The sequence below is a fragment of the Marmota monax genome, unplaced genomic scaffold (genome assembly GCF_021218885.2).
Source record: "Marmota monax isolate L192 unplaced genomic scaffold, Marmota_monax_Labrador192_F-V1.1 WCK01_AAM20220418_F8-fsc00018, whole genome shotgun sequence".
In the NCBI taxonomy this organism is placed as follows: Eukaryota; Metazoa; Chordata; class Mammalia; order Rodentia; family Sciuridae; genus Marmota; species Marmota monax.
In genome coordinates this window covers 24,674,514-24,818,692 of record NW_026692201.1, presented here as the reverse complement: position 1 = coordinate 24,818,692, position 144,179 = coordinate 24,674,514, and the positions used below count along the sequence as shown (strand labels likewise).

The 144,179-nt window shown below is 34.8% G+C and overlaps 2 protein-coding genes and 1 pseudogene across 3 annotated transcripts; 1 reads left to right on the top strand and 2 right to left on the bottom strand.

Annotated features, from left to right (window-relative positions):
• Nucleotides 1-31,375: 31,375 nt before the first annotated feature.
• LOC124082799 (glycerol-3-phosphate dehydrogenase 1-like protein) lies at nucleotides 31,376-32,936 on the bottom strand. The gene has a single exon (XM_046429251.1). It carries the CDS (start codon nucleotides 32,869-32,871, stop codon nucleotides 31,816-31,818), a length of 1,056 nt encoding a protein of 351 aa, XP_046285207.1. The 5' UTR covers nucleotides 32,872-32,936; the 3' UTR covers nucleotides 31,376-31,815.
• Nucleotides 32,937-41,846: 8,910 nt separating this feature from the next.
• On the bottom strand, nucleotides 41,847-51,926 carry LOC131423590 (cyclin-H-like; annotated as a pseudogene).
• A 10,870-nt stretch (nucleotides 51,927-62,796) lies between these two features.
• On the top strand, nucleotides 62,797-132,999 carry Chd1 (chromodomain helicase DNA binding protein 1). 2 transcript variants are annotated; one of them, XM_046428979.2, is made up of 37 exons: nucleotides 62,797-62,922; nucleotides 64,917-65,113; nucleotides 83,957-84,158; nucleotides 85,119-85,238; nucleotides 86,713-86,777; nucleotides 88,901-89,047; nucleotides 89,197-89,468; nucleotides 90,433-90,658; nucleotides 91,125-91,225; nucleotides 91,454-91,632; nucleotides 92,768-92,895; nucleotides 93,421-93,637; nucleotides 94,491-94,580; nucleotides 95,738-95,928; nucleotides 96,763-96,951; nucleotides 99,579-99,741; nucleotides 100,526-100,678; nucleotides 104,658-104,729; nucleotides 105,283-105,432; nucleotides 106,260-106,408; nucleotides 106,749-106,845; nucleotides 106,941-107,036; nucleotides 108,744-108,920; nucleotides 111,496-111,656; nucleotides 113,005-113,046; nucleotides 114,056-114,186; nucleotides 114,616-114,754; nucleotides 114,933-115,083; nucleotides 116,125-116,247; nucleotides 117,215-117,343; nucleotides 117,791-118,054; nucleotides 118,393-118,533; nucleotides 123,226-123,404; nucleotides 127,413-127,509; nucleotides 128,641-128,692; nucleotides 129,237-129,447; nucleotides 131,244-132,999. In XM_046428979.2, the coding sequence occupies exons 2-37, from the start codon at nucleotides 65,061-65,063 to the stop codon at nucleotides 131,587-131,589; spliced, it is 5,403 nt and encodes a 1,800-aa protein (XP_046284935.1). In that variant the 5' UTR covers nucleotides 62,797-62,922; nucleotides 64,917-65,060; the 3' UTR covers nucleotides 131,590-132,999. The 2 variants fall into 2 exon arrangements, with proteins under 2 accessions (XP_046284935.1, XP_046284944.1); XM_046428988.2 differs by lacking the exon at nucleotides 117,791-118,054.
• Nucleotides 133,000-144,179: the final 11,180 nt, after the last annotated feature.

Sequence of the window (144,179 nt, the reverse complement as noted above, 5' to 3'; positions counted from 1 at the left end):
CCACTTATCTGCCTCCTCCAGGTGAAAAATGGAAAGAGTCAAATTCAGAATTATCAGTTTTGGCTACTCTAGTTCCATTCAATTTTTGTAGCATTTTACTTACCCCTTCACCCATTTGCGGGTCACTCTCATTAGCCAGAGACAGTTTTTTTGTGGTACTAGGAAGGGAGAAATGAGGCTGTAAATTTAAATTTTCAGGACTCATTTAATATCAAAATGACCAAAAGATTTGGGGATTTGCCCAGGAAAGTGTTCAAGGATAAAAAAGAAATTTCAACACAGCACATTTTCAAGTAATTATTTTTTAAAAAATAAAACTATTTTGTCTTCATACTCCAAGAGAAACAGTAAATAATCTGTTAAACTTATTAGTATGAAGTGTTTTTACTTCTGACAAAGTGTTAACATGTGTTGAAATTGTTTTCTCAATTTGTCTTTCGCCTTTTATTTCAATTTGTTATTTAGTGTACTCTGTTATATTAAAACAATTGACCGATCTGTACTCTTAATGAACCTTTTATCATGCACAATTTTGTAACATCATGCTTTGAACATTTGGAAAATATTGCCTCACTGAGTTATACAGACCTCCCACATTTCATTTTATAATATCAAAAATAAAATCACATTCACTACTATTACAACAACATCAGTTTAAAAGTCTTTATTGGGAAACTTTCAAGCTTACAGGGTTGAATGGTTTTTCAAAATAGTAACTTTTAGTTGAAAGCTTAAATCTTTCACTGGGAACAAAATATTGTCAGTTGCATCCCTTAAAATTATAGGTCAATTTGAACCATTTGTTGGAAACATATGTCAAATATCCAAGTCTGAATAATCCTAATTTGTCAAATGTTTTTTCAAGTAAAAATGGTGCTCTTGGATAAAAAGCAGTTAGCTTGTTTCACAATTTCAATACACAAGTGCTTTTCCACAAGGTAAGCACTGTATTTTGGTATACAGCAAAAGTGTCATATAATGACTTCTTACCGCATCGAATATTAAGAAACCATGTACTGAAGAATGGAGATTTAATCCATTTAATCATCATTACGACCTCATCAGTATGATCTTTTCCCCTCTTTTAAAAAATCTAAATTAAATTTGTTATTTTGGATGGGGATATAACTCAGTATTACAATGGTTGCTTCACATGAATGAAGCCCAGATTCAATTCCCAATAATAAGAAGGAGAAGGAGAAGGAAAGAAAAAAGAAAGAAAGAGATGAAGGCAAAGTAAAACTATTTCATCTTTATACCCCAATAGAAACAATAAATAATCTATTAAACTTATTAGTAATATCAAGTGTTTTTACTTCTGACAAAGTGTTAACATGTGTTGAAATTGTTAAGGGAGGAAGGAAGGGAAGAGGACTGGGGATGTAGCTCAGTGGTGGAGCACTTGCCTAGCATGAGTGAGGTTCTGGGTTCAATCCCTGGTGCTGAAGATTTGAAAAAGAAGTTAAAGGGGAAAGAAAGAAAAAGAAATCATTAACTAATACATATTATACCTATTAATGTTATGCTATGTGATGTTTCAACAAATGTATACATTTTTTAATGCTTAAGCCAAATTAAACATTATCTGTTCTCCTCATTCATCATATCTATGTGGTTAAAGATTCAAAGTCCTTCCTTATAGCTTTTTGAAATATACCATTCATGATTGTAATATATAATCATTCTACTGTGCAAGTAACACACCAGAACTTCTTGCTTTTATTTAACTGTAGCTTATTACCCATTGGTCAACCTTTCCCCTTCGTGTCCTCTCTCCTACTCTCAACTTCCACCTCGTCAGTATTTTCTTAATGAAAAGCTACACTGTGTATGTGTGTGTGTGTGCGCGTGCACACACACGTGCTTGCACACGCATGCATGTGCACCAAGTAGTGAAGACTCTTATAAGTACAGTTTGGTGCTCCTGGCTTGGTTCATGGTATGGAGACAAAGGACTTACCCATCACTACTTTTGCACTATCAATGTAAGTGTTAACATAAAGAAAGGGCAAATAATATCTTAGTACTATTTAAAAATTGTTTTGACCTCATAGACCATTTGAAAGGGTCTTAAGCAGTCCTTGGAGAAATATTGCTTTATGTGATATGATGATAGTGAACAAAATAGTAAGTTCATTGATGGCAGTTCTGATCAAAACATTTCAGAGGAGAATGTAAATCTTAAACCAAATTTATCCAAGTTAAGACTATCTCCAAAGAAATCAACCTGCCAACAGATTGCCAGCTGGTGTCTCAAGGGAATTCTGCTATTTCAGAGGCTCAGTATTAGTCTTTGCTATTGGCCAGCTATGGACTCAGCAGAGGAAGTAACCAGATCAGACTTGATGAGAGTAAATTCATGTTATTGAGTGTGCATCATTTCCACCCCTACTGTCATAGCCACTTATAGAAGCTGACTGTTATCCATAAAAATGGGTCATCTTTTCTAGCAGGTAACTGCAAGACTCTCCACTTAGTGACTTTGGTAGGAATACCAGTACACATGGCAGTATCTGCCAACTCAATGTAATTATTCCTCTTTCTCTATCATTAGTACCTTAAGGGAAATACTTTGAGATTATACAAATGTTCTGTTTTTCCTCCAAACTTTTGCCCACTAACTCTAGAATCCTTTTGTACTGTATTTTGTCAGTGACAATTATCACTATGGTGATAATTGCCTAATATACATTTTAAATTTTCCTTATTTTTTACATATTTTAATTGGAATCTTTCCATAAAAAAGAAAGATCCTTTCTTCCTCAATTATTCACTTGTGCCCAGTTGTGTTCCTTCTGTTTGTCTTCCTTGCCAAGCCTGTAGAAATTTAGTAAAGCAATGGAATAAGAGCAAATAGCACTCAAAAAGACAAATAATAAAGAATTTTCAAAAATTTAGACTTTTCTTTCAAGTCAGATGGACTGGTAAACAACAAAAAAAGTTAGATTAAAAATCAGACACAAAAACAATAGTGGTCAAAGCAACATGAATCCATAAGAAGCAAACAAAAAGACAAAAGTGTGTGATATCTTAAGAGCAAAAGTCAATGCAGTTCCTGTATATCAGCGACAAATCCTCTGAAATGGAAATGAGGACAACCACTCCATTCAAAATATCTTCAAAAAAAATAAAATACTTGGGAATCAACCTAACAAAAGAGGTGAAACACTTATACAATGAAAACTACAGAACCCTAAAGAGAGAAATAGAAGAAGATCTTAGAAGATGGAAAAATATACCCTGTTCATGGATAGGCAGAACTAACATCATCAAAATGGCGATATTACCAAAAGTTCTCTATAGGTTTAATGCAATGCCAATCAAAATCCCAATGGCATTTCTTGTAGAAATAGAGAAAGCAATCATGAAATTCATATGGAAAAATAAAAGACCCAGAATAGCAAAAACAATGCTAAGCAAGAAGTGTGAATCAGGCGGTATAGCGATACCAGACTTCAAACTATACTACAGAGCAATAGTAACAAAAACAGCATGGTACTGGTACCAAAACAGGCGGGTGGACCAATGGTACAGAATAGAGGACACAGAAACCAATCCACAAAACTACAACTATCTTATATTTGATAAAGGGGCTAAAAGCATGCAATGGAGGAAGGATAGCATCTTCAACAAATGGTGCTGGGAAAACTGGAAATCCATATGCAACAAAATGAAACTGAATCCCTTTCTCTCGCCATGCACAAAAGTGAATTCAAAATGGATCAAGGAGCTTGATATCAAATCAGAGACGCGCCGTCTGATAGAAGAAAAAGTTGGCTACGATCTACATTCGGTGGGGTCGGGCTCCAAATTCCTCAATAGGACACCCATAGCACAAAAGTTAATAACTAGAATCAACAAATGGGACTTACTCAAACTAAAAAGTTTTTTCTCAGCAAAAGAAACAATAAGAGAGGTAAATAGGGAGCCTACATCCTGGGAACAAATCTTTACTCCTCACACTTCAGATAGAGCCCTAATATCCAGAGTATACAAAGAACTCCAAAAATTAGACAATAAGAGAACAAACAACCCAATCAACAAATGGGCCAAGGACCTGAACAGACACTTCTCAGAGGAGGACATACAGTCAATCAACAAGTACATGAAAAAATGCTCAACATCTCTAGCTGTCAGAGAAATGCAAATCAAAACCACCCTAAGATACCATCTCACTCCAGTAAGATTGGCAGCCATTAGGAAGTCAAACAACAACAAGTGCTGGCGAGGATGTGGGGAAAAGGGTACACTTGTACATTGCTGGTGGGACTGCAGATTGGTGCAGCCAATTTGGAAAGCAGTATGGAGATTTCTTGGAAAGCTGGGAATGGAGCCACCATTTGACCCAGCTATTCCCCTTCTTGGTCTATTCCCTAAACACCTAAAAAGAGCATGCCACAGGGACACTGCTACATCGATGTTCAGCACAGTTCACAATAGCAAGACTGTGGAACCAACCTAGATGCCCTTCAATAGACGAATGGATAAAAAAAAATGTGGCATTTATACACAATGGAGTATTACTCTGCATTAAAAAATGACAAAATCATAGAATTTACAGGGAAATGGATGGCATTAGAGCAGATTATGCTAAGTGAAGCTAGCCAATCCCTAAAAAACAAATGCCAAATGTCTTCTTTGATATAAGGAAAGTAACTAAGAACAGAGTAGGGACGAAGAACAGGAGAAGAAGATTAACATTTAACAGGGATGAGAGGTGGGAGGGAAAGGGAGAGAGAAGGGAAATTGCACGGTAATGGAAGGAGACCCTCAGGGTTATACAGTGGAGGGGGTAGAGAGAGAGGAGGGGAGGGGAGGGGAGAGGTGGGGAGGGGGGAGGGTGGATGATGGGAAAGGCAGCGGAGCACAACAGACACTAGTATGGCAATTTGTAAATCAATGGATGTGTAACTGATGTGAATCTGCAATCTGTGTATGGGGTGAAGGTGGGAGTTCATAACCCACTTGAATCAAAGTGTGGAATATGATATGTCAAGAAATTTGTAATGTTTTGAACAACCCACAATAAAAAATTTAAAAAAAAAAAAATTCCACGGAGAAGAATTATTAAATAAGAATAAAAAAAAAAAAAAAGTCAATGCAGTTTGATGACTAATGTTGATTTCATTACTCACTTACAGGATAAAGTTTCTAAATAAAGAAAGAAACAGGCTGATTTATTTAAAAATGGACAGCAGCTTATATTTATTTTTACTTATTTTTAATTTTTATTTTAAAATAGATAGTGGATTTTGAATGGTTTATTTTGAGTTGAGGTTTTTACTTCCAACTAAGATGTCTAATATGTTTCACAAAACAACATAACAAATAATTTGTTGAGTTGGAGTTCTATGAATATTGATGCAATCAAATGTTTCAACCTTAAGAAAAATTATCTCCTTACCTACACCATCAAAATATTTTGCAAAATAGGCTGTTTTGCAACAGATTGGTGTACAGTGAATCAGAAATTTTTGTTTACATGTGAAGAATATAAACATTGATTCTGGAAATGAGCCACAATTTCTTGGGTGGCCTAAGAATGAGTCACCAAACTTGACTAGACCTGATTTTTCCAACTCTGAAATGATAACAGTTTTTACCTACCTCATTAAGAGATGTCAGACATTAATTAATGTACATAATGGGCTTGAGATCTGTGATTAAAAGCTGTTATCCTTAATGGAAAACAGAGCTATTCAACCAATAAAGAGCAGTAAATAAATCAGGGAAGATGAGTAGTCCATGAGAAGAAATAATGAAGAGAGAAAAGTTAGTTAGAAAAGGAGAGTAGAGACAGGAATAAGATTCTCATCCAATGTATAAGTATCCATGCATTTTTTTTCTTTATATGATTATTTCCAGCTACTCAAGGGCTGAGACAGGAAGATTGGAAGTTCAAGGCCAGCCTGGGCAACTCAGTGAGACCTTGTCTTAAAATAAAATAAGAAGTGCTGGGCATGTAGCTCAGTGGTAGAGTACTTGTCTAGCATGTGTGAGGCCCTGGGTTCAATAAATACTAAGGGGTCTGGGGATGTGGCTCAAGCGGTAACACGCTTGCCTGGCATGCACGGGGTGCTGGGTTCAAAACTCAGTACCACGTAAAAATAAAATAAATATGTTGTGTCCACCGAAAACTATAAAATAAATATTAAAAAAAGAAAAATAAATACTAAGAAAAAAATGTTTCCAAATTAGCAACTCTAATTTGGAAATTAAGAAGAAACTTTTTAAGTCTAAAGAAGCTGTACTCATTTTACAAGAGTCATCAAGTCCTATTTCAATTTAAAGAAACAGAAAAATTCAGAAATGATATAAGTTGCATGTTCATCCATGCCAATTTTAGTATTTTTTTTATGCCAGGTGTCAGCAAACATTCTTAAGGAAAATTTATGATGGGGCTGGGGTTGTGACTCAGCAGTAGAGCGCTCGCCTAGCATGTTTGAGGTCTTGGGTTCGATCCTCAGCACCACATGAAAATAAATAAAGGTATTGTGTCCAACTACAACTAAAAAATAAATATTAAAAAATTTATGAGTGAATGAACATGTATGTATATGATTTAAGTCAAGATAAAATCCTTAAGATATCTTCACCATTTTAAAAGATAATTTCCAAATCTTAAATGACTATTTGATGTGAACTAGAATGACTAAAGCTTTAAACCAAATTTTATAACTCTTCTTATGAAAGTTTTATGAGACAAATTATTCCTCAAAAATAAAATAAAATTTTTCTCTATTTGGGGATCCCAAAAGGACATAAAACATATAATGCCTTTGACAACAATAATTAATTACAACACTTAGTCTACACTCTTAATATCACATGCTTTTAAGTTGCTGTTTTTGTTCTTAAACAATGACATACACTTTTTAAATAATTACATATTCCTCTTCAAATGAATATGGAAATGATTACTTTATCATAATTGTATAAAAATCTTTATTTCTTTATTGAAAAAATATTTATTGAACACTAATTAAACCTAGCACTATTTCAGATACTGGAGATAGAGCAGAAAACAAAATAACAGATATGGAGCTTAAGTTATAGCAGAGAAAGGCAGACAATAATAAAATTATTAATGATAAGTAATTGTCATCTATAAACAAATGAATAACCTTTTCAACTAGTGACAAAAGCTATGAAGAAAATAAAGTAGGAAAGGGAGATGGGGAGGACACAGAAAAACACATAACATAGAGCTCAATTTGTTTTTAATATTTATTTTTTAGTTATAGGTGGACACAGTGTCTCTATTTTACTTTATGTGGTGCTGAGGATTGAACTCAGTGCCTCACACATGTTAGGTGAGCGCTCTACCTCTGAGCCACAACCCTAGCTCTAGAGCTCAATTTTTAATAGGATGGTCAATAAAGACCCACTAAAAAGTATTGCTGGGGCTGGAAGGCAAATATAAAGATCTTAGTTTTTATTCCAAGTGAAAGGGAAGCCTTTGAGAGTTTGGAAAAGAAGAGCTACATGCCCTGACTTACCCTTTGAAATGATCCCTGATTACTGTGTTCAACATAAACTAGAGACTGAGAGTTCAGGGGATAAGTTAAGAGACTGTGGTAGTAACCAAGCTAAGAGGCTAATACGCTTTGAGAATAGAGCCAGACAGTGGCTCATACCTGTATGTAATCCAGCTACTCTGGAGGATGAGGCAAGAAGGATCCCAAGTTCAAGACCAGTCTCAAAATAAAAAGAGTCCTGGGTTCCATCTTTAATACTTCAAAATGAAAAATAAAGAAGAAAGAAGAAAAAACAAAACAAGATGCTTAAAAATAGTTTTTAGATTTGCGATATATTTTGAGATAGATTCTAAGAGAGGTATATGTTTTGAGATTTACATATTGACAATATCTTCAATTTTTTCCCCTTATATCTAATGAATAGTTTGGCTGGGCACAGAATTCTAGACAAACATTTTTTCCTCAAAATTTTGAGAGCAATGCTGTATTGTCTTTCCCTACTTTATTTTTCCTATAGCCTTTGTCACTAGTTGAAAAACTTACTTATTCATTGAAAAATAATTATTATTTATTATTAATAATTGTGTTATTATTTGTCTTTCTGTGCTATGACTTAAGCTCCACAAGTGTTGTTGTTTTTTGCTATATCTCCAATATCTGATGAATTAATAGATTTAATGTGGGTATAAAAAAAAGCAAAATCAATTACTCCAAATTATAAGTTACTTAGACTATATGCTAATCAAAGATGCTCTAGCTGTTCTTCCTTCTTCCTTTATCCCTGTCTGCCTTCTTCCTTTCTTTTCCTCTCTTCACCCAAAGTCAAGATTGCTTTGCATTCTAATAGCTCTCCCTATTACAGAAAATTATGGCACTGGAATGAGACAAGCCACACTTGGAGATGCAGAAGAACAAGGTTTATTCAGCATCAGTTCAGGCTCAGCAGACTCTGTTCCAAAGGCTGAGCCCCGCCCTTTGTTCTCAATATCTTTTATACAGTACAGACTTCCGGATTTTAAGACTTTCTCATGCAAGTAGCCTTGATGTCTTTCCCGTTTTTCAGGCAGCTCTGGTTCCTGCCATAGCTGCTGAGCAAGCATGATTATCAAAGCAGAAACTAGCAGGTTGCAACTATTAACAGAGATAAAGAGAAACATCTTAGGAAGAAGTTGCCACTTCATCCCAGCCTCTCAAGATTCTACCCCCATTTTTCCTCTCATACGTGTTTACCCCAATAAAGTCCTTGCTTCACAAATAGCATTCAAAATGAAAGGAAAGTGACCACAACACTCAGAGCAACCAAGAGATCTTTATTACAGCAGTGCAACAGAGGAGAAAAGAGAGAAAGAGAAGAGAGAGGGAAAGAGAGAGAGAGAGAGAACAAGAGAGAGACAGAGAAAGCAAGAGAGATAGCAAGAGAGAGAGAGGGGCCTGGCAGGAGGGAGTTTTTATAGCTCAAATCTAATGAGGTCTCTGGGTCTGCAAGCTGCCTTGTTGGCACAAGGGGGGTTACGTGTTCGGCCTTGAGCAGGAGGTTGAGTGTTCAGCCTTGAGTGGGGGCTTGGGCGTTTGGGCTTGAAGCAAATAATTGATAAAGAACCAGACAGAGGGTTTGAGAGGCCAGGTCATCCTGCAGCTAACTTTGTTTGGCATGCCCTGCAGACAGCTTACTCAGCCTGTCCTGCACCTAACATTCCTCCCTTTTTGTTTTTCTAAGTGACATGGGGGACAGCATAAAGTCCTCTGGCTATTTCCTGCTTAATGGTGGCCAGTGTAGGACCTAGGAGGGAAAGTGGAGGAATGTTTGGGGGGACAGGTCTGAGAACACCAGGGCAGCCAAAAATAACACTCAGTGGCTATAGATAACTACTTTGGTAGGGGTAAAGTCCATAAAAGTTTCTTGAAGCCCCAAGTCCTCGATGGCATCAAACTAGTCCTGGGTGGAGGAGATTCTTGGTATCAGCCATTGGTCCTGTTGTAGGGACTCTAGGAAGTATCAGAGGTGGCTTGGTTGAATCCAGTAATGTTAAGGGTGACAGCCCAATTGCAGCCAGTGGAAGGGCAATTGCCTTGACCCATAAACTAAGAGTGGGTGGTGTCATCCTGGTGCCATGTTGCTTAGATGTTAAAGCGCCATCTGTGGTTGGGATAAAAACTTGAGAGAGAATAATGATTAGTAAATGAAGAAGAGGGTTGGCGAGAAATTTTGAGTTTGGTGGGCATGGTGGAAGTCCAGGACTGGACATTTGGAACAGGTGCCTTTTTAAGGCAGGATACATGGTACCAGGGGGAGTGGCCCAAAAGCTTGGCCACCACTGGGATAGTAATTATGACTGTATGGGGTCCTGTCCAGCGAGGTTACAACGATTGAGAATGCAGTTCTTGAAGTAAGACTGTGTCACCCAGTTGAAGAGGGTCCAATTCAGTTTGTGGTTGTGCTGGGATTGAGGCAATGAATGGAGCAGGAAGGCACCAGTCTGCATGTTCCCTTAGGAGTTTTTTAGAAGTGTGAGATAGGGCAGGTAGGGCACAGGGGAGGAAGAGTGACTATAAAGCTTTGGGTGGTTAAGAAAGGGCACCCATAGTGTTGCTTAAAGGGGCTAAGGCCTGAGGGAGCTCAAGGGGCTGCCTGAATTCAGGCGAGGGTCAACAGCAGGAGATTGGGCCAGAAGAGCCTGAGTTCAATAGCATGTTCAGTGAGATGATCCTTGAGAATGCTGTTAGGCCTATCAACCTTACCCGAGGATCCGGGTTGGTAGGGGATGTGGAGCCTCCAAGTGATGTTGAGGCCTTTGGAGACTAGTTGAACAATCTGAGAAGTGAAGGGCCAGACTGTTGTCTGACTGAATGGAGGAGGGAAGTTTGAACCTGGGAATGATCCCTTAATGAGGATGGAGGCAATGGTGTCAACAATTTCCCTGGATGTGGGGAAGGCATCTATCCAACCTGAAAAAGTATCAACCAAAGTAAGTAGGTAGCAAAGCTTTTTGTGTCTAGGCACATGAGTGAAGTTGATCTACCAGTCTTCATCTGGCTGGTGACTCCTCATCTGATGTGGTTTGATGTTTCCTTAGGGGATGCTGTAGAGCAGACAGAACAAGCAGAGTGGACCTGCTGGAGAGTAGTTCTCATTCCTAGGAAGTGAAAGAGGGGTTGTAAAATCTGGAAAAGGGGTTAGGGAGGGTTTTAGGTGGGGGCAGAGTCTCTGAAGCTAGAGGAGTTGGTCATGAGTCGTAGGTGTCTGTCTTGGGCATCAGGGGCTGGTAGTCTTAAAGAAGTAGTTGATTGACTAACTGGTTGGTGAATTTGTGTATCTGATCTTGCAGGAACTTCTGTAGGCAATTTATTAGACATGGTCCAATTAGGAGAAACATAAAGAGGACTAATAGGGGTCCTGTGAGGGGGAGGAGCCAAGGCCAAACTTGACTGAACATTCCCCAAGGAGCCTGTTGGCTTAGTTGCTGTTTCCTCTTTTTTAGCTATTCTTGTCTTTAATTACTCCTAGGAATGACTTTTTGGCTTAACTGGTTTTGGTAGGTGTTTAAGATCTATCTATTGTATCTATCTATTGTTAAGAGTCAGCCCAGTTCCCATAAGGGTCACTTATGGGGGAACTTGAGAACAACTTCTTAGTTCTGCTAGTGCCATTTGCACTAGGATGGGTCCAGGTCTTGCTTGACCATGTGGCTTCCCTTGGAAGCATCAGGGATGTCTCCTGTCTCCAATGACCCTCCTACTCACAGCAAGTGCACTGATTGGCTTTTCATTCTCCAGTGGTCTCAATAATCTCCCTGATCAGGAGGTTATATGGCCCAGAGTTGCAAAGCTCTTTAGAGAAGTTCCCTGTCCCCTGGATTTCAGACTGACTCAGAGTGCCAGAGCCAAATATTGGTTTTCTTGGCCTTTTTAATTTAACTTTAAGTCTTGATCTTAAACATCCAGCAAAGTCAGTTTCACCTTAAATTAAGAGTACTGGGCTTTAGCTGAAGTCTGGCCTACTTTGGAGTCATTCTGACATGTAATAAGATGGGAGGCATAGCCTTATCTCAGGTAAGCCAGGGCTCTTTATAAATCTTAGGTAAAGTGTTCTAGTATTGAAGCTGATCTTTTTTTTAAAAAAAATTATTTTATAAAGTTTACATATATTATTGCTTGATGTCACATGAATACTAGCTAACACAATATGATATTACATTTAAATTGTACCCAGTGTATAGAACTTTATATTAATCTTATTGATAACAGGTCCAGTTATAGAACATTAAATGATATAAATAAATCTCCAATATGTTATTTTTATAAGCCTAAAATTACCATGAAACCTTTTGGAGACCATCAGCTTGATATAATTTTTTTTTAAAAAAAGTTTTTATCTTAAAGACTTACATACCTGGAAAATATGAACACACTTAATATACAAAGAAGAGTAATAGTACCACAATTACATTGATGTTTTTATATTAATCAAGTTTAGCTCTTAAAGAAATAACATATTATAATATTGCAAAATAACAGTTGTTGTTTATCCATAGTTGTATAATCCTTAATTCCTTCTAGATTCTTGCTCAAAAAACTTACATATATAACCAACTTACGCAGACCTTCTTTATCACTTGCTTAAACCCTCTTATTTACTTAATCACATAGACTCTCTTATCCAGAAACACATTTCCTTCTATTAAATCCATACTTAGAAACTTCTAATTTCTTTCCCATCTGTTAACTCCTTCTTTATTCACATTTTGAAACAATCCTTGTAAATTTCTGAATTTAGGCAAGTTATTCCATTTCAATAAGAGATATTTTGTTATTTGCAGTACACAATCACATCTGTTTACCATTTCATGAAAACATAAACAATGTTTAAGTATATAGAATTATACCAATGTAGGGACGGACAAGGCAAAGCACCTAAGATAGCACCAAAGATAGGGAAACAGTCTTATTTAGTTGCAGCTAGATTCGGAGCACACAGCTTCTGTCATAATCAATTAATCCCCTGAACCCCAAGTTTAGATAGTTTCAGAATTTTGCACCCAACATGTAAGGGGAGGGGCTCAGAAGTTCACAGTCTGCAGAAGTTCAAAAAAAGCAGTTTTTTTTTTGAGAGAGAGAGAATTTTTTTTAATATTTATTTTTTAGTTTTCGGAGGACACAACATCTTTGTTTGTATGTGGTGCTGAGGATCAAACCAGGCCGCACACATGCCAGGGGAGCACACTACCGCTTGAGCCACATCCCCAGCCCCAGTTTTTTTTTTTTTTTTTCTGTTCTGGGCAAGTTAACCCTTCAAAGACACCTGGGAAGGGGAGAGCTTTTTCTTCCCTTTCTTTCCTCCCCCTGCCAGCTGTTACCTTGGAGCCCAGTTAGTAACTCTCTTATCTTAGAAATGTAGTCAGCACTGTGAAGCCCAGCTCAAGGCCAGAGGCCTTGTTTACATATTTTGTGAAAAACTAGTAAGGGGGTGTCCAGCACCTGGAGTGCTGATTTTTTTCAGACAGTGGTCAAGTAAAACAGGGCAACATAAAATCCTGACAGTCGAAGCTCTCGTCCTGGACGGAGCTGGAGCCGTGGGAGACCTTGGCTAAGGCTTTTCGGGACCCCTTCTGGGGAGGCCGGATACTCCCAAGGCCGGAAAGAGGGGAAAGAGAGAGACAGGGGAAGAGAGAGGAAGGGGAGGGTAAGCGTCTCTCTGGCAGCCAAGTCTTGAAGGTGTGAGGACTAGGATTTTAGGAGAGCCACCGAGACCGTGAAGGTCTGGGTGGGGTGTGATGTTCAGTTCTCTGTTATGTGTCCCCGGAGGTTACACAGTCCTTTGAGGGAGACCTACAAAGCCTATGCTGGTAAATTACTAGCTAGGAATGGGAAGGGGAATAATTTTGAACCCAGGAGTATATTCTGCCCTAGGAAGGAGTCCCTGAGGGCCACCGTAGCCTTAAAGGCTGTGGTGGGGTGTTTTCCTCCCCGCAGGTGGGCAAAGAGGTTTGCCGGATAATCAATGGTCAAATCCTCCCAACACCACCATTGGGTTTAGGACTCTGGGAAGGGGAAACTCACCAATTGAAGGCCGGTGGTGGATGTAGTTCTGGCAATCGAGAAAATGGGTTCAGGTCGTCCAGTGAGTGGCACTTCCGAAGGAAGAGGGACCCAAAAGTGGGTTTTAACCCTCTCCCGGGTTTCGGCACCAATGAAAGGAAAGTGACCACAACACTCAGAGCAACCAAGAGATCTTTATTACAGCAGTGCAACAGAGGAGAAAAGAGAGAAAGAGAAGAGAGAGAGAGAGAGAGAGAGAGAGAGAGAGAGAGAGAGAGAACAAGAGAGAGACAGAGAAAGCAAGAGAGATAGCAAGACAGAGAGAGAGAGGGGGGCCCGGCAGGAGGGAGTTTTTATAGCTCAAATCTAATGAGGTCTCTGGGTCTTTTTCTCTTTGATTTGCTTTCCAGCCATGGCTCCCCCAAACTCTCCAGGCTCCCATTTTCTCTCATAGATGTTTAATCTAATACATTTTTGTATGTGTAATCCCATTTTGGCTTCAGCTCCTTGGAAGAATCAGACTAACAGAGCAGTGTATTCTATATTGGTTATGTGTGCACATGTTTATAATTTGTAATACTGAATTTTAATTTCATTAAAATGTATAGGCACAATAAAATGTTAAATGGTACAAAAAGTTTATAATGAACTACAGAAAACCCAAACTTCCCCTTCCTACTTTCTTCTTCCTATTACTTAAATGCTAACAGTTTCAATATTCATACATTTTGTTTAGGTGAAAGAATAAACAATAAACTAATATTGTTCATTTTTGCTTTATTAATTGTATATTTACTGATAGATTAGGATATGTGCATATATATATCCCCATTTTGCCTTTCTCTAAAATTTCCCTAAATGTCTTAAATTAGTAGGCACTGCTCAGAATATTATGAATATTTAAATAAATTTACAACTAATTCAGACTATGCAAAATGATTGCTTTTCTTTTTTTTATGGTTTCTACAAGTGACATTCATTTTATCAATCTGTATGTGATTGCTTTTCTTTCCTCGATAAGTTTCTCTGTTCTCACCTCAGAGTTACAAATTATTCTCTTTTTAATTTGCTTTTATTACCACATACCTATCAAAAAGAGCTTTCCTTTTTTTAGAAAAGTCTTTTAGAATATTTTGTAGATAGTTAGAATGCATTTGATCATCCTTCAATCCCATCCTTCTGCTCTAGTCCAGACTGATTGCATCAGATACAAAGATGTCATTGAAGAATTCATTTACATTGCCTTTATTCTGGGCATGTTGGATTTTGATGTTCATGATTTCTTTATGAATTTATTGCTATGTTTAGATGGAATAGTATCAAATAATATCTTAAGAAACAGTGGAAGGAAGGTATATTTTTTGAGACTCACATCTTGACAGTACTTTTAGTGTTTTTCCTTATATCCAATGAATAGTTTGGCTGGGTACAGAATTCTAGATTAAAATTTTTCCTCAAAAATTTGAGAGCAATGCTCTATTGCTTTCTAGATACATGTCACATAGTCTGACGACATTCTACTTCTGATCCTCCATATACTACTTCTCTCTTGCTTTCTGTCTTTCTCTCTCTCTCTTTCAGGGTTTATGGATTTTCTCTTTATTTGTAGAATTCTGAATTTCACAGAGTTATACCCTATTGTTGGCCTTCATTTGCTGCTATAGAAACTGGGTATTCTAGTTAAACATGTAGATTCATGTTTTTTAATTCTGGGAAATTTTCTTTATATTGTGTCCTTTTTTAAAGATTTTTTTTTTGTTTTTAGTTATACATGGGCACAGTATCTTTATTTTGTTTATTTATTTTTATGTGGCTCTGAGGAGCAAACCCAGTGCCTCATATTTGTGAGGCCAGCATTTTCTCAGTGAGCCACAACCCCAGCCCTATATTTGATAATTCCTTCCTTTCCATTTTCTTAGTTCTTTACTTTTGGATATTTTATTAATTAAATATTGGACTTCTTAGATTTTTTCCCCCTTACATTCCAGAGCTTTGTTTGTTTGCTATTGTTGATTTATTTGGGCTTTGTTGTTGTTGTTGTTGTTGTTATTGCTCTGTTTTCTTGAAGTTTTTGTTTGTCATTATTTTCTGTAAGAACATTCTTGATGGAAGGGTTCCCAAATGATTCCTTTTTAAAAATAGCATCCTATTTTTTTCTTAAAAAGTACCATTGCTTTTGTTTCAAGGATGAAATATCTTGTTTCTCTAAAAATATTAATATTTTTATTTTAAAAATAATTTTTAGTCCTTCTTTCATTATCTCAATATCCTCTGAGCTCCTTTTCCCTATTAGGTTGATTCAACTAGAGTTTTTTATGCAAAGAGTCCTCTTTACATCTTTGGAGGAGTTTGGCTAATCATTTATATTTCAGCATTATAAAACTTGTGGCTAGCTTCATTCTCAATGACCTGGATAAGGAGCTAAAGGTTTGGTTAGGATACCGCAAGGCTACTCAATTTTTGCATTAAGAAATCACTTGGTCTCCTGTCCAATGGGGCAAAAGCTTGGTTGTTAGAATTTTGGGGAGAGAACAAATGAGCTAAAGAATGTCACTTTTGGTGTCTGAACCTAACCCTCAGCCATCAACTTCTGCTGAACTACTGTCTCCAATACCAGAGCTTCCCTAAATCGATTTATCCAGAAACCAAGCTTCCAAATGTGGGGGTGGGGTAGAGAGTTTAACTACTCTGTACACAGATTTTTCAGACATTTGTCTGTTCTTGGCATGTCACTTTATGCCTTTACTGCCACAACAGCTGGAACTGTCATGATTTGCCAGAGTCCTGAAGCAATTCCATTTGATTCTCTTTAGTATTCCCTTCTGCATGCCCTTTGGTTACAGCTAACTTTGCTCTACTGAGTTAGTAACTGTTCCTCCTCTGCTTTTCACCTTCTAAATAGTCTTTTAAATTTCTTGTATGCTGTTGTTACCTCTCCCATTCTTCTCCAAGTCTGTCATTTTATTCATAATTCCCTAAGAAGACAAGTGAAGATAAATCCTTAACCTCGGTATCAGTTATAATCTCCATTGATATTGTGAATATTGCATGATTCTTATACATGATTTGCCATCGTTTGCTATTCAATAATACCATATGTAAGGAAAAAATAGACTTTAGTAGAATGAGCAGAAGAGGAAATAATTTTTTTTTTTTTTTTTGCAATCACACAAGAGTCTTTATTTAAAGCTCAAGCCTGGACTCACAACAGTTTCTGAAACAGCAGTCCCTCCGGCCCTTAGTTCAGTGAGGATTTATAGGTTTTTTTGGGGGATACTATATGTGTCACAACATCACACAGCAAATCAGGAAATAATTTTTAAAGTTTATTCTTTTCATAGTTAATGGTTATATTTGTCTGTGACCATAAGTTAGAGATTTGAGAATTTTTCTAATAATCTTAAACAGTAAGTATCACACATTCATTTATAAACAAATGCTCCTATTAGACTGTTACTAGGTTAGTTTGTGGAAAAGACAAAGATGATTGAGACCATCTGTCCTATAGTTCAGGGAATTGAAAAGGCAGGTATCTCTAGAAATAATCACCATAAAGTGAGATAAATTCTATAATAAGGATGTGGATATGTGCTTAAAGAGTAAAGGAGGCTGCTCTGGAAGTTATAGGTAGGGGTGCTTTTAACTGTAAATAAAGATGTTTCTATCTAAAAAAAAATGGTAAAGGACAGGGTTTGGGGATAGAGTTGAGTACTGGATCACTTGTAAGCATGTATGAGGTGCTGAAAGGCCTGGGTTCAATTCCCAGCACCACACACACACACACACACACACACACACACACACACACACACAGAAGAGAGGGGAAATACAAGTCTTATGTGAGTTGTATAAAGATTTGCTGAAGCAATTTTTAAATTGTATCTTCATGGCAGGAGCTTCAATAAAGAATATTGGTGAAAAGAAAAAAAGCAGCAAACTGTGAGAAGTCCTCAAAGGGTTACCTGTAAGTAGTTCTCTCCAAAGTTTGAAAGGGATGGATATAATTAACAAAAAGGAAAACAGTTAGCTTCAATTCCTTAGAATATCTTTACTGATCTCCTTCATAATAAAGCACAGATGTCAGGTCAAGTAGCTCTGAATCATTATATATCTGAACTTCAGTTTGTGTTTAGTTCATCCCTGAGCAGAAACTGAACACTGGAATCAGCGAAGGGCTCAAGCTAGAGGGCAAAGGGAAGTGAGTCATGTAACAATTAAAAAGCTTGAAAGACTTCATATAGTACCATAATAAAAGGAAATCAAGAGAATCATGAACACAAGATTTAAGGTAGTGATTACTCGGATAACAGAGTGGAGATTCTTAGTCCATGTTCTGCTCCTGGGACAAAATACCTGAGACAGGGTAATTGATAAAGAAGTAAACATTTATTTCTGGACACTGGGAAGTCTGTAACCAAGACACCACATGGGGCTCTATTCCTCTGCTTCCAAGAGAGTGCCTTGAATACTGAGTTCTCTAAGGGGGAAGAGCACATGGCAGAGGAGCAGAAGAGAGTCCCCACTCCCTCCAGCCCTTTCCATAGCAGCATTAACCCATTCATGATAACAGAGCCCACCTGACCTAAACATCTCCTGTTTGGCCCAACCTCCCAATACTGTTGCATTGGGGATTAATTTTACAAAACATGACTTTTGGGGAACACTCCCCCAAAAAAATATGTCAGGAGAGGACACAATGAAGAAGGCCCACAGAAGTAGCTGTAAATTATTGTCAGTGTCCTATTTTTTTCCTGGGGTAGACTCATGAATGGTTCTTTTTAACCTTTAAAGTTGTTAAAAGGAAAGAAGATTAGAAAAAAGAAAGGAGGGAAGGTAAGAGGGAAGGAAGGGCATCTTGTTAAAAAAAAAAATGATGTAACTCACTAAGAATTATAAGTAAGCCAGGTGTGGGTGGTGGCATACCATGTAATCCCAGCCACTTGGGAGGCTGAGGCAGGAGGAGCACAAGTTCAAGGTCAGCCTCAGCAACTTAGCAAGGCCCTAAGCAACTTAGTGAGACCCTATCTTAAAACAAAAAATTAAAAGGGTTGGGGGATGTGACTTAGTGGTAAAGCACCCTTGGGTTCAACTCTCAGTATGAAAAAAAAAAAGAATTATGAGTAATTCCATCTTATGTGTCAAATGTCCAATAGGAGAAAATACAAAGACAATGAATGATATTTCAGTGAGGAAAAAGGGAGACAAGACATAAGAAAAAGAACAATTAAACTCTTAATAAAATACAACTTTCAGAGTCAGGTGTACAGCAGGTGAGGTTTGGATGATTTTAATATGGGGACAACTGACATCTAAAAGGCTGAGCCTCACTGTGCTTGATGACTCAAAGGACTTCCCTGGCACAGGAGCCAGACTGGGGCCAGCTATCTCCCAGTGGAAAGTTATAATTTAATCTGGCAATATATACAGGGAAGATTGGCACTTCCGCTCTGTAGCTTAGCTGGCCTCAGAGGTTGCAGGAGTTGGGAACCACCTAAGTGAAACATGCTGTCAATCTTACCTCACTCTATCAGGAAGACAAACAGGAAGCAATGTAAGATCTATTATGGAAAGAGTATAGAGATGAGAAATAGCAAGTGCAATGGGTCCATCTGAAAGGTAATAATCAGGCAGTAGTCCTCCAGACAATCCCCTGACTTGAAAGGGGCTTAGTGTCCAATTCTTAAGTGTCTTCAGGGCCTGATATTGTGGGTAGGGTAGGAGAAGCGATGATCTACTTCCAATTCAAGTCTCTCCTGGAGATAATTGCCTGCTAGGATGCCCACATAGCTTTTCCTTGGCTGAAGACAGAGTAGCCTGAAAGTACCATTTTGCAGCATGGAATCCCCAGGAATGCTTTACCTATTCAGTTTGTAGTGTAGCTAAGTTGTACAAGAAAGGAAAAAGGACACAATTCATGACTGCTGTGAGTTCATGTTGTGTGGAGAATATGTTTTAGGGGGAAAAAATAGCCTTTTTTCTGTTAGCATCATAATCTAAGAAAATTTACAGATATCCATTAAATAGTTTCATAAAATGTTCTAGAAACTGCTAGAAATTTTGATGAGATCTGAAATACAGAGCAAATTCTCAATGAATTTATGTTAAAATGTTTATTTCAATATTTAGTGCATTAAAACCAAATGTCAAACTAGGCGCAGTGGCACAAACCTGTAATCCCAGTGGCTTGGGAGGCTGAGGCAGGAGGATCTCAAGTTCAAAGCCAACCTCAGCAAAAGTGCGGTGCTAAGCAACTCAGTGGGACCTGTCTCTAAATAAAATACAAAATAGGACTGGGAATGTGGCTCAGTGGTTGAGTGCCCCTGAGTTCAATCCCCAGTACCCTTCAACCCCCCCAAAAAATAAATAAATAAATAAATGTGAAACATCAAGTAATGATTTTTTTTTTCACAACACTGACAATTCCTGGGAAAATGTAATCCAAAACATAACTTCCCCTCAGCCTATGGTACTTAATTTCTTTTCTTGAGGGATCCTAGGACACCACACACTCCTCTCAACTTTTGCATTCTTTCACCCAGTATTTAGGGTTTCCCTCCAGACTCCTTATTCTTGCTCTGGTCCCAGTTCCATGCTGGCATCAGCTATGCTCTGATCACTGCATTCTGGGAAGCCCCTAATGCAGCATCATCTGTGCTTCCTCATTCAGGCTGTAAAAGGAGGGATGAAGCACTCTCTCTGATACTGCTGCAAGGAAAGAAACTTCATTCCTCCCTCTGGCAGTCCCTATCTCATGTCACCTCTTTTGCCTGTCATTTTTTCTTCCTCATTCATAAAATAATTTCTTTTTTTTTAGTTTTATTGATTTTATTTTTTAAATACATGACAGCAGAATGCATTACAATTCTTATTACACACATATAGGGTACAATTTTTCATGTCTTTGTATATAGAGTATGTTCACACCAATTCATGCCTTTATACATCTACTTTGTTTTTTTTTTTTGCATTACAATTCTTATAACACATATATACCACAATTTTTCATATCTTTTTGTATATAAAGTATGTTGACACCCAATTCGAGTCTTCATACATGTACTTTGGATAATGACGTCCATCACATTCCATCTTCCTTGCTAATCCCCTATCTCCTCCCTTTCCCTCCCACCCCTCTGCCCTATCTAGAATTCATCTATTCATCCCATGCTCCCTCTCCCTACCCCACTATGAGTCAGCCTCCTTATATCAGAATAATTTATAAATATAATAATTTATAAATTATTATATTTTTATAATTATTATAAAATAATTTATTTTCCTCTCCTAAATCTTCCAGTGACCTCTATACCCTCAATCTGAAACCCAATCCCAATGCATTCCTGAGTTCTGGTCTTACTACATTTACAAATTGCAACAGTATTTCAGTGAAGTGGTTTGAAGAGAAAATTAATTACAATCACAGGTTTCTACCACACTGTTTCCATTTCTTTCTTTCTAACTTCCTTCCTTCCTTCCTTCCTTCCTTCCTTCCTTCCTTCCTTCCTTCCTTCCTTTCTCCCTTTTTCTTTCATTCTCTCTCTCTCTCTCTCTCTCTCTCTCTCTCTCTCCCTTTCTCCCTTTTTCTCTTTTCTTCCTTCCTTCCTTTCTTTTTTTCTTTCTTCAGTACTGGGAATTGAACCCAGGACCTCACACATGCCAGGCAAATACTCTATAACTGAATACATCCACACCTTTTTTTTTTCTTTTGTGGTATTGGGGATGAAATCCAAGGATATAGTACCATTAAGCTATACCTTTTTTATTTTTTGAGACAGGTTCTCACTGAGTTGCCAGGCTGGCTTGAAACTTGAGATCCTCCTGCGTCAGCCACCCAAGTAGCTGGGATCACAGATATATGCCACTGCACCCAGCTCAACATACTTTTTTGAAGTGTGTACCCCTCTTGAGAAGAATTACAGCTTTTTTTGCAGGAACCAGGAAGGTGATGACACATATCATGTGTATCCATGAACACAGGCAATTTCCAGGCTCTGAGGTTATTGATACTGAAAGAGTTCCAGACCAGAAACACCAACACATTAGGATTAAAAGAAGATTGTGAAAGAAAGGTGCTACAGAGCTGCCTATAAAGCTGTAAGGCTTCAGGTAATATGTTTTCAATGGTTTCTACTGATTGAGTGGCACTTGGGCATGTCACAGTCTGAGATCAATGTCTTACACTCTAACTGATATGTTTTCTAACACTTGGGATCTATAGGGCTCTAGAGGGAGCCCAACTACTCCTAGATGCTATAAGAGAATGGAGACTGCGACTTACAGTTTCCACCTGTATTTGCAGGTCAACGTATAGCGTAGGGATGGAGATAGGGTTCCCAACTAACAACTATGCATCCATGAAAATAAGCTACTGTGCTCAGCAGAGTCAATGCTTAGGCATAAATATTCATGAATGTTCTTTCAGTTTTTAAATATCAAAATCCATGTCTTGGGAAGTAGATGTTATGTTCAAAAAGATTAATTACTAAGGTGTCTAGGAGACTGAACTGTAACTGAAGAGCTGGGAAATCCTGTAGCCCCATAGAATTCATGAATGTAACTGCCAATAAGCAAAGAACTTTATTCCTAGAAGGAACAAAAGAAATCCAGGGCACCCGACATGACACCCTGTACAGTGAGGATGCCTGTGCCATACAGGGCAGCAGTATGTCTTGGAAGACAAGACTGAATATAGGACCATGGCTTGTGCTATGTTGCTTCTCATTCATCTTAAGTGACTCATCTCAGGTCAAACACAACTTCATCCAAGGAATTATAAAACTCCAAGGACTATAAAATTCCAAGGAACTATAAAAACCAATTCGGACCCTTAATGTCTTTGAAGGGCATCCCCTCAAGTAATTCTATCTCAGAATGGGTAGTGGGCAAGTTGATGCCAGTCAACAGTTGATTTTTTTTTATTCAAAGCCACTATAAGCCTCAGACATTAGAGCCCTTTGGTCCTCCATGATATACAAAAACACTGACAGTTAATTTTACATGTCAACTTGGCTGCGCCATAGGATGTCAGGATATCTAGTTAAACATTATTTATATGTGTCTATGATGGTCTTTCTGGAAGAGACCAGCATTTGAATTGGTGGGCTAAGTAAAGCAGATTTGGCTCCCCAATGTGAGCAGACATCATCTAATCCTATGAGTGGCTTAAATAGATCATAAAGGCAGAGGAAGTTGAATTTGCTCTCAGTCTATTTGAGCTGGACATTGATTTTCTCCTGTCCTTGGCACTCATAGTTCTCAGGCTTTCAGACTAAGACTAGAATCTACATCAGCTTTTAGCTCTTAGACCTTTGAACTATACTTTTCTGAGTCTCCAGCTGGTAGAGGACATTTCTTGTGACTTCTCAGCCTTTATAAAAATCAGATAAGCCAATACCTGCTTGTATACACACATTCTCATACAAATTTCCTTTTGGTTCTATTTCTCTGAAGAGCCCTGACAAATACAAATACTAAACACATGTTCAGTTTTTTAAAAATATAGTCTTAGACCAATGAGTTCGTTCAGGTGAAATGTGGGGTGATGGAACTAGAACACTCTAGAATTCCCTAAGGTAATCTGAGAACTCTTACCCTACATAACATTTCATCAAACAGATTGCATAATAAAGCTATGAATGTTACTAAGAACTGAACTAAGGAACCTATGTAAAGACTAAATGTTTGTGATATACAAAAGAAGTTACACTTTTTGTTTGTTTAATTTAATTTAATTATTTTTATTAGCTACACATGACATTACAATGATCTTGGCAATTCATACATTTGTATCATTGGGGTAAAATTTCTCATTTTTCTAATTGTACAGATTGCAGAATCACACTGGTCATAGAGTCACTTATATACATACATCAATCATAATGTCTATTCTATTCTGCAGCCCTTCCTATCCCCCCTACTCCTCCCCTCCCCTCAGAAGTTATATATTTATAACTATAGATATACAAAATATAAATATATAAAGGCCAAAATATAAACATATAAAGGCTATATTTTTAATATTTTATAAAAATATTAAAAAGCATTTGAAAAAATGCTTCTGGAGGAATAATAGTTTGCCAATTTTCAAAGTTGATTCTAGGGCTAAAATCATAGCTCAATGGTAGAGTGCTTGCCTAGCCTGTGTGAGGCACTGGGTTTGATCCTCAGCACCACATAAAGATAAATAAATTAAATAAAGATATCATGTTCACCTAGTCATAGCTGACTCTTTTTTTTTTTTTGTAATCCTGATTCCTACTACCAAGTACACTTATGCTAAATAAATATTTTGTAAAGTAACAGCTTTAAAATCATTCCAAGAGGGTGCTAGTGTATAGGAGAAAGCAAAGAATACCGCAAGGTCAAAGAAAAACAAAAACAGTATGTACTGAGCTCTTATCATATCCTCACTTGTTTCTCAGCCTGTGAACTAGATATCATTCTTTTTTTCTAAATAAAATATTTTTATTTGTTCTTATTGGTTATACATGACAGTAGAATGCATTTTGACATTATACATAGGTGGAGTATAACTTTTCATTCTTCTAGTTGTACATGATATAGAATTACATTGATTATGTAATCATATATGCACAGTAATGTTCAATTCATTCTACCATCTTTCCTATTCCCACTCTCCCTCCCTTCCCTTCTTTCCCCTTTCTCTAAAGCAAAGTGCTTCTGTTCTTTCCTATGCTCCCCCCTTCCTTATTGTGAGTTAGCATCTTCATATCAGAGACAACATTCTGTCTTCAGTTTTTTGACAATTGACATTTCACTTATACCACATTTTCTTTATCTATTCATTTGTTGAAGGACATCTAAGCTGGTTCCATAGCTTAGCTATTGTGAATTGAGCTGCTACAAACATTGATGTGGCTGCGTTACTGTCATATGCTGATTTTAAGTCTATTGGGTATATACCAAGGAGTGGTATAGGGATATAGGAGGGATAGCTGGATCAAATGGTGGTCCATTCCAAGTTTTCTGGGGAAACTCCATACTGCTTTCCAGAGTGTTTTTGTACCAATCTGCAATGTATGAGTGTATCTTTTCCCCCACATCCTTGCCAACATTTGTTGTTACTTGTATTCTTTATAATTGCCATTCTGACTGGAGTGAGATGAAATATAACTGTCCTTTTAATTCACATTTCTCTAACTGCTAGAGATGGTGAACATTTTTTCAGTTATTGGTTGACTGATAGTATTTCTTCTATGAACTGCCTGTTCAATTTATTTTCCTATTTACTAATTAAGTTATTTGTTTTTATGGTTTTAAGTTTTTTGACTTCTTTATATATCCTGCAGATTAATGCTCTATCTGAGGTGAAGTTAGCAAACTACACAAAAAATTAAGTGATGGCCAGATGCTGTGGTGCATACCTGTAATCCAAGCAGCTTGGGAGGCTAAGGCAGGAAGATTTTGAGTTCAAAGCCAGCCTCAGCAATTTAGATAGGTGCTAAGCAACTCAGTGAGACCCTGTCTCTAAATAAAATACAAACAAGGTCTGGGTGTGTGGCTCAGTGGTTGAATGCTCCTGAGTTAAATCCTCACTACCTACCCCCTGCCCTAAAAAAAAAAAAAAAAGAAAAGAAAAAGAAAAAGCTAAGTGATGACCAAATGCACAAAGTTCATAGTGGTGAGCTAAGAATCAAAGACAGGTCTAACATAAAAACTTTTGCCTTTTTATTTATTTATTTATTTATTTTTTTACTTCAGGGAAGTACCATCTCTGTTTTGAATCAGGAGAATGGTTTTCTTGCTGAGAGAGAATCAGTGGTATGGGTTGTTGTTCAGAGAGAGGAAATTCCATGCTGCACAGAGTTAAGAGTAAGAACAAATGGGCATGCATTTGCATGGGCCACTCAGGAAAATTTGAGTTGCTGACTATTATTGGAGCACAGATGCACCACCACCACCACTCTAAATTAGGTAGAAAGACTGGGGAACCTACCAGTGATCTGGAACAGAACTTGGGGCAGAAGGTAGTATTACTCACTAAGCAGGTAGCCAGGATAGAATGTGAATTACCAGAGGTATTCTAGAACAAGGTGGAACTATCCTTTTATCCTCTTCCTCAAAGGTAAACAATACTATAATGTCTAAAACTTTACAGCTGAAGTATATATTAATGGAATTATGCAGTATACTTTCGATTAGTCATTTGAATGTTTTCTAGGAAAACATGGCTATTCAGATCCTTAGTGCATTTTTTAATTGGGTTATATATTTTCTTTCTGTTGACTTGTAGGAGTTCTCTAGATATTTTGGACATTAACTCCACATTACACACACAGTTTGCAAATATCTTCTCCTATTTTCTAGATTGCCTTTTCTCTCTGCTGTTTGTTTCCTTTGTTCTACAGAAGCCCAATTTATGAGAGACTAAAAATGTCACATTTGGGATTCCAAATTTATTTACTCAAAAATATGTATTGAGCATGTATTATATGCCAAGACCTTTTTAAGAAGCTGGGAATGTTTCTGCAAATACCGCAGATAAAATTTTTTGCTTTCATTTCCTAGTATGGGAAGTCAGACATTAAACAAAATAACTAAAATATATAGTATGGAGTGAAATGTCATAATGTCTACAATGTGCTTTAAAATACTCCTGAAACAAAATAAAACTAAAGGTGGGTATAGATTAAATAAGATTACATATTATTATTGGAGCTTGGTGATGAGAACATAGGGGTTCATTATACCCTTCACATACACACACACACACACACACACAAAACTATTGCTAGTATGTAGTAAATGCTATGCAGAAAAGTAGAACAGAATAGGAGAATAAGGAGTTCCTGTAGTAAATTATAGGAAGAGTGCTTAAGGATGGCCTGCTGAAAAGGGACATTTGAGCAAAGAGCATATAAACAAGGGTTACACGTTTACTACTTTACTCAAACGTACAATGATAAGGAGCTTTTTTCATTTTCTGTCTGATCATTCTTGTGAGGACTTTAACATTTCCAGAGTCAAAAAAGGAAAAAAATCTAAATTTAATCCAGTGCAGGAAAACCTCAGCCTGACCTACTTGCTGCCTCAGAAGTGTAGGACAGGACAGACTGACGAGACAATGTGAAGACACTAACATGTATTATCTATACTGAACACAAGCTTGTCAGTTAATTATAACATATTTAAGGCACTCAAGGATTTTTCTGAGTAAGCAAGCCTGCCAATTTTTATGCCTAGCCCATGTTTATCATATTCATCTTTTCATCTTTATTGTACAACTTCCCTCTAGCCACTTACACCTGCCCCCACTTTCCCCTGCCCCCACTTACCCCTTGCCCACAATTAATTGCTTCTTAGTCTTCTCTTCAGGATCACACTGACCATACCAGAGACTGCACTACCACTTTACTTCTTTCTTTCTTTCCTTCTTTTTCTTACAGTAATATCATTATGATGAGGAAGGATTTCATTGCCTGGGGCCAGCAGGAATGAGACCTATACAATATAATGTCAGTTATAGTCTATTTGATCAAATGCAAATTTGTGGTTTTAACTCATCTTATGCTTATCATTATAAGAATATAAACATTATGCCGATGACTCATCTATATCTATTTTTCACAGTGTCTTTGTGACCTTACACTTTCCCCTGAATTCAGTCACTTCAAACTCTGCTTTTTATAACTGACATTAATATTATTCTATTTTTCAACATGAGATCTTTTCCCTGTGATCAGTTCTACTCAACACCAAGAATTTGAAGACTCTCATGCTGTCCCTAAGCCCTGCCCCCCACCACTGCCAATCCCCTCCAGCAGAAGCAGAATTAACCTCTTTTCTTTTTCTGTCTCATTGAATTCTCTCTTTTGAAAACCCTAGGCTAGTATTTTTTTTTAAATTCTCATCACAGCTCAGTGTATTGTGAATAGTATATTAAAAAGAAATTTTAGTGGGCAGAATATATCAAAATACTCGTAAGGAATAAATGTATTCTTGTGTGTGAAACTTTTGTCTCAGCTATAATATACATAAACTAAATATTATACATAGATGTGAACTGGGTCATAATAAGTGTTTCCTATTGTGGTCAGTGGTGGTTTGAAAGCTCAGTAGCTACCAGCCTATCTTTTGATATGTTAAATTCAAGCAAAAGGAGTTTGGGAAAACCTTTTCACTCCCCAGGTTTGCAAGACAATTCTCTTCTTACAGAGGTCAGGAAAGTCAGCTTTGAGTCGCAAAGCTGACCAGTGTCCTTTATGGTACAGCTTCTTTTGTGTAATAATCCTCTGCCTCCTTTTGTAAAATAACTCTCAAACCAAGGGGGAGGAAGGCTACAAAGAAGCTTTATGTGAATCAGTATAACATTGTAAAATATCATGATTTTTAACATACTAATTATGAGTCTTACATTTCCACATAGAGATACAGTTGCTTAAGCCAAGAAGGCACTTTTCCTAACTGATCCCAAGACATCTTTGTGGAATGGAAGCAGTGGATAGTGGATCCTTTGGATTACTGTGGGAAGAGATGCTGGTTCCTGTAGGACAAGCAGTTTCTTTCCCTCTTTAACAAATTAGGTCAGACAGGTGAGTATGTATAAATATCATGGTCAGCATACCCCTCCCTCAGCTCTGGGCTTAAACAGATACACTTCTTCCACTAGAAGGGAAGCTCCATGAGGACAAGTATTTTCACTAAATGTTATATCATTTCTACCCATAAGAGCATCTAGCATATACTATTTGTTTAAACAATATTTGTAGAAATTAACTGCTGATTTCAATATATTTATAAAAATTTCTTTCAAGAATAGTATGTTCCTGGCTGGGTGCAGTATTGCACACCTGTAATCTCAGTGGCTCAGGAGGCTGATTGCAAGTTCAAAGGCAGCTTCAGTAAATTAGCAAGACCCTAAACAACAAGATTAGGGAGATCCTGTCTCAAAATAAAAACAATCAAAACTGGCTGGGGAAGTGGCTCAGTGTAAGTACCCTTGGAATCAATTTATTTATTTACAAAAATAAATAAGTAAATTATAGTATGTTCTTAGTTTTAACAGTTAGCAACAAAATGTAATGGTTCCCATGTAGGGATTAGTTGTTAGGTTTGCTAGGCTACAGATCACTAGGTATGAGAATAACTATGGTGACTATACCAACTGCAGTGGTCTAGAGTAGAGAAGGTCATCAGAATTCCAGAGGCTAAATAAGATTAGAGCCTGATAGAAAGACAAGTACCATATGATCTTACTGATACAGAAATAGAGAACAGAATGTGGTTACCAGAGACTGAGGAAGTGGGGCAATTGACCATGTGAATAGACTGATCAATGAGTACTAAGTCACAGTTTTTGAGCTAGGAGTAAGTTCTGTTGCGATACTGCACATTATAGTAAATATGGATAAAAAATAATGTACTATATATTTCAAAAAGCTACAGTGTGGATTTTTTTTTTTTTTTTTTTGGAGGGGTTAAATGTTTATTAAACCAAGCTTTAAATCATACATCCACCTACCGTCTGTAAACAAATACAGTCCACGTGTAAGTAAATGGGCAGCAGATCAGAACCAGTGGAAAAACTCAAGTTCCCTTTGCACAATTGGCACCTCCCCAGAACACCCCCCGCATGCCGACCCCACAGGGCTGTGCTGCAGGTAAGGGCGAGAGGAAAGAACCAGAGAGTGAGCTCCACTCCATCCCGAGGGTGGGGGTCAAGACAGGCATCTGTTCCACACCAGGTGGGGTGGACCACAGCAAGGCCACAGGGTAGCTTTTACATTCACAGATTGGCTGAAATAGTACAAATGAACTTTCCTAATCTCGGTGTCTCCCTCCCTATCACCATCATTGGTAAGAAGTGTGAGTTAAAATAAAGGACGGACCACAGGTGGTTACAAAAATAGATGACTCGTAGAGTAATAAATATCTATAAGTAGCAGAGCATAAACTTATATAAAATTTACCTTTTCCCATAATGTGCAGATTATCATAAGTATGTTCGAGAGGTATGGTCAGCAGAATTCAGAGCGGTAAGAAGGGATTTTTTTTTTTTTTGGTACCAGGGAGTATATCCAGAGGCACTTAACCACTGAGCCACATCCCCAGCCCTTTTTATACATTTTATTTAGAGATAGGGTCTTGCTAAGTTGCTTAGGGCCTTGCTAAGTGCTGAGGCTGGCTTTGAACTCATGATCCTCCTGCCTCAGCCTCCCAAGCCGCAGGGATGATAGGCATGTGCCATAATGCCCAGCTCCAGTAAGAGGGGATTTGGAAAGAAAAAACATTCAGGTTCAAAACCCAGAGGAGGCTGAATGCAGATGGGAAAACACAAAATCCCCAATCTTCCCAGCACATGATCCTACTTAGTAGACACCACAATTAGCTTACAGCCCTTTTTATATCTTAAAAAGTAACTCTTTGTTACCTATGTACAAACTTTAAAAAAGATTTATCAGGAGACCCCAAAATTGATTTAACAGCGGCATTAAAACTGCTGAAACCTGTAGCACTGTGTGCGCTTCCATGTACTTCTGTGTATGAGGCTGAAAAAGGCCCCAGAAATGTTTTAGATAGCTTTTAGAATTCCCACGGAAATCAATTCTACAATCATTTCAGTTATAGAAGAACAAAAGAAAGAAGGGAAAAATAACCCCTCAAACTAGGGTTGGGGTTGGGTGGGGTGGGGCAAAAAAAAAAAAAATCTCACAAAGTAACTAAAAATTCATGAATATATAAATGACATTCATAGGTTCTTTTAATACTTATGGAATGCTATATAAGGTAACTATGGAATGGTATTCCGAAACCAATCTCATTTTGAGGGGTACAGTCATTCCATTCTAATTCTAAAATTAAAAGCACTTATCCCACATAATGTGCGTTTCAGCGAGGCTGACAAGTAGACTTGGTTGTACTCGACAGTGTCACCTTAAAGCTCCATAAAAGATTCATGGCTGACCTGAACTGCAAAAGTTCAGAACTCACAATTCCACAGGTAGCTATTCATGCTCATTGCTTGCAGAGAGCAAAGGATCCACTCGAGCTGTCCTAAAGTCACCTCAGCCTACAACAGTGTTCCCTGGAAACTTTGGCTAGTTTCCTTTGCTAAAACATCTCCCTAAGCCCACCGTGTTTGGGACTCGCCGGGGTAAGCAAAGAGCTTCCCCTGACACTAACATACATTCTACACCTTCAAGAGGGATGGACGTGTGCAGCTTCCCCCAGGTCTCCTGTACTCCTGGAACAACCCCTGGAGTCCAGGATGCTTGCTTCCTGTGGAACACAATGTGTGACAGGCCAGGATGAAGTAGATTTTTGAAAGTAGTGGTTCTCAAATTAGAGTGAGCATCAGAAACACACGGAAGGTGTACTGAAGCAGAGACAGCACTCGGGGGTCCAGGGCAGGGCCTGGGAAACTGGATTCCAAAGAGTGAAGCAGATCCTACCCGACCGTGGACCACACCTGGTGTGGCAATCATCAAGACCCTGACCCCTACACATCTCAGTGTCAGGATGTCCTCCTGTGACCTCAGGAAAGGTTGCATGGGACACTTGCCACAACCAAGTAGCCGGAGGCCAGAAAAGCCTAGTAGTATCTTAAAAGGTCCCACATGTTGGCAGGTAGAGAGTGCGCACTCCATTCCTGGCTCTGTTCCCACACACCCAGATGACCAGGTATAGCAACTGCATCTTTCAAGAGGAATAATAGCAGCACCCTCTCAGAGGATCTGGGGGACTTGAGGGGAAGTATATAAGTGGATTATCTAATTGAAAGTTATCTAATTGTAAAAAAAAAAACAAACAACAAAAAAAAACACCAACCCACAATCAAAGTAAGTTAATTATGCTGGTTTGAGATAGTGTTTAAATGTTAAATACGGTGATCTTTGAACACATTCCCTTCCTCATCCTACCAACCATTTTAATGTTGGTTAAATTTATCATCAAAAGAAGGAGAAAAAAAATAATTCATCCACTCAAATACATATGAAGTACACCTAAAAAATTTAGCTGAGATAGTCCCAATCTTATAGAGTACCACAGTGGGGAAATTTCAAATGTGATCTTTAAAAAGGATGTATAATATTGATTAGTAGAAACACCCACACAATGAGAAGTTAACACACATGCCCACATGTGTGTTTAGTTGTTGCCCTGTACAGTTGAGCCAATGAACTGCCTCTCGTAATTAAAAAACGAACCTGTACCAATTCATACATGTCCGTGTTGGGAGCACGATTGGGCAAATCTCTTGTTGCCAAGTGTTGGTTTCCACATGAACCCAAAAGACTGATAGGAGAGGCAGGACTTTCCCCAGCCCGTTATGTGATTCCCGTTAGATGTGCTCTGGATGGCTCTGGAGACAGGACAGCATCTCTGAGACAGGTCGGCCTTCGTAGCAGATCTGATACACGGCAGTAAACAATGGAAACTTATCCATGAGTCCCTTCTGTTTGAGGATGCGGTATACTTCAGCAGAAGTCTGAGGTCCTTGGAGCTTCTGCCCATTCAGCATCTCCTTCTCCAATTCTTCAATGGTCTTCCCGGTTCTGGCGAATGCCTCTGCCACCCTGCGGTTCCGCCCTCCGTAGCAGGTGGTTATCAGGTCAGCCACCCCACAGCTCTCCAGGAAGGTGGCTGTGGACACCTGGCCCTTGCAGAAGATCCTGGCGAAAGCGATCATTTCCATGAGGCCGAGGCGGATGACGGCGGCTTTGGTGTTGTCTCCACAGCGGAGGCCATCGCAGAACCCAGCTCCCACGGCCACAATGTTCTTAAGAGCACCACAAAGTTCAACCGTGTCTGCATCATCAACCACAGTTATTCGGAAATTGGGGGTTTGCAGAAGTTCTTTGAAGAGAAGGCCGTTCTCCATGACTTTGCTGCCAATGGTGGTCTCACAGAACTTCTCCGCAGCCACCTCGCTGGCAATGTTGGCGCCCATCAGCACACTGATGTCAATGCCCATCTTCTCCCGGATGATGTCAGAAATGAGTTTCAGTCCCTCGGGGCCCTCGTCTATGCCCTTGATGAGGGTGATCCCCAGTGCTTTCTTGGGTACTCTGCCAGTGATCTCATCGCAGATTTTGTGAATGAACTGGTGGGGGATGACAAACACCAGCAGGTCTGCATCCTGCACAGCCTCGCTGAGATTGGAGACGGCGACCACATTTTCTGGCAGCTTGTGTCCAGGGAGATATTTGACATTTTCATGGTCACTATTTATGATGTCTGTCAGTTTTCTCCCATTCACTGTTTCCTCAAAGACCCACATCTTGACTGTGGAGGCAAACTTCTGTAGTTTCTTGACATTATTACCAATTATTTTTGCAACAGCTGAACCCCAGTTCCCCGAGCCCACGATGCACACTTTCAGAGGTGCCGCTGCCATGGCCAGACCGGTACGCAGCAGCCCAGACTGTGCCTCCCCGGCCGGCTGCCGGCCTCCACCCGCTCAGCCTCCTACAGTGTGGATTGCTTAGCTAGCACATGCAAGGCCCTGTGTTTGATCTCCAGCACAAAAAAAGAAAAAAAAAAACACTAAAAGAAAAGATTTTTAATGTTTTCATCATAAAGAAATAATAAATGTTTGAGAAGAATAGGTATGTTTAATCTGATATAAACATTATACAATATATATATGTTTTGAAGCACTATATGATAGGGACAATTTTTGCTTTTATGTATCAGTTAAAAATAAATTTATTTCTAAAATGAATACATTAATTAAACACAATAAAAAAAATGTTCAAAAGCCCTAAGTCATACATCAATGCCAAGTCTATGAAATAAATGAGATGGATAAGGATTCAGAATATGTATAAGAAATGGACCAGAAACAGGGACATGAGTTCCAGAATGGTGTTTGCAAACATCATTGAATTCAGTTTCTCTTCTAGAACTACAGGTAAGTAGCATGCAATGAGTTAAATGAAGATATACAGAGTTGAGGCTTCCAGATCAAATAAACTAAAAAGAATACAGGAAGACATGAATAAAGAAATGAAAAAAAATGACTTTTAGATACATTTCTGATTAGACTTTTCAGGACAGTCATTAATCATTACCATAATACAAGGGAATAATAAAAATTATTAAGAGAGTTTACTTTGGGAAAATGGACAGATTGTCCTTGTATGAAAAAGAGATAGAGATTGCCCAGGGTATTGTTTTGTGAAAAGGTAATGAGCTTACTTTTAAGCACAATGAATCTGGAGTGTCTGCAGAAAATTCAAGTTGAGAGTTCAAATAGGCTTTGGAAATTCTTACCTAGATCTCTGAAAAAAGTTAAGAGTTGAAGTTAAGTATTTAGAAATCCATTTGTGCATAGATATTAATTAATTTCACATGATTAAGTTGAAAAAATTATTGATAGAATCATAAAGATGAGGTGAGTGAAGGATCGAAGGATGAGGTAGTCTAAAATTTAGAAGTAAATGGAAAATTCAATAGTATACACCTGTAATCCCAGTTACTTGAGAGGATCACAAATTTGAAGCCAGCCTTTGCAATTTAGCATCCCTGGGGTCAATCTCCATTAGTGGGGGAAAAAAAAAAAGATGTAAATGTCAGAAAATAATCCAGTGTGTGAATATACAGAATAATAAAGGACCAGAGGCATCAGTAAGAAAATATATTTGCTATGTAAACCTGATTTTCTTGTTGTTTTTCCCATAATCATAAAGTATGGATTCACTCAGTTTTTTTTTTTTTCTTATTTCTCTTTCCCTATTTTCCTGTAAACATATATGTAAGGTGTCACAGGTTGGGAGCTCAGGAAACAGACTGAGATTCTAAGATGTGCATGTAGGAGGATTGTGGAGAGAAGGGTTGTCTCCTAGACAGATGTGTGAGAGGAGAGGGAAATGGGATTAGAACAGGAAGTTGAGCTCTAATGTAGTTGCAACAGAGGTCTCTGTTGATCCATGGGAACTCCGAAGCCCTTCTAAGAATTTCTAAATTAAAACAAGGAGTCCACACCTTTGTATTCCCGCATCAACAGAGAGGTTTGACTTGGAGGAGGCAGTTTCTTTAAGTCAAGATCAATTTCCAGAGAATGTATTCCTGAGTGTCAGAAGCCAAGGCTCCAGGCAAACAAGGATGGGAATTTTAGTCCTTAAAGTGCTGGAATTGGAGCATCAGACCACAGAATCCACTACAGATCCTGATTAGTACCTTCATAGAGGTGTGTGTGAATCTCTGATTTATCAGTAAGTATTGTATAAAAAATGATTCCTGGTGACAGAAGCTTTCTGATGACATAACAGATATGCTGGTTGACTGACTGACTACATCTGCTGCTGTTATGAAACTACAAAGAGATAAAATTTTCATTTCATATCCCAGGGGCAGAAAGAGTATAAATCTAAGGGGAAACCAAGCTCGAGGAAACTCATCTCTTTCTTAAGAGGAATAAGTCAACAAAAACATTTTTTTGTTTTCATACTTCTGATCTTTAGGTTTCCTCACATAATAGTCTTATGCTGGGAATCACATCATATTATTTAGGACATCTAAATTATACCAAATATAACTTTTGCCAGAAATTTTCAAAGCCTGTCAAAGTTCTTATTAAAAATAATTTTAAGAGACATACAGATATTTCTATATTGTGCTTAAGTAAGGATTTTTAGAATCACACAAACATATTACTTAGTACGAAGCAAAACTAAGCTTCATGGTTGTTAAAACTATGTTGCTGGGTTGTCTCTAATATTCTTTGCAAAGAATTAAGATGTATATAAATATTACCATATTAACAAAAGAAAAATAGTTCATAAAAACTAGGTAACAGGATTAGGAAGAGGGGTCAGTTTTATTTGTGAATTCAGATAAAGTAATTATTTTATAATACATGTTATTAGGTAATTCTGAGTCATAAATCTAACATTATTTAAGCCTAAGTTTCTTCATATCTCTTCTGAATCCACTATAAATTTCATAGCTAGTTCCTCTTTCATGGATGCATATCAAGGAAACGGGTAGGGGGTGGGGGTGGGAGGGTAAGTGCTCAAGACAAAATTAAACAAACTCCACCATCAAGTGGGTAAGTAGTCTTAGATATGTCATATAAGCTTAGTCATTAATTTTCTTTCCTATAAAATGAGGGGGTTAAACCAGGCATGGTGGTGCATGCTGTGGTCCCAATGACTGGGGATCCTGAGGCAGGAGGATTGTAAATTTGACACCAGCTTCTGCAAATTGCCGAGACCCTATTTCAAAAGAAAAATAAAAAGGCTGGAGATGTAGCTCAGTGGTAAAGTGCTCCTGGCTTCAATCCTCAGTGCCTAAATAAATAAAAAATAAATCACAAAGGGGGGCGGCGTGGTTAGACAGATACTAATGCCCCTCCAAGTTCTAAGAGGTATATTAGAGATATAAATGACTCATCAGCACTGAGTATAGGAAACAGGATAGGTTAACTGAAGAAAGTTTTTTTTTTAAGCAGAATTATAGGATTTCTCTGAAATATATGTAAGCCATAGAATTTGTAAAAGTAGTCTGTGACTGCCCTCTCCTGTTAATTATATTTGAAGATAAGAAATAGACAAAATGCTAAGGTTTTTATTTTAAACTAATTTATAAGATTACCCCCTTAAACATATATTAATTTACTCAGAAAGGAAGAATATTAAAATACTACATTTATGTAAGTTTGATCAAACATTACACATTTTACAGTTAATGAGAAAGCCCATGGCTCTCGATGCATTAAGAAATTGACCCACAGAAATAATATACAATATATTGGGCATAATGAATGCATGTCATTAAATGTAAGTAAAATACTAACAAAGCTTAGAAACATTTAAAAATACCATAGAGATTTAGAAGCCAAGTTGATCTCATCATGATTTTGCCTCTGAAAATTAGCAAGAAAAATTCTATCATATAACATACTTGTCAAAATCGTAAAATGTAGCTGGGCCCAGTGGTCTGCACCTGTAATCCCAGCAATTCAGGAGGCTAAAACAAAAAGCTGGCCTCAGCAATTTAGTAAAGCCCTAAGCAAATTAGTGAGAGACTTTGTGCCAAAAAAAAAAACGGGCTGAGATATATCTCAGTGGTGAAGCACCCCTGGATTCAATCCCAAGTACCAAGAAAGAAAAATAATGTATGCCAAATACCTTTTCTTTTTGATTATTGGGGATTGAACTCAGGGGCACTCAACCACTGAGCCACATCCCCAGCCCTATTTTGTGTTTTATTTAGATACAGGGTCTCATTCAGTTGCTTAGTGCCTTGCTGGCTTTAAACTCACAATCTTCCTGCCTCAGCCTCCTGAGCCACTGGGATTACAATGTGCCCCACCAAGCTGGGCACAAATTACCCTTTCTTTCTTTTTTCTTTGGTGTGTGTGTGGGGGGGGGTGGGGAAACGGTATACTGGGGAATGAGCCCAGTGCCTAATGCATGCTAGGCAAGCTATCCTCCCGGTCATATTTATTTTATTTTGAGACAGGGTCTCACTAAATTTCCCAGGCTGGCCTTAAACTGCAATCCTCCTGCCTCCCTTAGTAGCTTGGATTATAGGTGTATGCTTCCATGTCTTCTGTTTACCAGGCATCTTTAGCATTTCCTAACAATAAGTGGACTAACAGATATTTGATTTATATTATCTTTGTTTATATTTTATTTTGATGGTCAGTTTCTATTATCACTGTTGTTTTATTCTGAGCATCAGAAATTAGAATTTTAAAATTTCAACGTAAATTCCCTTACTTCTGCAACCAAAAATTCAACTAGTGGAGTGATTCATTCATTTTATTTGGCAACTTTCAAAATTTGAAATATAACTCACATACCATGAAATTCATTCTTTTAAAGTATATAATTCAGTGGATTTCAGCATCATCACAAGAAACAACTACTAGTCAGCAGATGTACCAGATTTCTGATCAATTTTGTATTTCTGTACTAGAAATCAAGAGTTTTCAAATAACATGAATATTTCTTATTTATGCCAGATAAACAAGGCAATAATGGCATAATTCTAGGTTTCTGACTAGAGAATAATGTAGCCAATTTGAAAATGGAATATGCTTTCAGGGTCAAAGACAATGTAAAATGCTGAGTCAATAATTGTATCATTTTTGTCACATCCTGGCTTGCTTATAAACGGTAGATTAGATCACTGGCATGGTTGGACAGATACAGAATGCTTTATCACCATGTAGAACCTGAGATCACAGAATTTTAGAGCTAGAAGATACCAGAGGGATCATCTAAATCTTTCATCTCCACTTTATAGATCAGGAAACCAAAAGCCAGAGAGAGTTAGTCAACAGCTCAAAGTCATAAATTTGGAGCAAAGCTTTGTATTCTGATCTAGTGCCTGCTCCTTATGCCATTCCCAAATTTTCTTCCTCCGGGTCCAGTATTCTTGGAGAAGCCTACAGAATTTCTACAATGATGTTTGGGTGGCTGAATGGAAGAACCTCTGCATCTCAAACTTCTTGCTATGTCCTATGAAGGCAGAGAAAAAAAAAAGTATGAGGGCTCTGTACTTACATGGTGAAAGGCTGGCAGAGAGCAAACCCACTTCTTTGTGCCTTTTTATAAGTACCCTGATTCCACCCATGAAGATTCAGCCCTCCTAACTTAATCACCTCCTAAAGGATTCAGCTCTTATTACTATCAGCTTGGCACTTTTATTTCAACGTGTGAGTTTTGGGGGGACACATTCACACCACAGCAGCATGAAAAAACATTGACTATATTCTGTAAATGAATGATTGTGACTGTGTACCAACAATATCTATTCTCTTTAGGTCTTGCACTGTTAACTTTCCTGATTGGTTTGTCTTTCCCTCTTAAAATGTCCTATCAAGACACACAGAACTTTTATAACCAAAGTTAAAACTACCCAGGGAGTTATGCATTCATGTTACTTGCCTCCTCCTCTGAAGGACCATCTGAATAAAAAGTTTTTCCTAAACAAAAGGGAACTTGGTGTGTCACTCAGATGGCTGATTGATGGAATCCCTATCACTCTTGGGATGTTCTCTTAGATTGTCATTACCTATATATTCTGCTTATTAACCTCACTTCACCTTAAGAATGAGTAGTGAGGGAGCCAGATACAGAAAAGTGAGAGGAAGAAAAGTTGTATTGTCTTGATACACCCCTGGTTCTAACACTTACTATTTCCTGAGGGAACTGGTCTTCAAGGAGTCCCAAAAGCAAGTTTTTAAAGATCAGATTCCCCAATTAAGTGCTACCAGAACACAATTGGGGTAAAGAGTGGGATGCAGATTGACATAGATCAAAGCTCCTAGGGTCATTTTGACAAATTTACTTCTGCAGGGACTTTGACTTTCTCAGGTTACTTACTATATCTGTCTGCTAAGGCTGCTGTAACAAAATACCATAGACTGTATGGCTTAGTAAGCAGAAATTTTGTTTCTCACAGTTTTGGAGGCTTGTAGTCTAAGATCAAGGTGTCATTAAGGTTGGTTTCTTCTTAGGCCTCTGTCCTTGGCTTATCAATTGCTGTTTTCTCTTTGTGATGTCATGTGGTCTTCTGTCTGTATTTGTGTCTAAATTTCCTCTTCTTAAGAAGACTCCTGGTCATGCTGTGTTAGGGCCCACCCTAAAGATTTTATTTAAAACTAATTACCTCCTGAGAGGCCCTTATTCCACATACATTCTCACTGAGATACTAGATGTTAGGACTTCAACATATATAATTGGGGAGGGTACATAATTCAATCTCTAATTCTTACCATGCAGGGAAAAACACTACTAGTAACTGCTTAACAACCAGCTTCCCAAAAAGGAAAAGACCCAGATTGTACTATTTCAGTAGGAAAAAAAAAAAAAAAACAACTTCTACAATGAAAAATTTCAAGCTAGTAACATGCTTCCCCTGAATGTAGAGTTGGGAAGAGATAAATAGCAGTGGATCATTAAATAGTTCTTCTACCATGGAGATACAATAGATATAAATAACCTTAACAAGAAAGTGTAAATAATCTCAAAAGCATATATCAGGACTCAGCTGACTTTCATCTAAAAGACCAGGGAGTAAATATTTTCAAATTTAATCAACTCTGTATTGTAGTTTAAAAAAATAAAAATAAAAAGAGCCATAGACAATATGTAAATGAATGGTTGTGACTGTGTACCAACAAAATCTCAGTTGATAGCTGGCCTTTGCCTAGTGACCAGCATTTGGGAAGATCTAGTGTTCTAATTGCTTCCTCATCAGCTTTCAACTCACCTGCCTTGTTTCAGCCTTACATTTAAAACACAAGGCTTTGTGCATGTTAGGCAAGCAGTCTACCACCAAACTACACCTCCAATCTCCCCCTGCCCACCACAGTCTAGTTCTTTTATTACTAGTTGCAGGTAACCTGTGAGCCTTCTCAGGCTAGATCAGTGGAGCAGCCATGAAGGTATACACTTTTATATCCCCTTTTGATAAAATTTGCCATTCAGCTGCACTGAATACCATTAAGATAACTACCTCAACATGCATCATTTTCAAGATCTATTCTAGCATTCCTGTTGGGGCCATCTCTTCCTTGCCAGCCCTCAGCCAATGACTGAGCATGGCAGTGGTGGTAGGGCATAGTCATTTCTGTCTAATGTAGGATTACCCTAAGAGGCAAACGTTCTTCCCAGTTCCACATTGGGTTGGCTAAAATTTTTTCAGATCTGCAGTAGAATCTGATGTTTTCCTTCCTAATTTATTTTTCCATTACTGGAAATTGAGCCCAGGCATGCTTTATTACTGAGCTACATCTCCAACATTAAACTTGTAATTCTTCTGCCTCAGCCTCCCAAGTACCTTCAATTACGGGTGTGGCCATGGTACCCATCTTTTCCCTTCCTAATTAGTAGTTTTTTCCCTTTTACCGGTTTTTCAATGGACTTCTTATACTCCTAACTTAATGTCATCTTCTACTACTGGAACATCCAAAGTGATAGCTGGTATAAGAAGTGGTCTGAGAATGCAGACAGTAAGATGGCGCTATGATTTGAATGCTTGTATCTCTGCTAAAATCATATGTTGAAATACTAACCTCCAGTGGGGCATGGTGGTACATGCTGGTAATTCCATTATCCCTGAAGTTTGAGGCTGGAGGATCGCAAGTTCAAAGCCAGCTTCAGCAATTTAGCAAAGCCCCCAAACAACTTAGTGAGCCCCTATGTCAAAATAAAAAAAATAAATTTTAAAGGGGCTGGGGATGTGGCTCAAGCGGTATTGCGCTCGCCTGGGATGCACGGGGTGCTGGGTTCGATCCTCAGCATCACATAAAAATAAAATAAAGATGTTGTATCCACCGAAAACTGAAAAAATATAAAATAAATAAATAAATAAATAAATTTTAAAGGATTAGGGCTATAACTCAGCAATAAAACATCCCTGGGTTCAATTCCTGCTACCAGAGAAATAGAGAGAGAGAGAGAGGGGAGGGAACATATAGGCTAACTCCCTGTTTTTTTGCCCTATGTTGCCTCAAGATTCTTCCTACAAGACAAGAAAGCCATAACTAGATGTGGGCCCTTGAATCTCCAGAACTATGAGCTAACTATGAGCTTTTTTCTTTACAAACTAGCCTGCTTAAGTATTTTATTATAGTAACGAAAAACAAACTAATACTGGGATTCATTATGAATAATAAGGCACTCCTAACACTCATAAAATTCCAAGGGTATTACCTCTGTGAAAGGAACAAGAGACAAGACTAAAATAATTTCATATTATAACACAAATACAAATGAACTAAGTTAGAGGGGATTTGGGGGTTAGATCAGAATTGTCCCATTGTCAATGAGGACCTCATCACACTTGATATTCCCTGGCAGAATGTGGCCAACTCAGTTATTAGAATTTTTACAGAAGTGACATGGGAGAATATTCTGAGGCAGAATGCCCTGGCTGAAGCAAAAATTCAAGGCAGTTCCATGTATATATGTGTGTATGTACAATATGGCCACACACAGAATAATGACTTTTCTGTAAGTGACAAACTGCATACACTATAGTGGTCCCATAGACTATAATGAAGCTGAAAAATTCTTATCTTCTAGTAACCATTGCAAAGTAGTAGCACAATGTATTGCTCACATGTTTGTTGGATGCTGCTTTTGAAAAAAAAAAAAAAAACCTATTGCATTGCCAGTCATAAAAGTATACAGCATTTCCAATTATATAAAGTACATAATTTTTTATTTTTGTTTTTTGGTACCAGGGATTGAACCCAGAGGTCCTTAACCACCGAGCCAATCTATTTATTTATTTATTTATTTATTTATTTATTTATATTTTGACACTGGATCTCACTAAATTGCTTAGGGCATTGCTAAATTGCTGAGGCTGGCCTTGAACAACTTGTGATCCTTCTATCTCAGCCTCAAGAGTTCCTGGGATTATAGGTGTGTGTCACCATGCCAGGTATGTGTGTATATATATATATATATATATATATATAAAATTTATCATCAAGTATATAATTTATCATCCAAACTCAGAGACATATGACAGTGAAAGGGGATGCTATGAGACAGGATAATGAAAAAACAGGCAAACTGAAGTAGTCTTGTGCAAACTAGCTGAGTTTCCCTACTCATTATGAGTCCAGTAAATTCCTCATCTCTGTGATCTCAGTGCCTAACACTCAGTGAGTACTTCAACAGTCTAAGTTGAAATTGATTATATTCTGTATACTCTTCTATTGCTTTTTAATTTTTGCCTTCAATCTTGATCACTACTGAAACATAATAGAACCTTTGTATGAATTATAAAGGATGCCTCTTATCTCTGGCAGCAAATTCAAAACTACATGTTGACTGGATGCAGGCTGTATTTCAGGCATTACTTTCCTCTCAAATGGACATTTTATTTTTGTGAGGTGAAAAGATTATTCATTATGTCTCCAACTTTTTTTTTCTTCTTCGTTACTGGGAAATGAATACAGAAGTGCTTTGCCACTGAGTCACATCCCCTGTCCTTTTTATTTTGAGACAGGGTCTCCTTAAGTTGCTTGGGGCCTTACTGAATTTCTGAGGCTGGTTTTGAGGCTTTGAAATTGTGATACTCCTGCCTCAACCTCCGGAGTGGTTGGGGTCACGGGTGTGTGATACTTTGCCCAGCTGCAACTGTTTTTCCTGTATAAAATATTATGTGACATACTGCCATGACCTGCAGCGACCATTAATTCAGAAACTGGCAAGAGGTGATAGGGGATTAAGAAAAGCACACAAACATTAAGAGAGAAAGTTGAATCAGGTGGGAATCCGATCTCTGGTTGAGAATGTGACCCAGAACTGGCTCCGCATGTTTATTGTATAGGTTTTATCATCAAAAGGTTATTTGTCAAAAAGTTTTTGCAAAGCAGATAGGCTTAAAGGTCACAGCATTGACAAGTATTATGGTTATCTTGCTAAGCTCAGAATCCCCTATTCTTGGGAGCTAGTGTCTGAGTTTCAAGGTTAAGACTTATAACTCTGAGTCTTTGCACAGTTTCCAGGGCAGGGTGTCACTATAGCAACTGGGCAATCTTTCTTTCTTTTTTATTAAAGTAATAAAGTTTAATATATTTTGATTTTTTTCAAATTATACTTTTGAATAAAGTGCCAGATATGGTTTCTACTTCTGCTAATTAGTTAGCACTGACATATTGACTTCAAATAGTTAGAATCTACCAGGTCATCATCAGTCCACTCTTCTTCCTCATTTTTGGGTTTCTTTGATACCTAATTATCATCGTCATAGCCTTTCCTCTTCTTTGTAATTACATTAAGTGCAAACTCTGCAGAATGACATCGTTCTAATTTCTGTTTTAGAATGGCAACTTCTTCAGATCTGGGTGATTGATACTTTTTCACTTTCTCATGATTTTCATTATATAGTAACTGTGACAAGCAAGTTCTATTCTCTCAGCATTAGACTCTCTGATAAATACCTTTTCATAGCAATCCCTTAGCAATTATCTAGTGGAAGCACTAGATAATATGACAGTCAAGGCAATTTGAGAAGGTATGTATAAAAGATAAACATTAGTCAGTGCAATTTTACTAAGAAAGTCATCAGCTGTTTTCCTCAAAATCTTTGGATTCTCCAACATGGGATAGTGGGTCTTTATATCAATGAGGAAGCACTCAAACTGTCTATAATGATTGTGGACAATAAGATGAAAATTAAGCTGTTTTATAAGGAGTAGCTCCTATTCCAAAATCTGTTCCAGTGCCTTCTCCTGTCCAAGAGGATTCTCTAGAAGGTTTCCAACAAACTGAGGACTAGACACATTGAATTCATCTACTTTACAAGCCCAAAATGAACAAGTAAGCAATATTATCCATGGGTGACATTCCATTACAGAGTTATTGATAAAACTTGAATGCTTGAAATACATGCAAGTTGTACCCACAACAGACCATGGCATTGCTGGCTTAAACACTGAACAGAATTCTAGTAATCTTTTTCATAGTATTTGCAGAGCGTCCTTTCTCCATGAGGCTCAAGAAAGACTGGATCATTTGGAAAAACTTCCCCTTTGCCACCACTTTGCATTTGAATTTGTGATCAGTGTTGGCCTGCAGATGGGCCAGCTGCTCCTCAGTGGCAAAAGTCCAATGTCTCTCTTGGCTGCTGTTGTGGTATATCAGAGCATCCAGGTCCAGGCCCAGAAAGCTTGGACAAAAAAAAAAAAAAAAAGCCAGGCATGGTGACACACACCTGTAAACCCAGCAGGAGGCTGAGGCAGGTGAATCACAGTTCAAAGCCAGCCTTAGCAATTTATCAGGTGCTAAGCAACTCAGTGAGACCCTGTCTCCAAATAAAATACAAAATAGGGCTGAGGATGTGGCTCAATGATGGAATGCCCCTGAGTTTAATCCCTGGTGCCCCCCAAAAGATTACAGCAGATGTTACTCCACCAGGATACAGAAGCAACTGGGCAATCTTAACCTATACTTTTGCACAGGGTTTCCCAGCACAAGCTACGCACCATAACCATGAGGCAATCAAAAACCTTGATTCATGTCACTGCACCCTACAGCATACTTTGTGGTGGGACTGCAAATTGGTGCAATTGCTCTGGAAAGAAGTATGGAGTATCCTCAGAAAACTTGGAAAGGAACCACCATTTGACCCAGTTGTCCCACTCTTTGGTATACACCCAAAGGACTTAAAATTAGCATACTACAGTGATGTGGCCACACCAATGTTTACAGAAGCTCAATTCACAAGAGCTAAGCTATGGAACCAGCCTAAGGTGCCCTTCAACAGATGAATGGATAAAGAATATGTGAAATAAGCCAATCCCCCAAAACAAAGGGCGGGGGTAGGGATAATAGAGGTACTTTAGATTAGAGAATGGAGAATGAAGGGAAGGGTGTGGGGATGGGAATAAGAAAGACAGTAGAATGAATTGGACATTAATTTCCTAGGTTCATATATGACTACATGATCAGTGTAACTCCACATCTTTTACAATCACAATAATGGGGAGTTATACTCCATGTATGTATAATATGTCAAAATACATTCTGCTGTCATGTATAACTAAAAAGAACAAATAAAAAAATGGTTGTGGAAACACTTCACTAAAATATCAGATACAATTGGAAATCTGAATGAGAAAAGATGCAAAGTGTATTAGAAGTAAGAGGAGTTAAGGATAAAATATCTGGATTTATGCAGAATGATTGTAAGAGTGCTCTGAAAATTTATTGGTGAATAATACATTTGCTTACACATAGAAACAGTGAAGTATTTCACAAGTAGAACATGGGGTTATAAATTTACTTGGGGAAGGGGCTGTGGGCGTAGCTCAGTGGTAGAGTGTTTGCCTACCGTGTGTGAGGCACTGGGTTCGTTCCTCAGTACCACATAAAGATAAATCAATCTATCAATCAATCAAAGTTATTGTGGGCTGGGGATGTGGCTCAAGTGGTAGCGCGCTCGCCTGGCATGTGTGCGGCCCAGGTTTGATCCTCAACACCACATACAAACAAAGATGTTGTGTCCGCCAAAAACTAAAAAATAAATATTAAAATTTTTTTTCTCTCTCTCTAAAAAAATTATTAAAAAATAAATAAAAGATATTGTTTCCATCTACATCTAAAAAATTTTTTAAAAAAATATTATTTGGGGAAAATATTATCAATTTAAGAAAAGAAAAAACCCACATTCTTACCATTTAGGAATGGGCTACAATAATCATATCATGTATAAATATGTCCATTTTGATTTAAGAAATCTATTTTCACAAGCATTCAGTTTTTTGATTGGTTGCTACTTTTTCAGTGTTTTTGTAGCATAGGATACACCTAAATATTGAAGAAAAATATTTTAAAAATAAAAAACTAGCCATTAGGCACTTAAAAACAAGACAACTTCAGAATTCTTATTAAGACTGCTTTTCCTTTTGTGGACTTTATGTTCCCTACTTCTCTAGGATCACTTTCTACCTCTCAAACACCAAATACAGTATATTTATAAATGTCCTCCATTTTTAGTAATTTAAAACACAATTTTAAAAAGGAACTCAATTAAAATCCTAAATTTCATCAGATTTAAAAATAAAAATAATTAAAATTTCCAGTTAAAAATACAGCCTATGTCTCATCTCTCTTCTTTCTATCTCTAGTTCTTAGAAACACATGGTTATCAGCTATTTAAAGTTGTTTCTTTTGCTAGAAAGTTCCATATTTCTTAGTGCCATATATTGACAACTATTTCTTCATTTACATGTTTTGGATCTTATTGCTTGACTTTTAGTTAAGAGATGGTAGGATTTTTATTAGGCTGTCTCACCTTCAAGTAATCCAAATTCCACCTGGCTTAAGAAATAAGAACTGCACAATTAAAAGCAGTTTATGAGAAGCTTATAGACAGCTTTATCCAGCAGCTCTGGTTGCATTTCTCTATGGTTCCCTCACTTCTCTTTTCCTCTGTGTCATTTCTTCATGCTTAGATTGCTTATCTTGTGGGGGCAAAAGAAGTGTGACTGTTCTTGGTTTCACAATGTCACACTCAATGCCAGAGAGGGAAAAAGGATCCACTGTCTGATCTTTCACATTCAAATAAATTTCTTTTTTCTGAATTCCTAAACAAGCCTCTCATTTTTTGTTGTTGTTGTTTTGTTGTACTCCAAACTGGGTCATATGCCCATTCCTTAACCTCTGCTATGGCATAGGAAATGTCATAAATTTATTAGACTGATGGGGAGATTGGGATTACCTGATTAATTTAGGTTAATCAGGCTGATCTCTAAAAGAGGAACTATATGATCACTATGGTATGGGAGAAGGGATGATACAGGATCAATAATGCCCCCTTCTACAGTAGGCATGTTGTACTCATGCTATTTCCACTCTTACCACTCTGATAGTTATGTCTATATGAGATTCATAAGGCACAGTGACTTTATGTTCTGTCTGTAAATTTTGTGCTTCACTTGTAATATTGTTTCTTTTAAAAAATGCTGAAAGATTTATTTTTAACATATCTTTAACTTTTTTTTGGGGGGGGGTACTGGGGATTAAACTCAGGGACACTCTATCACTGAGCTACATCCCCAACCCTTTTTATTTTTTTATTTTGAGACAGGATCTTGCTAAGTTGCTTAGGGCCTCAATTAGTTGTGGAGGCTTGGCCTCAAACTTTAAATCCTCCTGCCTTAGTCTTCTGAGTTGCTGGGATTATAGGCATGCTCCATCATGCCCAGACATATCTTTAGCTTTTTCAGATGTGTTATCATATCAGGTTATCAGGGAGCTTACCTACAAGTAAGGGAAAAGACAACAAACAAGTAAACAACAAAGTGAGGTAATTGTAAATCATCATCATTAATAAGAAGGAAATAAACAGTAACTAGAAAAAGTGAAGGACGAAGGCCATCTAAGGAAGTGATACCTGATCCCAGACCTGAAGGGGTCTTGTCACAAGAGCCCCACATGGGAAGATCTGAGAGAAGCATTCCAGGCACTGAAAGAATCATAGGGAAAGCCTGGGAAAGGAAAAGAATTCAGCAGGATTGAGGACAGAAAGGAAGGAAAGGAAGCCAATTGGCTGGAACATAATGAGCAGGGGAGACTGATAGGGGAGAGGACTTTGGAGAGACAGACTAAAGTGAGATCATGCAGGCCCTTGTTAGATTCAATGGAAAGGAGGTTGAATTTTTCTGAAAGAGTGTTAAGCAGTGAAGCAATATGATCTGTTTTGTATTTGTAAAAAGCCTCTTTAGTTTCTATGACGAGAGTAGTTGGTTAGAGACAGGGCAAACATGGAAGTGTGAAAATCAGGCAGGATACTATTACCATGTTCTTTCTCATAGCAGGTCTACCAGATTGTACACTTTATTCTATAAAGATAGGTTTTTGTTACATTGCTGTTATTTTGTTTTTGTTTTTAGTACTAGGGTATGAAACTAGGGGTATTCTTCCACTGAGCTATATCCCCAGTTCTTCTTTGCCTTTGAGACAGGGTCTCACTAAATTGCCCAGGTTGGCCTTCAGGTTTGAATCCTCCTGCCTCAGCCTTTTAAGTCTCTGGGATTACAGGGTTGCACCACCAGGCCTGGCTTAAAGGTAGATTTTTAAAAAGATGTTTGAACAGTTTTCAAAATGTATAACAAGCTTATTTTATCAATGTATATATTATCATTTAAAATTAGATATTAATTTATCTATGAAGACCTGTATGTTCTCAAACTTGCACAAAGGTAACTGCATATATTAGCTTCCCTTCAAAAGTGTCTTCCTTGTCTAATAATTTTTGATATATTCATGAATCATGTAGGTTCACCTCCCATATCCTCTGGAAGTATGGTTACTGACATAATCAAAACAATAGTTGTACACAAGTTTTACTTATATATCTCTAATAAAAGTAGCATTATCTAGTAAGAGGGAAAGAAAACAAGTGACCCATGAGAACAAATATTAAGAAATCATAAAATCAAATTGATTTAAAATTTTTTTTAAAAAATAAAACATTCATGCCTAATCATATCTATTATATTAAATACCCAAATACAAATTTCAGGTTTTAATTTTAAAAATTAAGATCTACAGAGAACCTGAGACAAAAAGAAATACAGAGTTAGGTGCAGTGGTGCATGCCTGTAACCCTGGTAACTCAGGAGGCTCAGGAGGCTGAGGCAGAAGGATCGTGGGTTCAAAGCAAGCTTCAGAAAAAGTGAGGCACTAAGCAAATCAGTGAGACCCTGTCTCTAAATAAAATACAAAATAGAACTAGGGGCCAGGGATATGGCTCAGGGTCTGGTGCCCCTGAGTTAAAAAAACAAAACAGGGGATTCTCTCACCAAATGTGCCTTCTTACTTCAAAATAGTATTAATACAAAATTCATAAAAAATACCAAAATAAAAGTTGAAAGTAACAATAAACAGGTGAGTGTTCACTCAACCAATAACCAACTCTACTTCTCACTTGCTATTCTCCAGATATATCAGTTCTTTATACATGAGAAGCCCCCTCCTAATAGGGTCTTTTCACCCATTCTCCTTTCTGCACTGTTTCTTCTTCCAGTAGGTTCTATCTCACCATTCAAGAAACAGCTCAAAGAAGACTTCACTGATTGTCCTACTATTCTTTCCATTTGAATGTTTATTTTTATTCTCTCTGATATTACCCTTTTACTAAACCCATCCCACATTGTAATCATATTTCCTTATTCATCTGTCTCTGTTCTCCCTATCCTTCAAACCAAAATGTAAACTCCAAATGAGAAAAATCCTTGTACCTCTTAACATTGTTTTCCTACTTCCTAGCCTGTGAACAGGCATATACAGAACATTCAGAACATAGTTAAATACATAACTGTAATCTGTGATTTAAATAGGTGAACTAGAGCATATTATGTGTCTAGCAGGAATGGGATAGTATGTAATAGGCCCCTGAAATTTTATAAGACATGAATTAATTGAACCACTTTCCACTAATTACTAGCAAATCTTGCTACATTTGATTTGGATTCCCTTTTATAGTCTTCAGGGCCAACCCTGAGAAGGGACACTAAGTTTCTTTCCTTCTGTTTGGTGAAGATTCCTTTGTATTGGACAATGGGAAGTTTCTGAAGAGTTGAGATTGTCTGTGGTCTGGGTCTATTGCAGACTTTGAAGTTTTTAGCATGCAACTGCACTATCCTAGAGGATGGCTTGCCAATTTTTTCTTAGGGAGATAACTTTTATATTTAGCTAAAGCTGAAGAACTTGATGGGTGAGGTTTTTCCTTAAGTTGTAAATTTTTCTGGACTTCTATTTCTTAGCAACAGCTATTAGTCTTCCTTTACATTGTTCTCTGTTTTAGCTTCAAAGCAAACAAAAACATAAATTTGATTGTGGAAGCTTGTCCTTTAGTAATATCTTTTTACACACAGTGTATTCCAGTCCTAGTGGCTATTGATAGATAACATATAAGGAAGGTATCATCATATTTCTGTGATGCATGGAAAGGAATAGGCAATAGAAAATATTTTAGAGAACTGAAGAATTGGAATTCTTTAATATCTTTTGCTCTTTCTTGAGAGTACTGTTCCTGTTGTTAAGATTTCACTTTCTGGCATTTTGTGTAAAAATTTCCATGTTAGAAACAACGTGGCAAAAAGTTATGTTGCAATTCAACATGCCCCTTGAGCGATTTCTTAGTCCGGTCTTAAATTCTCAGGCCCTGGGCTATAGGCAGAAATAGTATCCAATAATTCAAATTGATCAAATTTGGAGCGAATTTCCAAATTCGCTCCATTCTTATTTCATCTGGAAACCTTATTTAAAATTCCCCCCTTTCCAATGTACTTTTCAAAACTCCATATACAGAAATCCACACATACACTTGACATTTTAAATTCTTGGTTATCAAGTTCCCTAATGTTCTACTCAGTGACTGTATTATCTGGGTTTCAAAACATTATTGGAGATAGCCTAAATAAAAGATTCATATCTATATAATGCAAACTAAGTTCTCATCTTATAGTGGGAAGTCAATGTTACCCACTAACTCACCTTGATTTTTGCCAGTTTTAATTTCTCTCTGGTTCGTATTTGTAACCAGACTCAGAGTCAAACTGGGACAGGACTCTCTCAGTTGGAATTGGTTGAAATCCACTCAAGATGGCTTAAGTTAAGCAAAAACATGAAATTTCAAAAGGATAAATGATGAGTGAGCAGACCCAAGGAATTAGGATCAGGAATTGGAAAGTCATTAGGAACTTATGCAACTAATAGAACTGGGTCTGATATGTCAGCACGTCTTCATGAAAGCATGGGCTCAGGAGTCAAACCGCCTAGGTTTTATTTAGCATTTTATTTAAGTGTTTGGTGGTGGTGGGGGCATGTACTACAAATTGAACCCAGGACCTTGTACATGCTAAGCAAGTGCTCTATTACTGAGCTACATCCCAAGTTTATTCAGCTTCTGCATCTACTTTACCTGTAAAGTAGGGATAACTATCAATTTTAGAGTTATTAACATTTACAACCCTGAGTGACACAGTAAGCAATGTGAAATTATTCTTGTCCTTCAAAAAAACTCCTGGATTTTCCACATGATGCTTGCTACCAAAAGTTAGGCAGCCCTGGCCTAACTTTACATCTTTTTAGTTCAAATGATAAGTAGCCTGACAAACTTCTTTCAATTCAAAATTTAAATTCTCATGAAAACCTGATTGTTCCAGTTAGGGTTCAGTTGTCTATCTGGCTGAAGTCAGAGGTGGTATGTCACCTAATACATATCTATATCAATATCTAATTACTAGCTGCTGAGGCCACCCCTGCACATGTGTGGGCATTTCTCAGTGGTGGTAGACCATGAATCAAGGCCAAACAAAGAACAGAGTTTTCTATATTTCTCTTAAATCACTAAACTTTTCTTCTATGGTCACAAAAAGTAGGCAAATAAGTGACTTACTGAATGCATTCATATAACTAATTATGGATGAAGCTGTGATTCAAAACTAAGTCTGACTCTAAATCCAATATGCACTTTTTTTAAACCTTCATTTTATTTGTTTTTATTTTTATGTGGTGCCGGGAATCGAATCCACTGCCTCACACATGCTAGGCAAGTGCTGTACCACCGAGCCACAACCCTGTCCCCCCATATGTATTTTTAACAAAATGCGTTCAGTTGTTTGTTTTTTGAGCAATATCAGGTAGCTGACCCTGTATTTAACCAATTATTTGACAAAAGACCTCAAGAGGTTAAAAATTGGCTTTCCTGTTTCATTCTCACCTTTAAGGATCAGGGTGAAACAAATCTACAATAAAGTTTACCAAGTTTAAATGGTCAGCTTGATGATTTTTATGTGTGTATGTCCACAAGTGTATGTGTATAGTAAAGATTGAACCCAGAAGGTCTATACCACTGAGCCACACCCTAGTCATTTTAATTTTGAGAAAGTTTTCCAGATCAGTCTTAAAGTTGAAATCTTCTTGCCTTAGCCTCCTAGTCACTGGAATTACAGGTGTATGCCATTGCGCCTGACATTGATGTATTTTTTCATAATAGACACCAATGTACAAACCACCAAGACCAATATAACAGAAAATTTTTATTTCTTCAGAAGGCTCCCTGTGTCCCTAATAAGTTCATACCAACCACAGAGAACTATTATCATGACTTCTATCATCACAAATTATTTTTGCCTATTCTTGAATTTAATACAAATGGAATTGTGCAATGTAAATTTTTATTTCTTTTGCACCAGAGATTGCACCCAGGGGCGCTCTCTCTCTCAGCTACATTCCCATCTCTTTTGAGACAGGGTCGTGCTAAGTTGCTGAGGGCCTCACAAAATTGCTGCAGCTGGCCTTGAATTTGCAATCCATTTCTGCTTCATCCTTCCAAGTCCCTAGGATTACAGGAGTGCACCAGTGCACCTGCCATTTTTGGGGGGTGGTGTATTGGGGATTAAACCCAGGGATGTGAATTCTTTTGTGTCTATATCACTCAACACAATGACTGTGAGATACACCCATGTTATTCACATAGCAGCTTCTTCTTAATTGGTGAGTAGTATTCTGTGTGTGTGTGTGTATGTGTGTGTGTGTGTACATAATATATATGTATATATATATATATATACATATAATCCCCATATATATTTTATGTGTATATCAAAGTCTTCGCTTTGTTCCAGTTTGGGGCTATAATGAATCAAACTGCTAAATATTATTATACAAGACTTTTAGTAGACATAAGCATTCATTTCAATGGGTATATACTTACAAGTGAAATTGTTGAATTATAAGGTTGGCATTACATTCAGCTGCAATACAATGGCTACTGCCTATTAATTTCCAAAGTCATTGCAACAAATTTACAGCAATAAGATTTTTAGTTGCACTATAAATTTTTGACAAGGAAAATAACATTGTAACCAGCCTATTATGCTATTTACATTTCTTAGTTCTGCACAATGTATTTTGAAACTTTTTGCTGCCCGTTATAAGCACTGATAACAAGGTTGTGAGGTAGCATAGATTCATATTCATTAGTACCCTTATCAAACAAGCTCCCCTCCCATTAAGAGTTCACTAAAAATACAATCTGGCTTTCCATTTTTCACAGGAAAACATCTCAACAGGGACACTACCATCATTTTGGATCAGATGATTCTTTGTTGAGGTCAGGAGGAAGTTGCCTGGTGCATTGGTAGGATCTCCAGCAAATAAGTAATACCAACTTCCTCAAACTCAAGGAAACTAATGTTTCCAGATTTTGCTAAACATTCCATGTGGGGCAAAGTCCCCCTCCAACTGCCACTAAGTACCACTGCTTTATAAATGTACTGGCCTCTTCACACTGCTAAATAAAATGTTATGAGTCAATGCAGGGTTGATAGGATGATGGCAACTTTTTCAACAATAATGTACATCAGAATCACCTTGGGGAGCTTTTAAAGAATGCATATGCCAAGGCTCCACCTCAAAAAAAAAAAAAAGGAATAGGATCTCTTGAGGTTCAGCTTCAGCATTTTATTGTACATCTTCTCAGGTAATTCTAGATTTTGGCACTTTTAAACACTTTAAAAAAAATATTCCTAGGAAGAGGAATATATGCTTTAAAATAGATTTATACCAATGGAATTTTCAAGCATTAGTAGAGAATGAGGCATATAAATGGTGTACTAGCAGGATCTCAGAAAATCTCAAATTAAGTCGATGAAGTGATTACCCAGAGCCCACAACTATGAACAATGTTATTGTTCAGTTCCTGATTAAAAAAATAGAAAAGGCATTTTTCTAATTGGACTTAACTACTGTTTACTTTTCTGAATGATTAATGTGTACCAATCCTTCCAGCTAATTTTTATACCCAACTCTTTTCTCATATATTAAACCACTCTCAAAATAATATTTCCCATTGTCTTTGAAACACGTTAAGTCTTTCACCAAAGCAGATAAAAATCATCAAATCTCTCAAAAATCAATTAAAAAAATCCTCCTCCCTCCTCCCATTAAAGGGTCTTGAGTGATATCTAGACCAATTCCATTTTTTTATTTTCTTTCCTTTTTTAGAGAAAAGTAACAGAATTTATTAGAATAACAGAAAGAAAGTAGAGCTCCCAAAGGGCTAGGGGTAGGGGTCCCAAGAGAGAGATAGCAGGAGTGGCTATTGTCTAGGGGTATATACAGATCTATAAGGGCACTATTCCCCTACCCAATCCTGGGTAAGGCACAAGCTCTTCATTTATTCTTTGTTCTAGTCAGGCTACTGTGCCTTTTTGGCAGGGGGTCTGGGTATCAGGCAGTTTCACTATCAGGTTTTTTTTTTTTTTTTTTTTAACTCTTTCTGTGCTTACATAGGAGTTGGCCTGAACTTGATGAAGTCAGGCTTGTATCCATAGTTTCTCAGCACCACTACACAGAGGTCTGACCTTGAAGGAGCCCCCAAGTCTCCTCCATTTTAATTCTTTCTCCTGCCTCATTTCCACCTCTGATGAGCTACCTTAACTACTATTAGTGGGTGATGACCACTCTATCTTCTTTAAGCTGGCTGGAGGGTGCACAGAGGGGAATAGCAGTCAGAATCCCTCTACAGAGGTTTATCTACTGAGCCCGTGTAGAAGTCAGATGGAATTTCCATGGCAGGTTGTATTTTTATGACCATCTGAAACTTCATGGATTCTGTGGGCATCTCATGCATCAGGGCAGCCCAGAGGTCTATGGTAGTAGTTCACAGGTAACTGAATGTTTTTGTAAACAATTAGCACAAAAACAAAATCATTATTATAGCCAGACCTCAAAGACAGTAACTTATTAGAGCTGAAGGTATGATCTGACATGCCATTGATTTGTGAGTGGAGGTAATTTTAAGGCTTTAGAAACGTTAGTAAAATTTGTTAGACATATCCACAACATTTAGTTTCTATAATGGCAAAGGTGTCTCCTTGAGTTGTGAACTGCCATTTACTCTGTAAAACAGCTTCTTATTACTGTTACCTGTGTCAGTAGGATTCCTTTAGCTGTGTCACTCAGGACTGTCTTGGTAAAATATGTAGGGCTTTTATGTGGCCCATTACATCTTTTAGACCAATTCGAGGGATAAATATCAGGGCTAGAGAATCATATCTGTGAGAAACAAATTGAGCTTACCTATGTAGGATATTAGGAAAATCTGTAGGTCTCAAATTGACTCAGAACAAACTTGTGACTCTGGCAGCATCTTCTGAGGTAGTTATCAGGCACTCCTGTATAAGAACCCTTTCTTTAAATTTTTTTTTTTTTTTTTTAGTTATAGATAGACACAATACCTTTATTTTGTTTATGTTTTTAATGTGGTGCTGAGGATTGAACCCAGTGCATCACACATGCTAGGCAAGCACACTACATTTTTACACTAGGCAAGCACACAAATTTTTAAGAGAATGTCATCATTCAGCTGCAAATGAACCACATCCTCAGGCCCCAAACCCTTTATTTACAGCCTCCCACTTTTAATTATTTTGGGGGGGACTGACACAAATGTATATCTCAAGTTACATTAAAAGAACAGTTGTCTTTTCTTTAAAATGTCCATGTATGACTATGTTTTGGTTATACTCTCCTACTGGGTGTTTAAGATTAAGTTGGTAAAACATTCACCTTGTACCTATCTACTGTTAATAGTCAGCTGAGATTCCTTAGGGATTACTTTTGGGAACTTATGAGAAGCCTTTTGACTCCTTTAGTTTTTTCCTACTATATGTGCCATCTACCAGATTGGTCAGGGTCTTGCTGACCACATTTGGCTTCCCTTGGAACCATCAGAGACATTTCACTCTTCAGTAATCCTCTTTGTAAAATGTGCATTCCTTGACTCCTTTCCTGGGAGGCCAGGTGACTTACTGGAGTTGCAGGGTCCTTAGAGAAGTCCTGTCATTCCCTGAATTTTGGCTAATCTTAAAGGGCAAGGGCCAAAATATGGGCCATTTTTTTCTTTAGCCCTTTTACTTTCTTTTGTTTCCAAGTTTTGGTTTTAAACATCCAGTAAAACTTAAAACATCCAGGCAAGTTTTACTGGTCTTAAAGTAAAAGTGCTGGGTTTTTAACTTCAATGTCTATAATTTTATTGTCATTCCTTCCATTTAATTGGGGTCAGTGTTAGTTCTGAAAGTCAGCCTTATGTCCTATCATAGGTGATAGCTTGTTGTCGCAGATTAACTCAGGGTGTTTTCTTAGAAGCAGTACTTTTGGAAAACACTAACAGGTAACAATTTTATAATTATTGCTTCCCACTCTATATGAACATCAGTTAACATAATACAATATTAAATATTACCTCCATCTGAAACATAAATCAAACAAAACTTAAGAGAGCTCCACATGAATTCCATTCTTTCATCATTTATCACATACCATTCAAATTGGGCTTCTTTCCTTTTTACTCCAACAAAATAGTTCTTGCTGTCACTTATGACCATCATGTTGTCAAATCCAGTGGCTATTTTTTACTTATTTCACATGACTTCTCAATGTCATTTGACACTGTCTACCACTACTTTGAAGCACTTATTGTCTTGTCAGGAACGCAATACTATCCCCACCCCACACTTTATTTTTGATACCAGGGATTGAACCCAGCTGCAGTTAACCACTGAGCACCATCCCTAGCCCTTTCATTTTTACATTTGTATTTAGAGATGGGGTCTCACCAAGTTGCCTAGGGCCTTGCTAAGTTACTAAGGCTGGCTTTGAACTCATGATCCTCCTGCCTCAGTATCCCTAACCACTGGGATTATAAGCATGTGCTACTCTGCCTAGCTTCATAATATCCTTTTGAATACTGCTTCTTATATGGCTTTTCTTCTTCTACCTAGCCCAAATGGAATTGAACTTCTTCACTGCACATCCCTAACCTGTATCCAAAATATAATTCATGTATACTCAAGATTTTAATTTCCCCCTACAAACTTAACAGCTTTTATTTTCAATCTAGATCCCACGTCTCAGATCTGCATTTCTACATAAAAGCCTCACACAAGAAACTTATAAACCAAATGATTGTCCCACCTACCCTTCTCCAAATACATTTTTAAGAGAATGTCATCATTCAGCTGCAAATGTACAACTTTCCATTTCCTCCAACACAAAGTCCAATCCTAACAAGTCTCAGTCTATTTTCCTATCAAATCTACTTCACTCTACCCTCCATTATATTACCCTGGTCCAACAACATGTCATTCTAACCTCTTTTATCTCCTAATTTAGACTATTCTACCTACTGTAATACACCTCTATATTCTTTTGAGGTTTACAGGTTGAGTAAATTCTGCAATTCGCCAATCCCATCAAGTCATGGCCTGGTTTAAAATCCTTCAGTGGTTTTTCAGTCTTGAAGAATGTACTTCTTTACCTAGCCTTTAGGTCCTGACTGGTCTAGCCTCTCATTTGTTGCTGTTTGCACCAGCACTACCATGCTTCTTCTATCCCCTCATAGATAGGGTAACCATGTAATTTGCTGCTCAAACACTTCTTAAAGACATTTACAGGACATCTCTTATGTGAATAAGGACTGTTCTTTTTTCCCTTTGGTGATACTGGGGATTGAACCCAGGGGTGCTTTATTGCTTTTTTTCTTTTTGGTTTTTGAGACAGGGTCTCTCACAAAGTTGCCTTGGCTGGCTTCTAACTTGCAATCCTCTTGCCTCACTCTCCTGAGTAGTTTTTATAGTAGATTATAGGCATGTGCCTTGTTACTAGCAATATCACCTATTCTTGGCAAACTGGGAAGTGAATGACATGATTTTTCTGGCCCCAGAATTTATGTCATTTTTTCTTTAACTCAGAATTTCAGTTCTCTTCTTTGTTTAATTCTTCAGTTCTCAGATCATGTCATTTCCTTAGGCAAGACTTTCCTGACTAGTATTTTTTACTATGGATTCACAGCAATACATGTCTCTTCATACTATTTTTCTCAGTTATGATTCTGCAGTGCGATTGCTTCCTATACTAGACTTTAACTCTGAAAATGTCTGTTTTTGTTCTATTATAATCCCCCAACTCCTAGCACAATGTCTGATGTGTAATAAATTCTTAATATTTATGAATGGATGTCAATATAATGCACTGGGGACACAAAGTCTCTCTGCTCAAGGATCTCACTGTAGTATGGAAACAAATGCTGTATTACATATAATGATATGCCACACTGACAGAATGCTCAACTCCATATCCTAAAATGGAGGTCAGAGAGCTACCTGACAAGTCTTATGGAGTGTCAGTACAATTTTGTTAGGCTACTCTACACTTCTTGACCATTTCCTTAAATGTACAAAAGACTAATCCAAAAGATAGATGGGTTATTATATCCGCTTATGATGAGAGATATCTTTTCAATGACCCAGAGACATGTGTGTTTAGAGTGTCAAGTGTCACCTAGAAATGATGAGGCAATGATGAGGTCAGACTGTGAAAGGCTAAATATTAAAATTTTATGTACATATGATATTCAGATGCATCTGTTCAGATATATGTATGTTTATTTATATATAAGCAGGAGAGTGATTTTATAAGACTTTCAAATTTGAAGAGAACCTAAGGGGGAGTTGAAAGGAAAGACGTAGAGAAAATAAGGGCCTAAACTAAAACACAGTGGGGCAAGGATTAAGAGCAAAGTATAAACACAACATTTATGAGATAAAATGGACAGTATTTAGACTGCAGTATAAAAAAAGGTGAACGGGAGTGATAACAGCTAAAAGTACAGTTTGATATTTAGAGAACAGTCATTTAAACATTCTTTTTCTTATTTTCTGTGTATCCAATTTTGCAAGTAGAAGTAAAAATTTTTGTACTCACCCAGTCTATCAGATTTTATACAGACTTGCTCTTGGTTTCATCTTGAAGAACCTTCCACTTGAAATTTTATTGTGATTTGAAAATTTATCAGCCAAGAGTGAGAAGGAGGCACATGAACCTGTGGTCCCAACTACTCAGGAAGATAAGGACAAGATGATAACTTGAGTCCAGGAGTTTAAGGCTAATCTCTAATAAAGCAAGATCCCATCTCTTTAAAAATTAAAAAGTAAAATAAAATCCTCAAATAAAATGGCTATACATAGGATGGATGAGCAGCTGTTGGATACCAAAACAATCTGAGTTTTTTTTTTTTTTTTTTCCAAAAGCTACCCTAAGACCTAGAAATTCTACATATCAGAAGAGGAGGAATGGGATTGTTGAGCACTCAACAGGGGAAAAAAACATACACACACAAAACAACAACAACAACAAAAAACAACAGAACAAAACAAGCAACTTGCTAGATGACTGACTCCTCCCCCTGCCCAATACTGGAACCCATAATTATTTTCTTATAATTTTCTGATTCACAACATAGAAATTGTACAGTAAATTTTCACTATTGATGGCATAAAATTTCATGAGTTCAATTCAGAGGACTTTGTGACAGGCTAAGATTTTAGGCTCCTCCACTTAAATAGACACCCCTCAAGTTAAAATGGGGTTACATGCCAATAAAACTATCATAAATTAAAAATATCCTAAATCAAAACACATGTGCATTTACTACATCTAACCTATTGAACACCATAGCTTAGTGACACAGAATGCTATTTATCTTTGCAATCACATGTCCTACTGAGAGCTGCAGCTCACTGCTACGGCTAAGAAGTATATGTTAGTTTACACTGGACACAGTGATGCATACCTGTAATCCCAGCTACTAAGAGAAGCATTACAAGTTTGAGGCCAGCCTCAGCAACTTGGTGAGACGCTGCCTCAAAATAAAAACTAAAAGGACTGCAAATGTAGCTCAGTGGTTAAGCACCCCAGGGTTAAATCCCCAGTATTAAAAAAAAAAAAAAAGTATTTACTGCATATCCTTAATCCTGATTAAAGATTAAAATTCAAAACTTGAAGTAGTTCTACTGCAAGTGTACCACTTTTTCACCATCATAAGCTAAAATATAGTCAATTGAACCATCTTTATTCAGGGACCATTTTAATATCAGATATTTTAATGGCTACTCAGACATACACCTTCCATAAATGGCATGAATATAATTATGGGATTTAAATCCTATCTAGGCATCCAAAAAATCAGCAGAAGAACAAGGGTTACCATTATGTTACATATTTCACAATTTTTGAGAAGTGGTTCTTACTCTAACACCATTTAAGGACACTCATTGGTAATTAGCCCTATTAATAGTATATGAGAATTAAGGATCCACAAAATGCTATCTTAGATTCTGTAATTCTCCCAAGGAACATAAAAATTTCTAAAGGAGAAATTAAATAGTAAAAAGCCAAAATCATCAGCAACAACAAAAAATGCTCCAAGAGTCGGTAATTTTCTGAGATTTTTACTATTTAATAACATGTTGAAATTATCAATGTTTGATCATTATTTTTTAATACTGATAGTTTATTCAAATCGAAACTGAGAATTTAATTTCCAGATAACATATCATCCAAAATGTTTGCAATATCTACTGCCTTTTAAAAAAAATAGTATGGCCAAGATTATTGCAGTTTTCCGCTTTGTGTTTCTCCACATTCTAAAATTCTGCAGAGCAATAAAGTATGGTTTTACTCAAAATACAAATCTCCAATGTTTAATATTTTATTATAAATTTGGCAAGATTGTTTCTGCAAGAGGTTGCTAGAGCTCTTATAGGTAAACTAGCTCATCAGAGGCAGAGTAAGCAGTCAAAAAAGGTTTGACATGCTTTAAAAAACATGTAAAATAGACTATACACTGATTCTTTTTGTAATACAATGACAAAATGTGCTTTAGTTATACATGAGGACTTCGTTATCTGAACCATACTTCTGATTATTCTTTGTCAAGGTTAGTTTGTCTGGAGCTTTGATTTTTGTTATCATTCTAGTAATCAAGAAGAAAAAAAAGGGCAAAATTTGTATCCTTAAGGCTAATTACTAATACAAAGCTTAATGTTAAAAATTAGTACTTAGTTCACAATACTAAAGGGGCTTCAGAAATGCAGATTTGTATGATCTCACTATTCCTCTGAACCCAGCATTAAAGCTATGTGTGTTTGTGTTTGTGTGTGGTTCTGGGGATTGAATCCTGGGCCTTGCACATGCTAAGCAAGCACTCTACCACCAAGCCACACTCCCAGCCCAAAGCTATTTAATATCTAGCAAAAAGGAAAAAAAAAATAAAGGAGGTAGAGCACACAAAAGATGGTAATGTTCTACTTTGTTTCACTATTTAATGACTGAAGACAGGCATGTTTTTTGAATAGGTCATGTATACCTCTCCCCACTTCCCAAAGTGAATAGACCCTTGAATTTTATTTTAAGCTCGTTGGAGATAGACCAAACCATTTAAGCAAGTATCTCCCAAATGAAAGAATTATTATTCGGGGAATTTGTGTTATGGAAATCATATTCATTTGACTTGGAAGGCAGGCCTTTAAATTAAATCAAATGACTTAAGAATGGGATTAGAAAGTTTCAAAAATGGTCGTTAACCTTAAGGAATTCAAGACAAATTTGCACACCTAAAAACGGATAAGTGTAAACTAATTTTGACCACACAAAAATGCTTTCAAAAACAGCGAAATGGGGTATCACCATGCTTGAAAAGATAGTGTTTCCAACACACTGACAAGGTTGTAACTGAGGCTTGCAGATACAGTTATGAACGAAACTGTCAACTAAATTGCAGCATGTTAAACTGAGACAGTTACCAATGCCCCTAGAGTAGCTTTTTTTGTTGCGATTCGGCACCACACCCTCCAACCCGCCCCCTATGGAGGGACCTAAAAGGGAAAGATTGTAAAAGTTCTTTTCTGAACTAGGAATGGGTCACCCGCAAAAGAATCAAGCAACGTCACAGGATGTCAACAACCAGAACTCTATTTTCTCTCCTCCTCCGGTGCCCCGCCCGTGCAAGGTATCAACCCCCGAGGGATATTCAGCGGCAGGTCGCCCAAGCGTAGGAGGCTGCGGGAGGCGACCACAGTTGCCCAACAGTTGGGTTCCCAGGCTGCCTGGTGTGACGCAGCAGCTCCCGCACGGCCTCTGCGGACCAAAGCTCAGACCCGGCCAGGAGCCCGCGGGAGCAAGGGGCGAGGCCTGGGCGACTCTACACTACACGCGACGCGGCCCTCCGGTTTTTCCAGTGCGGTTGCTTTCGCGGCTCCCCGAGTCCCACCCCGGTTTCTCCCTGGTTCCTCCTCAGTGTCTCCGCCGCGACGTCCTTGCGCGACAGTAGGAGTGACGGTAGCGCTCACACCCGCACAGAGCGAGCCTGTAGCTCCCACTTCCCGGAACTCACCGCCCGGCCACGGAGGGCGGGCACCCAGCGAGGACCTGCCGGCCACAGCCTTGGTCAGAGTCCGGCGGCTTCCGCGCATCCAGCGTGCGCGTTCCCGCAAGTGCGCGCGCGCAACGCTCTCCGCCCCGCCCCAGCACCAATCGCTTTTTTCTCAACGCCCACAACTCCCCGACGTAGCCCCGCCTACCGCCTAAGCGCCTGCAGAAAGGGCTCAGCGTGCGCGCGGCCGCCGGTCTCGCGCCCTGTGGGGAAGGGGAGTGAGCAGAGGCGCTGACGTCGCGCGGGAGGCGGGGGCGACGGCGACCTCGGTGGCGGCGGTGGCTACGACGAAGACGGTTGCGCTCCCTCGCTCTCTCGGCGTCATGGCGGCTGCCGGGGGCCGATAAGCGGCGGGAGCGGGAGCGCGCGCGCGACGGCGGCTGAGACGACGACTCGTTACTTCTCGCTCTTGCTGCCCTCGCCTTTGGTGCTTCAATAATGAATTGATTGTTGGATCCACTCGGCAGGGAATCGCGCGTTGGTGCCGCGGGCCGGGGTTTCCCCTTCCCCTCCGCGTCTTTCCCCTTCCCCCATCCCTCCCGGACTCTTGCTTACCCCGAGACGCCCGGAGCCCGAGGACTCGGCGGCAAGATCGCGGGCCCGGGCGCGGGGGAGGCCGCCGATCGGAGCCGGCTGCCTGCGAGCCGGCTTCCTCCGCCCCGCCAAGCCCGCACGTCCGCCGGTAAGAAAGGGGGTGGCGGGTGGGTCAGGATGTGGCTGGGAGGACTAGAGCCCGCTGGGCGGAGGGCGGCGACGGCGCGGTGCCCAGGCGTCGGCCCGGTGGCCAGGAGAAGGCCAGGGCGGCTGTGCGAGGGCCGGTGGCGGCGTTGGCGGGCGGGCCAGGCGCGCAGGGGGCGTGTGAGCGGCGAGTGCAGGCCGGCCACCGCAGAGCGCATCCTTTCGCCGGCCAGCCCGGCCCGGGTTTCTTGGGCAGGGGGCCGGTTGGGTCGTAAAGGGAGATCCGCGAGTGGCGAGCGCTTGGCGGTGCGTCTCTCCTGCTGCAACCCCGGCACCCAGCACGTGGGGATCCGCGGGGAGGGGGAGGGGGCGGCGGCTCGGGCGAGCCTGGGAGGGCGCGGGGCGGTTCTGCGGGAAGTTTGAGGCGGGAAGAGACTCCCGGACCGGGATGGAGGCCCGGGAGAAAGGGGAGACGTCCGGAAGGGAGGCTGATGGGGAGCCAGACTGAGTTGGACGGGCAAGGAGGATGGTTTCCCAATCTCTTGGAGTCCTGCTTCAGAAACTTAGTAGGAGTAAAACAACTGTTAAAACACAGAGGATAGAAGTAGAGGATTGTAGAGGTTTAACGACTTAGAGAAGAGTCATTGTTGAGACGCACGAGAGACAGCGGAGAGCTGCGTGCGCTTTAAGCTTTAAACTTACGGTTCTGAAAAGGGTTTCGGAAAGACGACTTACTCGGAGAAGGGAGTGAGAGGGGAAAGGAAGTTACAGTGCACAGAGAAAGCCATTTTGAGGGACGAAAGGAAGGTGAAAGGGAAAGAACGAAAAGGAGAGAACTTTCTTAACGAAGACTTTAAGGAAAGAGGCAGAGTACTTAGATTTTTAAGACTTGTTATAATAGTAAAGCTTTTTGACTAAAGTTGGAATTTATATTTAACTTGAGGAATAAATGTTGAGTGGAACAGTTACTTTTTAGATAACCTGCTCTTGCAGAAGAGGGTAGACTACCCTGAAGTCTGGAGAATTAAGATCCCAATCCACATGCAGAATCTTCTATGATTGAGCTGGCAACAGCCTGTTTCCTCACCTCTTTGTGTTTGTGTGTAATGCAGATAATCATAGGAGAAAATTTTCATTGCTGAGGTCTGAGGACAGCTCTGCTTCTGTAGGCTGTCTCAGTACTTTCTGACTGGGGAAGGATCTGACGTCTCCTTCCCCCGCTTCTTCCTCTCCCTCCCCTGCCAGAGATCTCCTTTGTTTATTCGTGGATGGCTTGTAGGTGACTCTACTGTTGTGCTGAAATCTTGAGAGTGCAAATACTGTGTCTTGGTATTTTATTATGTTGCACCAAATTTTACTTTAAAAAAAGCACATAGAGTGTATATTCTATTACTTTTTTATTTTTTTCATGGAATCTCTGCGAGTCCAAACTAGTAAATATTTTTTTTCACTCCACTATCAGTTTACCTGAAAAAGAGCATGTTTATTTTGTCCTGTGCATTTTTGCTAAAATTATGTAACTTTTTATTATTTTCTCATGTGAACATTTCCAAAACTTTCCTTCACAGGAGTATATGAAGTTCTTGGAGATAGAAATTAGGCCTTCATTAAGAGTAACCCTTTTTCCCCCTTCACTTATTTAATCAAGTTATCAAATAAGACTCCATTTTCTAGGGATGTAGTTATATGTTGCATGGTACCACTTTGCTTTAGTAAATTATATAAATATTGATACACAGTGGCAGTCTCTAAAAGTTTTATCACTCCACAAATGTTTTGATTTCTTCTGTGGAAAACATTTTAGCAATGTAGCCTGCTAAATTCTAGTAAGTTATAAGAAAGTACATAATAGAAGCTGAGATATGTTAAGTAAAAGACCTCCACCCCTTCCTTACCATCTTTAGTCTAATTGGCCTAGGTAGATTTCTACAAGTTCTAAGCAGGGCTTATTTATCTTTTTCTACAGAAAGTGTTCTTATTTTTTCATGTTTTCCTTAGGTGAATCAAAGAGGGTCCCAGGAAATTGTGAATGTTCAAGAAAATTCATCTGAATTTTTGATATTCAAAGAGGAGTCAGTATTTATATTCATCTTTTAAACTGGGAAGATTTATATTTTATTTTAAAACTCCTTGATATTTACAATGAATGGACATAGTGATGAAGAAAGTGTTAGAAACAGCAGTGGAGAATCAAGGTAAGCAACAACTTTATCAACTGTTTACTGTGAGGAGAACTGAATATCCATTTGCTGTTTTTTATAAATTTGTAGTCTTAGCCATCCAAATATTGAAAAGGTTTCTAGTATTTGAAGCTTTGTTGACATTACCTATTCTAAATATTTTTTAAAATATTTAAGTTCTTTGGAACTTTTGAATTTTGAAGTACTTAAATCTATATTAGGTTTATGCTTGAGGTAATAATGGAAGCTGGAACATACAAAAAAAGTATTCAAATTGATTTGACTGTTGGTAAAAATCTTAAATATAGTAAGAATTGGTGCACTCATTTTGCCTGGCATTTGGCTTTTTGCACCTTTGCTGTCCAGTGCTGTAGCCACTAGCCACATGTAGCTGTTTAAATTTAAATCATAGAATATTCAAAATTTTATTATTTAGACAAACCAGACACATTTAAGTGCTTAATATCACATGAGTAGTGTCTACTATCTTGGACAGCACAGATAGAAAACATTTTTATCACTGAAGAAAGCTTTATAGATAACATTGATCTGGACATTTGTTTTACTGTATTCCCCCCCCCCCCCCCCTTTTCTTTTTAAATTTTCATGGTGAACTTTTAATTATCTGTGAATGAGTTAAGAGTTTTTACTTGTGCCGTATCTTTTTAAATTAGATTTGTCTAATTTATGTGTTTTTAAAAAAACAACTCTTCACATCGGAATACTCTTTTTAAATTCTTTTTTAGCACCCCCAATTTTGAGTTACTTGCACATTGAAATAAAATTCACATAGTTATGTGCACTTATCATAGGTGAAAATCAGCAAAATGAATTTTGAAGTCATATTGGTTACTTATAACAGTTCTACCACTTATTAACTATGTGAACTAGTGTAAATTAATTTCTGATGCTCTGATTTTTGCTCTTTTAATAAAATGGGGACCTGGGCATGACGGCACATGCCTGTAATGCCAGCAACTCAGGAGGGTGAGACAGGATCACAAGTTTGAGGCCAGCTACATCAACTTAGTGGGCACCTTGTCTCAAAATAAATAAGGGATACAGATGTGGCTCAGTGGTTAAGTGCCACTAGGTTCAATCCTCAGTACCAAAAACAAGTAAGTAAATAAATAAATACAATGAAGTGTAAACCATTTATCTTTAAATTGAGAATTGAGATGCTTCTATAGGTAAAGGACTTAAAATGGTTTCTAATAAAATGTGTAGATTTGTAACATTTGCTTATTATAATTAATATGTTTTATGTAACAGTGCTACATAACTGAGACGTTAATTATAGTGATGAAGAAATGAGGTGGATAACAACAGACAAGTTGGTAGGGTTTAAGAAAAAAAGTTGGATAGAAAATTATGTTGTGCTTATATGTATTTGATCTGAAACTTGAAATTCTTTGGCCGTGCTTAGTGTATTTTATCACCTTTCCCTGATAGAATGTTTGGATAGCAAGAATATTGTAGAGAGTAGAGTAAGAAATAGGTTATGGAAAACATCATTTAGTTGAGCAAGTATTAGTCTAGGAGTTAAAAACTTGAGCTGACACCATCTTTGCATTAGTAAGTTCTCATGATTTTCCCAGTTATAAAATGAGAAGTTGAACTGATTTCAAAGTTTTATCCTACAATTTAATTACAAAGTATGGTGAAGTTGCAGACAACAGAGTTTGACTGCAATCACCAGAGGCAAAGTTAAAAGTCTTTTGAATCTCAGCTTTGATTCAGATCTCTGTAGCTATATTGATTGCTGTACAAGAATAGAAAAGAGTCATGTTATATACATTCTCTTACTCATTAGTGAATAATGAATTGGCCAATAGGTAGAAATATACAGAGGAAACCCAGGAGTCAAACTCCATACAAAATAGGAAAATATTCTACTTGGATATGCAGGGAGATTACCTGCTGGTATATTTTGACCATTTATCTATTCCAGTAATCTTTTATATATTTTCTATATTTTGCTGCCATACCTAAAGCAAAAAGGAATTTTAAAGCTAATTTAATTGTACAGGTGAAAATAAAAAAAAGTCCTGTGAAATCATATTTACTTAAAGGATTCTTTCACAGTGCATACTTACTTTAAATGAATGCAAAACATTTCTCTAATTGTTCTGAGTCACTAATTCTACTGTACAGGTTTTGTGTGCTTCTGAGAAGTGTGGTTATCAAGTTATCTAGTTTTTGCAACTGCTTTGGCATTTATCAGAAAGAGAGAGACTTGGTTCTGTTTTGCCTTCATTTCTTTCTTATAGATGTTTTGCTCTTTCCTTGCTCAGCTGTCATTGTTATAACAGTCCCTTCTCACTTTTTCCCTTCAATGCTTTACTCATTAGACATTGTAAAGAAAAGAGCTCCTGCGTAGTTAAAAGACTGAGAGGTAAACTTAGTTACAGGAATTTTCTTGGAAAAATCAAAAGTTGTTAACTACATAGCAGGTTGTTTAAGAAGAATTTGATTTTTATTGGCCAGAATTTTAAAATGTGTTTTTACTGCAGAATTTTCCTTTGTGAAAGTTTCTGAAGTGAAATAGAATTAAAAGATGTTATTGGGCATTTTGGTTGTTATAATTAACTTCCTACCAAAAAGGAAAAAAAGAGGGTTTTCCTTCTATACGGAGAACTTTCTGTAACTGTTGACCAAAAAGGAAAAAAAAAATGCTCAGGGAAATAGGTCATTTTGGCTATATTATAACTGTTTTGAAACTTACTTATTATGAAATGTGGGCCAGGATGCACCTGTACAACAGTTTCTGCTCGACACCAATTTTTTTTTTATAACTGAAGTTAAACTTTCTAAAGATAATGTTGGAAGATTTCAAAGCAGGTTTCCAGCTGGGTTGAACTTTTGTTGTCATTTGTAACAAAGTTTCTCAAATCCCGGTTAGACTTATTTTTTTTTTAATTGTAAAGTTATCTTGAATGATTTACCCTATTAATAGATTTCTGGGTAAATACCTGAAATATAGGATTATAATTTGCTTGGATTGATTAATAGGTACTTGCATGTAGGTTAAATTTTCAACAAAATTTCCAGGTACATTTAAGAATTTATTTGAATCACTTTAATCCCTAAATATAAATGTAATATTTCTGAATAATTCTTATGGAGTGGGGGGAAATGTTGATGTGCCTTAATAGTCATAGTCATTTAGAATTCATGTGTAGGTGGCAATGGAATTTTATTGACCTTTATTTCACTATGTCTTTTTACAGTGTTAACAATGTTAACAGTTAACAATATTAATTAACAATATTGTTAACAATTAACAACATTAATACATTAAAATATTTTTTAATAATAATAAATATAAATGTATAGATTTTACATTTATGTAGGGGAACCGTATGTTACACTGGCATAGGAAATATATGACAGTAGAGTGTATTTTGACATTATACATACATAGGATATAACTTATTCTACTTAGGATTCTACTTAGTATACTTGGCGGTTGTTCATGATGTGGAGTTTCATTGATTGTGTATTCATATATTAACATAGGAAAGTTATGTCCTTTTCATTCTATTATGCAATAGAAGTGAAATACTTTAATTATTGTTTCATGCTTCAGTTATCCTCTTTGGATCTCAACTTCTAAAATGTTTTGGTGAGGTAGTGGTGGTAGGTAGTGAGTAGGAAATATGATTAATGGAAATGTCCTGAATAAAAATACTTTTCATGCTAAATATCCTGATCTGATCATTATACATTGTATACATTTATTGAGTTATGACATAGTACCCTGTAAATGTTATTTTGTTACACAGAAATTATTACGTTAATTAAAAAGAAAAGAAAACCAAATCTCTTTTCTAAAATTCACAAAGCGAGGTTACCAAGTTAAATTTTTCTGTAGAAAAATTTTTATACTGTATTCCCTGGAAGCAAGTTACTGTGTCTAGCTCACTCTCAAGGGGTTGAGTGGTAATTAAACTCCATCTCCTGGTGGGAGTATATCTGCATATATTAAGTAGAATTTCTGTAAAGAATTCTTTTCTCCATTTTTTTTCTGTTTATATATATACAAAGATTTATGTATATATATTTTATACTTTTTGTTATTAGTGAGTTATTTATTTTGCTGTGAAATTAAACTTTGGTTATGCAAGCCTTTTCAGGTCATCTTATTATTTTATTTTATTTTTTTTAACACAAAGCCATCCTTTTGACATAGAATTGGCCATTCTTGAAGGACTTCACTGGTTTGTTATTTATTCTAGGATGGTTTTAGAAATGAAGAGTTGTGTGTCAGCTGTGCTTGTTGCTACTCAAATGTCACTCTTCTAGGCCTCTTAGACAAAGTGAACAGAGATAGGTAACACATGTTTACATACTGAATCAAGTTATTTCTGTGTCTATCTATATACATATTAAAATAAGCATATATCGTTTCTTTTTTTTTTTTAAGAGAGAGGAGAGAGAATTTTTTAATATTTATTTTTCAGTTTTCGGTGGACACAACATCTTTATGTTTTATTTTATGTGGTGCTGAGGATCGAACCCAGCACCCTGCGCATGCCAGGCGAGCACGTTTGAGCCACATCCCCAGCCCACATATATCGTTTCTTACAAGGTCATTTCAACTTCCCTTATAACTTTGTAAGTCTAACATGAGAAATGTGAAACCTACCATCCAACCTCTGTGTATTCATATATTCAACATAGCATGTATGTAAAGCAGTTTCAGAATTTATAGACTATATTCCAAGGAGAAACAAATTTATTAACTGGTATACAGTGTTTATGTACAGTGTAACTTAATATTTAGCCTTACAGTTTGTAGTCAAACCACTGTTTTCCAAAGTTACTCAAGTTAGCTTATTTGCCCTCAACTTCATTAAGGTATTATGTCATAAATTTGTAATAAATTTAGATTCATTTGTTAGTCTCAATTCCACCCCAGGATTTCCAATAAACTTGTTGACTTTTAAAATCTGCTTAATTATATTTATTCTGTGACATAATATAAGTTCCATGGGTTTTGACAAATGCATAAAATTATCCTACCTTGGTACTGTACTGAACAGTTCCTTCTCCCTAAAAAGTTCCCCTGTGCATCTCAGATTTACTGAATCATTTCCATTTTAAAAAGATTTCCAGAAGAATTGTATTCATAGCAAAATTCATATGCACATATCTGAAACTATTCACCTGGAGTTATTCAACATTTTTACCAAGCTATAAATTAACTTCTAAAAAGATTATGATAATCTGGAAGCAATAGTGGAAGGAACAGTTTATATACACAAATCAATTAAGTGAGTATATTTAGATCATGGGGCCATATAGATGTGGATGTGAACTGAAAGGAAAATGGAATTTGGTAAATTACTGGATTTCTTTAACTTTTCTAATCTTAATAGAATTGGTAAAGTTTGGGGGAAAATGAAGAAATAATGGTGTATATTCATATGAGTGATGCAGATAGTTTTTTTGTTTGTTTGTTTGTTTTTGGTACTGGGGATTGAACTTGGGCACTAGACCACTGAGCCAGATCTCCAGCCCTATTTTATATTTTATTTAGAGACAGGTCTCACTGAGTTGTTTAATGCCTCAACATTGCTGAGGCTGACTTTTGAAGTTACGATTCTCCTGTCTCAGCCTCCTGAGCCACTGGGAGGATTACAGGTGTGCATCACTGCACCCTGCTTGGAGATAGTTTTCATAGAAATCATGTTCCCTGATGAAGAAGTGCACATCCTTTATATTAGATGTTGGGTATCCTAGCTTTGTAATTCTATACCTGAAGGTAAAGGAAAGAGAAAAGAGGATGTATCGCAGAATTAAAAAAAAAAAAGTGGGGGGGTGGTGTGTGGATAGAAAGATACCTTTGGTAGTGTATTATTTATTTTCCATGTGAGTGAACTGGTCAGAACCACTAGTTTTAGGAAAAGACCCTAGGACTCTATTGTGCCAGAATCAACTTGTTATAAATGAGTAACTATGGGAATTGCAGTTTACAATTGGAAATATATTATTATCTGTTACTGTGATATGAGGTGAATGCTTAGTCAAAAGTCAACCTTAATTAAATGTTAAAACTATGCTCAAATATATCTTTATTGATGGATTAAGTCAGATCCAAGTTAAAACCACTGAGATTAAAAAGCAGAGGCAGCCATACATGGTGGCACACACCTGTAATCCCAGCAACTCGGGAGGCTAAGACCAGCCTCAGCAATTTAGTGAGGCCCTAAGCAACTTACAAAGGGCCCATCTCAGAATTTTAAAAAAGAGCCAGTGACATGCTTTAGTGGTTAAATGCCCCTGGGTCCAATCCCCAGTACCAAAAAAGAAAAAGCAGTGGCAAAATTGTGTTCAAATATATTAACTTTGGGAATTTAGTGTCTGTTATAATCTCTCTCTCTCTCTCTCTCTCTGTCTCTCTCTCTCTCTCAGAATTGGGGCATAAGACATTATAGTGGGCACTCTCAATTACGCTTGTCAGCTTTACTGTGGTTGCTTTCAAAAATAAGATTATCTGTCTTTAGAAACTTAATTTGGATGGTTGAGAAGCTTACTGTGTGGTAGATACCATGAAACACTAAAATTTCTTCTTTGAAGCTTATGATCAAGAGAGATGCCTTCACAAATATGTAATGTCAGATGGATGTAGTAAATGTGGAGATATAACAAAATCCTGTACTAGTTCAGATGTAGGAGAGAGAAATTTGATTACAAGGACAAATGGTTTAACTTTCAAATCAATACTATGAGTAAGGTGTTAGTGTAGTTTTTGTTTTTGCCTTTCTTTGATCATTTAAATCACTGATAATCTTCAAATTTCATGCACACTAGAAGTGCCGAGGTAATGTGGTTTTTATGATGGTGAAACATTTTGACTGGCTAGGTAAAAAGAAAGTTTATACTAAGGCAGATGATATTAGTAGAAGAGAGTGAATGCAGTGAAATGTACACACTTCATCTCATGGCAGTCTGGTGTGATCTCTAAGAGCTATCTGTTGTCATCTCCAACTTGATTATTTTGAAAGTTAATTTCTACAGGTTATACTAATGGAGGAAAAACATCTGCTAGAAATTATTATAGCTTTAAATTATAGAATTAGTTATTTTTATTATGTCATTGATATTGTGATAAATTATAGGTGTTTTATGTAGCTATTCTTCAGTGATTTTTAAATGTATTTATATATAGCCCTATTTCTCATCTGATTATTCCTTAAATGCTTACTAGAGAATATTTAAGGAAATATTTTTAGTTTGCCTCAGATTCAACACAGCTAACTCAAACAGTTACCTTTGAAATTAGTAATGCTGAAAGTTATCCTTCCTAGTACCCCTCTCTAGCAGTTCTAGCAATCATATCTACTTTTTAAAAATTTCATTTTATAAGATAATTTTTCTTGTATTTTGGTAGTTGAATGCATAAATGAACTATTGTTTTTGGTGGCAAGTGCCTAGCACATCAATGGCATTTACCTGAGTTTTAGAGGCATACAGGTGAAAAGATAGTCTGAATTTTCTAAAGCGTTTGGTGGTAGTTTTTGTGTTATTGGATAAAACTTTGTGTGCTTGTATGTGTTTACCACACTATTATGTAAAATATATTTTAGGTTGTGGTCCAAAAGTTTGAAAGTAATTATTCACCTTTTGCCACAAACATGTTCTTTTGTTAATATTTAGTGTTTACTTATTGCCTACTACTTTCCATATTGTTTTTCCAGTTATGCTGAAGCAGATAATGGTCTATTAAAACAATTAAAATAAAGGTTCCAATTTAATGAATTCAAGGTATAGTTAGAAGAGAAGTATATGTATAAACATAATTGTGATATTGTGAAGGAATTATAAGTAGTATGAACAAAATATTGTAGGAATATGAGCTGAAACAGTTGACCTGTGCCTGAGGAAAGTAGGGATAGATACATAAAGGGCATGATATTTTTTTGAGTAGTCCTAAAGAATGGAAAATTGTATTATTTATTTCTGAGAAGAGACATTTTCCAGATGGGGAAAAGTACGGGGATGGATACTTCTGCTGAGTTATTGTCTGTAAGTTTTGCTCCAGTTTCCTTTCTGCCACCTCTAGTTACTCTCAGAAATTAATCCATCTTTTATATTTTTCTTTTTTCCACAGCTTTTTGCCCCCAGTAAAAACCCTTACATAATAGTTAGTTGATGAGCAAATAAGTCAAATCATGTATGTGTAAAAACTGTTCTTCCAAAAATACTTATTGCACAAACAATACAGTGTATTAATTATTGAACGATTTAATATGTTCTGCTAGAGACCCTAAAACACAGGGGCTCAGATGCTATTGTTTTTCACTGTCAGGTAAGTGAACTCTACCTTTTCTGGTTATGTAGGTACCCAGGGTTCGTGGGACAGATTTGTTGTTCTTAACATATGATTTCTGATTATTCAATGGTTATTTTCAACAAGCACGAAGGAGCTGGGAGTAGGAAAGAGGATATAAGGCAAGCCATTTTATATTTAAGGATATGATGTAAATATCACACATTATTTCTGACCCTATCTCTATAGCCAAAACCAATTCATGAGGCCACAACTAGATGAAAGAAATACTGAGAAATCTTATCTTTAGCTGGATGGACTTATACCAGTCAAAACTGGAAGATTGAACAAGAATCTAATGTCTGATACATGGTACCAACTAGTAATCATCTTCCTTTTTATTATATAATTTGTTTTGAATATTTTAATATATTTATAGTTATTATTCATACACGTTTCCTATATTTGTTAATTATGACAGTCCAAAGGACACCTAAAACAAACTTTGAAATAATGATTCTGATCTTGAACTCAGGAAAAAGATCAATGGTTTTATCTATTATACTTATCAATATTGAACTCCTAAGTAGGGCAGTATGCTTTACTTCTCTTTTCATTTTCACAGTAATCTTAAAAGTATATTTATTTCCATGTAGCAGAAACCTCAGGCTCATCTAATGAGTGTACAGATATAAACAATTACAGTGACAAGAAAGGATTAGAAAGCATAATACACAGTTGAACTTCCAAACACCAGTAAATTAACCCTGAATTTTCCCTTTGGTGTGTGTAAAAAAAATTCTTTAAAAAATTCTCCCAAAGAAATGCTTTTGAATGGCATTGAAACTTAACTAAACAGTATTAGGATGCGAAGAGAATAAGACAAAATGAAAATTTAGTACAGTGTGCTTCTCTAATAAACACAGTTCTTTGTTTTGTCTATGTGTACAGCTCTGTTTTTCAGGCACACAGTCCTCTATTATAAACTTTTATGGACAATTAGATTACCTTCTATCAGTGTATCCATTAGTATATCACCCATTCAACCACGAGTCTAACTCATCTAAATACTACTTACAGTTTAAAACAATAAGACGAAAAGGTAGGGAAATGGAAATATAATAAGGAAAAATTTTATGTGTTAGAGACAAGTAATCTTTAATAGAATTAAATTATTGATTTAAGGCTTTGTTACAATCTTCTTTTTTGAGAGAGCGAATTTTTTAAGATTTATTTTTAGTTTTCTGTGGTCACAACATCTTTATTTTATTTTTATGTGGTGCTAAGGATGAACCCAGTGCCCCGCGCATGCCAGGCGAGCACGTTACCGCTTGAGCCACATCCCCAGCCCTACAATCTGTTTTACTTATGGTTAAATACACAAATGATCTCTTTTCCTTCTGTAGTATTACTGGTTTGAGGTGTTCTTTCATTCCCCCTTTATGACTTTCATACCCACACCAATATTACTTTCTTGACATTTTAAATCTTCATGGTTTATCAGTACTAGTTTCTTCTGTTTGTATAATGGTAAAGCAGCTGCCCGTTTGCTACTGTTTTTCTTAGAAAGTCATCATTATTTTATTCCTAAACCCAGGATGAGTCTTAATGTTTTCATTAGGTCATACGACTGATTTGAATGGAGAACAGGGAATAGAAAAAGGGAATTTTACCATTCTGTCATGCTGGCGTTCTCTGCTTTCCAGAGCAGTCCCTTCCCTCAAATATATGAAAATGCTAGGCAAAGTAGAGCAAAGGAAACCACTAAATTGTGTGACTGAACTTGAAAGAAGGCTTACTTACATGTACCAGAAACAAAAGGGATCCTAGAGCAGTAACTTTTGAACAAACATGGCAGCACAGGGGATATTTGAAGGGTCACATCGGGACCTTTGGCCAACAGGCCAGGATTGGTGTTGGAACTAAGAGTTTGGCTGCAGCTGAAATGAAGAATATTATTAACCCTGAAGTTTTGCCTCCTATGTAAGGGTCTAGGAAAACTCTTTACATAGGCTTTCAAAGACATAGATTTATCTATTTATTGATTTATTTGTTTATTTATTTATTTTTATATGTGACAGCGGAATGCATTACAATTCTTATTACACATGTAGAGCATAATTTTTCATATCATAGATGAACTCTAGATAGGGCAGAGGGGTTTGAGGGGGGAAGGGAAGGGCATGGGATTATTAATGATGGTGGAATGTGATGATCATTATTATTCAAGGACATTTTTTATTGTAAGCATAAAATGGAAACACAGTATGAAAATATCTTATAAATTAGAATTATATGATATAAAGTATTATCTTTACTGGAAAATAAATAAGAGAGGACCCTAAGGACCAACCAGATAACGTACGTGAGTGAAAATTTCCAAGTATTAGACGTTTCTTCAGGAAAAAATAATTTATGAATTGAAGCATATATGCAGCATCCATAGGAACCAGTGTTTTTAGGTTTGCACAGTTGTGACTGTGGGAAGTGGACTCAGTGTTTGTAGATTTTCTGATTCTTCAGAAGTTATTTCTATATATTACATTTAAGTTAGATAAGTTTGATGAAGAACCAAAAGAAGAAATATAGAAGCAAAGAAACCTGGAAGAAAATGAGAATTTGTGTGGAAGATGGAGGCTTACAGTAGTTTCAATTAGAAAACAAAAGAGGAGATAGTATTAAGCATTTACTAATTCACAGATATCTTTTTAGAATCTGTCAGGTACAATACTAGAAAGTAGGTGTTCATATTACCATGTGTTAAGTGCCAGTTGCCTAAAGTTGTCTTGAGGAGGAAGTCTACAAAAAGCATGACTTCAGAAGTGAAAGATAAATAATAGAATAGTTACATTAGGGAAGAGGGTCAGGTGGTGATTAATAGGTAGGGATACCAACTTAAACCAAGGCTGGGAGGTGAGAAAGAGCATGACAAGAGGGCCAAAGGAACTCAGTGAGGCTGAAGTGCAAATAGAGAGAGAGAGTGGTTTTTGATAGTTGTAAAGGTAGGCAGAGATCAGATTTTAATAATTTTATCTCAAGAACCCCAAGGTAAGCCGTTAAAACCTCAAAATCAGTTGTAGTGCTGGCTTTGTCACAGGGTTTAGTAAGTATGGAATGGAACCCATGCATACACATTTAAAAATTGGGGTGGTGGGCTGGGGATGTGTGGCTCAAGCCGTAGCGCGCTTGCCTGGCATGCGCGGGGCACTGGGTTCGATCCTCAGCACCACATAAAAAATAAAGATGTTGTGTCCACCGAAAACTAAAAAAAAATAAATATTAAAAAATTCTCTCTCTTTTTCTCTCTCTCTCTTTAAAAAAAAAATTGGGGTGGTGATTTTGTTGCAGGTTAGAGTTTGAAGAGGATGTTAATTTTTTTAAGTCATTCAAGTTATTAAGAACATAGACTATAATACAATAACCTTGGTAATGTAGGGATAGAATATTAGCCTTTATGCTAAAAGAAACTGCAGAGATATACATTTTGAGCACTTTATCTTGTCTTTTCCTGCTGTTGTCTACAAACTTTCAAGGAAAATCGGAAGGGCCAATAAAGGGAGCATGTCTAGTTGAGCCAGCTTCTATTGAACAGCTTTTTGGGCAGTACAACCCAAAACTTGTGCTTATGTCTCATTTGTCAGATATTGGCCATACTGATTGATCTTAACATTGGAATTTCTGTTATTAAGGAAAAGAAGACATGGTGAGTTAATAGCAGTGTCTGAGGCAGGTATTGAATACAATTTTTATTTAAATTCCTTTAGCATTTATTTTTATCATTTCAGGTTTTTTTTTAAACTATGTGCATTTCTAGGGATTGGGGATGTAGCTCAGTTGGTAGAGTGATTGCCTCATATGCACAAGGCCCTGGGTTCAATCTCCAGCACCAAAAAAAAAAAAAAAAAAGAAAGAAGGGAAAAATAACATGTATTTCTACCTTCCTAGTTTGGCCAATTTGTTGATTCATTATGTATTAGATATTTTTATTTTTTTATTATTTTTTTATGCCAGTGAATGTTTACTTAACTTCCATATTCATTGACTTCTGTGGCTTTTAAATCTTCCATCTTTGTACCCTTTACTATCTGCAAACACAATTGTACAATATTGAAGGTTAATGGAGGAAGAAGCTTGTGATATTAAAAAAAAATTGTTAGTTTTTAAAATTTTGAGTTAATTTCAGATTTCACAAAGCTTACCAGAATAGTATCATCAACTTTATATGCCCTTTCCCAGATTCGCTAATGTCTTTTTGCCACATTTTCTGTTATTCTATCTTTAAAATCACATATTATTTGCATCCATGTTAATGTGTATTTAATTTTTTGAACCATTTGATACATTGCAAAAGTCATGCCTCTTACATGTTAACACTTCAGTATATATTTTCTAAGAATAAAGGTAAATTTTTCCATATGCCCTCTATAGTTAGTAAAATCTGGAAAATTTACATTGATACAGTACTGTAATATTTCGGTTTGGTCAATCCTAATCTTTTAGTTCCATGTTCAGTATAAGATCCTATACTGTATTTAACTTTCATGTCCTTAATTGCCTTTAATCTGAAGTATTCTTCTTTGTCTTTCATGAGATGAACATTTTGAAAAGTACAGGCTAGTTATTTTACAGAATATATTTCTCAATTTGGGTTTGTCTTATGCACTTACGGTTAGATCCAGGTTATACATCCCTTATTCTGTGCAAGTAATGGTTTCTTTCTGAAGGATATCACATCTGAAGCTCATATAGCCTGTCTGCCCTCGTTGGCATTGCCATAGGAAAAGATATTGCCTGGTTTCTTCACTGTGATTTTAAATTTATTCAACATAGTTAATAAGTTATTTGTTAAAAGACACTTTGCAGCTATATAAATATCTTACTCATCAAAACCCCTAATTGTAGCCTCCAATGATGATTATTGCTTGAACCAGTATTTTCTATGGTTATTCAAATGATTGTTTTTCTGGCACAACCACCTTGTTCACAGTTACCAGTTGACATTTAGAGCTGTCAGAACCCTCCCCGCTGACTGTGTCTTAGCATGGACTCAATGATTCCTGTTTTTATTCATGGGGTAATAATCCCTTACTGTCTTTATTTTGGTGCTCATATCAGATTTGTCCTATGAAAGCTTCTTCATATTGTCTTCTCACCCACCCCCCACTCCTGCCAATATCTAACATCCTCTCATTTTTTTTTTAAAGTAATTTTTAACACAGCTAGGTTGTTTGGGCTCAATTATGTACCTTCCCTGTCATAACCTTAGGGTAGGCCATTTCTCAGAGGAGTTAAATAGTGTAGAGTAGTATTTAGGATTCAAGATCTGGGTGCTAGGGATTGTAAATTTAAAACTTAAAAGATGTTCACATTGACTGAGAGTAACAAATTGAACACACTGACATAAATGCAAAAGGATATCTGCAAAGGGCTTTTTTTTTTTTTTTTTTTTTTTGGTACCACTATTTACAGTATCAAAGAATTGGAAGTGTGCCTTTTTTTAGTTGAGGGGTAACTTGAAACTCCGGAGTGTATGCAAAATGGTCTATATGCAGTTGCATAAAGGAATGGTAAGGGCTTGGGATGTGGTTCAGTGGAGGAGTAATGAAGATTTCTAGGATATAATTCTCCAGATTAAAGGCAATTAAAGACATGAAAGTCAAATACAGTATAGGATCTTACACTGAACATGGAACTGAAAGATTAGGAAGATTGACCAAACTGAAATATGATCTTCTTTAAGACTTTTAAATATGTTAATTATAAAAGAGGGAGCATAAATATTCATTTGCTTATATTATAAAAGGGAAGATAAAAATTTTAGAAGGGAGAGGATATAGTATAGAAGAAACAGGAATGGAAGTTAACTTCTCTGTAAGCTCTGAAGTTGGATCCAAGTAATAAAAAAGCAGTATTAAATCAAATGAATACAAGGCAGTCCTTAAAAATAAAAAAAGACAAATGACCCTAATTATACCAAATTGGTAGCTACACAGAAATAAATTATTTCATGGGGCTAGGGTTGAGGCTCAGTGGTAGAGTGCTCATCCAGTGCATGTGTGAGGCACTGGATTTGATCTTCAGCACCACAAAAAAAAATAAATAAAAATAAATAAGATATAGTTATTGTGTCCACCCACAATTAAAAAAAATTTCAAAAAAATTATTTCACCTGATTTGAAAGCAGTAATTTGTGGGAGTGGGTATTCCTGAGAACAAAAGGAATTGCAAAGAAAATTTAACTTTCAGTAATCAGATTGTAATGATTGTTGATACTAATAATGGTATTATTTTGAAAATATTATATGTATTCTAAGATAAAGCAAGCAATTAGTTGGCCAAAGATATTTGAAACCAAGAAACGTAATCCCAGTGATGATATAAATATGAAACCAAAGAAATTAGGTTAAAAAAAATCTGCAAATTTGAATTTCAGTTGGAAAAATATAAATTAATGTATTTTCTCTAAAAATACACTTATCCTAGTCCATTCCATTAAAAGTAATCTTAAAAACAACAACCAGTTCAGGAGTAATAGATTTACCTAGTACTGAGGTTCCTATTATTTTCCCATTTAAACAGAAGGAGAGCTTTTTGATGAAATTTCTGAGTTACAGCCTGAGGCAAGAAATATGCAAGGTGAGCCTGGGACATCTTGTCATGCCAAAAAGCAAGTAAGCTATCAAAGATTACTGAAGTCTTGTCAAAAGGACTCTGGAGCTAATCAAGGATTTCCTATTGGCTAAAAGTGGGACAGTATGGAAATCAAGAAGGATGCTAAAGTGTATTAAAATTTATGAAATAAGTTCAAATCCATGAGGTTTTAATGAAACTTTAAAAGTTATTGATGTGCTTTGAAGAATGCTAGTGGTTTGTATACTCTTTTGAAAATTGGTAAATAAGAAAAAGAAATGAAAATGCCTTTCATTTATGAACTGTGCCTCAAGGATAACTAATATGAAGAGAGAAAGTTTCTTTGTATTGCCCCTAAAGAAGAAATTATATTGGATAAATGAAGAATGATAAAATGCCACCATTTTGCTCCCTCTAATTAAATAATGGACAAAACCACACAATCACTAATGATTGCTAAACTTGTTAGGTATAAACTAATTGAAGAAATCTATAATGGAGAATTAGGCTAGGATGAAATCTTTCATGAAAGGCCTTATAGGTGTCTGACTTTTGTTATAGAAAGACTGGAGACTTAAAATTATGCTATGATTAGATTAAATTTGGAGCACTTGTAGTACTAGGCTGAAAGAGTTATTAGGGAAAGGCTATTCATATATTTTAGCTTATACTTTTATGTCTGAATATAGAGATTTTTTTCCCATTTTCCGCTGCACACACACACATTTTTAATTTTTTGAATGTATAAACAAGGTATATAAAATTTGCACAATTTCAAAACTGAAGAATATTTGGCAATCTGTATTGCCTCTACTGTCTCAGCCATTTTTAAATTAGTTGCTGGTTTATGCTGCTATTCTTGCTTTTTTCAAAATAATAAGCAAGTGTATATAAATATTTCCATCTTTCTTGTATAGAGGAAGCATACCATATTGTTTTGTATCTTGCTTTTTTAAAAAATTATATTCTAGAAATCACTCTGTAGCAGTAAATAAGATATTCTACATTCTGCATATTCCTTTTTTAATTGACACATTAGATCTGTACATATTTATGAAGTACCATGTGATATGTGTGTGTGTGTGTATGTGTGTGTGTGTGTGTGTGTGTGTGTGTATATATATATATATATATATATATATATATATATATATATAAAATGTTCAAGTCAGGTTAAGCATGTTTATCTCATTTCTGTTTTGGGAAAACATTCCAAATATTTTCTTTTAGCTTGGATTTTTGAAATAAATGACATTGTCTTTGGGAAAACATTCCAAATCTTCTACCTTGGTTTTTTGAAATAAATGACATTGTCATCAACTGTAGTTTGTACTGTAGTTTATACCTGTGCAATAGAACACCAGAACTTATTTCTCTTAAGTATAATTTAGTACCCATTGGTATTCCTCCCACAGCATCTTTGCTTTTTTTTTGGTACCGGGAATCAAACTTTTACCACTGAAGTACATCATTCTCTGTCCTTTTTTGTTTGTTTGAGACAGAGTCTCAGTAAGTTGCAGAGGCTGGCCTTGAACTTGTGATTCTTTCTCCCTCATCTTCTTGAGTTGCTAGGGTTACAGGTAGTCATCACTGTGCTCAGCCACCTATTCTTCATCTTACTAGAGAACAATGTAACAAAATAAATACTTCTAATTTCAAAGGTAAACACATTCTAATAGTAAACCTAGGGTCATACTGTTGGTTTTATTTCCAAACAGAATTACTCCCTAAATATGTGAAAGGAAAAATTCCTATATTCACTTAAGAATTTTGATTTGTTAACAAGCAGTGTTGTGTGTGTGGGTGTGTGAACACTTGTGAATGGAACCCAGGGCCCTGCAAATGCTAATTAGCACTCTATCATTGAGCTATACTCCCTGAATCCCTAAGGAGCAGTTTTGACTAGCAGTGCATCTGGAAGATTTATTTTAAAATGTAGGCCTATAATAGAGCCCTCCCCCAGATTTATTCACTCATTATCTACTTTATTTTTTTTGTGTGTGTGTTACTTGGATGAAACCCACAGGTTCTCTACCATTGAGCTCCATCCCCAACCTTTTTTGTTTTTCAAGTCAGGATCTCACCAAGTAGCCTAGGTGGGCCTTGGATTTGTGATCCTCCTGCCTCAGCCTCTCAATAGCTGTGATTACAGGCTTGTGCCATGGTGCTTGGGTTCATCCATCTACTTTCAGAGTATTTGTTGAGCACCCAGCTGTACAAGGTTCTATGTTAAGTACTCTGGAAAAAATATAGTGAAAAAAGTTATAAGCTATTAAAATGAGGACTCTTGCTTAACTCTTCTCACTTGAAGACTAAGTTTAATAACACTTCATTCTGAATGCTTGTTGATTACTGTACCAGTTTAGTTATGTCTGGATCAGTTGTCTTAAACATAGCACAAAAAGATATTTGTCAGTTTACATGAATGTCTCAAGGTTAGTTGTTTAATGGTAAGGACTTTGTCTCATTTTACTCTACTTCGTGTCTTATTGAGTCAGTGAAAATTTTTCTTAGCTAGTGTGTTAAATAGAGAAATAAAATCATTGCTAAAAAACTGTTTGGATTTGTTTGTGGTACTGGGATTGAAGCAATCCCTATCACTGAGCTAAATCCCCATTTTTATTTTTTATTTTGAGGCAGGGTCTCACTAAGTGAGATTGGCCTTGGATTTGCCATCATCCTGCCTCAGCCTCTTGAGTAGCTGAGGTTACAGGTGTGCACTACTGCACTTAACTTTTTTCTTTTTTTGAGTTTAAAGGCACTGTGCTATTTTGGGGCCTCAGAACCATGTGATGAAAGGGTAGAAACTGGCAAAATGATCTTGATAGCATAAACCTTTCAGAGACAAGTTTTCACTGTTTTCCAGGAAGAAAAACCTTTTACTAGATGTTAAGAGCATGATACACTTGCTCTTATTTTAGACATTTTAACTTATATCTGACTTGTGGAATCAAAATCCTTTCTGCACATGTTTATTATGCAAAAAATAAGTCCTTGTTCTGAAAAAAGGATTAGAGTAACTTTATTTTGTAGTCTGTTTTCTTAGGCCAGTTCTGCCATCTGGTGGCACTATTGAAAATTACAGAAGGTAGTAAAACTTTTGTTGTATATACCTGCACAAACTGTTACTTATGGGTTTTTTGAAGCTAGATGAAATTCTGTCAAAAGCTGAGTCTACCATATTTACAGAGATTTAATACCCAAGTTTCCAACTATTCATATGTAAATACCACATGCAAAAACGGCCATGAAAATAAAAACAGTTTTACTCAACTGTTTAGTTCAGGTGATTTCTCTCCTACTTTAGATCAATAATTAAAAATGGGAAGAAAGATAGTTTCTCAATCAGATGATAATTGCTTTCTCATGGTTGTGTGTGGATGTTAGAAAATGTTACGAGAATTTGTTATTACTTCAGATTTATTTTTGTAGACCCATGAGAAATTTAAATGATTTTCTTAGAAGTATTATTGATATTTTAATGTAAATTACATTTTATAGTAGCTTAATTATAGTAAATTGCCATCTCCTGGAATGATAGAATAAAGAAATAGTCTTGAAAACAAATGAGAGCTACAAATAAATTTTTTTCACCTAATATAAATATTTTCAACATATTAAATCTTTCGTTCATACAATTTCTTTTTTGTAATTGCTAAAGCTGGCCTCTTAAACGTGTATGTACCATACCTCAAATTTATTTTCTTTCCAAGTGTCTGACCTTGGAGCCTATAATTGGGGTTTTGTTTATTAACTTCAAGGGAGAATATCTTATTGCATATGTTTTAAAATCTGTCAGATATGTTACTATAAATTAAATAACATTGATTCTCTTTTCTATTTGGGTATAGAAAGTTGATATATTGAAATAATGGTTAATGATCTGGAACTTCCTTCTGACTATTAAATTCCTAATGAATATTGTTTGAAATATGTGTGTTTTCTAATTGTAGCCAGTCGGATGATGATTCTGGTTCAGCTTCAGGCTCTGGATCAGGTTCGAGTTCTGGAAGCAGCAGTGATGGAAGCAGTAGCCAGTCAGGTAGCAGTGACTCTGACTCTGCATCTGAATCAGGCAGTCAGTCAGAGTCTGAGTCAGACACATCACGAGAAAACAAAGTTCAAGCAAAACCACCGAAAGTTGATGGAACTGAGGTAATAAATAAAATATCCAATGAAAATTCGATTTTTGGCATTACTTTGGGAAAATTTATAGGGTTACAAAACAATTTTAAAACAAAGTTTACTTTTAGTAATTCTATAAGTTGTGGCTATACATCAGTGTGAACTATTAGCTTAAGTGAAACAGTCTATAAAATGGCACATATAACAAATGTATATGCAGATAAAGCCTTTTCTACCTCTTTCTGAGGCAAAAGTTGAATTTCATAAACAATAGTTTCATGGGTAAAAATTAAAGACTTCATGCGGTCTACTTGTTAAGCTTACAGTGATATCTCCTTTTAAGACTTTCAAAGGAGATACTTTATTACTAATAGGAGGAAGATTTAATATTTGCTTCTTCAAAGATAATTGGTAGAATAGGATAGGGTTTTTTTCTGCTTGAGACAAAGTACTACAGCATAAACTAAAACCTGACCATACTTCCTGATAGTATATGCTATGTTACTTATCGTATTGGTCTTTAATGAGATTAGATGCTTGGGCCGAGAGTATAAATCAACCTACAACTGCTTTCATAGAGAAAAATCTTGCTTTAAAAGAAGAAAGGTCAGCTGAGCTTATTGTGTTTACAGTGACATAATTGATTTGTATTCTGACTCAGCTCTTCATCTTTACTCACACTGATAAAATAGGTAACTATACTGAGTAGCACCAGTATAGCATATTTTCAATTTGTTTGTGAAAATAATGCTCTTAAAAGAGGAGGATGATTATTGTCATCTATGAAACTTGACACTCCATTAATTTTCTTATATGTAGTGAAGTCTGGCATTTTATTTTAATTATTTTGCAGTGATATTGTATTTGTAACATGAAAGAGGAAAATAGTCAATTTATTATTTGGGCAGAGAAAATGTTAGAATTGTCAGTAAATTGTTTTTCAGTTTTTGCCACATTTCATCTTTTTTCTGGTACATGTTTCTGTTACAGTTCTGGAAATCTAGCCCCAGTATTCTTGCTGTTCAGAGATCTGCAATGCTTAAGAAGCAGCAGCAGCAGCAGCAACAGCAACAGCAACATCCAGCTTCATCTAATAGTGGATCAGAAGAGGTGAATTTTCATAATGAGTTATTATTTTAAAAGTAGATCATATGTTTGACCATTTAATATTAATGAAATTATTAAAAGCAATTTCTTTGAAAGGATAAATAGAAAATACCTGTATTTAAATATACCTGTAAAAAAAATCTTGAAATATAGACATAATGTTATCCAGTATTTCCACTTTAGAGATTAATTCAGAATAATGTGAAATTTGTGTGTTTGCTCATCATAGCAAAACTAGAAATTTGGGCTGGGGTTATAGCTCAGTGGTAGTAGAGCACTTGCCTAGCATGTATAAGGCACTTGGTTCAATTCTCAGCACTGTGTGTATATGTGTGTGTGTGTATATATATATATATAAAAACAACAACTAGAAATAAATGTAAATGTGAAATTTGAAGGAAAGAATTAAATAAGACATATACATCTGTACACACCAGTGGATGAATATTATAGTAGTAGATTTTATAGAATGTTGACATGTTTTTTTAAAAGTGTTTTTATTTCTAACTAAAACAGTTGTACATATTTATGGGGATAGGGTTTGATATTTTATTGCATGTATACAATGTGTAAGATCAGATGAAGGTGCTTGTCATACCTATCACTTCAGATATCATAATTTGTTTGCATTGAAAATACTCAGTCCTCTCTACAATTTTGAAATATTCAATTAATTATTGTCAGTTAATAGTTATCTTACTGTGCTATGTAACATTAGAGTGTTTCCTCCTATTCAGCTGCCTCCACTACTGTACCCATTAATGAGCCTGTCTCCATCCCTCCTTCCCCCATACCTTTCCCAGGCTCTAGAAACTATTATTCTTTTAGTTTCCACTTATGAGTGAGAATTTATGATATTTGTCTTTTTGTGCTTCATTTATTTCAGTAAACATGTCCTTCAGTTCCATCTGTCTTGTTGCAAATGATAAAATTGTTTTTTGTAGCTGAATAATATTCCCTTAGTGTATATAAGCCAACATAGATTGGTTTCATATTGTGGCTAGTAAAAAACTAAATTATTCTCATAATAGTTTTTAAAGACTAGACTGCAGTTATAAATAATGTAGATTCTCTGTGTGTGTGTATAAGTATACATAAATGTGTGTTTGGATAGAAACATTCAGATAGAACTGTGTCAAAAATTATCTACTGTTGAAGAATAATGTTATTTCAAAATTTGGAATACCAAATTCCTTGTTGTGGCTATACTACACAGCAGTAATGATCACCTGAGATGGTAGATTTTAAGGTTTTATACAAAGTGCTGACATTATGATATTTATCTGATTTTGTTATCTCAATTCCCAATAAAATGTTATTAATTACTTTAAGCCGGCTATTGTAAATATAAGAACATAGAACAAAAAGAAAAGAACTTAAGCATACTCTTATTAGCAAAGTGAATATTATATAGCATAGCTGGCTTTGTTAAATTTTAAACATTTATGAATGACATTTTAAAAATTTTTCTTTGCAGGATTCCTCTAGCAGTGAAGATTCTGATGATTCATCAAGTGAGGTCAAGAGGAAAAAGCATAAAGAGTATGTCATTTTGTTCAGCTGACTACTTTTGCATCAGGAAAATACTAATAACTTTGTATTTCTTTATGAAAGTTGTTGCCAAAAATAGACTTTTAGAACTTCTTTGTTCATGGCATTTATGATTTAAACCATTAACCCATAACATTTATCTTTCTTAGATTTTTGTGCCACTTCTTTATCTCTTATAATTCTTACCCCTAAATATTTATAAATTTTAAAGATCTACTTAGCCTTAATGTCAAAAAATCTTAATAACTTGGGAAATTTAGGAGTATAGGGATCATAGGGTGATTGATGATTGTTAATTTATGTTAATAATTATCCTTACTATTTATCTGCACATGAAATTTACTTCACTGACATGAAAGAAATCAATTAGAAACTTACTGTATTTGCATAAAACCATGACTCATTAAGTACCTCAGATTCTGAGTTTATATACATTTGAAATGATTTTTTTTTTCTCATTCTTTAGAAGCATTGTTCTGTTGTTTGATCTCTAAATGTTCTATTGGTCTTTGATATTTAGAATATTCACTTTGTTATCTGTGTTTGGATATGTTGTTTTTCCCACAGGATTCATATATCTTTAATATAAGAATTCATATTTTTTATTACTTTTTGAAAATTCATTCATTATATCTTTGAATGTTTTCTTTTTGTTTTTAACTCTAAGCTACTCCAAATCTGTGGTCTTCTACTTTTCAGGTTGTTTTTCCTTTTCTTGCAGGGCTAACAGTCTAACCCAAGGTTTTATACATGCTAGTTAAGCACTCTACCACTGAGCTAGCCCTGTATTCTAGTTTCTAAAGCAAAATAAGTGCAATTTCAAATATTTTGTCTCTTCAACTATTTAAATCTTTCACTGAGTTATTAATTTTTAAACCTAAAATGACTATATATTTATTTATTTATTTATTTTTATGTGGTGCTGAGGATCAAACCCAGGGTCTCACACATGTAAGGCAAGTGCTCTACCACTGAGCTACAAACCCAGCCCTAAGTATACATTTCTTAAAATGTATGGTTTTGATAAATTTACTTCAATATAAATAATTTAAAAAACATATAATAGATTTTTTCATATGGCCTGCATATTGCTACATTCAGTGTCCAAACCCTAAAAAGATCTCAAGATAACAATTTGCTTTTGTTATTTACTTTCATAATCAGATTTTATCTGTGTTTTTATAATCTTTAGCATACTCCTGATTAATTCAAGAGACACAGAGCAATGGAGCAAAAGCTATAGCCAATGCAAGATATAATATAGGTTGATTATACCTATTTGAAGTGCTTGAGTCCAAAAGTGTTTCACGTTTTTGTTTTTTCACACTTTGGGATATTTACAGACTTTACCAGTTGACCATCCTTAACCTTAAAATTAAAAATCTGAAATATTTCCAAATCTGAAACATCCCAAATATGATGATGGTAAAAAATTTCAGATTTTTTATTTGAATTGGGGATATTCAACCTGTACGTGTAAGAATTTAATATACGTGTGTTTTATTTCAACTTTATCTAATAACACTGACATGTGCATCCAATATTTTATTCTCTACATGTGAATTGGAAAGAAATAGATTAAATGACTAAAAATAGTAATAGATAATTGTTGAATATTGATTGAGATGATACTATTGGTAATTTTTTTATTTTTTTAAACACTTTTTTCTAAATAAGCTTTTCTTAATGAAAATATACCATTACTAAATTCAGTTTATTAAGACATTTTACAAATCACAGTCTGCAGAAAATTAAAACGAAAGAAATTGGGTTTGTTTTTTGAGAGGGCAAATGGAATAATTTTACAAGATTTTCAAAACTAAACCTGTGGCTCTTTTGAGTTAGCATAGTACATTTTCATCTATAATGAGAATCAGATACCATTTTTATGTACAGTTCATTTGAGGTATCTAAATAATTAATAAAAATCTGAAGAGAGAAATCTGTGAAGAATATTTTCCAGTGTTATTTTACAGACATTTAATATTTTCTAGCATAGGTAAAAGGAATAATATTTTTTATGTTAACTGGAAGAGTAGTCGCTCATCTTTGTATTTTATCATACATAACTTATGTATGTTTAAGTAAAAATACTTTATAAATTTTATATACAGTGAAGATTGGCAGATGTCTGGGTCAGGATCTCCATCTCAGTCTGGTTCAGATTCAGAATCTGAAGAGAGAGATAAAAGCAGTTGTGATGAAACAGAATCGGATTATGAACCCCAAAACAAAGTCAAAAGCAGAAAACCTCAGAATCGGTAAGTGCATTATGTTATTGGTTTGAAAAATTATTAGTTACAGAAGGTATTCATCCTTTTTCTATAGTTCCTCAAAACTTGCTTTAAAATGTCTTTTTTTTTTTTTAAAAAAAAAAAAAAAAAAAAAAAAACCTCCTGCTCTTCCTCAGCTCTAAGTCAAAAAATGGAAAAAAGATTATTGGACAGAAAAAGAGGCAGATTGATTCATCTGATGATGATGATGATGATGAAGATTATGATAATGATAAAAGAAGTTCTCGTCGCCAAGCAACTGTCAATGTTAGCTATAAGGAAGATGAAGAAATGAAAACAGATTCTGATGATCTACTGGAAGTGTGTGGAGAGGATGTTCCTCAACCTGAGGAAGAAGAATTTGAAACAATAGAAAAGTTTATGGATTGTCGGATTGGGAGAAAAGGAGGTATTTTTCAAAAAAGCATTTTATTGTTTGTTATTTAAAGTACTTCTTAATTTTTTTAAAATTTGAAAGCCAAGATGGTGGATTTTTCTTTTGTTTTAATTATTTGCTATAAAACTATTTTTAGATCTTTTCAGAAACTATTCACTTGACCTCATGTCATATGATATGGATATTTGGAAAATTTCAAACTTATGCATTTAAATTTTTCTCTTATACCTAAATAATCAGTTGCTATTTAAGTATTTTCAGTTATACAAAGTGTTTGGATTTTGAAATATTTTTTATACATCTTAAATAGTAGGTTATTTTTAGTTACCTAGAGATGTAGTTTTAAAATATAACATTAAAATAATTAAAAATCATCTGAATGTGGTGGTGCATGCCTGTAATCCAGTGACTTGGGAGACTGAAGCAGGAGGATTGCAAATTTGAGATCAGCCTGGGGAAGTTATCTCAAAATTAAAAACAAACTAACAAGAAAAACAGCCTCCTAATTGTTAATATTGTAAATTGGCATGTAATCTTGGATGCTCCACTGTGTTTTGGCCTTGTTTATTTTTTGAATTTTAAAAATGAGGGTATTGGGGCTGGAGATGTGGCTCAAGAGGTAGCGCACTAGCCTGGCACGCGTGCGGCCCGGATTGGATCCTGAGCACCACATGCATAGATGTTGTGTCCGCCAGAAACTAAAAAAATAAATAAATAAATTCTCTCTCTCTCCCTCCCTCTCTCTCTCTCTTTAAAAAAAAAAAAAAAAAAGTAAGGGTATTAAATTTAAATAATCTTTATTTCTAAAATTCTGAATTGCTTTTAGGTATAATATAACTTGACATAAATTTCTGTACTGATTATTCGCTTATATAAGAGGTTTGTTTTGTATTAATATTCTTGAAATTTAGAGTCGAAAGGAAATAATCCTAATCCTATAACAGTTATGTTGAAGGGCTTGTACTTTTGTTTTTAGCTACTGGTGCTACTACCACCATCTATGCAGTTGAAGCAGATGGTGACCCAAATGCAGGATTTGAAAAAAATAAGGAGCCAGGAGAAATCCAGTATTTAATTAAATGGAAAGGATGGTCGCATATCCACAACACCTGGGAGACAGAAGAAACCCTTAAGCAGCAGAATGTTAGAGGAATGAAAAAATTGGATAATTATAAGAAAAAAGATCAAGAAACAAAAAGATGGTAAGCATGCTGTGTAAACCGCCCCCCACCCCACACACATATTTATAATTCAAAGATTCCACTAAGCTTTTTGGTAATAAAAATATATATATTCAAGAACTAAAATAACTACCTGATCTATAGTATGCCATTTCAAGAGAAAGCTCTTAGGGTAGCCATATCCAAATTTTTCCTTGATAACAAGTGTGTGTGTATATCTAATCTCTCTCTCTCTCTCTCTTATATATATATGTGTGTGTGTGTGTAAAAACATATATAATTCATTAAAAATTACAAATTTGTAAAGTTAAAAATTAATGATGCTCCATTTGTTTCAATTTCTTCATTGTACAAGCTTGTCTTATGTTGATGAAGTGGTAAAATGGGAGCTTGTGTGCTTAACTGATAAGTGTTTGTGATAAGTGTTTAGTAGGATAAGTGATTTAGAGGAGATTTTGAAGTCTATTCTTGGATTAAAATTTTTCAGGTTGAAAAATGCTTCACCAGAAGATGTGGAATATTATAATTGCCAACAAGAGCTTACAGATGATCTACATAAGCAGTATCAAATAGTGGAACGTATAATTGGTTAGTAATAAATGATTCTGATAAAACTTTTATTGTATGTATACTTGAAAAATTTTAAAATGTCGTAAGTTTGATGTTTACATGTCAAATATAGTATTAATTGTATATTTGAAAAATGATAGTATTAATAAAGCAGATGATTAATTTTTACTTGTGTGGCCTTTGCTGAGAATTTGTTTCTAAAAGTTAAATGTCAAAAGATAAAATAAATACTAATTTATCTCACAGCTCATTCCAATCAAAAGTCAGCAGCTGGTTATCCTGATTATTATTGCAAATGGCAGGGGCTTCCATACTCAGAGTGCAGCTGGGAAGATGGAGCTCTCATTTCTAAAAAGTTTCAAGCATGCATTGACGAGTATTTTAGTAGGAACCAATCAAAAACCACTCCCTTTAAAGATTGCAAAGTGAGTATTATTTGACATTTTTAATCAATGAAGATATTTTTATGCATCACAAATTCTACAGGTCTAAGTAGGCTTGTATTTTGATTTCAGACATACTTAAGGAGACTACTTTTTGGTTAATAGGTCTTATAGGAAGTAAGGGTCTTCCAATTGCTATATGGTCTTAGATGTGGCATTGACTTTTTTTTTTTAAATTTCATGTTTACACATATATTTTAGTTGTTGGTGGACCTTTAATCAATCAATCAATTAATTAATTAATATGTGGTGCTCAGAATCGAGCCCAGTGCCGCCCATTGAGTCACAACTCCAGCCCTGTGGCGTTGACTTTTGTCTTTATTGAGTGACATTGTGTCAGAAAGATGAAATATTGATGGTGGTGATGGTGATCATTGTGGGGAATAAACTGGGGAAATAAAATAGGGAAATCTTCCTTGAGACTAGAGGGGTTTAAAAATAGCAGATATTTTCTCTGAAGGCAGGAAAGGAAAAGAGAGACACACTCATAAGAAAATATCCTGGACTATCTGGCCTAATACTTTTGAAATCTTCATAGTTGGTATGAAGTTATTGGTGATAGTTTTTGGGTTTGTTATTTTTTTTTTTTTTAAAGAGAGAGAGAGAGTTTTAATATTTATTTTTTAGTTTTCGACAGACACAACATTTTTGTTTGTATGTGGTGCTGAGGATCGAACCCGGGCCGCACGCATGCCAGGCGAGCGCGCTACCGCTTGAGCCACATCCCCAGCCCTGTTATGGTATTTTTAAAATCAGAAATGTAATAGAATGCTAAACAAGTATTATGGTTTATTTTTAGATGAAGGATGGAGGAATGGCTATGAATGAATCTAACATAGTCTTTGCTTGTGAATACTTGAGTCCCATGTATTTTTACAGGAGTTGATTTCTTTCATTTGTTTATTCAAGAAGAGGGCAGAATATTTCACTGTGTTTTTGTTAGAATCCTAGAAAATAGTCTTGACTAAATCTTCAGATACATTTTGAGTAGTGACTCTCTGAAATTGATGACTTTACATGGAATTTTATAGTTAGTGGTGAAAGCTGAAATTTTCATCTTTTAGTATAATTTCTCATATTTAGTAATTCTGTAAGTTAATATTTATTTCCACTACAGGTATTAAAACAGAGACCAAGGTTTGTAGCCTTGAAGAAGCAACCATCCTATATTGGAGGACATGAGGGTTTGGAATTGAGAGATTATCAACTGAATGGTTTAAATTGGCTTGCTCACTCATGGTGCAAGTAAGTATATTTTAAAATCATTTTGAGATTAAAAATTTTATAAAAAGTTAGAGAAGATTTCCAATATTATAAAGGATAAAGCCCTTTGGGATTTTATATTCATTCCCCGTTTTTTATAAATAGTTTTTATTACATACTAGAAAGAAGGGACTTATATAGTATATCTTGTTTAATTGTTGGAATTTTTCAGTGTGTTTTTATTCAATTTAAATATCATGTACAGTCTCATCCCACACTATTTCTAGAATATTTCTCTTTTCTATAGTTATTTACAGTAATAATTTAGTCCACGTTTTCCATATCTTATAGTTTCTGCTCTTGAGAATATACATAACTCCTAGTTGCATTTTTCACCTGTGTTCTTCCTAGATACTTTTTATAATTATTTAGTATCTCTGGACTTTATCTCTAATAGATCATACGTATGTTCATATAAATGTGTCCACATGATATGAAAAGCCTTCTGTATGTATTGAATCTTTATTACATACTTATTTTAAAATTTTTTGTTTTTTAACTTTGTAGAGGAAATAGTTGCATACTTGCTGATGAAATGGGCCTTGGAAAAACAATACAGACGATCTCATTTTTGAACTATTTGTTTCATGAACATCAGTTATATGGACCTTTTCTGTTAGTAGTACCACTTTCTACTCTCACATCCTGGCAAAGGGAGATTCAGACATGGGCTTCCCAAATGAATGCTGTGGTTTATTTAGGTGATATTAACAGCAGAAACATGGTAAGTTGTTTCCCCACAGATTTAAAATCTGGAAATACTGTCTTTGACCATGAGTATTTTATCTTTTTTGTTTTGTTTCTGTAGTTCATTCTTTTTGTTTTGTTCATTTGTTTGGTACTGGAGATTGAACCTAGAGGCCCTTTACCACTGTGCTTCATCCCCTGCCCTTTTTATATTGAAACAGGGTCTCAGTGAATTGCTGAGGCTAGCCTCAAACTTGGAATCCTCTTGCCTCATCCTCTCAAGTAGGTAGGATTACAGGCATGTGCCTCCGTGTCTGGTTTGTAGCCTTAATTCTAGCATAGAATTTGCCACAAAGATAAAATAAAAATAATAAAATATCATAATTAGATACAATAAAAATTGGATATAATCAAAATCAAATAAGGTTTAGATATCATATGTATTTTTTCCAACTCTTATAGAAAATTTCAGATATACAAAGCTGTCAGTACAGTGTCACTTCACAATTTTAATTCGTTGCCAGTTTTGTTTCTTCTATACCTCTACATATTATTGCCCTCCCATTGTGAAGAAAACTCCAGATATTCATCCATAAATGTTAATATTAAATAAATTTCTTAGGTTTTATTAAATGAGATCTTTCTTCAGTGAAGGTGTGTATTAAAAAGATGTTTGTTTCTTTTTTTAAATAAGATGTTTGTATGATACAGTGTTTGTATTTCATGATGAGATTAATACAGCATGTAGGACATTAAAAATAATTTTTGTTGTATAAACATTCACAGGTTTTTGTGTGTGTATGTATTATGAGTGGCTTTTGTTTTAGATATTCAAGGAAAAGAATAATTTGCTTAATTTTCTCTTAATTATCTTTAAAATTTCTTAATAGATACGAACACATGAGTGGATGCATCCCCAGACCAAACGGTTAAAATTTAATATACTTTTAACAACTTATGAAATTTTATTGAAGGATAAGGTATGTATTATCTCTTTTGTTGTTGTTTGTTTGTATATGTCAGTTTTGCCTTTATTGTATGTTTGTAGACAGTATGAAAGGATAACTTAAATCATGACCCAGGCCAACAAACTACAGCTTGTGGGCCTTGAGCTAAGAATGATTTTTAACCTTTTAAAAGGGTTACAGTTAAATGATTATATAGAAAGAATATGTGATAGAGACCACATTTTGATCTGCAAATCCTAAAGTATTTGTGATTTTAACTCTTTATGGAAAATGCTTGCCAACTCTTCACTTAAACCAGTTTGTAGTGTCTGTTGATTTGTAAGCATTTTAGAGAGGAGAATGATGCTTAACACGATGAAACTACCACTTTATGAAGCACTGTATTAATTGCTTTACAGCTACTGTGTCAATAAATTCTCTCTTCTACATTCTATTTGTTGTTTCTACTTTATTGAATAGAAATATTGAGTCTCCTAGAATTTAATGAAATTGTCTTAAGATCACACAGTTATTAAGCAGCAGAATCAGGCCTGTTAGAGTTCTAAATTTATATATTGGATAGAGATCTATATAGTACATAAAAGTCAAGTAGTAAATAATACCTGCAGTTGGAATAAGACACTGTTCCAAATTGACATTAATGGAGACCTTCATTGGACTTAGGATTTGTTTAGTGCTCAACCAACGAGCCACATCCCTAGCCCTTTTATTTATTTATTTTTTTGAGATAGGGAGGGTCTCCCTAGGTTGTTTAGGGCCTGTGTATGTTGCTGAGGCTAACTTTGAATTTGCGATCATCCTGTCTCGGCTTCCCGAGCCACTGTGATTACAGGTGTGCACCACCACCAAGATTTAAAATCTTGTAAAGTTCTAAATGGTATTATTAGTTTTTCCTTTCTCATCATTATATAAGCTAGTATAAATTTCAACCTGATATTTGCTCCTGTCTAATGGTTAAATTAGTCATAGAAAAAACATTTAGTATGAAGTGTTACTTGATTTAAAGACTCCAATAAATCTTGAAATAAAAATTATTTTTCTATTTGGAAATTAGACAGAATTTATTTTTAATTTAGTTTGTTTTAACCTGAATTCACATCAAAGAGGAATACTAAATTTAAATTCCATTTTTTTCTCAATATTAACTGTGCTCTTTTGTTTCTTTTAAGGCATTCCTTGGTGGTTTGAATTGGGCATTCATAGGTGTTGATGAAGCACATAGACTAAAAAATGATGACTCCCTTCTTTATAAAACTTTAATAGATTTTAAATCGAATCACCGTCTGCTTATTACTGGAACTCCTCTACAAAACTCCCTCAAAGAGCTGTGGTCATTACTACATTTCATTATGCCAGAAAAGTAAGACTAATTTGGGACATACAATTTTAGTCATGATTTTGTATGCTAATGTTGGATGGAAAAAAATTAATGCAGGTAATAAAAATCAGTTAGTGGTTTTATTGCTCTAAAACATTGTTTCACAGATTATTGAGAAGAATAAAAGGAGATGGGGTGAGATACTATTTGGGGTTTGTGGCATTTTAATTTTTAAATTTTTGTACATAGCCATGTATAATAAATTACAACAATTGATTTACCCATGCTCAAAATATACGTTGCTTGAAAATCAAAATAGTACTGTTCTTCATACTGAGTTGTAGTAGTAAAAAGAACAACAAGCTGCTGATAATCCCATTCTACAAAAAAGGAAAAATAGACTAGAAAAAGTTAAATAACTTCGTGATGGGAGCATGCACATTTTTTAATAATAGATTCATAGCTTTAAATGTATGTATTTATTTATTTGGTACTGGGGATTGAACGCAGGGGTGCTTAGCCACTGAGCCACATCCCCAGTCCTTTTTTATATTTTATTTAGATACAGGGCTGTTGAGGTTGGCTTTGAACTCACAATTCTCCTGCCTCAGCCTCCCTAGCCTCTGAGATTACAGGCATGTACCACGATACCTGGCTAAATTTTTATTTGTGAGAAATACTTCAGTAATAATTGCTTTCATACTTAAATACTTCTGATTTAAGCTCAAAGGGAATCATGACTTATAAAACTCATATTTTACTTTTATAAGTATATACAATTGAAGGGAGGAAAATTCTTACGACTACCCTGGAAAATCTCATCCACTTTTTTTTTTTTTTTTTTTTTTTATTGTTCCATTATTTTAAATTTTAAAGGTTTTCTTCCTGGGAAGATTTTGAAGAAGAACATGGGAAAGGGAGAGAGTATGGTTATGCAAGCCTCCACAAAGAACTGGAGCCATTTCTGTTACGCCGAGTTAAGAAAGATGTAGAAAAATCTCTTCCTGCCAAGGTTGAGCAGATTTTAAGAATGGAAATGAGCGCTTTACAGAAACAATATTACAAGTAAGCTGTACACAGAACACCTGTTTCAAATATTTAATTCTGGTTGACTTCCATGTTTTTGTCTTGGTGTTCCCACCCTCCTCACAAATAGGATCCTTAAGGGTACCAACTCTTGAATTTTAGAATGGGGTTTGTCTTATGACATAATGGGGCATAGAGAAAGAGATATAATGGCACCTTCAAATTGTGGGTAATGTAAGACTGAATCATCTTCTAACAGGTCATTTTGTTTCTTTTCTAGATGTTATACTGTTACATAATTTTTTTAAGTGTTAGGGTTTCCATGATATTAAGGTATTATAATTATAAGAATTGACAGATGGAGGTTTAAAAAAAATTAAGACAAAATTTTAGGCCCCCCTGCTTTATGAAGAAGAGCCATAACTTTTTGTGTATATTTTGCATGTCAAAATCTATATAGTACCATTTATTTAAAGAATCAAATGTCCTGTCATCTGCTTAAATATTTAATTGCATAAAATAAAGCACATTGCTTCATCTGTTTCAAGTCTAAGTATCATGCTCTTAAAATTATACTTATTACAAAAGTTGTAGGTTTTAACTAGGGAAAATTTCAAAGATACACAAAAATAGGGTAATAAAATTATTTTAGTTAGCTTTTTGTCACAGTGACCAAAAAATCTGACAAGAACAATTAGAGTGGGAAAAGTTTATTTGGGGGCTTAGAGTTTCATACGTCACAGTTCATAGATGACTGATGAAGTAAGACAGGAGGTGGAGGAAAGCAGATAAAGAGATTGCTCCCCTCACAATACTCCCAATGATCTACTTCTTTCTCTAGTCACACAATACCTGCCTGTAGTTGCCACCCAGTTAATCCCAGTCAGGGCATTAATGTACTGATTAGGTTCTTAAAATCTGATCATTTCACCTCTATACTTTTTGCATTGTGTCTCAGACATGAGCTTTTGGAGGAATGCCACATATCTAAGCTACAACAAATTTTCCTTCCATGTACCTTTCAGCTTAATTTTTGACTCATAACTACTCTTGCTTCATTGCTAGCCATCCTCATTTCTCCTACTTCATATTCTTTTGAGGCAAATCAGAGAGGTACAGTAGTTTCATCCACTCATGTTTTTTCCGTGTTTCTCTTATAATTGATTAATAAACAAGTTCTAGTATTCCACTTGAAAGTTTAATAATAGTTTCTTTATTAGCATTGGATATGATGTTTAAATTTTTTTAATCTATTGTCCCAAACTTTGCTTTTCAAGTTTAATTCAATCAGGATTGAAATACATCCATTTATCTATAGGGCTCCCCCTTCTTTTTTTTTTTCCCCCTAAAACTTATATGATAAGAAAAAGTTATTCTATAGAATTTTTCCAGTGTAGATTTTGTATAGTACTCTCCATAAAATAGTTTAAAATATCTTATTTTCTATGTGTGGGGAGATAGCTCCTGTTCAAAGTCAGGTGTTTTTTTGTTTGTTTATTTTTTAGTTGTTTATGGACTTTTATTTTACTTCTTTATATAAGGTGCTAAGAATCGAACCAGTACCTCACATATGCCAGGCAAGCTCTGTACCACACTGAGCTACAACCCCAGCCCTAGGGTTGTAGAAGAGCCATAACTTTTCAGCCCTAGATTCAGATTTTTAATTTATGATGAGTATGTTTTGTAGTGCAAATGATAATATTCTAATTCTGGTATGGAGTTGTTTTTTAAGAATGTTTATGGAAAATTTGGAAATATAAGGAAAAGTAGACAGAAGATACAATTTCTTCTAATTCTCAGTGCTAGTCATATATCATTAAACTTGAACATTAGATTCTTCCAGGTACGTTTCATTAACTAAGATCCTAAATTACTGCCATAAATGTATGTTAAAGGTTTTAGAAATTCTTTTTGGAAGAAAAAAAAAAAGTCTTTTAGCCTTTATTACCTCTTCTAGCATTGAGCATTGTCCCTGGGTTTTATTTTGCTTTTTAGCCCGATGCAGGGAGATACTAAATAACTGGTGGTAAAGAAGGCTAGTAAAAAATATATAAACTAGATAGTTTGGGATTTTCACAGCTCTTTAAAGATGAATTTTATAAGAAAGGAAGAAAGTAAAAGATGGAATAAGAAAGTAAAAGATGGAAAAAAGAATCCATGTGCTAAATAAATGGTAAAAAGGAAATGTTTTATGTAGTTTGGACTAGTAGCACCAAAAGTTCTTCTGTAAGTTGCATATTTTTGTGTAAATGTAATTTAGAGAAGGCAATGTGGCTGAGACCAGGTATTATGAGGTTTCTTTTAGGTGTGAGTAAAAGGTCTAATTTCAGAAGCTGTCTAAGGCAGTAAAACTGTAAGAAGGTTCAAGTAGATGATACAGTTGGCCATCTTTGTAGCAAATATTGGAGTGGGAGGATTAATACACTATCCCTATTATAATACACTATCCCATACAATGTTACATAAAGCCTTTTCTATGTACAGTTAATGATTAACATAACAAAGAGTCCCATGAGTCTTATGAATGAGATTCAGTCCGTGGTATATCCAGTTGTGAATTTCATAATAGTACAATTTTGCTTGTACTATGTTTCTTTTTTTTAAGGTTTCAGAATTCATCTTGTTATTGTTCTGTTAAACATCATTTTCATTATTTTTTTTTCAAGATGGATTTTAACTAGGAACTACAAAGCCCTCAGCAAAGGTTCCAAGGGCAGTACCTCAGGCTTTTTGAACATAATGATGGAGCTAAAGAAATGTTGTAACCATTGCTACCTCATTAAACCACCAGATAATAATGAATTCTATAATAAACAGGAGGCCTTACAAGTAAGAATTTTTGACTATTACTTTGTGGTAAAGCAAAATTCTAGGAATGTTAATTTAAATTTAACTGAAAATGGTGTAGTGCCTTACGTAATATATTGGTTAGAAATTCTCATTGGTTAATGTTTTACTTTAATAATAGTCTTGAGTATTTTTTAGTCATTATAAAAATACTTAAAATTTTAATATATCATTATTTTGATCAGTTTTATAAACATTTCTCAAACTATGTATTATAGTAATTTACCCAGCAAAAAATCTATTAGTACATTCATAATTATGAAAAAATGATTATGCTGAATTTGTGAATTTGCAAATAGTAATCCAAAGAATATCTTAACACCAGAACCTCCCTTTTTCCATTATTTCTGGAAGATAAATTTAAAAATATGAGAGCATATCTGTAATCCAGTCAAAGTAGTACATTGGGGGACCAGGATCAGATACTAATGTATAATACATTTGCTTATTCATTTAAATGTTGGATTGCTCTTCATCTGTTTTTGGCTAAGATTTTGGAGAAATAGTATATGACAACTAGCAAATAGAGCGAAACAGTTCTTACTCCTTCCTAAAAATGAAAGAATCCATGTGCTAAATGGTAAGGGACAATTTTAATTAATGTAATATAGCAAAATGGTAAAGGTTCTAGAAAATTTTGAAAACTGAAATTGTTTTTAGACCATTATGAAAATACACAATCTCAATTGAAAATAATGAAAGTGGTTTTTTTTTTCATTTGCTTCTTTTACTGTGTTATAACAGTTTAAATTTATTGTATCCTTAGCACTTAATTCGTAGTAGCGGAAAATTGATTCTTCTTGACAAGCTGTTAATTCGCCTAAGAGAACGAGGCAATCGCGTTCTCATTTTTTCTCAAATGGTGCGGATGTTAGATATACTTGCAGAATATTTAAAATATCGCCAATTCCCCTTTCAAGTGAGTATTTCTTTATCATTTTTAAGTTTCATCTAATTCCTCAGTTTATTTTACAGAATTAACTTGGAAATTATTTTGTAAATGAAGTGGATTTTTACATAAAATGTATTAGCCTTTGAAGAAATATGTTTTTAAAAAAATACTTGTCATAATTCCCTTTTTCTTTTCCCTTATATTTACCAACAAAGCACTTTTTCTTTCTTTAATTTCCTTTTAATTCAGTGTCTTATGCTTGCTTTAGATTTTGAAAACTGTAATAGGTGGATATTAGAGTCAGGTGCTCTTCTCAATACTTAAATATATTTAATCCTTACAGCATTTTTATAAATAGTGCCGGAAACATAGTTAACATTCAGTATGTACAGTTAGTAAATAGTATGTATTTTGTGCTAATAGTAAAATAGGAGAAGTAAGAGACTCACTACACATAATCCCTGCTCTGTTGGAATTCATAATCTGATGTGGGAGACAGACATTAAAGTATAGGTAGTTACAAATGAACATAAACATTATCCCTATGGTAAATGCTGTGAAGGACAGGTTTTTGTTGATATGAACAAGATTGAAAAATTTTTTAAGGGAAATAGTAGAAGAGTACCATTATTTGAGGGTTTTTAAAACCACTTTGATATGTAATTTCCATATTCCACTTAAAATATACCATTCACTGCTTTTTTAGCATATTTTACAGATTTGTACAACCATTACCATGTCAGTTTTAGAGCATTTGTATCACCTCAGAAAGAAACTCTGTATCCTTTAGCTACTCCTTGCCTTTCCATTCCTCCTCTAGCCTTGCTCTGGTATATTTTTAAATAAATTATTTTGTGTACATGGTCAAATGGAAAAAATAGTACAGAATTGCTTGTAAGCAGTTCTTTACCATCAATTCCTTCTTGTTCTAAATCATTTCCTGGAGAGAATTACTTTTAACTTTTTTTGTTTGAGACCATGCCACAATAGATGATGTACCACTATCCTTATGGGCTTTCTAGTTGTAATTTTAAGTGTTTTTCTCAGATTTTTCCTTTCTTTTTTTTTTTTATAGCTTTATTTTATGTATTTTTATGTGGTGCTCAGGATTGAACCGAAGGCCCCATGCAAGCGCTCTACCACTGAGCCAAAATCTCAGTTCTTCAGGTTTTTCTTTTTAAAGTTAGAAATATGTATAGTGAAACTAAAAGTTCTTATAACCATTATCTTTTTAAAAGTAACATTTTCAGAAAGTATTTTTAAAATTATGTCAATTATGAACAATCACTTTGAGCTACATGTGAAATGAAAAACCTGAAAAAACTGTCAGTAGCAAGCAGTGTATATTAAACATCATTTGCAAAAAAAAAAGAAATCTAAAAGGCATGTCATAAATAACTGCTGTCAGGCTGGGCATGTGGCTCAAGCGGTAGCGCGCTTGCCTGGCATGCATGCAGCCCGGGTTCAATCCTTAGCACCACATACAAAGAAAGATGTTGTGTCCTCTGAAAACTAAAAAAATAAATAAATATTGAAATTCATTCTCTCTCTCTCAAAAAAGAAAAAAAAGTTTTTTTAAATAAATAACTGCTGTCATACCTAGTTTATTTTTCCTTATAAACCATTGGCATTCTCCTTATGTTAGAGCTCGTAGGGCACCTTGGATTTTCTTCTGTACTCTCAAGAGGAAGGTCACATTTAATCAGGCCACAAAAAGCAGTCTTTTCATATTGCCTTGGTGCCCTTTGTCCTACTTGACTCTGACTCAGTCATTCTTTGATAATTCCCTTAACCCAGTTAAGTAAAGTTGTCTACATGCTAAGCCAGTTGATGTGATTGCTGTTCACTGGTTGTTGGAAAAAAAGCGGGGGGCATTGTCAGGTACCAAGTAAATACCAAGTGAATATCTGTTTTCCTTGGGAGATATACTCACAGAGTGAGCCTCTTGTAAAAATGGTGAATTGAACACACACACTTATTTCTTTGTTCTTCTAGAAAGTCACTCAAATAGCAGTATAGTGCTTGGGGGCTTGGTGGGTAGAAACTTTTCAGAACATACATGAGAAAGGAAGAAATGGTAGAATCTGAATGGTAGGTAAATTCATGGTAACTAACTTAGTAGGTCTAAATGAACTGAATAATAAATAAACGGTGCAAAAATTTTAGAAACACACTAATCTACATTGCAAAAATCTGCAAAGGTTCAGGAATTCTTAACACTAGTTATTTGGAAAATGGGATACAGGTGGGTTTTAAAAAAAAACAGATTATTGAAAATATTTTTGAAAGGGACATATTTATACCTTTACTCCTTTCTGAAACTTCACTAAAATGGCAGCCTGGTTTAATGTTTGCTTTGTTATAAGAATTGCATTCAGTGACCCAAACCAGTATCAACCAGAAACATGTTTTTACATACATTTATTATAATCTCAGTTCCTGAGTTTTTGGTTTTACTATTGTAACTCTAGTACCTTTTAGGTTTGTTATTATCTAGCTATTTTCTGCTGCCTTACAAAAATACCATTGATTTTGGTTATTAATCTTATAGCTGGGGCTGGGGATGTGGCTCAAGCGGTAGCACACTCGCCTGGCATGCGTGCGGCCCGGGTTTGATCCTCAGCACCACATACAAACAAAGATGTCGTGTCTGCCGAAAACTAAAAAATAAATATTAAAAAAATTCTCTCTCAAAAAAAAAAAAAAAATCTTATAGCTGGTAGCTTTGTTATATGATGCATTTTAATAATTTAGGCAGTAATCGTTCAGGCTTTCCATTTGATGGACAGTTATATTGTCTCTGTTAATATATTAAAGACCTTTTTTTCTTACTGCATTGGCCATGACATTTAGTCCAATGTTGAATAGCAACACTGATAATAATTATAATGATTCATCATTAAGTATAATGTTTTCTATAAAATGTTTGTGCATATTTTATCAGGTTACAGACATTCATTTTTATAATTTGTCCACTGAGAATTTTTATAAATGATTATTAAATGTCATTCACTATTCAAAATACTTTATACAATAACAAAGCAGAGGTTGACATAGTTTCCCAACATACTAGTTTAACTCACCCACTGAATGCATGATCACAGTAAGCAAGTTATTTCTAATCTAAAACAAATTTATTAAAGGTCGATTATAATTAAAGTGAAAATAATAGCATTGTTTTTATTTTGTTTTCTTTTTTTCCTTTTACTCAATCCAGGGCCTTGCGAGTGCAAGCAAAGCTTTCCAATACTGAGCCACACCCCCAGCCCAATAACAGCTAATATTTAGGAAGTACTCAGTGTATGTCAAGCACTGTGCTAAGTTCTGTAGTCTGTGAAGGAGGCACTTATTGTTATGTCCATTTTACTGAGAAAGAAGTTGACACTGAGAAAATTCAAATCTCTTGCTCAAGGCATTCAAGATAGTTATTCAGGCTTTTGGAATAAAGCCTTCAGTGCCTTTAAAGCTTTAACATGCATTAGAATTAGAAGGAGGGCTTTTGCTGAACCCTTCTGATTCAATAGATGTGGAGTGAGGATCAAGTTTTAAGTTGTTATGTTCTTAGTTGACACTAATGCTATTGGTTCAGTAACCACACTGGACTTTATCAATGTTTTTTGAAGTGTGGATTGTGACCAGTTAATGGATCCTGGGAATCAGTTTAATGAGTTTCAACAACATTTTAAGAGACAAAACAGCTTCTAAATTATGAAACTATAGTACATCTCATGAAACTTATTTCAGGTATATGTATTCATTAACATATCTCCTACAATGAGTCTTAAGCAGAACAGTGTGACTGCTGATACTATGTATTCTCTTGGAAACCATCATTGGTAAAGAACACAGATTAGAGAAAGATCTGGACATTGTTTTATTATAGTACTTCGTATTCATAAAGTTGTAGTAAAGGGCATATGCCTTTTTATACTTAATTTTATAATTTTAATTGTTTTTTAACATTTTGAATGTGGTATATGCTTTATTTTAATGTGTTTTATTCTAGAGATTAGATGGATCAATAAAAGGGGAGCTGAGGAAACAAGCTCTAGATCATTTTAATGCTGAGGGATCAGAGGTATGAATGCTTTAAAATTGTAAATTTTGTTTCAATCCTATATTTTCTGTAGTCATATTTATACTTTGATTAAAAAATTTATTGGTATTAGCTAGTTTTTATTAACAAATGGCTTTTTAAAAAAAGTCTATTTTCTGTTAAATCTGAAAAATTTTATACTCTTCTTAACAATACCATTTCATCATGTTAGTTAATTTGCTTTGAAGTGAATAACCCACTTTCATTTAGAATTCTTTGTTATGTACCTTATCCTTTATTTTTTAAAGTAATGAACATTACATATATAGTCAAAGCCTCATCACTCCCCTATTCCATTCCCTCTTTTTACCATAATTAAATACTAAAGTAATTTGTTTTTTATTATTAACAGGTTTATTTGTATTTTGGAGTATTGTTTATTGCTCTTTCTAAAGGTTTATATATTAATTTTCAATGTTGATTTTCAATTTTATTAGTAAAGTTCTTTTTAATTTACAAAATCAATTTTTTTTTGGTTTTATTATTCATTCACTTATTAGAATTTTAAATCTTGCTAATTTACATTTTCTTATAGGATTTCTGCTTTTTGCTTTCTACAAGAGCTGGTGGTTTAGGGATTAATTTAGCCTCTGCCGACACTGTGGTTATATTTGATTCTGACTGGAATCCACAAAATGATCTTCAGGCACAGGCAAGAGCTCATCGAATTGGGCAAAAAAAACAGGTATTTCTGATTTCTGTTATTTTACTAGATTAGAATATTTTTTATGATTAGTATTTAGAATTGTTTAAGATCGTCAGGAGATAGAGGAAACAGTCATTTTGCTATTGTATTTAACCAGTTAGTTATTGAGGAAACCAGTTTACCATACCTGGAGAGTCAGACAGAATAGTTATCTTAACTATCTTCAAATAACTTGGTTGTTTTAAATGAGATTTTGAGCAGTAGCTGATATATTAGCCATATATTGTCCCTGTGCTTACAAGATAACACACACATAAAAGCTACTTTCATTTTATAGATTTTGTTCAACCAACTGGCACCACTGTAACAAAATATTTCATTACTGTTGTAACTATTCCAACCATATAGAACCTCTTTCTGACTTTAAAAAAATAGAGGAAGTCCTTTTCAATTTTGGGAAGCTTTGTTTTGTAGTTGAGGCTTCTTCATTGTCTTGTGGAGAGGTTCATAGAATTTTATATTTCATGAGTGATGAAACATCAGAATCACAGGAACTGCCATAAGATCATTAGAAATTTACCATTTTTTTTCTTTTTTCCCAGCTAAATCAACTTTAAATAACGAATTACTTTTCAAAAAAAATAGAGAAGAAAATCTGTTAGCTAAACTGTAAAATAGAAAGAGATATTCTCAAAAAGTTCTAAAATTGAAGAACTTTAACTATATTGTTATTTTTATTTGTTTTGCTTATAATAATGAAAACGTCATGTTGGATGTTCCAGATTATATACTAATGTTTGGGCACTTCAGGTTAGCACAACAAATCCTTTTACTGCAACTTTCCTTCCTCATGCCTGTTTTTACAGGTGAATATATATCGTCTAGTTACCAAGGGATCAGTCGAAGAAGATATTCTTGAAAGGGCCAAAAAGAAGATGGTTTTAGATCATCTTGTAATTCAAAGAATGGACACAACTGGCAAGACTGTACTTCACACAGGTTCTGCTCCATCAAGGTGGTTACTTTAGTATAAAAAAAATGCCATTTTAGTGTTACCTTAAACTCATTTTTCTAAAATTTTATATCACTGAGTGGATCACTGAAGTGCTATATTTTTGAAGACTAATTTCAGTCAGAGTGTGTACCTTCAGTACTTGGTTTTTCCACTACAGATTTATTCTCATGAACTTCTACACTTCAAAAGTTCCTTAGTTTAAAAATAACTATATTAAAACTTCCCCCATTTAATTTTCTTATGTAACAATTATAAAGGTGACTATGTAAATGTAATAAAAGTGCTATGTAAATATGAACTATTAAAATTAAACATTTTTATTTGTTTTATTTGTTTTTAGTTCTACTCCTTTCAATAAAGAAGAATTATCAGCCATTTTAAAGTTTGGTGCTGAGGAACTTTTTAAGGAACCTGAAGGAGAAGAACAAGAGCCCCAGGTTAAAAAAAAAAAATGTATACTCAGAATGTGTACTTTATGATAGAAAGGAAAGATTCACATGTATTTAAAATAAAGTTTGTCTTTTAATTATAGGAAATGGATATAGATGAAATCTTGAAGAGGGCTGAAACTCATGAAAATGAACCAGGACCTTTAACCGTAGGAGATGAGTTGCTTTCTCAGTTCAAGGTAGATTTCTCTTTATATAATTGAGAGGGATTGAGTTACCTAGTATTTTGGTAATTTTTCTTTTATATAATAAGTAAGATAATTTTTCTCTTAAAATTTGTTTTTATAAAAATATTTTATTATTCAGAAAAACCAGTAGCAGCTGATGTGATTAAGAGACCAAATTGCTTATGAACAGATAAACTTAGTTGGGTGGGGGAAGCTGTTACTTTCTAATTGTCATCTAGAATAATTAATGCTCAGCAAATAACATGCCCTCAAGTATTTGAGTAAATGAATGACGAATTTTAACTGATTTAAAAAATATATATATATATATATATTAGTATATTAGTATATAATATATATATATATTAGTAGATATTCACAATACCTTTATTTTGTTTATTTAGTTTTTTTAATGTGGTGCTGGGGATTGAACCCAGTGCCTCACGTGTGCTGGGCAAGTTCTCTACCACTGAGTCACAATCCCAGCCCCTTTTAACTGATTTTTATTAGAGCAATTTTTTATATTATATCAATTTAAGCATTATCATTAATGCTTATGAAGACTCATAAGGAAACACAATCACTAATAAGAAAACTTAAATCTATCAGACAAAATAAGCAGTAAGTTAACCATTTATTAATACTTATACACGATTTGGTAAGGGTACAGAGCTATAAAAAGATCTAAAACAACATATATCAGCTGATGTTATATTAGTATTGGTAACCAGCTTTAATGAGTGCTTTAAATGTTATTTTCTCCTCACAAAAGTTACTTTGCTGTTTCTGTGTATTCCTTTAGAAACGAAAACACTAGGACTTAGGGAACCCAAGTCATTTATCTGAATTCTAACAGAGCTCCATGTCTCTATCTGGTTTTTTTTTTTGATCCTAAAGATAAGACTTGTTCAACAGCACTTGGTAGTTCATGGACTGGTCTGAGAATTCTATAGAATATTATTTAACGTGTTAATAGTATATACTACCTTTTTTCATTATTACTTGTTAACTGACTCTAGTTTGTTATCTGCCTCTAGTTCTGTTACACTAATAATTTTGTTGAGCAGCAGGGCAAAGAGAAGCTTTCCTGGAGGGAATGTTGTTAGAGTCATTTGGTTTGATTCTCTATGCCCTAATGAAGAAGTAAATGCAGATAGGTTAGTACTCATATCTGGTTTAGCTTATAGTCTTAGTCGTATTCATTTTCCCAAGACATTTTTATTTTGTATAGTTTTATTTATTTATTTATTTATTTGGTGGGAGGGTTGAACCGGGGATTGAACTCAGGCACCCAATCACTGAGACACATATCCCCAGCCTTATTTTGTGTTTTGTGTAGAAGAGACAGGGTCTCACTAAGGTGCGTAGTGCCTCGCTTTTTGCTGAGGCTGGCTTTGAACTAGCAGTCCTCCAGCTTCAGCCTCTGGAGCCACTGGGATTACAGATATGCACCACTGTACCTGGCTAGTTTTTGTTTTTGAGTGCAGCCTTGCTATATTTTGTTGCCCAGGCTGGCCTCAAACTCCTGGGCAAATGATCTTCCTGCTTCGTCCTCCTGGGTGACTGAAATTATAGGCACAGGATGGTGTGTCCTACTGATATAATATGTTTTTTTCCCCAGGTTTTAACATGTTACCGTTTCTCTCTTTAAGAAATTTATAATTTACGAATACATTTTTCTATACTACATACTCTGTTAAAATTTCTGAAATTTATCAGGTTGCCAATTTTTCAAATATGGATGAAGATGACATTGAATTGGAACCTGAAAGAAATTCAAAAAACTGGGAAGAAATCATTCCAGAAGATCAAAGAAGACGGTTAGAAGAAGAAGAAAGGCAAAAGGAACTTGAAGAAATTTATATGCTCCCAAGAATGAGAAACTGTGCAAAACAGGTGACTTTGTAATTTAAACTTTCCTGTTAGGAGTATAGTAATCACCTTGGACTGGTCTTTTTGTTTGTTTTGTTTTTATATGTATTTTTTTCTTACAGTATCTTTGATTTAATAATGTTTACCTTATAAAATGAGTTGAAAAGTGTTCCCTTCTTTTTTGGGGACTATTAGAGAGCTTGGAAATATTTCTTTATTGGTGGAAGTATTGTTTGGGAAACTATCTAGGCCTATAATTTTCTATGGTGTTTGTAGAATATTTAATGATGTTCTTTTTTCACTTACCTAATGTTAGTATTTTCTTTCTTGATCATTCTAGGTAGAATTTAACCTATTTTATTAATCTTTTCAAAGAATCAACATTTTGTTTCATTGATTTTTCTATTTTCACTTTCATGTGTTTCTATTCTGTATCATTTCTTCCTTGCTTTTGGTTTCACTTGCTCCTTTTTTTAAAGGTCTTACGGTGTGAGCATAAATACTGAATTGTCTTTCTTTTCTAATATTAGCATTTAATTTTAAGGATTTTTTATGAATTTCACATTTTAATGTTTTTCATTTCAGAATAATTTATAATTCCCCATGCAATGACTTTTTTGATCCATAGTTTTCTTAGAAGTGTGTTTTTTAAATTTCCAAATATTCGGAAGATTTTTCAAGTATCTTTTTAAATGACTTCTAGGTTAACTCTATGCTGGTCAAATAGTTTCCTTTGTACAAATTGGATTTAAAGGATTTTTTTTTTTTCTTATGACCTGAAGAAACAAAATACTTAATTTTAATATAATGGTAACCTTAGTGTTATAAGCTCTCTTGTATCCTTTGGCAATAGGAAAAACTCTAATACGAGGCTTCTTTTTGCATTAATCTTTATTTTTTAGAACATTAAATTATAAGATTATTTGCATTGGTGAAAATAATTTTTTGGTGCCTCAAAATTTTGAACCAGAGGTATGATTCCTGCTTTACATTGGTCCTTGCCCAGCTACCTCTTTCCTAATGAAAGAGTTTTTTTGTTTTCTTTCCTACAACCATAATAGGGGGTTCTCTCATGCCCTTAGGCCAGTACATGAGAAGGGTTTGGCAGAGCTTCCCACCTGTCCCCCAGAAGTTGACTGTATTACCTTTCTTTTGGCTTGCTCCTTGGATGTTCCGTCCAATTTCCCAGCATGCCTGTCCTTCTCATAAGTGCCTGGTGGAGGAGAAAGTACCTGAGAGTGGGTACAAGTTTTCACCCTGTCTTTGCTTTCTAGATGTCCTATGCTATTATGTTTGCCTACTTTTAGCCTTTAGCAGGTGTTGTGACTTGCAGTTGCCCTGCCGGTGATACATTCAGGGATTCACATGTACTAGGCAAGCTCTCTACCACTGAGCTATACCCTAACCCTGCCTGTAGGAAATTATACTTGCTTTCTTTTACCTGTTTGTATGATACTCAGAGTCTGTCACCTTAGCTCTTCATAAATGAGCCAGTATTCAATTAATTTTCATCTCTTCTTTTAAACTCCTATTTTTCTTTATATTTTACAGAAGTAGATTTCCCTGTTATTTCATCTCTGATGCATTTAAGAAAAATTATGATTTTATAGGTTAGATTTATTGTTAGGGTGGGATCCATGCCCTACCAGTTTTCTCTAGAACAAGCAGTAGTGGAACCAAATAATTTGGCCTGAAAGGGACTACATTTGTTGTTTCTTATTTATTTCTGTGAATTCTAAAATTATTTCCTTTTATAGTGCATGGGAAGTATAGCATTACATTAAGTCTTATGAAAGGGTTAGAGGAGGTTAAAATAATAATAGGGTTCAGAATATGTATAGAGGCTTTGGAAAAACTCTTAATACAGTGTATTTTTTTGCTGCATGTGTTAAAACTGGATATTAGGAATAGACATTTAGTGGATTACATGGCATTTTTTCTGTGAAATAGATATTTGACATATAGCCTAGTTAGAACAGCAATGGGTGAATATTTAGAAAGAAAGTAGAAAAGAGGGATAAGGAATCATTCTTCCCCACTCTGAGATACATGATTAATAGTATTATTACAATATATAACATTGTAATTTTTTAAATGGATTTCATTTCTTAGGTTAAATAGTAGTCACATTGTTATAGAATTTTTTTGCTCTTTGACAGTATGTCATGAGTGTTAATTATTCTACAATACAATGATAATATTGCTAAAATTGTCCTCTGCCCTCAATTAAATACCCACAGAGATAGATACATAAGTGTCTGTTTTTCTGTACCATTATCAGTATTGACTATTATTACTTATTTGGTATTTGTCAACAGTGATAGATTTTAAAAAGGAGTTGTTATTTGATTACTTGCTTATTAATAACTTTTCATATTTTTACAAAAGACTGATGATTATTATTGATTTATAAGCATGCTTAAATTATTAAGGCTATTAATAACCCTTTGTCATTAACATGTTATTTTTTGTTCTGTTTGCTTAATTACTTTTGCTTGTGGAATATTCTAAGTTTTTATAGAGTTTTTCTTTGCCCATTAGATAAAAGCTTAACTTTACCCTAAATTGGGTGAATTTTTTTTTTTTTTTCAAATTCCAGATTAGTTTCAATGGAAGTGAAGGGAGGCGCAGTAGAAGTAGGAGATACTCTGGATCTGATAGTGATTCAATCTCAGAAAGGAAAAGGCCAAAGAAACGTGGAAGACCACGCACTATCCCTCGGGAGAATATTAAAGGATTTAATGATGCAGAAATTAGGCGGTAAGATGATAATAGAACATTTTGTTTTAATTTGGTTTCATAGAAAGTAAAACTAAAATATGAAAATCTAATAATTTTCAAAAATTAAGATGATAGTTTTAGAGAAGGCAAATATATGATGTTTGAGTAGGAATTGAGCATTCCTTCCTGGCTTTTGGGTTCATTATAACTGTAAAAGCAAGTTCAACTTCTAATCTTTGCATGTTATTTATTGCTAGGCTAGACTACTAAAATTTTTTGGTTTTATTAATGTATTTCAGAATAATGGTTTTGTTTATTAAAAATTCACACTGCTTTGTTGATTCCCAGGATTAGTAATTTTTTTGTGGGAGTAATTTAGTTCTGTATTTTTCTAATGTCTTAACATTGAAGTGATTGCTTTTTGAAAGTAACCATGTTTAAAACATTTCTGGGATTGGGGATGTAGCTCAGTGGTAGATTATGTATTTAGCATGCCCAAAGCATCTGATCACAGCACCACAGAACAAACAACAGTAACAAACCATCTCTGATATGACCAAGTAGGAAATGGGTTAAGATTAGCCATGCAGGATAAATTGTAGTTTTTGCTCAAAATATACTATATTTCTTTAAGGGGAATGGAGTAGCAACTTATTTTGTTAATAGTTTTGCATGTGAAATTTGTAAAAAGATTGTTCATTACTCTAGAGTTTGTTGTTTTGTTTCTTTCAAGCCATTGTAACTTTTGTCTTTTAAATCATAGACCTGACTGATAAGTTCTTCCTCATTCTTCCTAGCAGACAACTAAATACATTGTTAGCTTTCCTTAAGAGCATTTTTATGACATCTGATTTGCTGGTTCTGTTTTTACTTGGAGAAGCATTTCATCTTCTACTTTTCCTGGATATTTTTCCTCATCTATCAACCACCTACATAGCTTTTTTTCTGAAGTAAAATTTTTATTTTCCATTGTTTAGTGTAATACCACACATCTGTCTTATTTTTATCAGCACTTGGAATGTGAGGAGGTGTAGTAGGATTGATAATTATTCTGGAGACACTTCCTGTGATAACTTTGAACCCTTTTCCAGTCTTGTGAAAATAATAAAGTAATTCTAAATGAAAATTTAGCTTCTATTGTTTTATTTACATTGGTATTTTAAGTTCATCCTGGGTGTAAAAGTACTTGTTTTACTTTGGTATATAGCTTCATGTTTTGACATTTGTGTATTTATAACATACCTTTTTCATTTTTTTGTTAGTAAATGTGCTCTGAATTTATTTTTGCACTAATAAGTATGTTATTTCTGCATATGTTGTAAATATATGTATATTTTTAAATGGATAATGAAGATCACATTTCAACCAAGTGTTTATTTTCTGCTAGGTTTATCAAGAGCTATAAGAAATTTGGTGGCCCTTTAGAAAGGTAAATGCATTTGTCATCCTCATAGAATTCTAAAATTTTATATAACTGTCAGCTTGCTTTAGTTGTATTAATATTTAGTTTGCTACCTTGTTTAATTTGCTTTTAAGAGGCATTTAACAATCTAGGAAACAAATTTTAGATTTTTTGAAAAAGATTTATTTTTTATTGTGGTCTGTAAATTTTTCTTATCTATAAATGAAGTTGTCTAAAACAAATTTAAATTTTATTTTTATAACTAATGTATTTTTTATTGTTTGTTTGATTTTTCATTATTCAACTTATGAACCACAAATTTATTCATAGAGGTGCTGAGTTGCTAATTTAACTTACCACTGTTTTTTCTAATTAGAAAAATTTTTAGTTTTTTAAATTACAACCTCTTAGTACATAAACAACTAAAATTTTTTAAGCTATGTGTTAATCCCAATAATTGTTGGTCATATAAATATTCTTTGTCTTTTGTTGTAGCCAACCCTTTCTGAATGTAGAGCAGCAAAGACTCAAATTAATTGACTTTTTCCTCTTAAAAACTTTAAAAATAGATATTATATTTTCTTTTGAGGCAACTAAAAATGCAATGAAATACATGCATAATTATTTTAGATGGTGGAAAAAATGTCTAAGTTAATTTTTCTTTATGTTATCTGTTGCATAGTTTACTCTCACTTATAATTGTCATAAAACTTTTGTATTATTTAAAATTTGATCAATTTGTAAAAAAGATTTTATAGAATTGGCATATGATTTTCAAATCTGTATACCTATTATACAGTTTTCCAATTAATTTTCCAATTGCTCTGTAATGAGTTTTCAGAATTTATTGTCTTGGAATATGTAAACAATTTGTATTTCTACTAAATTATTCTAGGTTTTTTTCATGTTTTAAACTAGAATTTATAAGACATTTATTAGAGTGACATTTTAATCTTAAAATAGAAAACTTGGTTTATCACAAACAGTGCTACATCATTTAACACATATGCCTGAAATTTGTCTTATTTTGATACAGATTAGATGCAATTGCTCGAGATGCTGAATTAGTTGATAAGTCAGAAACAGACCTCAGACGATTAGGAGAATTGGTGCATAATGGCTGCATCAAAGCTTTAAAGGATAGTTCTTCAGGAACAGAACGAACAGGTAACATTAAAATGAGTGATTTAAAAGAGAAAAATTAAAGTTTCAAGATATACTTTTTGAGTTAGGTGTTATGTCTTAACTTACCTGTTTATTAGTTTTAGAAGATGCTTTACAAGACAAAGGAAGGACCTGAGTTAGAGGAAATGGAGAACAGAATTCCAGTTTTGAAGGCAATAGAATCTATCCTTTAGCGTCCCTGATGTATTCTGACTGGGACACAATGTCAGAAATTAATTACATGAAATACAATTTGAATCTACATCTGCCAGATTGTAATGATTGGTTTATTATATATAGTGAAAGTAAGGTTTTTGTCAGTAATTCCTTTCTTAATGGTATAAATAATACTTAAGTAATAGCACATATTGTTTTGTATTTTGTAGAATTATGCGTTATATGTTTTTCTATACTCTTATCTAAAAAATTAAGGTGGGAGACTTGGAAAAGTGAAGGGGCCAACATTCCGAATATCGGGAGTACAAGTGAATGCCAAGCTGGTCATCTCCCATGAAGAAGAATTAATACCTTTGCACAAATCTATTCCTTCAGATCCAGAAGAAAGAAAGCAGTGAGTTACTTTATAAAATTTTTGTTGTTAAGTAGCTTTGATATGAAGGTATGTTAAGTTTTTGTGGCATTGTTGGCTACTTTTGGACCAGGATTTTTAATGACTGAAATATGTTTTTCAGAATTAATTTTCTAATGTCAGTTATAAACATGGAAGTAATTATTAACTTTAATAATAGGTATACAATCCCATGCCACACGAAGGCAGCTCATTTTGATATAGACTGGGGCAAAGAAGATGATTCCAATTTGTTAATTGGTATTTATGAATATGGATATGGAAGTTGGGAAATGATTAAAATGGATCCTGACCTCAGTCTAACACATAAGGTACTGTATATCTCTTGACTTTGTTGGCTTTAATTTATTCTAATCTTTTAAATTATTATGGAAATAAACTAGGAATAAGCAGTCAAGGCTCTGGTTAGTTGTGTGCTCATGGCTTCTTTAGAACTTTGTTTTCATGAAAGGATTAAGTTTAAACAAGTGATTTCTGAGTCTTTTGCCATACTTCTGGAATTATATTTTTTTTTTAAGACAGGTATAGACAGGTATATTTTCCTTTAGATTATTGGGTTAAAAAATCTTCTGTTACATCATTAACTTATTTGAAGACAAAAAACAATCCTTAAGCTGTCAAGGTTTTTAAAAATATGTATTTTTAAGTTTTTAGGTGATTTGATTCTACTGTGTTAGGTAAACGAATATCTTTGCATGAAATGGAAAACACTGGAAGTATTTTTTTTTTTTTTGGTACCTCTTTAAATAACTACTAACTTTTAGATATCAATGCTTTATCATTTGTTCCTATTAAGGAAAACTTAAATGTCAAGATTTCCACTGTGAAAATTTCCTCAGGAGGTCACCTTCTAAATAGGTGGTACTCTGTATTCCAGGAATTGTTATATATATATGGTGTTATTGAGAGGAAGGGATTCTAAGGATAATGTAACATTTAATAACAGCAAATGTTAAATGCACTTTTTTGTATATTTGAAAGAATTTGTAATCAAACTTTTCTGTTTTTATTTTGAAAGGTAATAACAAGGGACTTTTTTTGAGGCATATTTATTTAGGATTCATTTCTTAGAAAATTAAATTTTTCCTGTGGTGTAGATATTTTTTAAAATGTATATTGAATGAGTCATTCCTATAAATACTAAAATTTGTAACTTTAGTGAGTTATTATATTTCTTAAAATGGTTAAATATTTTTTACCAGTAAACTTTTTTCACATTTTTTATTGTTGCATGTAGTTGTATACATTGATGGTATTTATTGTTACATGTTCATACCTGCACACAGTATAATTTGGCCTATCACCAATAAGCTTTTTATGTTATTTAACCTGAAATTTAATTGCTTTTTCAGATTCTTCCAGATGATCCTGATAAAAAACCACAAGCAAAACAGTTGCAGACACGCGCGGACTACCTCATCAAATTACTTAGTAGAGACCTTGCGAAAAAAGAAGCTCTGAGACTTTCTGGTGCAGTAAGTTAAAATTGAGATGCTTAAGAGTGGTTTACTTTTCTTTTGTATAAGGTAAACCTAGTTTATTGACCATCCTAGACATGCATAGTTTTTCTTTAAAGTTTTATTTGAATATGGTAATGTTTTCCTTTAAATTATTTCACCATATATATTAAAACTGATGAGTTCATTTTTTTCTAGTATTTGGATAGGGATTAAAGAAAATTTGTTAGAGTGTTGAGTACTCTTTGAGAGGTTGAGCCAGGGAGCTGTTTTATTGGAATGCATTAGACTTTAAGTAGTAGTACCAGAGGTCTCTGACCTTATTTATGTGGAAGCTCCAAAAAAAGACACTAAGAAGGGGATGATTGGAAACTTAAAGCAGCCATTAAAAGTTTACTTATGACTACAATAACTACCTGGGTACTACTAAAACTGATTTTTAATGGTATCTCTGGTACCATTGAATTTAATCAAGGTTGATAATAACCTAATTGTGAAAATCCACTTATATTACTCATTCCTGTTTTGTTTTGTTTGTTGTTGTTGTTGTTTTGTTTGAGTACTGGGGATTGAACTCAAGGGCTCTAGACCACTAAGCCACATCCCACTCAAATTACTTGTTTTTTAATTTAGAGACAGGTTCTCACTCAGTTGCTTAGGGCCCCACTAAATTACTGAGGCTGGCTATGGACTAAAGATCCTCCTTTCTCAGCCTCCCAAGCTGCTGGAATTACAGGCGTGTACCACCACGCCCGCCTTACTCATTTCTTGGCTAGTATTTATTAAAGTATGGGTGGGGTATATATTCTAACCTTTATATTTAGTATTTTTGAAGTTTTTAAATAATGAAATCTCTGGGCCAGGATATAATAACATGTACCTAGCATGGTCAAGGTCCTGGGTTCAATTCCCAATGCTGTAAATGATAAAAATGAAAAATTTTTAAAAATTTGGGTTTGGTTAAAATAAAAAATAATGTTTTTAGGGAGGTTTAAAGAGAAGAAAAATAAGAGCTAAGAAGAATAAAGCAATGAAGTCTATGAAACTGAAAGAGGAAATAAAGAGCGATTCCTCTCCCCTGCCTTCAGAGAAGTCTGATGAAGAAGATGATAAGGTAAAAATGCATTTTTAGAACAGTAACATTTTCTATGGAGATGGGAACGTGGCATGTTTTCAAGTGTGTTACATTTAAAAATTAAGCTAAGGTCTGAAATCTTACTTTTTAAAAATATTTTTCCCCTCGTGGTGCATAATGTAGTCTCTTATAGAACAGAATTCTACCTATGCAGTGGATACATTAGATGCATAAAGCAAAGGTCCTTCCTTTTCAAACATTTGCCAATTAAATGAACTTCTCTCTCCTTTAAGGTTATTATTTGAATGGGACTGGCTTACTTTAGTTTATAGGAAGATAAACATTGCATGTATCTTTAAGGGGATTCTGGGTTATCTCCTTCAGAATCCACATACATGCAATACATAGTCATGCCAAAAAAAAAAAAAAAATTAGTCTTTGTCAAAATTCAGTTAGTAATACATTGGCCATACTTGCACTTTCTAGGATGAGATCACTTCTGTGAAACATCCAAATAAAAAAATTAAAACAGAAAGAGACAGTGAAGAAAAACCTGAGCCAGATGTTTGTATAAAGAAGGAATCAGAAGAGAAGAGGGAAGCAAAAGAAAAGGAGAATAAAAAAGAACTTAAAAGGGAGATAAAAGAAAAAGAGGATAAGAAAGATATAAAGGAAAAAGATTTTAAAGAAAAAAGAGAACACAAAGTAAAAGAAGCTATGCAGAAAGAAAAAGACATAAAGGAAGAAAAGGTATGCAATTCATAATGTAAAATTTAGAAAATAAACAATCAGCATATTTACATTTTAGGATACTAAATTGCATATCAGCCCATATAAGTCTATATAACTGAGTTTTTTAGAAGTATGTGTGGGAATATAGTAAAGGAGAAAAACAGGTTTGAACACATTTTAATGCCTTACATATATGGTAAACAATATAGGGTAGCTTTTTTTTAAAAAAGAAAATAGATAAAAATATTCAATGAGAATAAGCATGTGTAGGATAAATTGAGACAGTAATTGTTTTCTGAAAGTTTTAATCATTTTGCCTTTGCTGTTGGGTTTTTGTTTTTATTTTCTCTTTTCAGCTGGGTGAATCCAAGTCTGAAAGTAAAGAAAGATCCAAAAAATCTTCAGTGTCTGATGCTCCAGTTCATATCACTGCAAGTGGTGAACCAGTTCCCATATCTGAAGAATCTGAAGAACTTGATCAGAAGACATTCAGCATTGTAAGCAGTAGACTTTCTGATTATTAGCATTAATTCATGTAACATTTTACTAAGTTGCAATTTCACCTATGAAATTGAGCTATGAATTAGAAATGTATTTGAATGTGAGTTCAGATTGATATAAATAATAGATTTAAATTTTAGATAGTGTGCTAAAATTAGAATCAGTTTTGAAAAGCCTTTAATAAGGATCGAAGGAGAAGGTTTTAGAGGGAACCATTTTCCTTTAGCTTTGGAATTTTAAGGTAAAGAATTGTAAATTCTTAAACCAGTAGGTTTAGTATTCTAGTGTTTCTTCTCTATGGTAAAACATTATTTTTATGTCAGTTTATTAGAAACCAGTATTTTTAGAATAGATAATAAAAATGGAAATGTTTTATTAACAAAATAAAAGAAGAAAAAATTATATATAAAATATAAACCACAATTTTTTATTACTAGATTGAGTAGACCTAAAATTGTACTGTTAAATTATTGTGAATGTTTCTGAACACACTCACTTTCTGTACTTATTTTGTTTCAGACTGACACAGGTTCCCATACTTTATTTTTGAACAACAACAGATTTAAACTATACTAGTTCTACTTGCTAGCATGCTTTTATGTTACTCAAAGTAATTGGTACTTGTAAAGTTTTCAAACAGTGCTCTCCTCCAAAAAGCTCCAGAAACATGAAAATTGATAGTGATTTCAGTAGAGGTTATGACTGAATTCAGGTATGAGAGTAGAATGATAGAAACTAAAAAGTCTAAGTATAGAGCAAAATTAGAAAGAAGTAATAATTATAGAGAAAAGGACTGAGTAAGACAAGATAGGTATCGAATTTTCAGAGCTTGAACCAGGATTACGATATGCACATTATTCTAGACTCTTAAGGATTTATACTAGTTGAGCAATTAACATACATCACTGGTTAGACTGGGTTATTATCTTTTAGTTTTATCATTGTTGTTAATCAAATACTTTACTTGAAAGATATACATTTTTCCTTCTAACACTAAATTTGTGATTGACCACTATGTTATTCTTCTTGCCCTCTTTTCACGCTTTTTCTCTCCTTTGGATGCTGACTGGAAAGTACTGATAAATTCTCATTCTCTGTAGATTTTATGACATCCCCTACAATAGCTTTCCATGCTTTCCATGCTCTTTTAAACATAGTAGTTCCTACCACATTTTCACAGTTTTCTTGTTCTGTTAACAGTTGGTATCATTCCAATCACTGAGAATTTGGAACACTCAAAGTAAGCTGCTCCTATCTACCATTTATTTATTTGAGCCATATGTGCTATTTTTGGCCTTTCCTCTTTTTTTTTTAACAGAATTTTTAAAAAATTTGTTCTTTTTAGTTACACATGGCAGTAGAATGTATTTTGAAATACATACATGGAGTATAACTTGTCACTTTTGTAGTTGTACATGATATAGTTACACTGGTCCTTTGTTCATATATGAACAGAGAGACAAGTTATGTCCAATTCATTCTACTGTCTTGCCCATTCCCATCTCTACCTTCTTCCTCCCACTATGACCTGTCCCATCTGATGAACCTCCCCACCTCCCTTTTCCTACATGTTGTAAGTCAGATCCACATATAGAGAACATTCAACCTTTGGTTTTTGGGGATTGGCTTATTTCACTCACTTAGCATTATAGACTCCAGTTCCATCCATTTACTGGCAAATGCCATCATTTCATTCTTTTTTATGGCCGAGTAATATTCCATTGTATATATGTACCACATTTTCCTTATCCATTCATCTATTGAAGGGTACTTAAGTTGGTTCCGAGTTTAGCTATTGTAGATTGAGCTTCTGTAACCATTGATGTGGCTGCTTTGCTGTAATATGTTGATTTTAAGTCCTCTGAGTATAGTACGAGGAGAGGGATAGTTAGGTCAAATGATGGTTCCATTCCAAGTTTTCTGAAAAATCCATACTGCTTTCCAGAGTGGTTGCACCAATTTGCAGTTGAACCAGCAACTTATGAGTGTGTACCTTTTCCTTAACATCCTACAGTGACCTTTCATTTTAATCTCTTCTGTAGCCTCATGCACTGGGATTCCTTTTCTCATTTTTAAGGATAACCTTTTTATTTGTGACTTTAATCAAGCCTCCCTATTTTCTATTGACTTTTTTTTTTTTTTTTTTTTTTAATTCTCTCTATTGGGTGGGAGTGAAGAAGATAAAACTCCTCACTTGAATCAGCTCTCCCTACTCTATATACTTAATTACTGTGTAAGGTAAGATTGTTCCTCTAGCTTCTTTTCTTTACCTACATTTCCTCTTGAGCTTTGTAACTTTCAGGACACTGCTCAAATGAAAAGTTTTCTTCTGTGCACAATGTATGAATTTTCTCTTCATTAATTTTCAAATGATCTTTTGTATATCTTGGAAATGAAGAATGGAATAGTTTTAAACATGAACTCTGGAGCCAGACTTTCTAGGCTTACACTGGATTATACTTCTTTTTAAGGAATTCTGTTTTATTGGGAACTAGCTCTTAATAAGAAATTAAACACTCTTTTCTTGTTCTTTATTCTGTTAGATATTTGCCGTATTGGCACTTCTTGATCTTCCTTATATTTCACTGATTTGTTTCAGAAATGATAGTGTAACTTAGTGCTAAGTTAAGAAATAGAGGATTTGAGTCATTTGACCTGGGTTTGACTGTTGTCACCTTGTTCTATAAAATAGATAGAAAAGGACTATTGTCAGGGTTGGATGCGATACATTTGAAGCAAAACATAGCCTTTAGTACCTAAAAAGGACTTTGTTAAGTATTATAATTTCTCCATTTCCTATCTTTAGACTTTAGCCTTGGCACACATTTTAGTCATCTATCCCTTTCTTCTCTGTTCATTTTCAAATTAGCAAATTCTTTTGGCTGTATACACAGAGACATCTCTAAATGTTCTTACTGCTTCTACCCTTCCCCATCTACCTCAGTTTTTATTTCATACAGTAACCAGAGAGGTTTTTGATGGTTATCGGTAGAGTCATACCATGTTAATTCTGCATTTCAGATTCTCAAATGGTGTTTCCATCTTTTTCAAGATAAAAACAAAAGTAGAGCATCTGGTTAGCTTCCACCATCCTGCTATCTTTCTCTCACTTGGTTCCAGCCACGTTGGTATTCATTTTCTTCTAAACATATCAAACAGATTTTAGGACATTTGTACTTACTCTCCCCTCTACTTGGAATGTCATAACATTTTAAGGTGTCTTCTCAAATATCATCCTTTCCTAAAATCTTAATAAGTTAGGAAGCTCCTTGCTCTGATTTTTTTTTTTTTTTTTTCAAATCAAAGCTGTTACCATCTAACTCCCAATGTTTTGCTTTTTTTTTTTTGTCTCTCTTAAGAAAAGTCCAGGTTTCAACATCACTGTCGGACTTACTGCTCTATTTCCTAAAAATAGATAATGACAGGAGTATAGCTTGTACTTAATATATATCGAACAAATTATTTTCTAGCAAGGTATAAACTATCATACCAAAAATTGGAAACAGAGCAACTATGGATAATGCTAAAATTATGTAGGAAATCAAGAATTTTCGCTTTTTTTAAAAAAGGCATTGGGTGTAACTGAATTCTAGTTTGAACCAAAAGAATACATAATTCTAATGATACTTAACCTATTCTTGACAAAGAATGAAAAACTTCCCAACTGATTCACCAGTAAAACAGAATACAATACTCCTAAGCAAATCCATACCAATACAGTGGCCCTTTAGAGTGGTGGAGTAAGGATTTCTTTTTTTAATAAATGGCATCAACTAAATATGTTGTCTGACGTTAGCCTGTCTTCTTAGAATCAAACTAAATTGCTCCTCATGTATAAATTTGTATGGATATTTGTTTTTATATTTATACTCATAAATTTTATCTACAGCTTATCCTTTTAGTAGCATTTTTATTCTGATTTTGGTATACAGCCATAGTTTCTGTTAGTGTAATAAAACTGAATTATACAATTTTTGATGTCTCATCATTTTACCATGTAAGTAGTTATCAAGGAAAAGCTTAATCTCCATCACCCATCCGCTATTCTCCAACACTCAAAATATAAAAGTAACAAAAATTATCATTAGTTGGGTGTAGTAGTACACATCTGTGATCCCAGCTACTTGGGAGACTGAAATAGGAGGATTATGAGTTCAAGGCCAGGCTGAGCAACTTAGCCAGAACTTATCTCAGAAAGTTAAAAGGGCTGGGAATACAGCTCAGTTTTAGAGTGTTTGCCTAGCATGTGTCAAGCACTGGGATCAATCCCCTGTACCACCAAAAAAAAAAAAAATTGTTGCTTTGTCTCAAAGATTTGGATTATACAGCTTATACAACCTGTATTATATAAAAATCCATTTTTTTTTTTTTGCATTTTACTTATAATTATTATAGGTAAGTTTTACTCTGAAATGTATTACTCTTGCCATCTCTTAGTATTTTCTGTTTAATTCTACTCAGAATGGGGCACTGTAGTATAAAAAACAATTATTTTTCAGCTGAGTAAATTACAAAGCTTTTGCTTCCTTAAAGATTGATTTTTAAATAATGAAAATCTTTGTATATTAGTTGTGATTTAACTGCATATTTTGCCACAAACATTGCTATATTTACTCACGTAAATATCAATGAAATAGATCTTATTGAATTCATGTTTTTAATAAATTTATATCTTTCCCATTTTTAAGTGTAAAGAAAGAATGAGGCCTGTCAAAGCAGCTTTGAAACAACTTGATAGGCCTGAGAAAGGCCTTTCTGAAAGAGAACAACTGGAGCATACTAGACAGTGTTTAATAAAAATCGGAGATCATATTACAGAATGTCTGAAAGAGTATACAAATCCTGAACAAATAAAGCAGTGGAGAAAGTAAGTGACATAACTTTTCAGGAACTGGGCAATTTATAAATTTGTAACTATTTTGTGTTTTTATTTTTCTACCTCTGAAGATTAAGTGACAAAATAGCATCTAAAGAAGTAATGTGAGAGAATGTTTTAATTTTCTCCCTTTAATTTCAAAGCATTTTATTCATGAATGGTTATTTATCTATCATGATAAGCTACAGGTGGCATCTCTGCTTTTAAATAGGAAAAAGAGGTATTCATTTTAAAATAAAAGTCATTGCATTTTATTTTAAAATTTCTTTGCAATTCAGCAAATTATTCTCAATAACATCTTTAGAAATCAGTGTGCCTAAAGAATTTATTTTACATAAATTTAGCAGTTTATCTTCTGCATATGTATATAAAGTCATAAAAATTAAAATATTCCAACCAATGTAAAATGTAAACTTCTATTTTTTCCCTTTACTTAAAAAAAAAGATGGAACACAGTTTATCTTAATGTTGTAAGTCTGAGCTGTGATACTATTTTTATTTTACAAATCACATCTAAATGATTATCAGATCCAGATCAGAGTTAAAATTAAACCCAACTTCTAGACTTAATTAGGAAAGAAGACTGGCACATAACTGTCAGTGATGTCAGTTTGTTGACTTATTTGCTATATGCATTGTAGCTATATATCAAAAACAAAAAGTGTAAATAACTTACTGGAGAAGCTTTAAGGATTAAAATTTTATATATGTATATGTGTATGTCCATTCCTTGTTTCATTTCCTTTCTCGTAAGTTCAACTAGAACCCATTTATAAAAAGAAGCTAGGAAGTTGATTATAATAACCATTAGGCTTTGTACACAAATACAAACTGAAATATAATGTTTAGAAAAACCAAATCCATGCATGGACAATAATAATAGTAGCCTAAATTTTTGCATGTATGAGATCTTGGAATGATTGCTAAAGTTGGCATCAGAAAATGTGCTTAGTGTCCCCATTTTTTACTTTGTAACCTTAAACAGTTATCAGTATCTTTGAGCTCCACTGTTATCTCCAGATAACATCTGTTATCTCCAGAATGACATCTGTATTCAAGCCCTTTTTAAACTGTGAGGCACTGTATGTTTTTTCAATTATTTCATGGTAAATTTGATTGTATCATGATGAATGAGAGACCATGATCCTAAAGTACACAGTGTCTGACATAATCTTTCATTTGTAAGTGGAATATAGACACATAGCAGTTTGCCTTTATCTGCAGGGTATATGTTTCAGGACCCCTAATGAGTGCCAGACACCAGGGATTGTACTGAACCATATGTATTCTAGGTTTTTGCCTGTATATAGATAACTACATTAATGTTTAATTTATAAATTAGGCACAGCCTTTTCCATCTTAGCTCAGTACTTGTACTGTATCTATAACCAACAAAAGGAGCATGTTTTTTTTTTGTTTTTTGTTTTTAATCCCCTGCACACTTTCACAGATACAAGATTGGTTCTTACTCTTGATCTTGGCAACCTTAGTGTATGATTTTTTTTTTTCTTTATCTGTTGAGAACTTTAACCTTTCACATAAAAGAAACACTTTATGGCTTCTTTTTCTAAATTGGCAGCATTCACTTTGGGGGCCATAAAAAGGTTACTGGAACATAAGCACTACGTTAGCTCTGCAGTAGATCTGAAAACCAAATTAGTTACTAAATGACTAACAGGCGAGTAGCACGGCATGGGTATGCTAGACAAAGGGATAATTCACATCCCACGTGAGATGGAGTAGGACTGGGACCAAGTAGGATGGCATGAAATTTCATCCTGCTACTCAGATTGGCTCAAAATTTAAAACATTATTTATTTTTTAAGATTTTTCCATTTAATATATTCAGACCATGGTTGGTTGTGGGTGACAAACCTGTGAAGGGGGTGGAGGGGGGCTGTTGTGCCATAAACAGAATTATTCCATTCTTCTCAAACCTTATTAATTCATAATGTTCTCCAAAGCCTGGAACCCTAGAAGAAGAGAAATGCAAGGAAGTTCAGTTATGTATATTAGACTTAAAGAATTTGACCATATTCCCCTTTATCTATTAACGTTCAAGATCTAAAGTTTAATTTGTTCTGTTAAATGGTTCCCAAACATAATCTTGACTATTGTTTGCTTACCTTTCATGAAACTGGAAAAATAAAAGACAATGCAGTCATTATTCCTGATGCCAAATTTAGCTAATTTAATAGTGATTAATACAAGTAGATGTTATTTCAGATTTAGTTAGTTATTAGGAAGTGAGGAGAGAGTCTTTGGAAGAAGAGAGACCGGTAGTCAGGAGCTCTCTCCCCGCCCCCCCCATCCCCAGTCCTTTGTCATTTTACCTCTAAAGGCCATGCTCCAGTCTGTTTTCTTTTCCAGATTGGGCAAATAATATTTTTTATTTTTCTCCCATTTCATTCTTAACTACATTGTTTCCATGTTCCTTGCTGTTAATTTCTCCTGCCACTTCCTGTCTCTGGTTATGTCCATTTCCCTTAAAGGGAAAAGGGAAACAGAAAGACCCCAACTGATAAATACTTCAGAGATTAAATTAGTTTTTTTTTTTTAATTATTTTTATTTTTGGCCTTGTCTGGTCATAACACCTCTAGTGCTTTTGGCCTAACAACAGTAATGTAGGTGATGTAATCAGAATCTAATTCCTGACTAGATTTTTCTAGAATAAAACATTTTTAAAAAGAAGTTAATTATGAATAAAAAAGTAGTTTAATAATTTTCTACCACCTGCTCTTGTGAATTAATTGTAGAATACAAGTATGTTAGAGATAGTCTGTAAATTCATTTGTTTTCTTAGCCAAGATTGCTTTTAAAAAACTTTAAATTATTTATGATTATAATAAACTGAAGAAAATTTTAAAACTTTAGTGCAGCTATACTTACAGAGAATATTCGTGCTTTCTGATGGAACCTAATATTGCATTTTTTTTGCTGTATCTGAAAATATAAAAAATATGTATTTAAGGCATACAATTTGATTATCTAATATACATATTTTTTAGGAAATCATCTCTAAAATTTTTCATTAATTACTGATGCTGCCTTTGGATGGGAAGAGAGGTCAAGATATATACCATCCAGTACCTTAGAGTGTCTGATCCTGTTACTTTTGTGACCATAATGTCACTAAAAATGATAATTTCTGGACTGTGGTTGTAGCTCAGTGGTAGAGCACTTGCCTCACACATACGAGGCCCTGGGTTCGATCCTCAGCATACATAAAAATAAATAAAGGTGTCCGTCTCCAACTAAAAATATTCAAAAATGATTCTTTAAAAAATAACAATTTCTGCCAGGTTCAGTGGCTCACGCCTGTAATCCCAGCAGTTCCGGAGGCTGAGGCAGGAGGATTGAGAGTTCAGAGCAGCTTCAGATAAAGCGAGATGCAAAGTAACTCAATGAGAACCTGTCTCTAAATAAAATACAAACTAGGGCTGGGGATGTCGCTCAGTGGTTGAGTGCTCCTGAGTTCAATCCCCACTACTCCCCCACATCTCCCCCACAAAAACAACTTTTTTGTGCGTGTGTGTGATGCTAAGGATCAAAACCAAGGCCTTGTGCATGCAAGGCAAGCACTCTACCAACTGAGCTGTATCCCCAGCCCCCAAAATAACAATTTCTAATTCATTAAGACCATTTTGTTGAGAAGCTTAATTCATATCATCTGCTGATGTTTCTACACAGGCTGTTAACGTAACCCGATCTCATACAAAGTCTGTATAATAACACAAATCTCGAGAGTTCGTCCTTGGTTTGTTTACATATTTTGGGTCCATTTCAAATCAGGATTATTACTACTCTTCATTCCAAAATGAAGGGGTTTGAAAGAGAAATTAGAGCTGTATCATTAGAGTCTTCCAAAAATTAATCTTTTTAGACTTTGTCTCATTAATGGCTAATTTTACATGTATATGTGTTTTTGTCAGGGACTGGTGTTCTATGAAAAAGCTAAATATTTTCCACCAGAGTAATTTTATCTTTTTTTCTTCTAGAAACCTATGGATTTTCGTATCTAAATTTACTGAGTTTGATGCAAGAAAATTGCATAAATTATATAAGCATGCTATTAAAAAACGCCAAGAATCTCAGGTAAAATAGTGCATCATATTTTATTCTTTAATTTATGTCATTAAAGTCATGATTCATTCTTCAATACAGAATAATTCAACTAATAAATGTAGAAGAAATGAATGATACAGAAAAATCAACATTAGAAAATAACATCACTGGGTGTGGAGGTGCATGCCTGTAATTGCAGCTGCTCGGGAGGCTGAGGCAGAAGGAGCACAACTTCAAAGCTAGCATGAACAATTTAGGAAGATCCTGTGTCTGATATATAATTTTTTTTTTTCAGTATTAGGGATCGAACCCAAGGACACATTACCACTGAGCTGTGTCCCCAGACTTTTTTATTTTTTATTTTGAAAACAGGGTATTCCTAATTTGGTTAGGACCCTGAGTTGCCAAGTCTAGCCTCAAACTTGGAACCCTCCTGCCTCAGCCTCTGGAGTCAACTGGGATTTCAGGTGTATGCCATTGCGCCTTGCTAATCCTATCTCAAAAATAAAAAGGGCTGTGGGATATAACTTAGTGGTAGAATACTCCTGGGTCCAATTCTTAGTACCACAAAAAAAAAAAAAAAAAAAAAAAAAATATATATATATATATATATATATATATAGTAGGTAAGATCCACAGAAGGAAGTTGAAATTAATGGAATCACAGAAAATGACGGTACGCTTCAAAAATGTCAAAGTTGTGCCAATAAGACTAAGGAATTATCACAAAATACGCAATAACTAAATGTAACATGGAGTTCTAGATTGGATCCTGGAGCAGAAAAGAGACATTAGAGAAAATGTCAAATCAGAATAAAGTATATTTCAGTTAATAGTATTGAGTCAATCATTGTTAATTACTTGGTTTTGATCATTATTCTATATAAGATGTTAACTTTAGGAGAAGCTAGGTGAAGGACATAAGGGAATTTTCATTACTGTTTTTACAACTGTTGTGTTAAATATAAAATCTCAAAGTTGGTTTTAAAAAACAATCATGGGATAGATTAGAGAAAAAAGAAGATTTGTTAATGTTACATATTCATTTTTATGTCTTATGTGAAACTTTATTATCAGAATTTCCTTTTTAAAGAATTCCACCTATTCCTCTGTTTTATAGGGGTATTTGAAGGCATTTAAAAGATTCTTTTTTTATTTTAGCAAAACAATGACCAGAACAGTAACTCCAGTGCTCATATAATTAGAAATCCAGGTAAGTAAGCTTTACTAACTGTTCTGGAAGATTAAAAAAAATTGTCTTTTGGGGGGCTTTAATCAAATTATAAAAAGGATTGAGTCGTTCCAATTTAAAAGTACCTTTATATTGAAAATACTATAATTTTCATATATTTCTACATTATTAGATAAAAATCTATTAAACAGTAATGTTTTAGCTTATTATCTTTTCCATAAACCAGCCAACTTGTCAGTTTGTACAAGTTGTAAAATAATTTTTTAAGGTGAATATTTATTCTTTGTAATGTAACTTTGAATAATGTATTCTTTCTGTATAAGGGCACAAATATCTGAGAAATGGTGTGGGCCCTGTATTTATCAATTGTGAGGGTTTTTTTTTTTTTTTTTTTACATTTCAGAATCCAGTGACCTTTAGTTATGCTGCTTTTATAGACCATTTTAAAATGGTTTAACTGCCTATATTTGGGAAATGATTTTGTTTTGGCAGGAGTCATTATCTAGAAGTTGCTTTTACCACATTTTTTAAAGTCATTAACAAAAGTTGGACTTTTATCCAACAGATGTGGAAAGATTAAAAGAAAATACAAATCATGATGATAGCAGCAGGGATAGTTATTCTTCTGATAGACATTTATCTCAGTATCACGATCATCATAAAGACCGTCATCAGGGAGATTCTTACAAAAAGAGAGATTCCAGGAAGAGACCATATTCATCATTTAGTAATGGTAAAGATCATCGTGAGTGGGATCACTACAAGCAAGACAGCAGGTAAATTTGACAATTTACTTTTGAAATTTTGCTTATTCATATCCTTCTCCTTTTAATTAAACCATACTTGCTGTATTTGACCTATCAACCAGTTAATTTTCACACAGTCAGTCTAGGTCTTGTTCTGTAAATGAGAAAAATTGACATACAGCACTTTTTTGTTGTTAATAAGAACTGATTTTCTGTATAAAGTGCATTTTGGATTATAAAACTGAATCAAAATATGCAATGAGAGATGAAAGTTATTGTAAGGAGTTCTGTTCATGTGGCATTCATTATTGTTTAAAAGTACCTTTAAATTAAGAGGATATTTTATTTCTAATATATATCTACAATATTGGCTTTGGAGACTGTTGCCTCAAATACGTTTCAAAATAAAGTAGGGTAAAATAGAACATGATGAAATAACGGTTCAAATTTGGTGAAGGGAATTCTGCATTTCATATTTTTAAAAAATCAGAAGAAAAAAATAATTCATATGAATACAATGTAACGTTAAACTTAATCTCAGCACTCTGGTATAGTCCTGAAAGCAGGAAGTTTAAAATATGTATTATTTTTATTATTTGAAACCTTTGAAGAATAAGCAGCCTGAATATATAATAATAGCACAATAGCATTTACTCCTTTATTGGTAAAGCAGTGTTTTTAATCATTACTAAAAGTAAACTGGGCTGGAGTTCTGGCTCAGTGGTAGAGCGCTCACCTAGCATGTGTGAGGCCCTGGGTTTGATCCTCAGCACCACATAAAAATAAATAAGTAAAATAAAGGTATTGTGTCCATCTACAATTGAAAAATAAATATTAAAAAAAAAAAGTAAACTCAAAAACTTTAAGAATGAAAGTAAAGATCAGCAAGAAATTAGAAGGGCTGTGGATATAGCTTAGTGATAGAGTACTTGCTTAGCAGGCACGAAGAAGCCCTGAGTTTGATCCCCAGCACTAAAAAGAGAAAAAAAAAATTAGAAGACATTGTATTTAGTTATGCTCACAGCAGCAATTTCTTCTCTGAGAACCTCTGTCATACTAAACATAACCATTATAGAATGACTTAATATTAGAAAGGGGAATATAATAAAAAGAAAAAGGCATATTTGTAGTAATATATACTTATATATAATTTCACAGGCAATTTTGTATTGTTTTTAATAAGAACTTTTATTCAACCAAAAAACATACATTCAGTGTATTTTTTTAAACAAACATAGAAATTATTTCTCGTTAAATTACCACATTTATTTTTTAGCAAATTGCCACACGAATGGAGTAAAATCACATAATGATTTATGTGTTAAAACATTATAGACCAAGTTACCTTGAGGAAGGTTTTAATAGACTTCACCAACTAATGAAAATTATCCTTTATACATTATTTTAGACTGCATTCTAACATTTATATTTTTTTTTATCTTCAACATTCAAAAAAGGGTTGAATTTTAAGGTTTTTTTTTTTATATATATACTTGTTATCACTTTCCAACTTTCAGACAAGATGTATTATTACAAGTGATTCATAGTATAAAAAGTAGCAGTTTTCTTAAGATGGGCATGGGAAATTATCTACTGACTGAGGTACTCAGTATGGATCACTTTAGTTTTATGCATTAAATAATTTTCTCAAAGAGATATTTCCAGTAACTTTAAAGCTCATTCTTATAGTTTAATGAAATACTGAGATTGTATACAATTAAAAGCATGTTTTAAAATATTATTTTTGTTTTTTAATAAAATTATTTTTGAAACATTTAAATTTAAATTATTAGTTTGACTAAAAAACCTAATTTCTTTTTTATTAGATATTACAGTGACAGAGAAAAACACAGAAAACTGGATGATCACAGGAGTAGAGATCACAGGTCAAATTTGGAAGGAAGTTTAAAAGATCGATCTCATTCTGATCATCGATCTCATTCAGATCATCGGTTACATTCAGATCACCGGTCAAGTTCTGAATATATACACCATAAATCTTCCAGGGATTATAGGTATCACTCAGATTGGCAAATGGACCACAGAGCTTCCAGTAGTGGCCCTAGATCACCACTAGATCAGAGGTCTCCTTATGGCTCCAGATCTCCATTTGAACATTCAGTTGAACACAAAAGTACACCTGAGCATACCTGGAGCAGTCGGAAAACATAACAAAAACTGATGTTTTGTCTTTCTGGACTTTTCTTTTAGCCATATATCATAAACCAACACAGTAATTGCCTTACATGACTTGAAAGATATAAACAGATCTTCTATCAGTAGCAGTATTGTTACTTCTTTCCAGGATGCAAGGTCTATTATCCCAACAGAAGAGAAAATATTTTTATATTTAAGGATTATGCTGCACTGTGCTACAGATATTGTAGTACTTTTTTTTTTATTTTTTAAAGAAATGGAAAATGTTTACTATAACAGGGACCTCAACACTGCCCTCGAATATAGGCTGGATAAAACTGTTTTTAAGTCAGTGATTTTAGACTGACCTTCATTTAAATTATGTTTGTATATGAACTTTACTCTGACCTGTGATCATGTTTCAGGAAGGAATGAAAGAGAGTTCTTTTCTTAATAAAGAAAAAACACTCAAGGACTTTGTTCACTTTCCAAAGCTACTTGTTTACATTGTACATTGCGACCACCTTGCCGCTTTTCATCACAAGCTTGAATATTTAAATTCTGTACTTATATCTGTAATATAGCCAGAAATTTCCTGTTTGTGATCTATTATTATGCCTTTTTACAAGAAAAAAATGGCTGTAAATTATTGTAAATGTATTAAATGAGCTTTCCTTACTTTCCTTCCCCTTCTCAGGCTTTTTTTTTTTTTCACTGTTCCTTTCCCTACCAACTCAGGCCTTCTTATTAAAAAAACAAACAAACAAAAAAACAGTGTTAATAACACTTTTTAATGATTTGTCTTGATGGAATCATTGTTTAGAATGTAAAAAAATGGGGAAAGGCGCCACTTATTTCCATTAGTTCTCTTTTTTATATTGAATATTTTATTAGATACATGTGATGCCCCCCACCTTTTTTTCTTTTTTAGCCAATATTGTGTTTGTAGTTTAAAAAAAATGGTGAAATAATATGAAATCTAAACTGCATGCTCTGGAAACATTTTTTTCAGATGCATTTGGTTTAAAAGAGTAGGTGTATGAACACTCTAAGAATCCAAAACAGCCAAAAGTTATTGTAAATCCATTTGTTTTCCCTTTTCATGTGGGCAATAATGTCAAATGTGCTATGCAGCCAGGTTAACATTTTAGACAAACTTGATTGACTTTTAATATAAACTGTTACAATGCACACTGATTGTATATAAAAACCTTATATATGACAAATTAAATTTAAGAAAAAGGATATGTGGGCTCCTGTACTTTTCTCCTGCATTCTTATTCCCTAAAGCACTTAATCTTTTTTTCTCCCCCTTAAGTAATATTTAGCTACCAGAGAAAGGATATTTTGGTAAGCAGTTGAAAATTGGTAATGTGTAGTACTACAAATAATCAATTTTGAAGACTATGTACATCTTTCTATGAAATAAAACTTAGATCACAGAAATTTTTGTTGGACCATTTGGCTTTCTGCAGATAATATTTTAGGATGCCTTATTTATTCATAGATTTTTTATTTCTAGTATTCAGTGGGAAATTTTGAATCATGGCATACATTCATTCTTGGATGTTTGCTGTGATGTAACAAATTTGAACCTTACTTTTGACAAATGTAAGTATATGGACATATTTCTATAATATTCCTATACATGTCCAAATTGAATTGTTGTAGAAGCTGCAATCTACTAAAGTTTGTATATATATATATATTTAATATTTTCCTTTTATCCAGTCAGTTTTAAAATTTATATGATGTGAATGAAATAACACCCTCCCTTTAAACACAGATTATTCTTTTAGATATAGTTGCCCTGAAGAATGATGATGTGTTTGTTCCTGATATCTGAAACATAATATGAAGGAATAACTCCATAGTTTCTAATTAAATATGAAAATGAAGAAAGAACTCAGTGCTGACATGTTTTTTTAAGTTTTCCACTTTTCTCCACATTTAATATAAATAATTTTATTGCACAAGAGCATTTGATTAAAAAAATATGCTGCTCAATATATTAACACAGCTAAGGGGCTGGGGTTGACCTTTCTTAATACATTATTTTTTAGTAAGCTGTGACATTTGCATTATATCCTTTTGTGCAAATTTCATAGAACAGTATTGTATTTTTGGAAATAGAATGAGCTCTAGTTTTCTAATATTTCAGTCAACTAGCTGAGTTGAATGAAGAATCTAATACTAACATTTATTGATAGTAAACATGTAATTATTTGTAAAATGTAATTATTTAGGAAAGGAACAAGCCATAAATATGTTAAGAAACAATAGAGAAGAACATGAGTACCTAAACAGGGATCATTTTCTATAAAAATGCTTATTTTTTTGTCTCTTTCATGCTCATTGTGCTTTACTATTTTTATCCATTTGTTTAAGCCTGGGAGATTTTGCATAACATTGTATCAGTCAACTCTCCACTTTAATAATATGCAATAAATGATTCTTATTAAAAGCAATGACCTCTCTGCTTATAAAGAAAATATTCCTTATTTAGGGTATATAGTTTTAAGACTATGAAAGCAGGAGTTTGAATGATTTCCTTCATTAGTTTCAGGGTGTGAGTGGCTTAATAAACAACTGTCAGAATTTTATATACTCTAGATTACATGTGATTTTTATTAAAAATCTGGCTTTGTAGTTTTTGTAATAAAAGATTGGGTAGATTGTGTGCTAACAGATTTATACAGATTATCATTTTCATGTGATTTGTCAAGAACATTACATGAGTTATTTGACATGTCTTTTTTCTCTGCATGTTTGTTTCTGACTAGAAAATTAACTTTGGATCATAATTAATTGCTGTAGCTTTATAAATACAAAGACTGAAAAGGGATGGAGGTTTAGAAAAGCAACTAATTTTTAAATATGGGATTTTTGTTTTAGGCTTACCCAGTTAATATCTGAAATATGACCATATATTGGTAAATGGGAGATAGTTTTAAATTTTTTAGTTTATTAGCAAATAATATAATTTTTTCTGAATAGATCTGTACAAACATCTTTATACAGAAATATTTTTAAGCAGATTAAGTTCAAAACTCAAAAATATAAAATATTTACATATTTTTGTAGCACTGTATACAAGATTTTCAAAGAAGGAAAGTTGTTAAAAGGGAGACAACTGGAGAACAGTGCAGCAGTAAAAATATCTGGAGACATAACGTCAAAACTTCTGTATTAAAAATTCATAGGCCATTCAGTTGTAGATACTTGAAAGAAAATAATTCAATCAAAATTACATTTTTTTTTTCCTGGAAATGGCTAATAAGTGATCTTATAGTACAATTTATGTGTAGTTTTTCATTTTTAAATTTTTTAAAAATTTAGGACCTAATGGGTTGATTTCCTTATAGAATATCTTGGGAGTCCTTGTAAAGGAAGAGTGAAGGATAGGAAATCTTAGCTATGTATAAAGATGAAAGATGTGATTACTTAGGAAAGAGGACTTAAAAAAATGTTTAAGATTCTTTTTCTAAGTGTCTATAGAAATTCTCCAGTGGACCTTCATGTGCTAATTTTTCTACCCTAACAGAATTCTAGCTACTTTGTCCTTTAGTTAAAAACAAAACAAAACAAAAACAAAAACACAAGTTGTAATATGAAGAAATATTAGTGGTTTAAACTCACAAATGAATGAGATATTCTTAATTTCATGGTCCACTCTACATTTGAGTCTTGATTTAAATATTAAACTGAAGGAATAAACAGTCTGAAACAATAATTCTACTAAAAGGGCTAAGATACTGATTGCATTGGTGATAAGCATAGTTTGGAAGAAAATGTCGCTTTTATTGTAATTGCAGTGTTATATACTTTTAGGCTTTCTTCTATAGAATGAACTGTGGAACTGAGCCGCCCACTGTTTACATTTTTTCATCTGTTTACTTCTCAAATCTTAAAGCTTTGTCTATGGTGTCCTAGAGTTTGATGGACTAGGTGGAGGTGGTTTTGTTTTTTGATTTTCTTAGCTTGGATGTTGTCTCAATTCTGTTTACTTTCCGGAGGCTGTATTGCTATCATATGACTTTTGATTTCTGTCCTTGTTTCAACAGCTTTTTTTTTCTTTTTTGTGCTGAGTATCTTTGCTTATAAGCACACCCCTGATCTCATCTCCACTTAAGTAATAGCTGGTGGATATCTAAAAATATGTAAAACTAAACACCCCTTTTGCACCAATAACATTAAAATGCCTTCCCCATTTTTTATTACGTCTGACCTAACTAAGGTACTTTTCTCTCAGCTGTTTCCAGTCTTTTTGAATCACTACTGCCATTGCAGCTCTTAGAACATGGAAGAATCCTTCTGGGTCAGCATTGTTCCATTAAAGTGTTTGTCTGATTTTTACCAAGCTGTCACCTCCTTTAGTTCACAGCTCAATTGTCATCTCAAATTAGTATCCTGGGTCCATCATTTTTAAACCCCTTACCTTGCTTTTTTTCCCCTAGCATTTCACCACTCTTACGTATTCTACTAGACCTTATGTATTTTGATCATTTGCCATTGACTACCTCCCCAGTAGAATGTAAGTTCCATTAGAGCAGGGACTTTATTTTGTTAACTCACTGCTTTATCCCCAATACCTAAAATTGGATTTTTTTTCATTATTGTGGTGTTTTTCTCAGAAATGCCTATGTCCTATAAATGCCAATGTTGCCTGTCTTTTATCTTGCTATTGTTAACTTGATCCATTGGTATTATTAGTAAGTTGCATGCCTTATCAGTATCTTCTGAATACTTAAGTCTTTTTACTGCCTTCCAGTTTTTAAATTTTGCTGATAAAAATCACCTGGGGTGCTTGAAACATATAGAAATGCTTAAGTCATTTCTAGAAATTAAAATTGGCAGCAGGCAGGGAGAGACTCCAATTAATTTTTTTTTTTTCATTTTGCAAAACAGGGAATTGAACCCACAAATTTCTTCCATTGAGTTACATCCCCAGCTCTTTCCCTTTTTTATTTTGAGACAGGAACTCACCAAGTTGCCCAGGCTGACATTGAACTTGGGATCAACCTGCCTTAATTCTGGAATAGCCTGGGTTACAGGCATAAGCCACTGAGTCTTACCAATAGTGTATTTATTTTGCTGACTTAAATAATCAATACAGAAATTAACTTCATTGTTACAAAGAATATACTTACATATAAACGAAGGATTGGTTTCAATAACATGGCTATTTAGGAAATAATGGTGATGTTATAGACATAATAGGAAAATATAAAACAATTTGATTTGTCTATCCCTTTACCCTTTGAAAAGAAATTTATTTTTAAATGGCTTGATACATTATCTTTTCCTACTCACACCTAAAGAACCCATCTTGTAAAGACCCTAATACAATAGAAACATGTTGCATTTCCAATGTTTTTAAAAGTAAAATTTAAAAATTACCATCTAGCCAGGCATAGTGGTGCCCACCTGTAATACTTTGAAGGCTAAAGCATGAAGATCACAAGTTAAAAGACTAGCCTCAGCAATATGGCATGACCCTCAGTAACTTAGGGAGACCCTGTCTCAAAAATAAATATTACTGGGGATGTAGCTCAGTCAGTGATAGAGTGCCCCTGGGTTCAATCTCAAGTAGCAAAAATAACCAAAATAAATCCTCTTGCTTGCTGTATTTTTCACATTAAAAAAAATCAGATCAAGTTTACATAAGTTAAATTCATCCTTTCTAAGCATATAGTGTGATTGGCTTTCACAGATTATACAGTTGTGTAACATTGTATTTATGGTACAAAATGTTTCCATCACTACTAATGAATTCTGTTTCTTTCTCCTCTAACCAGCCCCTGAAAACACTGATATTTTCATATAGATACTACTTTATCCATAATGTCATTTAATATATTGTCTTTTGAGTCTGCCTTTTACTTAACATAATGCTCTTGTTCATCCACGTTTTTGCATTTAACAGTAGTTCATTCTCTTACTGCTGAAAATATACCTTGTATTGGGTATGTTACAATTTGTTTATCCACTCAGCAGCTGGATGAAAAAGTTGGCTTTTCAGTCTTGGCTATTATGAAAATGGTATAAACATTCATGTACAATTCTCTAGGTAAACATGTATTCTGATTTTTCTTGGGTAAATTTCTTGAAATAGTATTTTCAGGTTATGTGTTTTACTTTATTAAAAAAAGAAAAAACTGCTGACTTTCCCAAGTTGAACGTACCATTTTACATTCCTCCCTCTTATATATGAGAGTTCTTAATTACTCTATGTGTGAGATTTTCTGTTGTCAGTTTTTAAAAAACCTTTAAAACCTTAGCCATTCTAATAGTAACTCACTGTGGTTTTAATTTTCCCTAATAACTAACGATGTTGAACATCTTTTAATGTGTTTATTTGCCATCCTTTTCACTGGTATGTTCAAATTTTTTCCAATTTTATGAAATATAATTATTGATACAACTCATTAGTAAACTTTGCAAATATTTTCTTCTAGTTTGTGTTTTGTCTTTATTTTCTAAACATTGCTTTTAAATGTAGAGGTTTTAATTATTAAATTCTGTTTATCATTTTTTCCTCTTTTCTTTGTATAAATGTTTACCTAAACTAAGGTCACACACGACACTATAAGGATTATACTTTTGGGGGGTGGAGTGGGATTGAACTCAGGATACTTAACCACTGAACCATCTCTTCATCCCTTTTTTTTTGCTTTTTATTTTAAAACAAGAGTCTCACTAAGTTGCTTAGGGCCTTGCAAAGTTACTTGATACCTGGTCTTAAATGCCTCAGTCATTTAAGTCTTTGATTAATTTTGAGTTTGCCTTTCATGTATAGTGTGCAGTCTGGATCAGTTATAGTTTTGTTTGGATATGTATATCCAGTTTTTTCAGCCCATTTGTTGAAAAGACTGTTCCATTGAATCTCAATTTCACTTTTATTGAAAATCAATTATATATATGGGTCTGTTTCTTAGCTCTCTATTCTGTCCTATTACTTTGCATTTGTCTTTATACCAACACCACACTATCTTAATTATTAATGCTTATAGTAAACCATAATCAAAATTATTTTAGCCTTTCTAATTTCTGTATGTTTCCACATTTTATAATCAAATTTGTCAGTGTCTACCCAAAAGCATACTAGGGTTTTGATTGTGATTGTACTGGAAAACACTGATAATTTAACAGTACTGAGATTTTTCTTCCTTTTTTTTATTATTTATTTTTTAGTTGTAGTTGAACACAATACAATGCCTTTATTTCACTTATTTATTTTTATGTGTTGCTGAGGATCAAACCCAGGGTTCTGCACGTGCCAGGCGAGAGTACTCTACCACTGAGCCACAATCCCAGCCCCTTAATACTAAGATTTTCATCGCATGAACATAGAACATTATTTTCATTATTTAGAATTTTAAATTTCTCTTGGTGTGTTGTGGTATTTCAGTGTACTAATCTTGCTTCTGTTCGTATTTTAGATGTATACCTAAGTATAAATTCATATTTTTATGCTATTGTAAATAATTTTATGTGGTTTTTGAGAAATCATTTTTTGGATGTAACATTTTTTCTTGACCTTACTATAATCACTAATTAGCTCTAATAGGTTCATTCTAGATTCTTAGAGGTTATATTTTATTTGGTTTGGCTTTTTTGTGGGGAGGGGGGTACAGTACTGAGCATAAATCCTAAGGCCTTCCATGCTAGGCAAGTTATCTACCACTGAGCTACATCCCTGCTCCTTTTTATTTTGAGAGGATCTTGATAATTTGCCCAGGCTGGCCTCAAACTTGGAAAAGAATGGACAATTTGCTGTGTGGGATAGAGGAAGTTAAGAATTCATTATTTAACCATTATGTTTGGTGTTAACTGAAGGAGTTTATTTTTTGTAATGCTCTTTATCTTAAGGACATTTTCTTCTAATTCTAGTTTGCTGAGAAAAGGAAAATAGTATTTGCATTTTATCCTTAAAATAATCCTAAGTGATTGTTTATGGGATATGTTTATCTGTTGCACAACTTTTCAAACTATAGATTCAGATTATAGGAGTGCCATACTCTTTTCCTGTTACATATTGGTTTCTCACAGTGCTTGCTTTTTATCCAAGAAATGACCAAATAAGAGCTTTATAATGTGGGATCTAATGTTGAAACTGAACTGTCTCAAATTGACACAGGGATGTTTTCACTGCATTTGTGACCACAAGCTGTAGTCCACATTCAGCCTTTAAGAATTATTAAAATTTACCTGGTTTATACTTACCTATTTTAAGCACTCTTTCTGTCATGCTGTGCCTCCTTACTGTAGTTTATGTAGTTCTGTAGTACTGTAATTCAGAATCTTTCCACTCTTTGCAATTCAGCTGACTTGGTTACCTGGTAGCCTCTGCTCAAATTGGTTTTAAAAATAACTAAGATTTTATAGATTATCCATGTTTTTTCTTGTTAGGTTGAGAGGAGTGTTCTTTGATAGTTACCTACATCCTAAAAAGGGAAACTCAAGTTTTTCTTTTAGTCATCTATATTGAGAATACTATACATATAATAAAATGCATACAGGTACATTTGGGCAAAAGAATATACTAACATAAACACAATACAATATTTCCATCACCCCAAAAGTTTTCGTTGTGCCCCTTCTATGTCAAATCCAATTCTGAAACTGGCCCAGACATCTACACACTAATCTGCTTTAAATTCTGTAGTTTAAATTTATCTTTACATTAGAGTTTAAAACCACTGGGATCATACAGTGTACATTCTTTTATTAATCTAACTTCTTTTGCTCAGCATAGTTTGGGTTTTTTTTTTTTGTTGTTTGTTTGTTTGCTTAGTTTTGTTTTTAGATTAGTATATGTTGCATCTATCAGTAGTTCACTCCTTTTTCTTTTTTTTTTTTTGGTGGGTTTGGGGTGGGTACTGGGAACTGAATCTAAAGGTACTTTACCACTGAGCTACCTCCCTAGTTCCTTTCTTTTTTATTTTGAGACAAGGTCTTGCTAAATTGCTGAGGCTTACCTAGAGCTTCCAATCCTTCTGCCTCAGCTTCCCGAGTTGTTGGGATTACAGGTGTGGGCTACCACATCCGGTTTCATTCCTTCCTGTAATTGCTCACCTAACAAAGGGGTTTCCAGTTTTAGGTTAATATCAATAAAACTTCCATAAACATTTCTTTGCAAGTTGCTTTGTGTATATGTTTTCTTTCTCAGGAAAATACCTTGAAAAGGAATAATGACAAGTACACGACTGAACTTTTTAAGAAGGTACCAGACTCTTCAAATTGGCTCTACCATGCTGCAGTACATGAAAACTCCAGTTGTTTTGTATCTTTGACAGCACTAACTATTGTTAATATATTTTAGGAATTACAATAATTGTGCAGTGGAATCACATTATGGTTTGAATTTCCATTTTATTAATGACTGATGAACTGGGCTTTTTTCACATGCTTTTTGGTCATTTGTATTTCTTAGGTTAAGTATAATCTTCTGGTCATTTTGTATTTGGTTTGTCTTCTTTAAAGCATTTTTTAAGTATATAATGAGTACAAATTCTTTATTTGATATCTATATTATAAATATTATCTTCTAACACCTTGTTTTTAACAGTAATTTCAAAGTACAAATGTTTAAATTACATTTACTAATTTTTTTCTTAATATTTAATATATTTTGTATCCCACTCAAGAAACCTTTTCCTAAAGTCACAGAGATTTCCTGTGCTTGCTTTCTTAATTTTTTAATTGATACATAAAAACATAATTGTACATATTTATGGTGTACCATATGATGTTTTGATACATGTATACACTGCATAAGGTGTAACTTTTTAATATCCTTTTTATATGGGGTGTGTTGAAAAGTGTATTCCTCTATTTTATGGAAGAGTTTTGTATAGGAGTATAATTTCTTAATTAAATGTTTGACAGACTTCTTTTGACCAGGAAGAACATTTGAAATTGGTGTAAGTAGATATGAGATTATTCATATTTTCTATTTCTTCCATCAGTTTTTATAGTTTCTTCTATCTTTTAAGGAATTTGTACATTTCCTTTAGGTTGTCAAATTTTAGGAGGGGTATATAGTTATTCATATTTCCTGTAAATGTAAAATGCAATCTGTAATGATATTTCCTTTTTGTTTCTAAAGCTTGTCAATTTTATTCATTCGTTCATTCATTTAATGTACTGGGGATTGAACCCAGGGATGCTTTATCACCGAGCTACATCCAGCCCTTTTTATTTTTTGAGACAGGTTCTCATAAATTTGCTGAGGCTGACATAAAACTTGAAATCCTTGTGAGTCACAGGGATTATAGGAATGCACCCAGTTTATTGATATTTTTAGAACCGGTTTTTTGTTTTATTAAATTTTTCTTTTTTCTTTCTTATTTGTTACTTTCAAAAATAGGTTTAGAGCATTTTTAGGTTCACAGCAAAATTGGGAAATACAGACATATCCTACGTTCGCTCTGCCCCCACTCATGCGAAGTATCGCTGTTGTCAACCTCCCCTACCAGTAATTCATTGCTACATTGATGAATCTGCAGTGACATATCATTATCACCCAATGTCAATAGTTTACATTAGGGCTCACCCCTAGCATATATTCCATGGCTTTGGAGAAATATATAATGACATGTACCCATATTTTTAGTATCATACAGAGTATTTTCAGTGCCCTAAAATTTTTCTGTTTATTCATCCTTCCCTCTGCCCTAATTCCTGGCAACCACTGATCCTTTTAATTTTGCCTTTCCCAGAATTGTAAAACATAGATAGCCTTTTCACATTGCCCTCTTTCATTTATGCACTTCTTGTTTTTTCATGACTTGGGTAGTGCATTTCTTTTTAGCATTACGTAATATTCTCTTGTCTGGATGTACCACAGTTGTCCATTCATGTTATAAAGGACATTTTGATAGCTTCTGAATTTTGGTAATTATGAATAATGCTGCTCTGAGCTTTGGTGTGAAAATTTCTTATGGGCACAAAATTTCAACTTCTTTGGATAAATACCAAGGAGCACTACTGCTAGATAGTGTAGAAGAGTGTGTGTAGTTTTGTAAGAAGCTGCTAAACTGCTTTCCAAAGTGGCTATATCAATTTGCCCTCACACTAGCATTGAATAACAATTCTTGTTGCTCCATATTCTATTCTTGTCAGCATTTTGTGGTGTCAGTGTTCTGGATTTGGACCATTCCTATAGGTAGGTAGTGATATACCTTTATTGCTTTAATTTGCATTCCCCTACTGACATGTGATATGGATGACATGGAATATCTTTTCTTATGCTTATTTGCCATCAGTATGTCTTCTTTCAGGAGGTTTCTCTTTAAGTCTTTGCCCCGTTTTGAGTTGTTTTCTTTTTGTTGAGTTTTAAATACTCTCAAATATATTTTGATAGCAAACCTTTATCTGATGTGTCTTTTCCACATATTTTCTTCGAGTCTTCAGCTTGTCTTTTATTCGCCTTCTTTCACAAACCTGAAAATTTTAATTTTAATAAGTCAAGCTTGTTATATTTTTCACAGCTTGTGCCTTTGTTTCCTACCTAAAAGGTCATTGCCAAGCTTAAAGCCATCCGGGTTTCCTCTGTTGCTTGTCTCTTTATTTGATTGATTTCTGTTCTCATATATTTTCTTCTACTTACATTAGGTTTAGAATTTTTTGTTTTGTTTTGCTTTTGCTTATTTTGTAATGTGATGGTTAAGGTCATTGATTTTTGAACCTTGTTTTTATTCTAACACAATCACTAAAAGCAATAAATTTCCTTCTAAGCACTGGCTAAGGGGCATCCCCCAAGTTTTGCTATATTGAGTTTTATTTTCAATTCAAAATGTTTTTTTTTAATAAAAATGAGACCTTTATTTGCTTGTTAATGTATCAAAATATTAAAACTGGAAAATTCAGCCAAGTTCTTCACAGTTTTGATTGAAAATATCTTTTAAACTCTGCAAATTTGATTCCCTTTCTTAAGAATCTCAAAAGAATATGGGTCAATCTCAACTTCAAAAACAGTTTGGTGCCAGGATCATTCATCTATTCATCCTTTCACTTGTTCATTCCATTGGTTATTCTTTTGTCAGTTCATTTCTTTGTTTCTTCTCTTATTTTTATAACACTCAGGTGTGCATAACTGGATTCACTCACTGGGAGCACTCTACTCTGCTCATTAGTACCTCGTCTTCTCAGGTAGTGACGAATCATTAATGGGAGCATTCTGGGGACTACACTTAAAATCAAGGTGCTGGGAGGGCCGTGTTCCCACTGAACACTTTATGGAGGTATCTTGTCTCTTTTACCTTCCAGTGGCCCCAGCCATTCCTTGGCTTATGGACACACACCTTCCGTTTTTGCTTTATTCTCTCAAAATGTTTTCTGCTGATAGCAGGCCCGCCCTGGCCCCTGGGGACTCAACCCCCAGTTCTTTATTATGCATGTCAATGTGGCCAGCTCACAAGGCCATGACGCAGGCTTGCAGTTCCCTGTTTATCCGCCTCGCACATATGTGTCTCGGGAACATCTTGACCTGTTCGAGCCTCCTGATAGGGGATGGTGACGTGACGGTAACCCAAGGACGCAGTTATTACTCTCCCCTCCTCACTTTTGAGTAATTTCCTGCAGCTGTTAAAAAGATATATAAAGGGAACAAATCTGGCAAT

Excerpts from the sequence above, each read along its gene's own strand:
- LOC124082799 (XM_046429251.1), bottom strand. The coding sequence starts at position 32,871 with ATGGCAGCGGCACCTCTGAAAGTGTGCATCGTGGGCTCGGGGAACTGG.
- Chd1 (XM_046428979.2), top strand. The coding sequence starts at position 65,061 with ATGAATGGACATAGTGATGAAGAAAGTGTTAGAAACAGCAGTGGAGAA. Across the intron at positions 91,226-91,453 it reads AATAGTGGAACGTATAATTG|CTCATTCCAATCAAAAGTCA; the intron begins GTTAGTAATAAA and ends TTTATCTCACAG. Across the intron at positions 99,742-100,525 it reads ATAAACAGGAGGCCTTACAA|CACTTAATTCGTAGTAGCGG; the intron begins GTAAGAATTTTT and ends TTGTATCCTTAG.